General features: G+C 45.8%; 1 protein-coding gene across 3 annotated transcripts; it reads right to left on the bottom strand.

Annotated features, from left to right (window-relative positions):
• Positions 1-33,937: 33,937 nt before the first annotated feature.
• Positions 33,938-116,018, bottom strand: SPRED2 (sprouty related EVH1 domain containing 2). 3 transcript variants are annotated; one of them, XM_081906432.1, is made up of 7 exons: positions 73,570-73,657; positions 69,426-69,583; positions 57,780-57,957; positions 55,084-55,252; positions 54,143-54,207; positions 42,008-42,157; positions 33,938-37,863 (listed from the first exon to the last, which is right to left on the bottom strand). In XM_081906432.1, exons 3-7 carry the CDS (start codon positions 57,921-57,923, stop codon positions 37,210-37,212), a joined length of 1,182 nt encoding a protein of 393 aa, XP_081762558.1. In that variant the 5' UTR covers positions 57,924-57,957; positions 69,426-69,583; positions 73,570-73,657; the 3' UTR covers positions 33,938-37,209. The 3 variants fall into 3 exon arrangements, with proteins under 3 accessions (XP_081762558.1, XP_081762556.1, XP_081762557.1); XM_081906430.1 differs by lacking the exons at positions 69,426-69,583; positions 73,570-73,657 and adding an exon at positions 115,617-116,018; XM_081906431.1 differs by lacking the exon at positions 69,426-69,583 and having other exon boundaries at positions 73,570-73,687.
• Between the last annotated feature and the right edge of the window lie 10,265 nt (positions 116,019-126,283).

Genomic DNA, 126,283 nt, shown 5'->3' with positions numbered 1-126,283 from the left:
GGTGTGGGTGTTCTTGCAATAATGTGTGCTATCGAACCTCAGCATAATTTTTAGAGTTTGGGGGTAAGATCACTCCAACATAATAGCCCCCCCCCCCAAAAAAAAAATTCAGACAAGAGAGAAAGAAGTTAAAAGGCATGAATATATATAAAACAATGGAAAAGTACAACAGTTTCACAGAGCAGTTGCTAAGATGTTGAGCAGTACCCATCTTAAATGTTTAGGGAGTTAAGAGACTAAAACTCAATATCGAGAGCACCAGCTATTTTTTGGTTACTGATTCTATCACAGAGAATGAGGCATATTTCTCCAACCATAAAGCTATATAGACAGTTCAAAGGCATCACATTCAGATTTTTTAAAAAAACCCAAACCTTTTCAAGTAAATAAATTCAAATATTTTATATAACAAAACTGCTTTACGTGAAAAAATTCACTTCCAGTTATTCATCTGAACTGAAGGCTATGTATTAAAAAATAGAGCTGGATGCCTCTTACTTAAATTAATTACCTCTGTGCTGGATTGTGGCCATACAAGAATTCAAAGTGCAAGCAGTTTGCAAGATGATAATACAAACTCTTAAATTTTTTACAGGATCTGTAAAATGTGAGTAACGCTACTTGCATGGAAGTTCTTTTTCTGTGGACTGCTAGCAAGCTCCAGACTAAGGAGTTTAGCTAGTCATTTGCAGTGTTGCCAAGATAAGAGAGAGCTTAAAATGACAGACCAAATTGTCTTGATTTATGACACCAAATAACCTCAAGAAGCTTGGCTGATTTCAGTTGATTCATCTATTTTTGTAGCATGAGGGTGAAAAATCTATTGCAGTAGAGATGGAAGAAATTACTTCTGACTCTAGAGACTGAGGGAAATAGGAATCCTTGCATGTAGAATAAGGCAGATTTATGTAGCAGTGAATTAAATGCTCTAGAGCCTGGGAAACTATAAAGAGAGCTGGAGAAAAAATTAAAACAAGTAATGAACATTGCATAAACTAATAGCAAGAGATGAAATTTAAAGCTGTTACTCAATATGTGTACAAAAAACATAAGGGATGCAAACTATAAGATACCTGGACGTTTGAACATTTCCTGTCCAGAAAAGATTAAATTTTAGTTCAAAATGGAAATGCATGATTTCTTCTAGAAAATGTAGAAATTACCGTATTTTTCGCCCTATAGGACGCACTTTCCCCCCTCCAAAAATGAAGGGGAAATCTGGGTGCGTCCTATGGGGCGAATGCAGGCTTTTGCTGAAGCTTGGAGAGCGAGAGGGGTGGGTGCTCACCGACCCCTCTCGCTCTCCAGGCTTCAGGAAGACATCTGCAGCCTGGGCAGCCCTGCGGGAGTTCCCGCAGGGCTGTCTAGGCTGTGGATAGCAGCCTGCTTCCCGGAGCGTCGGGCGCCCTGAAAGCAGAGCGCCCGGCGCTTCGGGAACACATCCGCAGCCTAGGCAGCCCTGCGGGGGTTCCCTGCAGGGCTCCCCACGCTGCGAATAGCAGCCTGCCGCCCGGTGGGCGGGGCGCCCTGAAGCAGAGCGCCCCTCGCGCCAGGCAGACATCGGCCAGCCCCACAAGCTCGGGGGACAGCAGGGAGGGGCAGCGCCGCCATCCCGCTGTTCCTCGACCTGGTTCGGTTTCCCTGACCTGCTTTTGGGGGGGAAATAAAGGGGGGAAACCTTTATTCCCCCCCCAAAAAACTAGGTGCGTCCTATGCGATGGAGTATCCTATGGGATGAAAAATATGGTAGATACTCTATTTTGAATAGCATACTTAGTACTACTACCTTTTTGTTCTGAAAATGTGTAAGGTATGCCAACATTCAGATCAGCTGCTTGAGGGAAGCAAACATACTTTTGCCTTCATTTGTTGGAGCTTCCAGAGCCATCAGGGTGGCTGTTGTACAAAAAAAGCATATAAAACCCTAAGGGTCTGGGGTTTCCCATCCTTGCTCAATACACTGGGCCTTACGATCAGCAGGGGAGGCATCACTGCAGCTTAATTAAGCTTTCTACTTAATGATTTTTAAGCACCAGGACACTCACCAGTGAGGCTGAGACGGTATATAGCAGCACTACTAAAGGTGGGGAGGACCAAATGACTATTTCATTCATAAGGTCCCATGTCTTGTTTTATTGCACACAAGAGTATGCTTACAAAAAATATCTGAACGGGAACAGACCTGATCCTGTAACCTGATTCACACAGAACACTAAACTATAGCTTAAAAACACACGGACAAGCGTCTTCTGTTGTGTGCTTTCTCCCTCCACTCAATCCCTTTTCAAATAAACCATAGTGAACATCAAGCCGTGGTTAACAATCCTCACTCATTTCGCTAAAATATTCTTCAACAAGCCACAGTTAGTTGAAAGCTTCTACTACCCATTTTATTGGCGAAGGATCAGGAAGCATATGACCTTATATCTCACCCAGATTCCTTCCCATAGCACTTTAACATTGTGTCCAAACATAGCCTCTACATTGCCTCATGCACTTTGATAATAATTAATATTAATAATAATACCTTATTTATACCCCGCCCAGAGCCGGACTCAGGGTGGCTAACACCAGTAAAATTACAGTAAAAACATAATAGGGGGGGCGAGCAATTTAAAATACAGGTTAAAATGAAAGCCTCATTTCAAAAGTAGCCCATAGATCAAAACCACAAGGGGAGGGAAACATAAGGGTCAGACTGAGTCCAAATCAAAGGCCAGGCGGAACAGCTCTGTCTTGCAGGCCCTGCGGAAAGATGTCAAGTCCCACAGGGCCCTAGTCTCTTGTGACAGAGCGTTCCACCAAGTCGGGGCCAGTACTGAAATGGCCCTGGCCCTAGTTGAGACCAGTCGAACCACCTTGTGACCTGGGACCTCCAAAATGTTGTCATTTTGTGGACCTTAAGGTCCTCCATGGGGCATACCGGGAGAGGAGGTCCTGTAGGTACATGGGTTTTAAAGGTCAAAACCAGCACCTTGAACCTGACCTTGTACTCCACCGGGAGCCAGTGCAGCTGGTAAAGCACTGGATGAATGTGATCCAGCAGCAAGGACCCCATTAGGAGCCTTCAGCATTCCTCACCCACTGTATCTAATACAGGCATGGCCAAACTTGGCCCTCCAGCTGTTTTGGGACTACAACTCCCATCATCCTTAGCTAACAGGACCAGTGGTCAGGGATGATGGGAATTGTAGTCCCAAAACAGCTGGAGGGCCAAGTTTGGCCATGCCTGATCTAAAAGGTTCATTCACTGTAGAGAATGTTATGGTTAAATTTCTCCATCTATTTCTTTTATGATACCCTACTTTTCCCCGTGCAGGATCCAATGCAGCTCACAGCATAAACCAAAACAGATACAACTAAAACCACACAAATATAAATACGCACAGAACATGCCCCTCTGCCTGGCTAAGAACAAAATGACAAGCCTTAATTAGATTTTAAAATATCAGTATCAGCAGTGTTGGGAAGATTATAGGTGAATAGGGACACTTTGCATATATGGGAATGATACCTTCAAATAATATGCAATGTAAGGGTAAATTTCAAACTGTTAATCTACTACTAGAAGCAACTGTGCTTTAGTGAAATCTCTCCAAACGGATCTGTAATTCAGGAAAAGTGCCAGTAACATCTTTCAACTGGTAGAATAATGTATTACAATGTATAGGAAAAGGAGTGCCGGCCGCCCCCCGTCCAGGGCAGTACTGCCAGGAGGCAGGGTGCACACACAAATAAGCCTTGAATTTTAAAGGTGCGGCTTATTTGCGGGTGCGGCTTATATTCGGGTTAATACGGCAGACTGTCGTTTGCTGCAGGCTGAGAGGCCAGTCCCATGCCCACCTTCTCTGGATTGCTGTGCCCACTGATCATTTTCTGCCCTCATAAGGCTGAGTCTCCCCCTGGCGCTGTGGGTTAAACCACAGAGCCTAGGACTTGCCGATCAGAAGGTTGGTGGTTCGAATCCCCGCGACAGCGTGAGCTCCCGTTGCTCGGTCGCTGCTCCTGCCAACCTAGCAGTTTTAAAGCACGTCAAAGTGCAAGTAGATAAATAGGTACCACTCCAGCGGGAAGGTAAATGGCATTTCCGTGCACTGCTCTGGTTGGCCAGAAGCGGCTTCGTCATGCTGGCCACATGACCCGGAAGCTGTACGCCGGCTCCCTCGGCCAATAAAGCAAGATGAGCGCCACAACCGCAGAGTCGATCACGACTGAACCTAATGGTCAGGGGTCCCTTTACCTTTACCTTTTAACCAGTTCCATCACACTAGGAGCCAAGCCTAGAGGGGGCCACAGGGCACTGCAGCTACGAGGTAGTGAATTGAGAAGAACAGGACGCTTCTGAAGTCTGAAAGTTCCAAGTCTGTCCCTGCATGGGTTGTGCAAAATGCTTAATGGTGACAACACACAACACATGGGCAGGCCTGAATGTTAGCATGGGAGATCTATCTTAACCTAATTTTACCAGCCGAATCATAAGTAACATATAAACTGGAATTGGATAGTATTAGCAGGGAAAATGGCATTTCATAGAATCATAGAATCATAGAGTTGGAAGAGAACACAAGGGCTATCGAGTCCAACCCCCTGCCAAGCAGGAAACACCATCAGAGCACTCCTGACATATGGTTGTCAAGCCTCTGCTTAAAGACCTCCAAAGAAGGAGACTCCACCACACTCCTTGGCAGCAAATTCCACTGTCGAACAGCTCTTACTGTCAGGAAGTTCTTCCTAATGTTTAGGTGGAATCTTCTTGTAGTTTGGATCCATTGCTCCGTGTCCGCTTCTCTGGAGCAGCAGAAAACAACCTTTCTCCCTCCTCTATGTGACATCCTTTTATATATTTGAACATGGCTATCATATCACCCCTTAACCTCCTCTTCTCCAGGCTAAACATGCCCAGCTCCCTTAGCCGTTCCTCATAAGGCATCGTTTCCAGGCCTTTGACCATTTTGGTTGTCCTCCTCTGGACACGTTCCAGTTTGTCAGTGTCCTTCTTGAACTGTGGTGCCCAGAACTGGACACAGTACTCCAGGTGAGGTCTGACCAGAGCAGAATACAGTGGCACTATTACTTCCCTTGATCTAGATGCTATACTCCTATTGATGCAGCCCAGAATTGCATTGGCCTTTTTAGCTGCCGCGTCACACTGTTGGCTCATGTCAAGTTTGTGGTCAACCAAGACTCCTAGATCCTTTTCACATGTACTGCTCTCAAGCCAGGTCTCACCCATCTTGTATTTGTGCCTCTCATTTTTTTTGCCCAAGTGCAATACTTTACATTTCTCCCTGTTAAAATTCACCTTGTTTGTTTGTCAAGGTCGTTTTGAAGTGTGATCTTGTCCTCTGGGGTGTTAGCCACCCCTCCCAGTTTGGCGTCATCTGCAAATTTGATCAGGATGGCCTTGAGTCCATCATCCAAGTTGATAATAATGTTGAATAAGACCGGGCCCAAGACAGAACCCTGTGGCACCCCACTAGTCACTCTTCTATTTATATTTATGCTTCACATACGTGCAGCATTTCAATAAGAAACCAGAGTTTTCCTCAGGTTTAAGAACCTGGTTTTAAAATACAATGTGGCAGAAGAATGCCATTTCATCTACTCAATGCTACCAATTGATGTTTTTGTACCTTAGGTATTTGCCATGCAGTGGGGGTGGGGAGGCGATTCCTCTGTCCATCATGATGAGGGGGGAGGGTAGAGCAAGGGCTTCTTCTTGGTATTCATTTTAAAAAAAAAAAGCCCTAGTGCTTCACCTTATTTCATATAATATAATTGCCTGAAGTAGCCACTCGGAAGTAAACCTGCTGTGTCTGCCTTCCAGTGTTCGAGTCCAAGAAACTGGGATAACTAAGAAGCATAACTAAGCTGTTCTTTTGATACAGCCCAGCCGGTCTCTTGCTCTGGCCCTTGGGACCAGAGAGCCCTGCCCACTCCCTAGACCAGGGGGCCAGGGGCCGGTCCAATGTCCCTCAGACCTTGTGGGGGGCCGGAATATATTGGGGGTGTGTGAACGAATTCCTATGCCCCACAAATAACCCAGAGATGCATTTTAAATAGAAGGACATATTCTACTCATGTAAAAACACGCTGATTCCCAGACCATCCGTGGGCCAGATTTAGAAGGCGGTTGGACTGGATCTGGCCCCCGGGCCTTAGGTTGCCCTAGGCCACATCTTTCTTCGGCTCTGCTGCACACCCTCCTCAAGAGTTTTTGCAGGTTCTTGACCTGTGATAATGCCCCTTGCTTGCTTGGATAGAGAGGGGTGCGTGAGTGTGTATGCGTGTGTGTGTGTGTGCGCGCGCATAGCATTCGGAGGCTGAATTTAGCCTACTATACCAAAGGAATGTCCCCCATCCCTCTTTTAAATTTCAGGCAACAGGTATTTTGAATTCTGCATCGATCCCTCCACTCCACCTCCATTCTGCTGTAGTGCACAATATAAGAATCACCACGACATGTCTGGTTGGAGGACAGTCCTGTCCTTTCCCCCTTTCCCCTTCCCCTCCTTTGGAACAAAGATCAGAGCCCTGTACGTCAGCGTGTTTTGCGAGGGCCTGTTACCTGTCATTTCCCATGTGGCAGTCACTTCTTCCCCACATGGTGGCATCTAAGTTTCATGCCCTCTTAGAGATTGAAATTCAGACTCCCTGGAGATGGGCTAAATCCCAAAGAAGTGTTGCTTGTGTGGAAATGACAGGTGGAGGTTCTTTTGTTTTTCAGAACAGGGAGGACTGGGCTGCAGCCTCTTAAGAATCTGCATTTTCTGTTACTAGCGCAGGGGAAGAGTGTTTTGAAGGAAATCACTTTCCCGTTCATTCTAGCACTGTTGCTTTCAAGAATATGGATGGCCTGTTTTCTTCAGACTGTAGACTCTTGTCTGGTAAAGTAATTATCTGTGAGGCAGACAGGGAAGGAAAAAATCCCATCTGCACAAGACGGGACAATCCGGCCGGGACAGCAAAGAGGGGGGAGAAGCTAAGGGGATCCCCACTCGAATCCCAGCTGCCCACCAGGCAGAGGAGCAGAGCTTGCCAAAAACAGTCAAACTGATTTATGGGGGAAAGCAGAGGAAGACATTTCACCTCCAATAGCTTGGACTGGTGTCACACTGCAAAAAAAAAGAAAAGAAAAAGGAACTGAACATGTTCAAACCATGTCTTTGTGTCCCGCTAACTGACTAGCTTATTTTCACAGAGGTGCCTGCTGGAACTATTATTATTATTATTATTATTATTATTATTATTAATACTCCACCCATTTGGCTGGGTTTCCCCAGCCACTCCGGGTAGCTTCCAACAAAGTTTTAAAATACAATAGTCTGTTAAACATTAAAAGCTTCCCTAAACAGGGCTGCCTTCAGATGTCTTCTAAAAGTCTGGTAGTTGTTCTTCTCTTTGACATCTGGTGGAAGGGCGCTCCACAGGGTGGGTGCCACCACCGAGAAGGCCCTCTGCCTGGTTCCCTGTAACTTGGTTTCTCGCAGCGAGGGAACCGCCAGAAGGCCCTCGGCGCTGGACTTATATAGGATAAGTGCTCCTTCTGTTCAGGATTCGAGCCAATGCATTCCATTCTCTCTCCCAACAGTCAAACAGAAATTTGTAGCTACTGGGACAGCTCACTGAGCTGCTTCCGGTCTTCCCCTACAACCCACGATCCTGCCCTTCTCAAAGACTCCTTGTACTTCTGCAAACATTGAGGCTCCTACACGGATGGAGGCATTTTCATTCTAGAAGCAATGCAATTTTCACTACTTTAGCAATGGCGAGAACATTGGAAACAGTGGGGGGGTCAGAGGTGGAGCAAGGTAGGTGTGGTCCCCACGTGGCAACGTTGTGAAGGAGGATCGTGGCGGTGGCGGCCCTTGCGGGAGGATCAGGGCGGCGGCCTCGTTGGTGGGTCGCCCCACCCCCGCCGCACCGGGTACCGGAGGAGATATCTACGCCCCTGTGGAGGATAACAGATGATGATTCTGTCCACTTCAAAACACAAGACAGTTGTTATTAACCAACTTACAAATAATTACTGAAGAACTAAAAAAGCTAGCAGAGCTTATGAACCAATAGTCACTACATGTTAATAATGGCTAAAACCTGATGCTATGTATAATGGAAAAGTGTTCCTATTTCCTTTTCTCTCAAATTTGAGCTAACCCCTCTTCTATGACTAAACTGGAATTTTTCTGCCCACCATATGCAGTTCCTCATCAACGGCCTAAAACAGGGGTGGAGAACATGTGGCCCTCCAGATGTTGAACTCCAGTTCCCACCTGGCCCAACCAGCCTGGCTTTGGGCAAGGGATGATGGGAGCTGTAGTCCAACAACATCTGGAGGGCAACAGGTTCCCATTAGTGGTAAAGGATGAATATTTATTTACTGATTAAATTTGTATACCACCCTTCAGCCGCACATCTCAGAGTGGTTCACAACATAAAAATGCAAGATAAAAAATACAATTAAAAACAAGAACAAAACCAAACTCCCTTCCACAAACACATTTAAAAGGGGAAGGGATGTTAATCAGCCCAAAGCCTGGTTGAAGATGAACATTTTCGCCTGGCGCCTAAAGATGCATAATGAAGGCACCAGCCAATCCTCCTTCGGAAGAACATTCTGCAAATGGGAAGCCATTGAAGAAAAGGCACATTCTCATGTTGCCATCCTCCGGACCTCTTGTGGAGCACATGGAAAAGGTTCTCAAAGATCTCAGCCTCCCGGTAGGTTGATATGGAGCTTGTGGTCCTTATGGTTTGCAGTCCTGAGCTGTTTAAAGCTTTATAGGTCAAAACCAGTACTTTGATTCGGGCCTAGGAGCTAACTGGCATCGGTGTAATATGCTCAAAACTTTCTTGCCCAGGTGAGCGACCTGACTGCCAAATTCTGAACCATCTTCAGAGGCTGCCCCTTGTTTAGTGCTTTGCAGTAATCTAAACTAGAGGTTACCAGAGCATAGACAACAGACACTCTAGGAACATTAGAAATATTGAGACTTAAAATGTGGGTTTATCATGCCTTTCTTCCAAGGAGCTCGTGACCGCAGCCATAGTTCTTCTTTTCCCCCTTCCTTTTATCCTTGCTACTGCCTGGTGAGGTAAGTAATGCTGAGAGACAATTTCAGGCCTAAGGTTCATAGCCATGTGGGGATTTGAACTTTCATCGCCCCCACGATCCAACACACTAATCACACTGGCTCTTTTTAAATATATCAAAGCTTCCACTGAAAGACATTTCTGCTCACCCAGAGCCAGGAAATGCTTGCTCATGTGGGAAGGAGTTGAAGCACCCCTAAAAGGCAAGGTGTTGGTTCTGCTCCTCAGCGTGCCATGAGAAAGCACCAGCAGCTAGAACATAGGAAACTGCCCTAGAACATCTGGCTGAGCTTTGCCTACTCTGACTGGCAGTTGCTCTTCAGGCCTTTATGCAGGCTTCTCATAGAATCATAGAGTTGGAAGAGACCACAAGGGCCATCGAGTCCAACCCCCTGCCAAGCAGGAAACACCATCAGAGCACTCCTGACATATGGTTGTCAAGCCTCTGCTTAAAGACCTCCAAAGAAGGAGACTCCACCACACTCCTTGGCAGCAAATTCCACTGTCGAACAGCTCTTACTGTCAGGAAGTTCTTCCTAATGTTTAGGTGGAATCTTCTTTCTTGTAGTTTGGATCCATTGCTCCGTGTCCGCTTCTCTGGAGCAGCAGAAAACAACCTTTCTCCCTCCTCTATGTGACATCCTTTTATATATTTGAACATGGCTATCATATCACCCCTTAACCTCCTCTTCTCCAGGCTAAACATGCCCAGCTCCCTTAGCCATTCCTCATCCTACCTGGACATGCCTTAGCCGTTCTCTCCCCATCCTACTTGGGCATGCAACAGATTCAGTCTTCTGAATGCAAAGCAGTTGCCCTACCACTAAGCTGCACAGTTCTTCCTCTACGCTGAATGCCTGCCAGGCAACTGAGGGGAAAGGTGAAGAAGAGGAAATCAGCACTGTCCTGGCAACTTTGAGCCTTCTTGAGGTAGCCTTGCCTTCCAAATCCCGAGAACAAAGGATGTGGGTAAACAGAACACTGGGAATAATGTTTCTTGGGGTCATAAAAGGTAAGAGAGATTTTACTTCCTTGGGCTTCATGATCACTGCAGATGGTGACAGCAGTCACGAAATTAAAAGACGCCTTATTCTTGGGAGAAGACCAATGACAAACCTAGACAGTGCAGTCTTTAGCATATGCGCTGCCGGGATGCAAAGATCTGCCCAGCGTCCCCAAATTTAGTTTAGCCTCCAAATTAACTTTTATAATGATGTAAGAGTTAATGTAAGAGAAAAGCAATGACAAACCTAGACAGCATCTTAAAAAGCAGAGACATCATCTTGCCAACAAAGGTCCGTATATTTAAAGCCATGGTTTTCCCAGTAGTGATGTACAGAAGTGAGAGCTGGACCATAAAGAAGGCTGATCGCCGAAGAATGGATGCTTTTGAATTATGGTGCTGGAGGAGACTCTTGAGAGTCCCATGGACTGCAAGAAGACCAAACCTATCCATTCTTAAGGAAATCAGTCCTGAGTGCTCACTGGAAGGAGAGATTGTGAAACTGAGGCTCCAATACTTTGGCCACCTCATGAGAAGAGACACTGATGCTGGGAAAGATGGAGGGCACAAGGAGAAGGGGACGACAAAGGACAAGATGGTTGGATAGTGTTCTCAAAGCTACCAGCATGAGTTTCACCAAACTGCGGGAGGCAGTGGAAGACAGGAGTGCCTGGCATGCTCTGGTCCATGGGGTCACGAAGAGTCGGACATGACTAAACGACTAAACAACAACAAAAGACCCCTAACAGTTAAGTCCAGTTGCAGACGATTCTGGGGTTGCGACGCTCATCTCGCTTTACTGGCCAAGGCAGGCGCCGTTTGTCCGCAGACAGTTTTTCCAGGTCATGTGGCCAGCAAAACCAGAGCAGCACACGGAAACGCCGTTTATCTTCCCGCCAGAGCGGTACCTATTTATCTACTTGCACTTTGACGTGCTTTCGAACTGCTGGGTGGGCAGGAGCTGGGACTGAACAACGGGAGCTCACCCTGTCATGGGGATTCGAACCGCTGACCTTCTGATTGGCAAGTCCTAGGCTCTATGGTTTAGCCCACAGTGCCATCTGGGTCCCTTTCTTGGGGTCATAGAATCATAGAATTGTAGGGTCATCGAGTCCAACCCCCTGCAATGTAGGAATCTTTTTGCACAGCGTGGGGCTCAGGACCCATGCCCCTGAGATTACAAACCTCATGCTCTACCGACCGAGCCCAGCCGATGATGACTGTGAGAGGTCACTTTATCCATGTGCATAAAGCATGGGAAGATTGCCCCCCCCCCGGAACATGCCCACTTTAAAAACAAAAGGCAAGAAAAGGTATATTTCCAAATCAGTTTTTGCAGGCTCCCATGTGAGCAAGTGCAATCACTGCCTTTAACTTCCTCTTCCAGAGGCCTGATCTGCAGCAGAAGAAGAAATTTTCTGTGTATATACACTTGCATTCATAGCAACAGGGCCCACAAACATAACAGAAGGCCCATATGTTGAAAGACTAATCTGCTGTAATGAGAATTGCCGCGTTTTGGGGGCAGCGTAGTGGGAGAGCTACACAGCAGCTGTGGCTTACTCAAGCGGCAGCTAATTTCGCGAGCTGAACTTAAGGATATTTCCCAGAACTACAAAACAATGAATAGCGGTATTGTTTCAGATTACCATGAGGGGTGTACATCCTCCCCTGACTGGAAGCAGAGGGAGGAAGCCTTTATCGATGGTTCTGGGGCAGAAGTGGGGGGGTTCCTGGCTAGTCCATCCCAGGCAGCCCCCAGGGAAGCAGAGGGGACGGAGGGGGAAGTAAGGAAATGGGACAGGACAAAGAGCGGTGCCTCAGGAAAGGCAGCACTTCAGATGACAAGGCAGGCCAAGAAGGCCAGATCCTTCTGGGCCCTATCTGAGTTCTTGTTACATTAACTCCTTTTAGAAAGGAATAATAATAATAATAATAATAATAATAATAATAATAATAATATATACATATATTTTTTTAAAAACTTGAGCAGGCGAGACTCGGTCTAAAAGTGTCTCCAAAGCATGCTAAGCTTAATGTCTTGTATATTTAGAGTGCCTTTCTAAACCAGTGCGTTCATTGTTTTGGATATAAATAGGCTGTTTTCAGAACATGTGAGTCTAAGTTAAGCATCATTTATCAGGGCTCAAGAAGCATTTCAAAGTTTTCAAAAGAAAGATGTGATTGAAACTTAAGCCCTTTAAGAGCTGATGCAGTGCAATGGAAGCACGTGAGTTGAGCTACAAAGCTCTTGCTTCAGCCACGAACACCGTATGCACCCTTTTCCAACGTTGTGGCCTGCAGATGTTCTGGACTACGGCTCCTAGCAGGCCCATAACTTATAAATGCTGCAGTGGAATGCGACTGATGCTGGGCTGGACTGAGCACCAGTCCCTTCTATTCCGCTCTTTTTCGCTTTACAATTTTCGCAAATATTAGAAAACCAGAGGCCTCAAAGAAATTGCCAGCAACACTTGCTTCTGCAAAGACTATACAATGGTGCCTCGCAAGACGAAATTAATTCGTTCCGCAAGTCTTTTCGTCTTGCGAGTTTTTCGTCTTGCGAAGCACGGTTTCCCATAGGAATGCATTAAAAATCAATTAATGCGTTCCTATGGAAACTGCCTTCAGACCAGGTCTGGGGACAGTCTGTCCCCCGACCTCTTCTGAAGGCTGGCGGGGGGCAAAAGTCTTTGCTCCCCCCTGCCTGCCTTCAAAAGCCGTCCGGGATAGCGGGAAGCGCTTCCCTGCTATCCCGGACCGCTTTTAAAATGCTGGTGGTGGGGAGCAAAGCCTTTCGCCCCCGCCAGCCTTCCTGGACCTCTTCTGAAGGCCGGAGGGGGGGGGAAGGCTTTGCTCCCCACCGCCAGCATTTAAAAGAGGTCCCCGGAGATTTCCCTATGGGCTTTCGTCTTGTGAAGCAAGCCCATAGGGAAAATCGTCTAGCGAAGCGACGCAAAAACCGAAAAACCCTTTCGTCTTGCGGGTTTTTCGTCTTGCGAGGCATTCGTCTTGCGGGGCACCAGTGTACAATCAAGAGCATGGGATAGAGCAGCCTCAAAAATGAGTGTACAAAAAAATAAAGCAACACAAAAAACCCTTATTAAGCCCCCAGCCCCAAATCTGTGTTACAGTGGTACCTCGGGTTAAGTACTTAATTCGTTCCGGAGGTCCGTTCTTAACCTGAAACTGTTCTTAACCTGAAGCACCACTTTAGCTAATGGGGCCTCCTGCTGCTGCCGCGCTGCCGGAGCATGTTTTCTGTTCTCATCCTGAAGCAAAGTTCTTAACCTGAAGCACTATTTCTGGGTTAGCCTGTAACCTGAAGTGCATGTAACCTGAAGCGTATGTAACCCGAGGAACCACTGTATATGTTTTCAGCAGGGTTGCCAACTTGAATAAAATATTGCGGGGTCCAGGTAAGCCCCGCCCAGCACAATCAATCACATGATGCAGTGCACACAAACCATTTGAATGGCAGTGCCTATCAACTCAAAAATTTTATTGTGGGGTCCGAATCCCCCATAGCCCCTAGGAGGTGGCGCCTATGTTTAACAGAAAGATTCCAATTAGCCTTTGTCATTGCTCACTTAAAGAGTAGGTTGATCTCATAGGTGGCAAACCATAAACACAGGCACTTGTCCATGTACCCTATTCAGTGGCGGTCTGAAAAAGGGTATATAATCTGTGACTTTTTAAAGGTTGCAATTGTTTTCTCCCCATCCTCTTTGTAATTTTCAAGACTACCAATGGGGGGGGGAAGGAAAGGGTTTTGTTCGTTGGTTGCTCTGAGCATGAACAAAACCAGAATAAATTCCACATTACTGAGAGCAGGAATGCCGTAGCAAAGGAGAAAAGGGTAGACGATATGCATGCAGAACATGCGCCTTGCGATGTGAACTGCATAGCAAAGAGCAGATTATAGAACAGTCCTGACTTATTTTCACAGGCAGCTATTTTGTAGTCAGCATAAGGAGCAACCACGAATAGAGAATAGCAGACAAGACACAAATTACAACATTGACTAAAAGAAGAATGCTGATCATGTGGCACTTTAAACGGCAGACCAGATGTCTCAAGAGATGCATTCAGTGGCTTGCGATTCGCTTTGTGTGTTTTCCTTTGGGCGGGGGGGAGCTAGCTGCAACAAGATAGTCTTGCAAGGCTGTCTCACAACTGTCACTCCTCCACAACCGGCTAAATTAAAAGGTGGGGAAGATGTCTGGCAACTTGCTAACATTTGCCGTAAAACACCACTGCGGGTATGAACTGCAATGCAGTGTGCATGTCAAATAATAGTTGCATTTATTTATTTATTTCGCAAAATTTGTACACCACTTGATTGTAAAAAGCAACAACCCTCAAAGCAGCCTACAAAAGAGAAAACCGTAAAATCAAGAAGAAGAAGAATCACAACCGTGCTTTAAAAACCATGCAAAAATTAAAATCCCAAAACGGATTAAAATTACCTCTGAAAACTAAAATTACTAGTTTTGCAGTTCAAAAGAGCAGGGCTTGAATTGTGGGTGAGGATCTGCAGTACGGTCAGGGAATTGGCTGCATCCTGCCAGTTTAGAGTGCAGATAATGTTTCAGATACATATACAGTGGTACCTCAGGTTACATACGCTTCAGGTTACAGACTCCGCTAACCCAGAAATAGTGCTTCCGGTTAAGAACGTTACTTCAGGATGAGAACAGAAATTGTGCTCCCGCGGTGCGGCAGCAGCAGGAGGCCCCATTAGCTAAAGTGGTGCTTCAGGTTAAGAACAGTTTCAGGTTAAGAACGGACCTCCGGAACGAATTAAGTACTTAACCCGAGGTACCACTGTACTGTATAAGGAAAATTACTTTCCCTCTCATTGGGAGGGTGGGTGAAATCAGTGAGCTACATGTCTCTGCACCTCACATCAAGGAACATAAAACTCAGCTCATCGTTTTTAAATTTCATCTATAGCTAGAAAAGAGGTTTGTTCAAGTTTTTTATGCAGCCCAAACAACAGCATCTACACACAAGAGACAAGTATTTGCAGAATCAGTTTATGAACAATTTAATTATTTTATTTGAAGGTTACTTTGAAAATGTTTGAAAAATTAGTACCCGCAAATCATTTTGAGAAAAAATAAAACAAAAATGGGTTAAGTGGGACTTGATTAGTAAACTGTGAGCAGAAGGCAAACCTGAAATCCCCTCTAGGCGTTAGCTATAATACTTGGCCAGCCATCACAGATCTGGGTAGGACTGCACATTATAATTTTCAGAATAATACGTCTTTGATTAAGGTGGACCTCTATCTTCTCCATTTCCAAGCCTTGACAGACATTTTGCAAGTGCTCCAGGGATTTTTTGCTTGCCCACGTGAGCTGCTATTGCAGCAAAGCAAGGAACTGCTTGCCTCTTGCAAAGCTTTCATGGTGCTTTTTAGAGGGTTTGATTAAGGTTTAGAATTTTGGATTGATAACTTGCTTCTTCTCCTGCCGACCGTGGTTCATAGGGTGATAACTGGTCTGGCTTTTGCTCTTCGTAGGTCACGGGGGGGGGGCAACTTGAATAAAATATTGGGAGGCCAGATAAATGCCAGCCCACATAATCGACTCCAAGACTAGGGCTGCCATATTGGCAACCCAACACAAGACGCGGCACATGCACACCCATTTGAATGGCAATGCCCATCAACTGGGGGAAGGCTGACCCCTCAAATATTTTAGGGGGCAGCAAGGGACACCCGCCCCTAGGAGTTGTGGGTTCATTCAAACATGATTAAATAAGGAGGGCGACTTTATACATATGTGGTGGTCATGTGAGACACTTAAAATTTTTTGGGAATCTATCTATAATGAATTTTTTAAAAGTCCTCAAATACACCTTTAGCAAAAAATCTGAAGCTTTCCTCCTGGGGATAATTGGCGAAGAAATCAAAAAGGAAGATAAAACATTTTTTCAATACGCAACAGTGGCTGCCAGAACCCTCATAGCACAGTATTGGAAAACGTCTAAAATCCCAACGATAATAGAGTGGCAATCTAAACTATTTGACTATTTAGAACTGGCAAAATTGACACAGAAAATAAGAAATCAAAAAAGTACAAAATTTAATAATGAATGGGATAAATTTAAGTTATATATGGAAACAGAAATAAAAGGAAAATAAAAATGTTGATAAAAAACAAATATATATTTGACCAAACTGCGGGAGGCAGTGGAAGACAGGAGGGCCTGGCGTGCTCTGGTCCAGGGGGTCACGAAGAGTCGACTAAACGACTAAACAACTAAACAACAACAGAAAGATAATACTATTTATAAAGGCACTCACACATTGGCACCTTTGAAGGCAGGGTGCAAGATTCAAGGTCCCTGACAATGACTAATTAATCAAATGGAGGATAATCAAATGGCTGCTAACCACAGTGGCAATGTTCTACTTGTGATCTTATGAATTATGGTGCTGGAGGAGACTCTGGAGAGTCCCATGGACTGCAAGAAGATCAAACCTCTCCATTCTTAAGGAAATCAGCTCTGAGTGTTCACTGTAAGGACAGATCCTGAAGCTGAGATTCCAATACTTTGTACTTCCTCCAAGCAAGGCAGCAGCACCGCTTCTAAGGATAACAAATGATGGTACAGCAAATTGATTTGTGCCTTCAGCACATTGGCGACCTGGGTGCCTGAGCACCCACAAAATTGTGCATCCACAAATTTCAGGGCCAGGGCCATGCACACTGCTTGGCGCCCACGGCCCCGGGCACCCACCGTCACGAGACCCCGCTGACAAAGGAGGTGATGTCTCTCTTACTGCCCCTGATTCGCTTCATTTGGGAAGTCACAAAATATGCAAGCTTCAACTGCAACCCTATTACGCTTATCGATTCTTCTGATGGCACAAGTGAAAATAAATATATAAAACACTTGGCTTCTGACCAGAAGCAAGATAGTTTCCACCCTTGAAACTATGTGTGTATTTTTGGTGCTCTACTGGCTTTGCATCCTTCAGAATTTTTAGACCTCCCGCACCCTGCATTGCCGGACATCAAGGCACCATCATTCATCTGATTTGGTCCGTCTTCTCCAGGAATGAACTTTGAACAATATGGCAGCCGCTGGCCCGACTTACTCTCTCACATTGTCACTTTGAATCTAAAGACAGAGCCACTTGGTCGGTTTTAGAGTTCAATGTAAAACCATTGACAAGTCCGTTAGCTTTCCCTTCGTAAAACGAGGGTACTTGGGATTTGTTTTTCTTACTATCATTTTTAGAGTTCCATCTCTTGGCTCTCTCTCTCTCTCTCTCTATATATATATACAAAAAAAAACCCCACACCTAATTTCAAGACACTTTTACCACAGCATTTATGTTCAGCAAGCTTACACTCATAGATGAGTGTGGGTCTCCATTAGCCTCCATCTTTCCCTCTGTGAACTTGTGTGGTCAAATACCTATCCATTTTAAATTAAAATGGGGCTGTTCAAATAAGAAGATAGTGGCTTTTTCACGGCCTCAAGGGCTAGATTAACCAAAGTACGGAAATGTGTACATTTTTAACAAAATCCCAAATGGCCCTGTGAGTTTCCAGGACATCAAAGGAACCTTGAGGACACAGAGATAATAAAAGGATTCAGTGATTCACATCTGGAGGGATAAATGCTATGTTTTTGTTTTGTTTTTTTTAAAAAAAAACAACCTCCCCTTTCACTAGACAAGGTCTTGTGCAGTCATAGCACTTGAGAAAGTTCTGTGGAAGCTTTATAAATGTGAGTAGGGGAGCAGACCAGCCATTCATTGGGAGGAAATTATTCACAATAAATATACTGTAAATTCCTTACAGATATACAACAAAGCCTAGTACAATGAAGTCAGCAAAGTATTTTCTTTGCAGTAGCATCATAACTTTGGAACTACTTACCCAAGGAAGCCCATCTGCCTTGCTTTGGGTAGATTTTTTGAGACTCATTCTTACGGACCTTAAAGGCAAACTGCTTATTTGTTTCTGTCTGTCTCCTGCTTGGACTACTGCATTGTGAGGGGAGAGAGAGACTTTCTGTTCTTCATCAGGCAATAGTACTTCCACCTGCCTTGCCCTGGGAGCCTTTCCCAGACCATGACATTAAGAACAGCAGCAGCAGCAGCAGCAGCTGGGGAAAAAGGAGTTCAGGGATATTAAAAAAAAAAAAGAGAAGTCTTATAAGTTGTGTGCTTGTTTCTCAATTTGATCCTTTTACATGGTTTTGTATGTTTTGTGCTATTTTACGCATTGCAATTTGCTGCAATTTTTATAGATTATAGATTAGTAATTATTGCTTGTGATTGATGAGTGTAAACTGTTTAAATTATTGTTTGCTGATGTTTTAATTTTTCTGTTTACTATTAGATTTTGTTTGATATAAGTTGTTTATTTTAAAGTTATTGTGACTTTTCATATTCAATCAGATTGTTACTATTAATGTTTGATGTTTCATTATGTTTTTATTTCTGTTGGAATCCACCTAGAGTGGCTGGGGCAACCCAGCCAGAGAGGTGGGGTATATAAATAAAAAAATTGTTGTTGTTGTTGTTCTGCATTGCACCATTATCTATTACAAAAGGTTTCTCTATTACAATTATTCTATCATTTTTCTTCCACTGCTTTTATCCGAATCCTGCCCACGCTTTCATTTGAGGACAATATTTTTATAAATATTCCATGAAAGGCCTCTGTGCTTCTATAAAATGTTCATCATTTTGATCTCCTAATTTCACTGTCAGCTTTGCCATTTCTGCATAGTCCATTACTGTCAAAAGCCACTCTTCCTTCGTTGGAACCTTCTCTTCTTTCCATTTCTGGGCATGTAATATTCTAGTTGCTGGATATGCAGTGGTACCTCTGGATATGAACAGGATCTGTTCCGGAGCCCCATTCTCATCCTGAAGTAAACATAAGACGCGACTCTGTGTGACACCATTTTGAGCGTCTGCGCATGCGCAAGCGGCGAAACCCGGAAGTAACACGCTCTGTTACTTCCGGGTCGCCGCGGAGCGCAACCCGAAAATATTCATCCCAAAGCTACTTCAACCCAAGGTATGACTGTAATGAAAGCTTATGGTCTTTTGGAAGTAGCCCATTTAAACATTTTCTTCATTTCATTATATCTCATTTCCCAAAAGCCTTTAGCTTTTTTACATGTCCACCACAAATGGAAGAATGACCCATCTATCTGCTTACATTTACTTGACACATTTTTACACATCTCGGGCAGTTTATTTGCCATATGATTTGTGAGTTTAGAATGAGTGGGGCAGCATTTACTCCAGGCTTTTACTCCATAACTTCCCATAACTTCCCTAGCATCTGTGGGGTAGGGTAATTTAAGTCTGAAGATCCTATACACCTGGCAAGTCTAAGATGCTCTAGTTGTGCATGGCATCCAGTTGCAATGGTGATGCAATACCCCACATCTATTTCCCCACCACCACCATTGTTGCTAGAACAGCTGTCAACATATTGGTCCCTCCACAGGGAACCAAGACTAGTTCAGTGCATCTCTAGCAGAAAGCACACATACACAGTTTCCTTGTACCTAAACTTCAGGTGCTGGCAGCAGGTTAGCTAATTGACTCTAAACTGCACTTCGTTAGCACATATGAAGTGTCTGCAAGATGCCATTAGCCAACAAACCAACCCGTCAGACGTCAGATGCAAGTTTATCCTGCTTCCATGCTGCAGTTATTTCTGCAACCAAATTAGCTCAAGTAGGCACACAGCATAGCTCTCTCCTCAAGTCAGTGTCCCAGTTCCTGCTGGCACTGCAGGCAGCTCAGTACCCCTGGCTGAGCTATTGCTTCCATGCGCCAACCTTATTTAATCTTCCTTTTTATTTTGACGGTATCCAACAGTCTTGAGAGGCAATGGAGTGCACCTCAGGGGGTGAAACCACTGGAGAGTCACAGCGCCTGCAGAGACCGTTAACTCAAAACTGTCGCCTCCCGTCTTAGTTTTGCTGCATTAACAGCAGCGAAGTGACTTCTCCAGGGTGCAAGTCCAGGCAGCGAGTCTGAAGGCCTTCCCTCTCAGCCGCATTGATGTGGTGCAAAGGAAAGCCCAGCAAGACGTTTGGCAGCATCTTGGCTGCAGGAGTTGCTGGAAAGAGGCAGACAATACATGCATCTGTCTTTGGGATTCCGCTCTACTCCAGATTTGCGTAGCGGTTATTTTTATAACCACAAACACCAAGGAACACAGGAAGCTGCCTTATACTATCTCAGACAATGGTCTTCTGCATGGGACCAGACCATGTGCTGGACCACTAAGCTACGGATTCTTCAATACAATTTAAAGTACACCATTTTAATTGTTTTAACAACACCATTCCTAAGCTTCTAAAAATACTTCTCCTGGCTCCAAGTCCCTCTTTTTGAGGGTATCCTCCCCACAGACCCCAACACAGAGTAAAATAATGAGTGTGCCGTGTCCTCAGTTTGCTCTGCTGACTTGGGGGGGTGACATCACTTCTTGCCATTTCCTTTTCTCCTTCCTTCCAACTCAGCGCCACCTGGATGGGCCTGAAAGCAAGACTGAGCATCAACTGCTGCTGACACCTCAGTGTTAAACTACAGATTGCAAGGATAACTATTTATTATCCTGGCTCTCACTCTTCCATGCTATTACGAAGTGTCCTCTTGCCTTTTACCGTGGGGAACAAGAGCTCTTCCCTTGCCGTTAAATACAGATCTTTCCAGATTGGGGGTATGTGTTTTGGATAGCAGAGCTCAGGGTCTCTTTATCCAGGGAGTTCTCTAAAATGGCATTCAGCGCAGCCCAAGAGCCATCTGCTGTCATGAGTCACACACACGTTACACTTGCATCTCCTCTATTCTTATCATAATGAACTTGAATAACCTTGGGCTGCGCTTCAGCTGGGGATCACGAAACGCACCAATTTACCTCTCTCCCAGCACTTAAGAGAGATGGTTCCCTTTCCTCTTCTTGATTCTCTGCTGAAAGTCAGAAGAAACAGCACCCCCACGCAAAAGGAGGGAGGACTATCATGGATGTAATAATTCCAGACAAGGCTTGACAGACAGCTGGGAAGTGTTTATGGCTGCCACACACCAGCTGCTTCCTGGCGGTCATGATACAGGTGTGCATTTTTTCGGGGGGGGGGGATTGGAGATTTCCTGTTCCCCGTGGTTGCCACCCTTTTACCAAGGGGTGGGGTTGATTTTGCCACGAAGAAAACCAAAAGGCTGCACGTCAGGCAAATTCTGACTGCAGTTCTGCGTAGCTTTTGCAAGCTATTTCTGAAAAACCAAAGTGTGTTCTGTGAGGTGCTGCATTCAGCAGCAGAGTTCCAAAGCATTTAAGAGGGAAGAGGGTTTAGTTAGGGCAGGTGAGAGGTGGAAAAGGAAGACAGGGAAACAAACACTTTTCAGTTACAGTGGTACCTCGGGTTAAGTACTTAATTCGTTCCGGAGGTCTGTACTTAACCTGAAACTGTTCTTAACCTGAAGCACCACTTTAGCTAATGGGGCCTCCTGCTGCCGCCGCGCCACTGGAGCACGATTTCTGTTCTCATCCTGAAGCAAAGTTCTTAACCTGAAGCACTATTTCTGGCTTAGTGTAGTGTGTAACCTGAAGCGTATGTAACCCGAGGTACCATTGTATTAAGTTTGCAGGCCTTTATGCAGGTCAGTGGGGCTATGCAGGAGGCATGCAGAGGATTGCCCTGTTGTGCCTTAGGGTTGACTCTTTGCTGACACGTTGTGTAAGGAACATTAGCGAATGAATCATTTGTTGTCTTTGGACAATTGTCTCTACTTCTTTTACAGGTCTCTGTTAGACTGACTGCCTTTCTGCTTTGATTAAGCCATGTCTGGATCTCAACAGAGGGCAATACAGGCAACCGCAAGTAGGGTCCCCAACAAAATGTTGCGGCGTACCTCTGGTATGTGTGCAATATCTCAGTCTGCGGCTGAGGGGGATGAAATATCAAGGATAAGAGTAGGAACTCTTAAGCTGGGTCTGTCTTGAAGTGTAATTTGCTTTGTTCCAGTTTTGCTGGATTTGACCTGAGAGGAGCCCCCAAGGTAGCAATTTAAAGTACCGTATTGGTCCGAATATAAGCCACACTCCCCCCCCCCCAATTCTGACACTGAAAAGTTAAAGTGCGGCTTATATATATATCAGAATATTTAGAATTAGCCAAATCGACAAATATAATAAGACAAAAACCAAAAAGTGAAGTGAAAAAGGAATGGGAGTGTCTAAATGAATACCTTAAAAGCCAAGGTTCGAGGACAGAAATCTGGCTGAGTCTGGAATAACCTTGTGAAGTGAAAGGATAAGAAAGAGGGATCTATATCTAGATGCTAGGATAGAGATGATAAGGAAATCAGGAAGACACAATGAGAGGTAAAGGAGGTGTTGTGGGATTGGCGGAAGTCAATGTTTGCTTTTCTTTTTAGTGTTTATATTATTAACTTGTAAGATATGGAATTTTTTTTGTATGTTGGTTTTTGTGTTTTGTGTATTGTTATTTTTCGATATTTTTCGTGTTATTGTTGTGTGGAAAATACTAATAAAATTTATTATTTAATTTTAAAAAAGAAGAAGTGCGGCTTATATTCAGAACCGAGTGCTGCGCGCCTGCCTCCCAGCACTACTGCCGTGAACGGGGACACCACCGGTTTGGGAAGGGAGTGCCAGGAGTGCCAAGAGTCGGGCTGCACACACAAATAAGCCTTGAATTTTAAAGGTGCGGCTTATTTGCGGGTGCGGCTGTGAGGCCAGCACCTTACTCACCCTGGGAGGCAGCAGTGGGTGCCACTGGGCCTGCAAAGGCTCCCCTTTGGCGCTTTGCACTCAGCTTCCAGGCAGGCCTTGCACATAGCAAGCACAAGGAAAGCCAGCATGCTGCCTGCCTGCCTGCCCAGCCTCCCACTTGCCTGTCCATTCCCAACAGCAAGGGCTGGCTGGGCTCCCTCACCCACTTGCCTGCTTGCTTCGAGGTTGCCTCAGCTCCTGGGAACCAGCACCCCTGGCCAGCCCCAGAGGCACCATTCACTGGCAGAGCTTGTAGCCAGGGCTGCTGCAACAAACAGCTGTGCAAACCTTTAGGAGGTCTAGATGTGAGAGGGGATCGTAGCAGGGAGGAAAGGAAAGAAAAGAGGGACAGGGGCCAGCATTATCTCACACTGACCTGAACACTGCAGATTAGTTACTATAGTTCTGAGAGTTAGCAATATGTATATAACACAATATTGTGGGCATCTAATGTAGTGTTGTTTTGCCCTGGAGCAGTAGAGGGAAACACTAACCCACCTTGGTAAGATTCAAATGTCTTAATCAGGACACTGCATTCTTCCAGAATTCTGTCCTCTATGGACCTTTCCCCCATGCCATAGTCCCGTAATGTGCTTAGCGTAGATCTCCACATCACTTTCCAGTTTCCACCATGTGAGAAAAGAACACTTGAAGAGCTGAAAACAAGTTTCAAGTTATCATGGCCACAATAATATGTTTTGGCTTATCTCACCCTTCTTCTGTGGAACTGAGGATGCCTCTCAGCTGGTCTCTGATAAGACACCAACGCTGCAGAACTTCAGCAATATCCCTATGGGTTGTACCCTCAGAACACGATTGGAGAGGGGGTTCTCCAGTTTACGGCCCTTCAGATGTAATGGCACATTATCTTATGACCAGATTCTCCTATTCCCTCAACATTACTCTTTTGCTGGCAGTGACAAAGACATCTGCCATTATCCATGCAATGGCTGCAGCTACACCGGTCGATTGGCAGGCTGTCCTCCAAGCTAGAATTGAAACTAACAATCAGTTCTATGAACCTTTTGGCACAGATTCTATATTGCTATGATAACTAAATTTCACAGTGAGAGGGCATCTGAGGAAGGAGGGAAGGGAAGACGGATGGAGTCAGTGTTGCCTGAATCAGCCCTGATGGCACACTGGTTGAAAACCCTTGGCTTGCTCCAAACTCTAAAAGATCTACCAGTTCCCTTCGACATCACCGAGGCCTTTATCTTCTGCCTCTGCTGCAGGAACACTAACGGTGGTCCTGAATCAGCAACTTGCTTTTTGTTCAAGGTACTGAGCTTGCCTTACCTTCTCATCTGTTCCAGACGCGGGTGGCGCAGGGGACGCAGGTGGCACTGTGGTCTAAACCACAGAGCCTAGGGCTTGCTGATCAGAAGGTCGGCAGTTCGAATCCCCGCAACGGTCCCCGTTGCTCGGTCCCTGCTCCTGCCAACCTAGCAGTTCGAAAGCATGTCAAAGTGCAAGTAGTTAAATAGGTACCGCTCCAGCGGGAAGGTAAACGGCGTTTCCGTGCGCTGCTCTGGTTTGCCAGAAGCGGCTTAGTCCTGCTGGCCACATGACCTGGAAGCTGTACGCCGGCTCCCTCAGCGAATAAAGCGAGATGAGCGCCGCAACCCCAGAGTCGGCCACGACTGGACCTAATGGTCAGGGGTCCCTTTACCTTTAACCTCTACCTTCCCTTGCTGGTGGGACGCCCTCATGGATAAGGACAGCTGTATAGCAGGCCCATCAGACCTCAAAGTGAAGATAAAAATACAGAATGAATACATTTGATTTGGCCGAGAATATTTTCAATCTCAATATAAACGATACCTTGGCATCTCCTTGGCATCTCCACCTGCTGCATCGCTAGGTTCAAAGATGTCAAAGTGGGGGGTGGGGAAGCAACAGAAAATGTTCACTTGCTATCTTTTGCATACCAGGCTGTTAAAATGCACGGGAGCATGGCAGTTATCCTGCTTTTGGCAGTGTTTTCCAGAGCATGGTTGGAGGTATTTACAAGCTTCCCGGATGGATTTGGATATTAGCAATATCTTCTTTGCACCCACCCACACTCCACAGCTGCAGAGAGCAAGAACCGGGCATCTCTATCCCTGCATGGTGTGCTCTGCTCATGACAGATCTAATTCTGAGCAATGGATACAGTGAAACCATTCAGTGTTGACCAGTGTTTTAGGTAACACAAAAAGCAGCGTAGGAGTACAGTTCAGCTCATTTCTTCCCTCATCCGTTAATGGAAAACAGAGCTGTCAATCAAGCTGCTTTAGCAAGACATTGCCTTTTTTGTATTTTCACAGGTTACCTCCTGCAATGTTTGATTTTTAGTGGTCAATCTGTGCTGCGCAGATGCACAGCATCACTTCAGACCACTCAGTAGTGGATATGCAAGATTCCGAGGACGTTTTAAAAGTTGATGACTGCACTCAGCAAGCTTTACACAAACAAGCATTGCCACAGATAGCCACCTTGAAAGGGCAGCAGTTTAACTAGTGCATTTTAATTAATATATAATACAACCACAGATGTTACTAGGTCGTGTCTGGTGGCCACCTAAAACCTGTAAAGCTTCTGGGAAAAGGTGGAGAGCGTTTTATATGGTCAAATAAAGGATGGCAATATTGCCTTGCCTGAAATTAAGGCTGATTGGGTATCCATACTGTAATTCTTAGTTCTTCCATACATAAAAGCAAGAAAATAATCAATAGCCTCTGGAAAGTTACATGAATGCAGAAGGAGACCTCCTTTAGAAAACAAGGCTGAAATCATAGGCTTACTTGCTCGGGGGCAAGTCCCACTAAATTTACAGTATTGGGAATTGTTTCAGAATGCCAACATGATTCCATACCAAGAGTTAAAAGTCCCTTGGGCTATGGATATGCAGTATGTCATCATGTTTAGAAAGCTGCTATGAAGTGTGAAGATTCATGGCACTTATAGGAAGACTTCCTGTTATCTAACTGAGCTGATACAACTAATCCCAAGTGAGATCATGAGATACAGAAACCAAATATCTTTGAATTTCAAACCCTTCTCTCTAGTTCCTGAGATTTGTGGACAGATCACTACTACAGTGGAACCTCGGTTTTTGAACGTAATCTGTTCCGGAAGACTGTTCAGCTTCCAAAATGTTAAAAAACCGAAGATCAACAGGCTGGCTGCAAAGTCAATGGGAAAAAAGAAAAAAAAAAACTCCCTGGAAACCATTAGAAAACGGAAGCAATTACTTCTGTGTTTGGGTTCCGAATTGTTCAGCTTCTGAGACGCTCGAAAACTGAGGTTCCACTGCACTGAAGTCGAGAGTCTTCTGAAACGAAGGGTGGAAACATTTTGGAGTCTCAAAAGATCAGGATCTTGGAGCTGAAATTTGTACGTTCTGTGAACTGCACACTGATCTCACAGGGGGGAAAAATAGTACATCACCTCTCAGAGAGAGCTGGGTCTCTCAGATTCACAAGAGGATTATCCACTAGGCTACAGTACACTTTCAGTATCTCCATACCTAGAATGCTTTTATTAAATTGGACAGTCTCTCCAAGGTTGATAGCACTGAAAACCTTACTCACTGTTGATCTGGTTCTCTCCCCTGTGAAACTGGATATATCTGTGTAGGAAGGGGGCAGGGCAAGAATGAACCCAGGGACAGAGAATCAACAGAGAACAAATTTTGTTCTTACATGTTAAGAGAGAGAGGATAACTTGAGAATTCTGGAATTACCACTAGAAATGGGATTTTTTTTAAAAAAGCAGTAAACCATATCAAAATAGCATTTTGCATTTAACAACCTATAGTGAAGTTACAGTAATTTAAAAACATTTGGGTTGGATGTAGTTTCTTTCCTGATACAAAATGCCAAGACTGGAGAAAAAAATGAAGTTAGGATTAACACAGAGGAAGCCTGACACCATACATGCACACACAGATTTTACTGGCACTGCATAAGACTGCAGCCTAGTATCAAGTTAAAGGTAAAGGTAAAGGGACCCCTGACTGTTAGGTCCAGTCACAGATGACTCTGGGGTTGCTTTATTGGCCAAGGAAGCCGGCGTTTGTTCGCTGACAGCTTCTGGGTCATGTGGCCAGAATGACTAAGCCACTTCTGGCGAACCAGAGCAGTGCACGGAAACACCGTTTACCTTCCCGCTGGAGCGGTACCTATTTATCTACTTGCACTTTGAGGAGCTTTCGAACTGCTAGGTTGGCAGGAGCAGGGACCGAGCAACGGGAGCTCACCCCGTCGCGGGGATTCGAACCACTGACCTTCCGATCGGCAAGCCCTAGGCGCTGTGGTTTAACCCACAGCACCACCCACGTCCCTATAAAACATCAAGTTAGGGGAGCACTATGTTGTCACCACTTCCCAACACACATACAATGGAGATCAATGTCTCCTCCTTCCTTATGGAAGAACTGCAGGCACAAATATTGTCCTGCATATGTCAAGGAAGTGCAGGTGAAGAGCAGCTTCGAATTTAGGACCAGTTTGTGGAACTGAATTTCTCCACCTGAGATCAGTGAAGGAAAAAGTAGGATGAGCTACAATATCCGTGACTGCACTTTCTAGATCAGCTGCTGTCGTGGGGAAAGGACACGACAACGCTTTCTCAGTTCACGCTACAATTTCCTTGTGCTAAGAAATTATTGCTCAGAAAATGTATTTGGGTACACCTTTAGTATTCTGGAATGCAGCACAAAGATATATCATGGTTCTCGTCTTTCAGATACCCAAACCTTTTAGTTAAAGACTTGCAAAGCATGTCACACAGCTTTTCTTTTGATATGATGTATTTATATTTACATGGTACATTTTTAAAGCAATAGCTACAATGATCATACATATTAGAAACAATAAAAAAAGAAGTTAAGAACTAAAATATACATCATACACTTGTATATATATTCTTTACACAGAGGTAAAAAGGCTTATAAAAATCAATACAACAGAGTTTTAAACTTTTAGTATACAGATACATAATAGAAGGTTTGCTTCAGGCACTTAAATTTGTTAATGTGAGCAAGAGCTTGGGGGGGGGGGGGAAATGTTCCGAACTGGGGGGAAAGAAACAGCTTTTGGTTAATGGATTGTTACCACAGATACAAAAATAAAATCTGAATAATTTCTCAGATGATTAATGTCAGTACTGAAAAACCAACAGAGGAAAAACACTACACACTGTTCAGCTGCAGTGTGGAGATCAATGGGGAATATTTACAGGGGGGAAACCCCCTGTTATGTAGTGTAGTTTCACCCTGGGCCAACAGGGGGATACTGTATATAGTTTTCACTCAGGTCTGTAGATAGTTTTCACTCAGGTCCGCAGCAGTTATTTTAGGCGGGAACTCTGGGCTGTGGTTGTTACAATGTTGACAGCCGGCTGCCTATAAAAGCAGGCCGGCTGAGCTGTTTGCAGTCAGTTCTATTCCAGCTTACAAAATAAAGAGCTACTTGAAGAACTCGCTGTGCCGGCTGCTATGTCAACCCACAACTTAATACTGGCGACGAAGGTGGGATGGATGGACATCAGAGCACAGCCAGATGCGGCCAGCCTCTGAACTGAGCTGAATCACTGAGCTGAATCACAGAGCGAAATCACTGAGCGAAATCACTGGGCAGAACCAATTCAGAGCTGACTGTTCTGGCTAGAGCACTGTGTTCCATCCATCGCCCTTCACGCCGGCATCGGAATCATGGCTTCACTTGTGCCTCTACTGCCGTTTGCGCCAGCCTCTGAATCATGGGACTCCTACCTCGCTCGGTTCGACTGCTACCTCCAAGCCAACGAGCTGACAGCAGTATCAAAGGATCGGAAGCGGGGCCTATTCCTCAGCCTCTGTGGGCCTGAGGTGTTTGAGACGGCCCGAGCATTGGTTGCGCCTGAAGCAGTCCAGGCAACACCATGGGACACGATCCAAGAGAAGCTCCGCAACCACTACGCACCAAAGCCGTCCAAGATTGCTGCCCGCCATGCGTTCTACCACCGGAACCAGGCAGAGGGGGAGTCAATCAACAACTACACCACCGCCCTGCGACAGGCTGCAATGCACTGTGAGTTCCGAGACTTAGACGATGCCCTGATGGATCGAATCGTCTGCGGGGTCCGGGACATCCATCTGCAACGGCGTCTCCTAGCCAAGCCAGACCTCACGCTACAGAAAGCCATTGAGGAGGCTGTGGCCTCAGAAGCTGCTGAACGCTCCGCCCAGGAGATCCGCAAGTCCAGCAGCCCGCGTCTTGCTGGGGAGCCAGTTCCGGTGCATCATGAAGAGGCCAGCAGTGATGAGGCATCCTCCAGTGAAGACGATGACGTGCACCAGACAAAGCGGGAGCGCAGGAAGTTCCAACAGAAGTCCAAGGGCCAACCGGAATGTGCCGGCTGCGGAGGCAACCATTCCCGTGCCAAGTGTCGATTCAGAGACGCCATCTGTAGGAAGTGTTCCAGAAGGGGCCACATCGCTAAGGTCTGCCGATCGGCTCCGTCTGACACCCCCCCTTCATCGACTCGCAAGTCCAAGTCTTCACTCCAGTCTGCTAAGGAAAGTTGTTTCGCTCTCACCAACTGCCGCTGCCCGTCTGGAACCACAATTGGCCAAACCGACTCGCCTACGCGACGCAAGCTGAACGTCACGGTGCTCATTGAAGGAGCTCCATGTGACATGGAGATCGACACCGGGTCTGCCCTGTCCATCGTGTCATGGAGCACCATCAAAAGACTGGTACCCAGAGTGTCCAAGAGGCAACTCAACTCCCACCGCGTACACCTGAGAGACTACCAGGGAAACGACATTCCCGTGGTAGGCGTTGGCCGGTTCCGGATCGCCTTCAAGGATTTTTCGGGCCTGCTCCGGTTGGTGGTGGTCGAAGGTCAGCGGCCAAGCCTCCTAGGGCTAGACTGGTTTGATGCCCTCGGCCTGGAAGTCACCGGCATCAACTGCATCTCTAACGCAGAGACTGAGGGTCTGGTCAAAGACTTTGCCGAGGTTTTTGACGGCACCTTGGGGCAATATACAGGTACGCCCATCTCCTTTAGCCTTGATCCACAAGTCGCCCCCATCAAGCTAAAGCCACGCCGGGTTCCCTTTGCTCTCAAGGCTAAGGTGGACGAACAACTGGACAAACTGATTGCCCAAGGAGTTTTGGAGCCGGTTGACCACGCCAAGTGGGAAACCCCCATCGTCACGCCTGTCAAGCCAGATGGGTCGGTGAGAATCTGCGCTGACTACAAGTGCACGATCAACAAGGCACTTCAGCAGCACGCTTATCCGGTTCCTGTTGTCCAACACCTGCTGCATTCCCTGGGTGAGGGTAAGGTCTTCGCTAAGCTGGACCTTGCCCAAGCATATCAACAACTGCCAGTTGATGATGCCACTGCTGAAGCCCAGACGATCGTCACCCACCGGGGGGCATTCCATTGCCGCCGGTTGCAGTTCGGGGTGAGTGTGGCTCCTGGAATCTTCCAAAGCCTTATGGAGCGTCTCCTGCAAGGGCTTCCGGGCGTGGTACCATATTTTGATGACGTCTTGGTGTCTGCAGACTCACACCAGCAGCTGTTCGAGCGCCTCCGTGCCGTGCTGACCAGGTTCCAAGAGGCCGGGCTCAAGGTAAAGAGGGAGAAGTGCCAGATCGCCGTTCCACAGGTAGAGTTCCTGGGCTATCTTATCGATGCCTCCGGCCTTCACCCAACCACATCCAAGATCCGCGCTATCCAGCAGGCCCCCACCCCAAAGAACAAAACGGAGTTGCAGGCATTCCTGGGGCTGCTGAACTTTTATAACATGTTCCTGCCCCACAAAGCCACAGTGGCTGAGCCTCTTCACCGACTCCTTAGCACTAAGACGCCTTGGGCCTGGGGTCATCGGGAGACGGCGGCCTTCAACGCGGTCAAGGCTCTCCTTTCTTCAGACAGTGTGCTGGTACAGTACAGTGAATCCAGGCCGCTGGTCCTTGCCTGCGACGCCTCACCTTTTGGCATCGGTGCTGTCCTTAGTCACCGTTTTCCAGATGGAAGAGAAGCACCGCTCGCCTACTTTTCCAAGACACTATCTCCGACGGAACGGAATTACAGCCAGCTCGACAAGGAGGCATTGGCACTTGTGGCTGGAGTGAAGAGGTTCCATGAATACCTCTATGGCAGGACTTTTGACCTCATTACTGACCACAAGCCACTCCTGGGCCTCCTCGCCGGTGATCGTCCAACTCCACCGGTCCTCTCGCCACGCATGCTGCGATGGACTGTTTTCCTGGCTGCCTACCACTACCGGCTCATCCATCGCCCGGGGAAATCGATGGGCCATGCCGACGCCCTCAGCCGTTGCCCTCTTCCAGCATTTGTGGAAGACCCGGCTCCAGCTTCATCGCTCCTTCTGATTGAGGATCTTCCGGCAGTGCCTGTATCAGCTACCACTGTGGCCTCCGCGTCTGCCCAGGATCGCACCATCAGCCGGGTGCTCAACTGGGTGTGGAGGGGGTGGCCACAAGGGCCTTTTGCATCGGAGTTCCAGCCCTTCGCAACCAGACAACATGAACTCTCAGCTCATCGCGGCTGTCTGCTGTGGGGAGACCGCGTCGTGATTCCCCAGGGACTCCGTCAGCGCGTCCTGGAGGCTCTGCACGTTGGCCACCCGGGAATTGTCAAAATGAAGGCATTGGCTCGGTGTTACGTCTGGTGGCCTAATATGGACGATGCCATCACTGCCTGGGTGTCCGCCTGTCAAGCGTGCCAAGAGTCGAGGCCTGCACCACCGGCAGCTAAGGGACACACCTGGGAGACGCCAAAGACACCCTGGTCGAGGGTGCACATCGATCTGGCTGGCCCCTTTCACGGCCGGACCTTTATGGTAGTGGTGGACGCCTATTCCAAATGGCTGGAGGTCGCCCTGATGCCCTCCACCACTACCGAAGCTGTCATCCGGGTGCTGCGAGGCCTGTTTGCAACGCATGGGTGTCCTGATGTCCTTGTCTCTGACAACGGACCGCAGTTCACGTCAGGCACCTTTGAGCGGTATCTTTTGGGACTGGGCATCCGCCATGCCCTAACGGCACCCTTTCATCCATCCAGCAACGGGCAAGCGGAAAGAATGGTGCGCTCGGCAAAAGAGGCACTGGCGCGCCTGGACCGGGGAGACTGGCATGAGCGGGTCGCCGAATACTTGTTCGTGCAACACATCACCCCTCATGCGGCCACAGGGAGGAGTCCTGCTGAACTGCTTATGGGCCGCCGCCTCAGGTCACCGCTCGACCGGCTACACCCGGACTTTGCCGTGGCTGAACCCCCAGGCTGTGCCAACGCGCCACGGTCATTTGTCCCAGGAAACCAGGTCTTTGCCCGGAACTATGTGGGGGACATTCCTTGGGTGCCAGCCACAGTAGTGGGAGTCACTGGACCTCGCTCGTACCAGGTGGCACTCGAAGATGGACGCTTGTGGCGACGGCACATAGACCAGCTTAGGCGCAGGGTTGGGAACTTGGACACTACCGAGGTGCCCCCAACTGCGCTTGCAGCTCCAGAAGAGACACGTACAGATGGCGAGGCCCCACCTACACCTCCCTCGCAAACTGCCAGCGTGGAGCCAAACCAAGCCGCTTCAGAACAGACTCAGACCACTCCACTTGCGGAGGCTCCACCCACAGCAGCGGATCCAGGGGAGTTGGTTCCAACGCCACCTAGGGTCGCACCACAGCCTCAGCAAGAACTGTGTGGCCCTCCGGACTTGGCTACCAGTCCCCGGCGGTCTGGCAGAGTTTCCAAGCGCCCAACTTATTTAAAGGACTATGTTGTTGGACATGTATCACTGTTGGTCTAAGTATGGGAAATGTAACCGATATGCTTTTGTGCCTAATTGAACCATTACGCGTAGTGCTGTATATAAGGAAACCATTACGATTGTAACTAACACCTTATCTCGGTGGGGAGGGGTGTTATGTAGTGTAGTTTCACCCTGGGCCAACAGGGGGATACTGTATATAGTTTTCACTCAGGTCTGTAGATAGTTTTCACTCAGGTCCGCAGCAGTTATTTTAGGCGGGAACTCTGGGCTGTGGTTGTTACAATGTTGACAGCCGGCTGCCTATAAAAGCAGGCCGGCTGAGCTGTTTGCAGTCAGTTCTATTCCAGCTTACAAAATAAAGAGCTACTTGAAGAACTCGCTGTGCCGGCTGCTATGTCAACCCACAACTTAATACCCCCCTCCCAGCCTCCCATTTCTACCCTTGTGCCAATTTCGCTGCACTAACGAAAACAAAAACAACCCCCCCCAACAACTCACATGGAGGGGGATAGAGGGAGAAGGAGAACAAACATGGAACAACTGAATCAGGATTAAAACAAAACCAGAGAAAAGAGGGAATTTACAGAAGAGGACATACATCGAGGCTTGGAGCATGTCTGCTTTAGCAAAATAAATAGGGGCACTTGAACTGAGAGGCTGTAAGATCTCTTCTGTAGTGTTGTGCTTTTGTTGGGGTGGGGGAGACCTTACAGAAATTCAGAATAGCGGAACAACTTGCAAAACCAAAATACTATCCCCATCACTTTGTTATTATTTTATTTTGAGGCTGGCATGATGTTTGCTAGTCACCATTTACAGCGATTTGTCATTTGCTATTAGGCACAAAATATTTATTCCTTCCACGAGTTTACAAAATAAAAATTAAAAAAAGAAAAAGAAAAGCTTCCCTTGCCATTTAGCAGTCCATTTACATTTACAAACGTAAAACCTAACCAATGCAAAAACATTGAAGCCAACGTTATATATGTTACAGACAAACCCCAAATCTTGAATACCAAAATATGAACTAGAGAGATCACACAGCCAATCTACACATTATATAGAATTCTAGACTGTATCACTGCAGGTTGCAGATTTTTGATTTTTTTACCTGCTTAATAAGCCTAATAGACCAGCACACCAGAAAAATAGGCATGCTTAATCTCTCTGGTCTGCTAGCTTGTTACAAGCAACGAGTCTTTTGTTGTTGTTTTCAATATGGGGGGAATTAAATGTGACTCCCTAACTTTAGTGGTACAGTCCAGAATTTGATGATGTCTGGGGCCATCTTTCCATTACCTTTGAGAAATGGAAGTTACTGCAATATGCTCTTTTCTGTATGGAAAGGTAATGTGGGAAGTCCCAAGCCAGCTGGGAAGAGCCCATGCTGCAGCTCCTCCCAGAAATGGGGGTAATTATTGGCATGGGGAGGAGCTCCAACACAAATTCCCACCCCCCCCCCGACCTGGGAACTTATGGCTGTGCCTTTGTGGTGAGTGGGAAAAGGGCTGTGCTCCAGTCGTCTTCTATGCTGCAAAGGCAAGGAGGAGCCCGCAGACGTCCCTAGGAATGTTCAAGTTTCAACACAGACCCCCACCTCCACCCCAAAGGTCTCCCCGCTTGGTTTCTGAAACTGCTCCTGAAGATCCCCTGAGTTTCACAACAGTGGCTTGTCTGGTGGAAAGAGGGGCGCAGGGTCCGTGTTTGCAAACAGGCCTCAAATGATTGCTTTGCCAAATGGCCCTGGATCCTGGCCCATGAGTTTCTGGGTTGGCCCAATGGGTGCCGCCATGTGTCCAGGAGTTTAAAACCCAAACAGAAAAGCTCGTAATCAAATCATTAGGTCAGTGCCTGAGTGTAAGCAGATCTGCTCAAGCTCCAGGTTTCAGCCGTAACATATGCCACACACACCCGTTGCATATGTGACAAAAAGCTGTGGTGACTCCTTGTGGCACGTTTTCACAAGGAGAGTGGCAAGCATGTCGCGATTTGCATCTATTTGGCAATAAAATAAAATAAAAATCAGCTCCTCTTCCTTTAAGACTCATGTCAATGTGCAAGAAGGAGGGAGGGGGCAAGGGCAAGCACTCACCGGCACTTGGCTGCGGAAAAAAGATTATGGCAGAAACAGCAGCGCCAGTTCTCACAAGCCGGTGCCTATAGCTGCCTCGGATTACTCAGATTGTACTATGCTATATTATAGCTAAACTGCTCTACATTATTCCTTTGAATAAAAAAAATGGCCATCCCATGTCATATATTAGAAAAATATTATTATTTCCCCAGGTAATTACAAGCCTTGTACACAAGACATGGCTTCGAAGAAGAAAATCAAACCCACACAAAGTCAAAAGCATCGTGTCGCCCTACTGTACGCATTTCACAGCCAAGAAAGAAGCAGCCTGTTAAAAGGTACAGATCCTTCAAAGCACACACGTTTTATGCACCACCAAGTACTACGGAAATCAACTGCCTTTCCGTGTTGGGGCACCCACGGATTTCCGCAGGGCCTGCCTCTAACTTAGGGCAGGGCTGGGGGGAAATGCTTCAATGCTCCTAGTGTTTGGTTTGAAGGCACCAAGGTGACCAGGTGCCTGGGATTGACCCAGCTCTGGCCTAAGGGATGTCCGCCCTGGGTTCTCTGCAGATCCCAAATATGCTGGTTCAGGGCATTTGGAAGCAGAAAGAGGCGCGACCCTCTGTTGACCCCAGGCGGATCCTGTAGTCTGCACAGCAGACAGAACTGGGGGGTCAGATCAGGACACACCATGGAAAACCCTGGTAACAACCCAGCACATCTTCCCCCCTCGGTACTTTCTGCTTCCTATCTGCGCATTAAATCCACCAGGAATTATTCGTGCCCACACTGCAAGCGTGCCTACTTTGCAGATCCAAAGGCTTGGGGGATGGAAGAGACTTGCTGCCCAGGTGGGGGGAAATCCTTTATCGGTCAATTTCACCAATGAACTTGGGGGGGGGGGAAGTGGAAGAAAGAGACCCTGCAATGCGCAGCAACGTTAAAGCTTTCTTGAAACTGACACACACACATTTCTCTACAGCTAGCTTAGAAAATCCCAGTGAAACTGATTAGCTCAGAAAGTTTTATTACGCTTCTCCAGATTGGTGGGGGTGATGTTTGTCAATTTCACTCCCCCCCCCTTCAGATTCCTGTAGGCCTTCTGAGGAAAACTGAATAATGAAAAAGAGACGCCATGCCCTTACCTGCGCCCAGGTGATTGTCAAATGCTGTGATGATAGGATGCCTGTCGTGGTGCTGGATCCACACCCACACCTGACAGTCTCAGATGCAGGCAGTGGTGTGTTTTTCCCTCTGTCCAAAAAACTTTCCCCTCATGGCAAGTGGTCCCAGGAGAAGTTTCAAAACACCCTTGCCTGGTCCAAAAGGCCTCCAAGGAAGAGAGGCAGGCAAAGCACAAATGAAAACACTTCGCACAGACCAGCTCCTGCCCTGTATTCCCAGGTTGGTTTGGAAACGCTGGAAAAACACAGGGCCCCAGATCCATTCCCCAAATGCTCCTGGATTCTAGAGAGAGCAGAATTGTCACCCATCCTTAGTACACAAGACTGTAGACATGGTTAAAATAAAAATAAAAAAAGACAACTATGTTCCCTCATATGTTTCAAGGTACACCACAAGCACATGAGTGTACCTGCTAATTTAGTAACTTGTGAAATTCCCCCTTTGTTTCAAATAGAAACACTGTAGGATAGAGGAGTATTTCCACTGTGAAGAATATCAACACTAAAGCTATAATTTCCAATGTTATTTGGAGGAGAAAGACTTAAGGTGGTGGTGTGGGGGGAGGGGAGAAGAGAGAAGACACTTAAGGGTTTCCCTTTCACGTGTAAAATTGGTCTGAGACACAAGTTCTCAGATTCACAAATGTTATATAGGTGATACTAAGGCTCATTTCCCACATTTTGCTTGAATACTTGGTGATCAGAGAAATCATTCAAAGCAACTGTCAAAAGAACTGATGGACTCAAAATTCTCACAATAAAGATTGTCAGCGATACTGTGTCATGGTACACATTTGTTATTAGCACAATTTCTATACACACACACATTCTCTCTCTCACACACACAAACACACTTACTGGCTGCAAGTTGAACACAATTTAAAGTGGGATTTCATTATACCTTATTTCCACATGTGTCAATAGGTTGCTAAATACAGATGCAGCCGTAATAAGTTCTGAAAGTCCACCACACTCAACCATTCAACTGAGGGGAAGGGAAGAGGGGAGGTATAAACATGTACAAGACATTCTTGCTTGATTACAGATCAATAATACAAAAGTCTTTTATGCTGCACATCAGTCTGTTAGAACTCAGTGAGCAATCAATGCATAGCAGCCGAGTGGGAAGGGGAGAGAAAGAAAGGGGGAAGAGGAGAAGGGATGACCCCACTGGTTTCTGAACTCTTGTCAGTCTCCTTGGGCCGTGTGACGACGTACGTAAAAATTGAGAACGCTCTGGACCAAGATGCTCCTTAGCTAAAAGGGGAAAGCTTCGAGTGTTGTCATCCAGCTGCTTTGTGTTTCCCACCGCAACACCTGCACATGACCCCACAGTGATAGCAAGCCCGAAGGGGCAGGTAACAGCACATACAGGGGGCAAGGAAAGACAAGGCGATAAGGGCCAACCACCGGAGGCAAAACTTGTCATCACTGGTATCGCAAGAGCAAGGGTCTGTATAGTCTCCTTCTGGGTCAGACATACAGTGATAGAGCATGCTGTCCGCACACCACATACAGCTGACTTGGCGGATGCAACTCTTTATTCTGTCCGGAGCATCCTGGCATTGACCCCGCCTGTTCTCCTCATGGTTGAACATGTCCCTGCAGTAGACGCACCTCGACCTCTCCCCATCCTCCTTTCGCCGCCGCGATTTGCACCTGGCAGGCTGAGTCTTAACCACAGCGCCCTTGATGTCTTCGCACAGATCGAAGTCAGAGTTGCCCACGTAAGGGTAATTGTAATCGTGTTTGGAGGCCTCGGTTTTGGCAAAGCGCACATACGAGTCCCCATCGTCCGGATCAATGTACTTCTCCCGCATGGGGGTGTGGCGGTAGTCCTCATAACCCGTCACCCAGATCTTTTCTCGCGGGTTAATCCGAACAATCTCCTCGTCATCGTCCGGGAAGCTGACGTGCCGATAGGATCGTGGGATGGACTGTTGGAGAAGCATTTCAAAAAGAACATCTCAAAAGCTGGAAACGCATGACACACTCAAGAAGTTTAGATATTAAACATATTTTCTGTTATTCTATCATCTACCGTATTTTTTGCACCATAACACTCACTTTTTTCCTCCTAGAAAGTAAGGGGAAATGTCTGTGTGTGTTATGGAGCGAATGCCTGCAGATGGCGGGGGGATCTGCTGCAGTCGTGAGCAGAGGATCCATGGTTCCCCTTCCTTCCCCCCTCCGTGGTTACAAAGAATGGATCCACATGGATCCTCAGGATTTTTGCATTGGGCTGCTCCAAACTCACTGTCAGATCACATGTCTGTGGCCACAGCATGAACCACAAAAATCATATATCCACTATTTCATTTAGAATATTTTTTTTCTTGTTTTCCTCCTCTAAAAACTATGTGCGTGCTATGGTCTGGTGCGTGTTATAGAGCGAAAAATATGGTAATCTCTCTCTCTCTCTCCCTCTCCCTCTCTCTCTCTCTCTCTCTCTCTCTCTCTCTCTCTCTCTCTCTCTCTCTCTCTCTCTCTCCACATACAGCGTTTATATACATAACAACAGGATACAAGCAAGGCAGACTTCGTTTTAAATTTCTCACTGCTCCAAACACCAAAAGGTATTTGAAGTGGATGAGGAGAGCTTTCATTCATTTCAAATGCCAGAAACAGTAATTCTAAAAATCCCATTATCCATGTTATTGTGGTACATATAGCTGGAAGTGGATCAAAAGCATTTCACAGATATAACCAGCACAATATCCCAACTGTACTCAGTGAGGAAAAGCAAAATGACCCAGCCTACCAGCAATGGCTGCAGTAGTTGGAGAAAGGGCCACTGCAATTGAAATTCTTGCCTGCTGTTAGAATCATAGAGTTGGAAGAGACCCCAAGGGCCATCGAGTCCAACCCCCTGCCAAGCAGGAAACACCATCAGAGCACTCCTGACATATGGATGTCAAGCCTCTGCTTAAAGACCTCCAAAGCAGGAGACTCCACCACTCTCCTTGGCAGCAAATTCCACCGTCGAACAGCTCTTACTGTCAGGAAGTTCTTCCTAATGTTTAGGTGGAATCTTCTTTCTTGTAGTTTGGAACCATTGCTCCGTGTCCGCTTCTCTGGAGCAGCAGAAAACAACCTTTCTCCCTCCTCTATGTGACATCCTTTTATATATTTGAACATGGCTATCATATCACCCCTTAACCTCCTCTTCTCCAGGCTAAACATGCCCAGCTCCCTTAGCCGTTCCTCATAAGGCATCGTTTCCAGGCCTTTGACCATTTTGGTTGCCCTCCTCTGGACACGTTCCAGTTTGTCAGTGTCCTTCTTGAACTGAGGTGGGCTGTAAGTCTCTCTCTCTCTCTCTCTCTCTCTGATTTTTATTGGTTTTGCATATAATCACATTACGTAACATCGTACCCTCTTATTTATCTCTTCGGATCAACTGAGCGTTACACGACTTCTCTCTCTCCCGTCTGATGGTTTACAAAATTAAACTTTGCATTTCGCTTTGTTTCCCATCCTTGTTATACCATTACCTAAAATATTATATTACTCAGCCTGAATAGGTAGCAATTTCATCTTACAGATCTTCAGATAACCCTGCTGATGATGTTAATTGCTTACAGTTGTCTTTCAAATATACCGTATTTTTCGCTCTATAACACGCATATGACCATAACACGCACATAGTTTTTAGAGGAGGAAAACAAGAAAAATAAATTCTGAATGAAATGGTGGATGTATCATTTTCGTGCTTCATGCTGTGGCCACAGACATGTGATCTGACAGTGAGTTTGGGGTAGCCCAATGCAAAAATCCTGAGGATCCATGTGGATCTGTGCTTTGTAACCATGTTTTTGCACCACTGCAGCCCCAGGCAACAGTGGGTGCGTGATTTTTTTGGTGCAGACTGTAGCCATGGACATGCTATGTTATCTGATGGTGAATTTGGGGTGACCCAGTGCAAAGATCCTGTGGATCCATGCTTTGTAACCATGTTTTTGCACCATTGCAGCCCCAGGCAACAGTGGGTGCGTGATTTTTTTGGTACAGACTGTAGCCATGGACATGTAATGTGATCTGATGGTGAATTTCGGGTGACCCAATGCAAAAATCCTGTGGATGCATGTGGATCCGTGCTTTGTCACCACGTTTTAAATGGGGAGGGAAGGAAAAACACAGAAGGGACAAGGAGCACGAGAGGGGTGTGCGGAAAAGCAGCTGGCTAAGAATGCAGGGGGGGGGATTTAACCGGGGGGGGAGGAGGAAAGGAAGGCAAAAGTCCCCCCCAAGCCAGCCCCCCCTCTCCCACCTGCATGTTTTTCGGCTGCCTGCGAGTCCCTAGAGCATGGAGAGGAGGAGGTGGTGGGCTGGAGCCTGCGCGCAGTGTGGCTAGGAAAGAATTAGAATGAAGGATGCGATCCTTTCCTTTCCCCTCTGCTTGCCAGGAGGACAGGGGATTCCCTGCTCTTTGCTGAGTTTGAGCAAACGCAGCAACAGAAACAGAAGCGGATGGGCAGTAAGACCCTGAGGCAGAATGCAGGAAAGCAGCAGCTTCTGCCTTCCCTTCGCCCGCCCGCCCGATCTTATATTTGCCTGATTTTTGCCCCTGAGCTCTGGCGAGTCAGCTCCAGGGACCACACATTCGCTCAATAACACGCACAGACATTTCCCCTTACTTTATAGGAGAAAAAATCTGCGTGTTATAGAGCGAAAATTACGGTAATATAAATTTGTTCCAGTCCTTTTAGAATGCTTCGTCTCGCTGGTTCCAGATTTTCTTGTCAGTTTCGCCAGCTCTGCAAAGTCCATCAGCTTCACCTGCCACTCTTCTTTTATTGTCAACTCCTGCTGTTTCCATCTTTGGGCTAACAAAATTCTTGCCGCAGTTGTTGCATTTAAGAACAATTTTTTATCTTGTCTCGGTATCTCTCAACCCACAATACCCAATAAAAAGGCTTCTGGTTTTCTTAACAAAGGTGTTTTTAAACAGTTTCTTTAACTCATTATATATCATTTTCCAGAAAACTTTTACCTCTTTACATATCCACCACATATGGTAAAAAGTACCTTCCTTTTCCTTACATTTCCAACATTCATTTTTTGTTCTATACATTTGGGCTAGTTTAACTGGTGTTAAATACCACCTATACATCATTTTCATAACATTTTCTTTAAGCGCATTGCATGCTGTAAACTTAATACCTGTATATTATGTATATACCTTATATTATGTCCAATATCTTTAGCCCAATGTATCATTACCAATTTTACCTCCTCATCTTTAGTATGCCATTCCAATAATAATTTATACATTTTCGACAATATTTTTGTCTTATCATTCAATTAATCTATCTCAAATCTTGATCTTGTTGTTTCAAAACCATTTTTTTAATCCTCTTTAAGCACTTCATTTATCTGACGATCCCTCAATGATTCTTTTATTTCCTCAAACGTTTTTAATTCCTACTGGTTTCCTTCCTCCATCACTACATCTCCGTAGGTGGCCCATTTTCCTTCCATATTAATTTTTTTAACCGCAATCGCTTCCGATGGCAAGAGCCACCATGGAGTTTTACGTTCTAATAGACTTTTATATGCATTCCACACCTCATAAATTGACTTTCTTATAATGTGGTTCAGGAATCCTTTATGTATTTTTACCGTCTCATCCCATAGATATGTGTGCCATCCAAATCTGTTATTATATCCTTCCAGATCTAACAGGTCTGTGTCAGCTGTAAGTATCGTGCAGCCAGGCTCATGCTGACATTTCAATTTATCTCAGAAACAGAAACAGAAGAACAGCATTGGTGGAGCAGCTAGCTTTTACGTGCAAGGCCTCTCCTGAAATGCTAAATCACAGGGATTCATCTCTGTCTTTCTAGGCAAGTGGCATATACCAACCTGGCAAGAGAAGTCTTGCACTGCTTCCTGAAGGCCAGCCAAATAGTCCTTGGAAGACTCTGGCAAGCAAGCCTTCTTATCAAGAGAAGCCCCTACACAGCTCCAACTCCCACTAGAAACTCATCCACAGAGAATTATTTGAAGCGTATGGACTCTGGTGTGCCCGTGAGTGGCAGGGGCAAAGCCGCAAAAGGAAAACACTGAAAACAGGCTTACCTGTTCTAGATGATACTGGTCAGGGTTAAACTGGTCGTGCAAATGTCCCCGGGTGCAAATTCTGTGGTGCTCGCAGGATGGAGGAGATGCCAGTGTTCGCAAAGGCTGCTCCCTCTTCTGAGAAGAATTAGAGGAGCTGTCTGTAGCATTCTGTTAGTAACATAAATGGGAACAGGGAAGGTAAGTAACACAGCTCTATTTCCATACACAATCTGAGCTGCAATCCAGATTTCTCCTTAGGCACTGGGGCCTATCCGCCGCCCCCCCCCCCAAAAAAAAACCCACACTGCCGCCCTATAAACCTCTTTAGAAACACGCATGTTTTTCATGAACAGCAACATGGTTTGAGAAACGTTGGTCTACAATATATATTTAATCTGCTCACAGAAATGAAGTTGGGCAGTTCCTTGGGTTTTGCCTCCTCCGTTGGACACCACTTTGCTTTACAATAAAAAGAACGTGTCTTGCGGCACTTGAAAGACTTCGGAAGTTATTGTGACATAAGCTTTCATGGGATGGAGTCCACATCATCAGGTGCATGCGACGCAGCAGAGACTAACATGGCTACTCTCCACGCCCCCCCGAAACTGCCTAATCCAACACACACACACAGCGCACAAAAAGAGTGGGACAAGTGCATATTTTTAACCACGTTTTAATCTAAAATACATGTAAGCTGGGGTCCGACCAACCTCTTAAAAGTGGAATAATGTTAAAAATACACACCCTGATTTGATTCTCTGTACTTATTTTGTACTCCTTGGGTAGACATACTCAACTTCAGCTCTCAGCACTGGCTGGGAAAAATACAGCCACATCATCATATAGCTATGTGACAAGACATGAAGATCCCACACTGACAAAACTGAGCTAACCGATCAACATCCGTTTATTGTCTGCTGCAGCTTATGTGCAAGTGATTTTTTTAATATCTCCACATAGGTTCCCTTCAGGTAGATTAGCATCTTTGCCTACACCAGAGCAGTGAAATGGAACACCTGTTGCACACCCCCTTGCTCCCTTTGACTGGTTACAAGGAGCCCAGTATCTATGGAATAGTCCAAAATTATTTCATAAATAAATTTGCTGGCTGTTATCTTCCTTCCTTTCTTCTGAAAAAGGAGAAACTGGAGATCAATAAATGTTATGACACTTTACATAAAGCAAAGACGTATCTTGGAGGAATATTTTGGAAGTTTTCGTTGCATCAGCTGTTGGGTTCTATTTCAGTGGCAGATTCCAATTAAAGTTAAGAGTAGATGATCATAACTGCAAATAAGTGACCCCATCTGACTTCTTAAAATATCGTTTCTGTCTGCTCTGAGAAGTCTCTGCCTGCAATAACCTTCCTTTTAACTCTTAAGCACAAGCTCATGAATGCGCAGCTGAAGTCGGGAGGAATTTTTAAAAGCTGTAAATAGCAAAGTATGAATGTAAAGCATGTAGATCTGCATGAAATATTTATCACAAAATTTGCACTCAAATACTTCTATTTTAGACAAATAGAATATCTCACCTGTCATCTTATTCATTCTTGCATTTAAATCTGGAGGGATGGACATCTGTCCCTGGAAAGTACTGTATTTTTCGCCCTATAGGATGCACTTTTTCCCCTCCAAAAATGAAGGGGCAATCTGGGTGCGTCCTATGGGGCGAATGCAGGCTTTCGCTGAAGCTTGGAGAGCGAGAGGGGTCGGTGCGCACCAACCCCTCTCGCTCTCCAGGCTTCAGGAACACATCCGCAGCCTAGGCAGCCCTGCGGGAGTTCCCGCAGGGCTCCCCACGCTGCGGATAGCAGCCTGCCACCCGGCGCGAGAGGCGCCCCGAAGCAGAGCGCCCCGCCCGCCAGACAGACATCGGCCAGCCCCACAAGCTCGGGGGACAGCAGGGAGGCGCAGCGCCGCCATCCCGCTGTTCCTCGACCTGGTTCGGTTTCCCTGACCTGGTTTGGGGGGGGGGGAATAAAGGGTGAAAAAAATTAAATTAAAGGAAGTTTTTTAAAAAATAAACTAGGTGCGTCCTATGGGACGAAAAATATGGTATTTTCTTTCCTCTTTCTGCATGGCTGCTCCCTATCTTGCTTCAAAGCCTTTAACCCCCTATTTTGAATTTTATGACCAATTTGCAATTTGCTCCAACAGTTTATAAAACTATGTGGTGTTGTTGTTGTTGCTGCTGCTGTTTAAAGTTCTGGTCTTTTATAGTTCTGGCAACTAAATGTCCATAACTATATTTAAGAAGTCAAAACTACGACTTCATGATCCCAACCAGTTAAGAATTACTTGTCCACAAGCCTGCTGCCTTGATTCATCATATTCTGCATCATCAAGAACAACCTCTTCTGGCACTGCTAACCGTCAAGCAAGCTAACAGTAGAAAGATAATAACTCTGTATATGCCAGTGAAACAGTTAAGCCGGCCACTTTAAGCAGCCTATGCCTGGGAAGCACCTAGGATATGAAGAATGGACCTACTCAGAGAGGAATCCTCTAAATTAATAGGTGTGACTATTAACTAAGGACCATTAATTTCAATGGGTCTACTCTGACTATACCTTAGTTAGATTCTTCTTTCCTCCTTCCCCTGTTGCATTTCCCCCTCTGCATGGCTCTGGCTGACTAATTACCGTATTTTTTGCACCATAACACTCACTTTTTTCCTCCTAGAAAGTAAGGGGAAATGTCTGTGCGTGTTATGGAGCGAATACCTGCAGGTGGCGGGGGGGGGGGGGAATCTGCTGCAGTCGTGAGCAGAGGATCCATGGTTCTCCTTCCTTCCCTCCTCCATGGTTACAAAGCATGGATCCACGTGGATCCTCAGGATTTTTGCATTGGGCTACTCCAAACTCACTGTCAGGTCACATGTCTGTGGCCACAGCATGAACCATAAAAATCATATATCCACTATTTCATTTAGAATATTTTTTTTCTTGTTTTCCTCCTCTAAAAATTATGTGTGTGTTATGGTCTGGTGCATGTTATAGAGCGAAAAATACGGTACATTTTTCTTTCAAATGCAATTAGAAGGAAAAGAACTTCAGTAAAAAAACACATTAAGGAAACTGTGCACACTTTTAAAACTCCATGCATATTTCCTAAAAATCAGAATAGATCAGAGATCAGTGTCAAATCTGAATAGGTCTTCTGGAAGCTGTAGAACAGAAATTTGGCATTGATCTGGCCTATGGTCTTATAGCGGTTTCCCTGCCTTTCTGCCTCCATGAAGATACCTGGGTCCAAGTCAGCCCTTGATTGGAACTGCCTTTCCTCCTCTGCCAGCCTGGTTACCAAAGAGATAGGGAAGTCAGGAACAAACTCAGAGGCCAGCTGCAACTCTCCCTTCCCTCTGAATATTCTTAGGAGCCTTGCCAATGTCTTGCATTATAAGCTGCAAGGCAATTCTCTAAGCCTTTTCACTTTGTTAACAGGAAGTTGTCAATCATCTTGTTGTCAGGCTGCCAGGGCCGACTTTCTCCAACCACGTTTACATGCCAAGCCTGGCCTGCCCAGTGCATCACCTTGGGGGCAGAATGCAGGAACACACAAACATTTCTCAGGACTCTGCTTGTCACTCTGGGAATCCAACAAGATGCACCTTTTTGTTTTCAAAAAGCATGCTGTTGAATTAAGACCTCTTCTCCCCACTGCACTCACCATCCCAGTCAAAATCCTGGGTGAGTCAAACGGGTAAGAATGGCAGATAAAAGCACAATACACTGTGCAGAATTTTATTTTTACCTCTAATAAGAATCCAGCTCTCAGGAATATCCTGGATCAAACTTTCATGGGTGACATATTGTGATGAACATCTGCAACCATATAGATCTATTGGAAGTGTCAAAACCCTTTCCAAGGTTTATGTTGTTATGAGTTCAACGGAAGCCGCAGCTAGAAATTGTTTATTGCATATTTACACTAAACGTTACACTGCTATATAGACCAGGACAATATATAACAAAAAGCTTAAGTTACATAGTGGGGTTAAATTACTATGGGCAGGATTCAACTAATGAATCCTGTCAGCTAAAGCCCTATGCAAGGGCTTCTACTAGTGCAATGGGGCCTTCTCCCCTTCTCTTCCAGTAAGACCTCAAAAACTGGCTCCGTGTGGTGGCTGGGTTTTAAAACCTCTGCAATAATGCATATTGGGACGCCTAGGACTTGCCGATCAGAAGGTCGGCGGTTCGAATCCCCGCGACGGGGTGAGCTCCCATTGCTCGGTCCCTGCTCCTGCCAACCTAGCAGTTTGAAAGCACGTCAAAGTGCAAGTAGATGAATAGGTACCGCTCCGGCGGGAAGGTAAACGGCGTTTCCGTGCGCTGTTCTGGTTCGCCAGAAGCGGCTTAGTCCTGCTGGCCACATGACCCGGAAGCTGTACGCCAGCTCCCTCGGCCAATAAAACGAGATGAGCGCCGCAACCCCAGAGTCGGTCACGACTGGACCTAATGGTCAGGGGCCCCTTTACCTTTTAATAATGAATAGGGGAGGAGGGAGGGATTTGGCAAGTTGAAACCCTTGCCTTGATGGAATAATCAGCTTAGCAAGGCGTTGAATTCCTCCCTATATATTTTTAAATTGCCCTCAAGTAAAGCTATCAAGGCAGAGCAAAATCAGGACTAAATAAACATCAATTAAGACAACACACTGGATGCATCCAACACTCTTATGAGCTTTGGAACAGGTGGGTCTTGTGCAGCATCGCGATTTCTGCCCCTTGACAAGGAGAGAGAGAGAGAGAGAGAGAGAGAGAGAGAGAGAACGAACAAACACCTTGGGACTCCCTGACACAGCCTCTGCTGCAGCAGAGACAGGTGCAAGGGAGTTCTGGGAACATGACTGTGGTCCCTGGCTCCTGAGCACTTGTTGCCCCTACAGGGAATGGATCTTCTACAAGAAGACAAGGGTGAAGGGCACAAGAAAGAGCAAGGAAGCCAGAACTGTGCAAGGCACAAGACCTCCAGGGCAGGAAAAAAACAGCAGCAGCAGCAGTCTGGCTCATCAACAGAACAAGTTAGGAGGCGGATGAGCTCCTGTTGTTCTGTCCCAGGTCCTGCCAACCTAGCAATTCGAAATCATACCAGTGCAAGTAGATAAATAGGTACCACTGCAGCAGGAAAGTAAACAGCGCTTCTGTGCGCTCTAACACTCATTGTTGTGTTCCGTTGCACCAGAAGCGGTTTAGTCCTACTGGTCACATGACCCAGAAAGCTGTCTGTGGACAAACACCGGCTCCCTTGGCCTGAAGCGAGATGAGCGTCACACCCCAGAGTTGCCTTTGACTGGACTTAACCATCCAGGGGTCCTTTACCTTTACCTTACTCACTATTTCCAAATTCCACCAAAAAAGAAACCTAAACACGTTCTTGAGGGACGTCGAAGGACAGATCAGCCCAAACAACTTTCTAATCACTGCATTCAGAAACGATGGCTCTGAAATTTTCTCTTTTTAGGGAAACCCTGATAAGGTTCTAAGGAACCCCTGGAACATCTGGAGGGCCGAGGTTGAGGAAGCCTGGCCTAACCATCCTATCTCAAGCAGATTGGAAAGAAACAAACAAACATCTGCAGAAACCATTTTTTAATCCTCTTTTCCACCAGATGGTGTGAAGACATCATCATTATTGGGAGGGGTCTTGTTTCTCATTCAGATTGTCAATCTTCATAATTTTCAGGGTTCCCCCTGTCCTCCCTAATCTACATTCTGGCGAAACAAACAAAAAATTGTTTTACAAACTCAGCCGAGATGTTTTTTGGGAGAAAAAGGGAGAGCGGGTGGGGGGTAGGGGATATGTAAGTGCTGCTCTCCCTCTTGTGCGCATATTTTAATAGTGTGGCTGAAACATACTTGACACTCATCTGGGAGACCAAAGTAGGCCAAAGGTTTCATGAAGGAGGCAGCAAAAAGAGATCTGGTTTCTTCATTTCATGTTATTTATGCTGACTACGAAGAGAAAAAGATGCTTGAGTTGGTTAGCAGGATCTAAAGGTCCAGATAAATCGTTCCCATGTGCTATATATACTGCATTATGTATACGGAAAGTCACTTATAGCAAAGCTAAGACAGTTGTCAACAGGTGGGGTCAAGCATACGCCATAAAAACCTTTTGCTTCAGGCTTCACAACTCCCATGTTCTAAGTAGTCATCAACTACCATGAGGTGTGAATTGCCATGTTGTGTCTCAGAGGCCCTCTCCGTTACTGAAGTGGTGATATTCTTAATTGTGTGGCTTTGGGGGTTAACTGAACCCCTACTGGGGTGACTGAGTAAGTCAAATATGCACATAAGATGACAGGCGGCAAAGTGACCCCAGCAAAAGCTGTACAGATCCATCAGTTGCTACTCTCCATGCCTATGGATGCTTGGCGCAGGATGAGCTCTGCCTGCTTTGTCCGTGCCCATTTCCTTGGTGCCAGCAGGGGCAGTCCGTTCCAGTTGTTGCAAGGCCTTTGAGTGTCACTAATTGTTCATCATTTGTATTATTCTCATTTTGGCACAAAAGCACTCTCTCTCTCTCTGTGTGTGTGTGTGTGTGTTGGGGAACACAACTCACAGATTATGCACAGGGGACACCTATCAGAAACATAGGGAGGGAAATACTTCACACTGTGTCAAAAATATAGAATTTGCAGCACCGAATGCAGTGGTGGCCACTAGTTTTAAATGCTTTAAAAGCACAATAGTCAAATTCATCAAAGCAAAAGCAGCAGCACTGGTCATGATGCCCACACAGACCCATCAGGTTCAAAGGCAACATGCCACGGAGTATCACTGGCTGAAGAGGAATGGTGGCCGGACGGGGAGGTGACTGTCTTCCAACACGCTCTGGGTGTGGACTTCCCAAAAGCACGTCGTTGGTCACTGTGAGAAACAGGATGAACATTTGTCTGCTCTAGAAGGAAGTCAACAGCTGGCATAAGCAAACCAGGCTGGGAATAGCCTGCCAAAGAGAAGTGTGGACAGAGCACAGGTCCACACAGAGATGCCAGCTCCACTGACCTGGTCCACACAGAATGCTAAGCCATAGGCTTAGGTAAGCAAAGTTAAACTTTCTTATTTGAACCCAACACTTCTTCACCAAGGTTTGCTGTGGTATACACTGTACTTTTCCGTCTATAAGGCGACCCCAAGTATAAGACTCCCTCTATTTTGGGGGACTCAAAGTTAAGAAAATGGGGGGATTGTCCAGGATTGTTGAGCTTTATTTAGGGGGGATTGCAAAAAATCGCTCACCTGCACGTATCCCAAAATCCGCCGCCCTTCTGTCCTATTCTGGCAGAAGCTGCCAGTCGCCCGCCCAACTGCAGGAGCATCAGCCAATCAACACCACCCATTGACGCAGCAACCAATAACACGCACAATAGCTGCTGACAGCTGCGGCAGCAACCAATCAAACGTTCACCCTGTGCACAACCCATGTATAAGACGACCCCCACTTTTTGGCATGATTTTTATAGAAAAAAACGTGAGTCTTATAAATGGAAAAGTTAGGTACCGTATTTTTTGCCCCATAGGACGCACTTTTCCCCCTCCAAAAATGAAGGGGAAATGTGTGTGCGTCCTATGGGGCGAATGCAGGCTTTTGCTGAAGCCTGGAGAGCGAGAGGCATCAGTGCGCACTGACCCCTCTCGCTCTCCAGGCTTCAGGAAGCTACCTGCAAGCCTTGCAAGCCTGGCGGGAGTTCCCGCGGGCTCACAAGGCTTGCAGGCAGCAGCCTGCAGCCCCGGCGAGTGTCCGCAAGCCTTGCGCGCCCGGCGGGACCTCCGGAGGGCTCCCCGTGCTTCGGGCAAGTGTCCGCAAGCCTTGCGCACCCGGCGGGACCCGGCGTGCGAGGCTTGGGGCGGCAGGCTGCTGCCCGAAGCACGCGGAGCCCTCCGGAAGGTGCCCCGTGCTTCGGGCAGGTGTGCGCAAGGTTTGGGGCGGCAGCCACAGCTGGGGGGCGGGGAAATAATTTTTTTTATTCATTTCCCCCCCCCAAAAAAAACGAGGTGTGTCCTATGGGCTGGTGCGCCCTATAGGATGAAAAATACGGTAATTCTTGGTCAAAGTTAACCTTAGCATTAAGCATTAAACATTGTATGCAAAACGAGAACCTCTAGTTGCAGCTCACAAGTTGGGGAGCCACAAGAGAAGAACAGCTCAAAACTCAAAATAATGGGGGGGGGGGAGGAGAAACTATGCTGTGACTAGGTCTGAGTGACTGCCTGTGAGATGCTCTGTCTTACATATAATAAGCTATGATCAACATTAATTATGGTTACTGCACAAGTCCAGGCTTTTATCACAGAGCTGGAGAAATCACTATTCAGAAAGATGCAGAGCTGTGAAACACTCAATTTCTCAGTGGATTTTTTTTTAAAAGAATCCATTCACACAGCCTTCACAGTCCCCAAAAGATGTTGGGCCATAATTCCCTGCCACCACAAAACTATCTGCATCCCTTCAAAAGGCCACACAGGAGGTTTACAACAGTGTTTCCCAAACGTTTTTGGGCAACGGCACACCTGTTTACTGAAAAAAAATCTCGCGGCACACCACCATTAAAGCCCCGCCCCGTGACGTCAGCGCGCAGCGTCACGCCGGGAGGGACGCACAAAAGTGAAAGTTTTTTCCCTCCCCCTTGCTGGGGAACCTCCAAGCTTTGGGGGTGGGAGGAGGCAGCAGAGCGAGGGACTGAGGGACGGCGGCAACTGAGGCGGCGGCGGCTGAGGCAGAGCTGGGAAGGGGGTTTCCAGGGGACACGGCAGCTCCTCGAAAGGCTTCTCTCAGCTGCGCTCAATCCGCCTCGGAGAGGATTTCCCCTCCGGTCCCATGCGTTCGTTTGGGGCATCGCTCCGGCTGCTCCCTCTCCCGCCGCGCAGGAGCGATGCCTCTCTCTGGCTCTCCCTCCGCGCAGGCTGAGGGAGGGAGGGAGGGGCGCGTGTGACCCGTCTCTGCTGGGAGACCAAACCCAGCGAGGCAGAGTCGCGCGGAGGCGCCCAGGCAGCGCTGCCGGCTGCGAGGAGGAGCGCCAGGCAGCAGCAGGAGGCGTGGCCTCTCCTCGCCGCCGCCGCCCCGCCTCTCGCCGCCCGACTCGCCCGCCTCCCTCCAGGCATCTCGCGGCACACGAGGCAACGTCTCACGGCACACTCGTGTGCCGCGGAACACCGGTTGGGAAACACTGGTTTACAAAGCCCCCCATCTTCCAGAATTTGCATCTATGCTTTCAAGGACAGCAATGATAATCTCCACTGTCAGCTTTTCTTAGCTCCCTGAGATTGATTACAGGACGGTCATCTTGGGAGGGTTCCGACAAGTTTTGTTATTTATTGTCCTGCTGCAATAAGGAGACAAAGCAAATATGGTAGTTGCAGCCTCATGTCACTTCCCTTCACCGCTGCACAGAGTGAGTGGCTATGCAATAGAGAGAGCACATGACATCATGATTCAGTGGTACTTCCCAAAAGATGAACATTTATCCAAAGGGGAAAACAATCTGAGTGCAGAAAGTGGATTAATTAACTGGAAGCAAAGTGCAATTTCAGATTGCTGGCAAGCAAGATGCATTCTCAGTCAAGGCAAAAATGAACAACTGGCTTTACTCAGGTTGCCTCTAGAGAAGAGCAAGCATACAATGCGCAGAGGCTGGAGAAATTTATTCTCAAGCATATGGAAAACATTTGTGGATTGTAATGAGGCTCTGGAGTTAAGGTAACATTACATTACATCGCAGAGATGCCTCCTAAAGGGAAACTTCATCTTTGGAAAACACAAAGAGCATAATTCAGCCACGGTAAAGACCTTTTAGCTCCCTTTGATTTCATTGAAGGCGGGGGGGGGGGGGGAGAAGGGAGAGAGTTAAGTGCATAGTAAACATTCACCGGAAATCAATGGGGCTCATATATGTGCATTGACTTTATCATCTTCCAAATAAACAAAAAGCTTGTTGCCCTTTCTGGAGATATTGAGGTCTTTGTTCTTGGCCTGATTCAAGGATAGAGCACCATCTCTGCACAGACTGCAATTTGCGTTTTAGGGGGGCAAAGATATACACAGCTGATGTTTTAAGCAGTACAGACCTGGTGCAGATGTATGAAGGTATCTTTGCTGAAGAATTTGCTATTAAATAGTATGCCATTCCAGCTCTCCTACAGCAAACACCCCACCCCCCCACCTTCCATTCTTCCCTCTCCATCACAGAATCTATAAATCACTTCTGGCAGGTAGCTGGGAAGCATCTGCTAATGATAGTTTTGCTCTGGAGGAGAGGAAGTCACCTTTTAACCCTGCCTGCTGTTGTTTGTCTTATAACTATGACAAAAGAACAGAGGAAAACAACATGCCAACTGTCACTGAGGATCTGGTCACACGCTACAGGAAGCCCATTTCAGGCCCTCAGCATTATCAAGCCTTTCAGGCTGAGGACGTCCGTCCTCTATAATCAAAAAGATTCGACTGCATGGGTCCCAACTATCTCCACTATTTTCTTCTCATGCAAAAAGAAAAGAAAAGTTCAGCAATACATTAGAGAGGCAGTCATGGTTTTCCATTGAAACAGAAATGTCAAAGAAGCCTGTTCTTTCAACTTTCATCTCCTTATTTTAATAATTTGCAGATACTTTCCACAGTCCCCTCCTCTGCTTACATGACGGCAACCAGATTTTACGTTGCTCATTAAGAACAGACTTAAAACTGGGTCACAGAAGAAGGTTTTTTTTGCTTACGGACATGACTGAGACTCTGCCACTCCAGTGCACACATCTGTTCTGTTGTGACAACTCTGCTTCAGTCGGCAAGAAGGCCTGAAACAGGGTATTGCAGAGGTGGCTCTGCTGGATCCAAAGTTTGTTGGCTCACCTGACAGGCCCCTGGACTGGATCCCTAAACTGTGGCTGCCTGGAGGTGGCATAGTTATTGCTAGCCCTCTAGAATGCAAAAAACTGAACAGCAAGTCCCTGTTTCAGTTACTTAGCAAGAAAAGCAAGACACAAAAATAGGGGCGGCATTATTATTATTTTCAACATGCACAGTATTTTACAGAGTACGGTCATACCTCATGTTACGTTTGCTTCAGGTTGCGCGTTTTCAGGTTGTGTCCTGCGGCGACCCGGAAGTACCGGAAAGGGTTACTTCTGGGTTTTGCCGCTCACGCATGCACAGACGTGCAAAATGACGTCACGCGCATGCGCAGAAGTGGCGAATTGCGACCCTCGCGTGCGCAGACGCGAGTTGCGTTCTTTTCAGGTTGCGAACCGGCCTCCGGAATGGATCCCGTTCGCAACCAGAGGTACCACTGTACAAGGCCCTTACAATTTAAAAATTGCCACTGGAAAAACTGAGGAAGAGGGAAGTACAGTAATGTTTTGTTGTTGAAGTTTCAGGCTTAGGGAGCGATCCTTAATCTTTTATGCCCTTGTCACTTCCAGGCTGGGTTATTGTAATAAACTGTATGTATGGGTTTGTCCTTGAAGACAGTCCCCAAGCTTCAGTTGGTTCAGAATGCTGCAGCCGGACATCACATTGTGCCAATTTTGTTCCGGCTTCATTTGCTACCAATTTGTCCTGGGCTCATTCCAAGGCGCGGGCTTTGGCCTTGGGACGAAATGGCCCTGGGACCAGTGTCTCTCAAGAATCACCTCTTCCAGTATAAACTTGCTCAAGACCTGTGCTCTGTTTCTGAGGCCTTCCTTGTTGCCTATTCACCAACAAAATGCATGGCTTGTGAGGTCAAGAGAGCGGGCTGTTCCAGCTTTGGTGGTCCCAGGAATAATTTATCCTGCCCCACTTCTGCCCATTCTTAAAAAACCTTTGGATCAGGATTATTGTTTCTATCAGAACTTGTACAGGTCTATACTGATGCTGCTGCGTGTTTATAGTTAGTATTCTATTTTAACTTGCTCATTGATAATCTAATTTATTTATTTATTTGGTAACGTAGTCTTGAGAATGATTTTTCACAGAAGGGTGGGAAAAGAGGTGCTGAAATAATAGAACAAAGAAATACATGTTCACATCAAATTTTGCCAAAGCCTCTTTGGACTCCGAGAATATCTTTCATTGTACTGATAGCAACCAGTCAGATACACGACAGCCTTTAGTGGAGAGCAACAAAGCCATTCAGAGGGCATAAAGAGCAATTCCCATTGAGAGATACTTACTGTAAAGACATCATCATCTCCAACTTCAGTCTCATTGTGGATTGTTGAGGATGAAGTTGTAGATCCTGGAAAGACATTTTAAAACGTACACTGTTTCTGTATGTAATTATCACAATCCACAACAAGCCTATTGACCCTGGTGCAAAGCTGTACACATGCACAACTAGGGAATTTGCTTCGTTTTTGGCACAGAAGTGTCTTATAACTTATATATAAAAACTTGCCCATGTTTCAAAAGCCAACTGGAGATGAGGGATGGTGTAAGGTATGCTCCAGAAAAAGGAAGAAAAGGAAAAAAACTAAACAAAGAGCCCAGCTGCATGCTTAGAACGGACGTATATGTTCTCCTGGAATGTGGCCAATGTTTTTTCCCCTGCTTGTTTTTACAGAGGCAATTAATTTTATCTGAATATTCTTGGCAAGATCCAAAACACATATTTGAAAATGGTGAAGGAAATTGTGTCAAAATAAGGGATAGTTATTCTATGTGGGTAAGAGAAGTAACTAAGAAAAAACTGCTTCTACAAATTTCAGGTTAGTTTTTTAAATTGCTTAATCTGGTAGCATAAAATCCCAAACAATTCATTCAAGACAAACGACGATTAAGGCTGAAGTCACAGAAAGCTGCTTAAGAAGTCATGTGCTAGAATCATTTGAAACTTCATTCAATATGAGACTTTGTGAGTCAATTAATATTGTATTCATTTGTGGATTAGCTTCAAATATATAAATTCCTAGATCTTACAGAGATTGAAAGCTGAATAACTTGAATCACATCCTCCCTAAGAAATTGAAAGCTGACACAAAAGACTAAAACTTTGATTTAAGGAGTAGCTTATTTCAGTGAAAAATGTGCGAAATTCAGCCTTTAAGTTATGACAACAACAACAACAAAGCGACTTAGAAACAAAAAACATAGTCCCTGGATGCTGGTTTTGTACCTTCCATGAGATCTTCAATGGCTTTTCTCACACCTCTATCAAATGCTCGTGCATCAGCAGGGCTTAGAAAAGTGAGCCCAAACTTTCTGTTGTCGACTTTCCAGTGATGAAAAGTAGGGTTTGCTTTAGTGTAGACCAAGTCCTTCTTCACATAGCATTCCAATACCACCTGGGGTTCAAAATGCAAAGAGGTAAAAGGATGTTAACAAGTGAAGGCCGTGAGTTTGTTAGTTTGGTTCATTTACTGCCTCTCGCATCGTCAAAACATGTCTAGTCTCTATGCAATTGCTTTGGTGAGAGAAGCTCTCTTCACAGAATAGGTCAGCAAAAATAGCTTTGCAAGTGAAACCAAAATGTTTCAAACAGTTCCCACTGGAATGATAAAGGAACACCATTACATTATACAGAGCCATAGCTGGGGTAGGGGGTGGGGGCTAGCTAGGTGTTTTGTCCCAGGTGAAGCCTCCAGAGGGGCACCATTGAGGCTCCCAGCTTGTAAAAGGTAAACATAAAGGACCCCTGACCATTAGGTCCAGTCTGGGGCTGCGCCGCTCATCTTGCTTTACAGGCTGAGGGAGCCAGCGTTTGTCTGCAGACAGTTTTTCCGGGTCATGCGGCCAGCATGACTAAGCCGCTTCTGGCGCAACAGAACACCGAAACCAGAGCACTGCACGGAAATACCATTTACCTTCCCACCAGAGCGGTACCTATTTATCTACTTGCACTCTGACGTGCTTTCGAACTGCTAGGTTGGCAGGAGCAGGGACCGAGCAATGGGAGCTCACCCCGTCGCGGAGATTCGAACCGCCAACCTTCCAATCGGCAAGCTCTAGGCTCAGTGGTTTAGACCACAGCGCCACCCATGGTGTATGTAAATGTGCATGGGGAGGGGACCAAACTGGGTCTTGGACCTGGGTGAAATGAAGCCTAGTTTTGCCCCTGACATTATACACTACCATTGCACACCTGGCCCAAACAGATTTCAAAATTTAAACAGAGCTACCCAGCTCCCTCTGCAAAATGTGCACCTTTGTCTTGCTTAGCATAAAAACCAAGAAGTTACTCTAGTAGACAAATGTAACAATAAAGTACAATTCTAGTACCATTAATAAGGATATGCAAATTTTGTGCATAATGAAATCAAATATATGCAGATAACGCACACACACTCTAACTGCCCCATGGCAAACTAACTTGTCACACCCTGCCACTTATTCTGCCTTCTTCTGTTGTGAGCGGCTTGCCTCATTTCTTTGATTCTACTGCAAATATTGAAAGAGAAAATGTGGTGCAGTGGATCTTCAGTTGCAAGTTGGATGGGGAGACTTTGGTTCAAATCTCCACTTGGCACAGTTGCTGAGCAAGCTTTGCCTTGTGGCTCTAACCAACATCACATGCTATGAGGATTAAATGGCAGAGACCCCACGTACAGGGGCTCCAAGCTTCTTGGAGATTACAAAAAAGTGTGTTCTGCAAGTGTGTTGGTACTATGGGCGCACCCTGTTAAGTTTCTGCTTATGGGACATTTTATAGTTTAAAATTTGATGTGCCTATGCAGGGAGAGCCACTGTTGTGTTCTCGGTAGCCAGCCTTTTATCAAACAGTGGCCCAGGGTAGGTGTATTTATCATATTTCACAAACCCCTTCTATGAAGTCAGGATGTATAATAAAGATAGCAGCAAGAGGTCTGTGGTTATAGGGCACATTCTTAGATGTGGCCAGATAATGATATATACACACTAATAGTGAACCAGTTCTCCAGAAGTGGCCAGAACAGCACCATCTATGCACAAGGGGGGGATGTTTTTATCACCCCAAATTTCTGCAGAATGACCCAAAAACCCTAGGCAGAGAAGGACAAAATATGGAGTGAGCATGCTCCCTGGGCATGGAGCACTGAGTGTTTGGGTGAGGAAAGAGGATGGAATGGAGTGTAATGGAGAAGAGCGGCATGGCTGGCCAAAATTCAGAACAAGGGCACGCCGTGTACTGCAACATTTTGTTGCAGATCCAACTTTTATCACGTAAAGCCAAAATGTGTTTAAGTGATGTTGGGCCAACAACTTCTGAAAACAAGAATTTGGTAAGGATCTACTTCACAGGTCATCCGCTGGCCATCCCTAGTTGGGCTAAATCTGTAGGTGGAACCTACGTTTGCTAGCTAGCTGATTCGTTCTTGCAGCTTCATGATTTAAATGTGAATTCCCCCCCCCCTTTCCCCCTTTTATTTTGTGCAAAGAAGCAGGAACTCTTGGTTCTATAAACAGCCATGGTAAGGGGCAAAGTGTCAATCCGCAAGATAAATTACCCTTGCATTTTTGCTCTGCCAGCCTATACCTCAAGCAGAAGGTGGTATAAATAATTCATTGCCATTTTAAAAGCTTGAATTACTCAGTACAACGTGACTGGCTTTTTCTATTCTTTATACTACAATCTGCGATGCTACAGGATCTTGGCAGGGTGGAGGAAAAGTGTCAGTTTCACTTCTTTGAATAAGAAGGTGTTAACTACATAAAAATGGAGGTTTTAAAACATTAATGTGCAGCTGCTATTTTGGGGAGAAAATAGATTGTGTTCCTTTGAAGTAGGAGGAGGGGTTTCTGCCTGACGGGTCATGCATGGTCTTGTGAAACGTTCAGATAGCTGTGGAGGCGGGGGAAGGAACCAAAAGCAAATACTGAATTAGATTAAATTACCAGTTTGTCTTTTTGCCTTTCTCCGTGGATCAGAAATCCACTTCTTCCATTGCCCTCTGGGCACATGACCTTGCAGACACCAACTCTACTGAGACCGCCTCCTTCTTGCGGCAACCATCCTCCACTGGAGTCATCTCGGGTCATAACCACAGCTTTGACTCTCACAATATAGCTGTCACTGAAACAGACAACAAGAACAAGAGACCGTTAGATCAGGCAGCGAAGTTCACAAATATTAGCATCCACTTATCAGAATCCATGGGGGTGAAATCAGCCAGTGCTCTCTGATATAATAGAGAGATACCAGGACTCTCTCATGCTCCCGTAAGCCAAAGTGGTTGATTCATAGACATGAAGGGAAGTTCTTACTCTGTGAAGGAGAAATGGAACTCAGAATCCTAAAATCTCAAATATTTTGGTTTTGAATCATCAAGGGTTTGTTTTCAGAAATTGGTGTGTGCAGTGAAAGTGCTCCATTTTCATGTTTCATTCTGAAACATTAGTTTTAATCTTACACATACATTTTGGAGGTAATAATGTATTGCCCACAAAAGCTCGTGCCACAAAAATAAGCCTGTGTTTCAACAGTCTTGTGGCAGCTTAGGCAGATGTGAACTTTTTGGGTTAAGAATCAGCTGGTGGTGATTGGAAATATGTAATTATTTTGAGGGGATTATGAAGGAGCAATTTGAGTAGAGGCTGAGCTGAAGCAACAAGAAGCCTTGCGCCATAAGTTCTAGGGTTACCATAGGTTTTAACTGCATCCATCCATTCATTACTCTGTCTCCCTTTCCCCCCTGACTGGATTACTGCACCCAGTGGGGTCACCACTCAGCGGTCGTAAAAGACAATTGAACTTTGGAACGTGGAATATACGGACTTTGTTGGATAACACAGATAATGAGCATCCTGAATGCAGAACTGCCATCATTGCAAGAGAGTTGCAACACATTAACATTGATATTGCAGCGCTTCAAGAAACTCGAAGAGCAGGAGAGGGACAACTGAAGAAAAAGGAGGCTACACATTCTTCTAGAAAGAGAACGTTGAATACCTGGAGTAGGCTTTGCTATCAAAAACAATCTTGTGAAGCTCTTGTCAGAAGTCTCTACAGGCATTAATCAACCCTTCAAATAAAACTTGCCAAAAACCAGAAGGCCACTATTCTAAGTGCTTATGCACCAACACTGGATGCCAATGGAGACATGAAAGAATTTTTTTACTCTCAGGGGGATACCATCCTATCAGAGATTCCAAAGGAGGATAAAATTATCCTCCTGGGTGATTTTAATGCAAGAATTGGGCGAGATTTCGAAAAGAAGGAATTGGCAACATCAACCAGAACGAAATCTTACCTTTGACTATATGTGCAACAACCTTGTTATTGCTAAAATACTCTTTCAACTAAAGAATAAATTTAGAACATCATGGAGGCATCCTCAGTTGAACCACTGGGACCTCTTAGACTATGTTATTGTCCGTGCTAAAGATCGCCGTGATGTGCTCCCTACCAGAGCTATGACGAGCGCCGACGACTGCTGGACAGATCACAGATTAATATGTTCCATGATGGCTATCAAGATTATACCTCAATGCAGGCTTCAGAAGGAAACCAAGGCACAAAATGAACACTCAATCCCTTCAAGATCCCATTAAGTGGGATTGCTTCCAAACAACTCTTAAGGACCATCTGCTTTCAGAATTCCCTGAAAACATCAAGGAACACTGGACCAAGCTAAAAACATCCATTATTGCAACCTGTGAACAAACTATTGGATACCAAACCAAGAAACACCAGGACTGGTTTGATGAGAATGACAGTGAGATTGAATGCATTATTGACAAGAAAAGGAAGGCCTTTCAGATCTGGCAAAGAGAAAGAAACTGCACCACTATGAAGAAAACCTAAGCCAATGCTAAGGCTGAGGTTCAAAGAAGAACCAGAGAACTAAAGAACACCTGGTGGATAAAAAAAGCTCAAGAGATCCAGCACTTAGCAAACACTCATAATGCATAGAGTTTCTTTAAAGCCACAAAGACCATCTATGGGCCAATAAAACATGGCATATGCCCCCTACACTCAACCAATGGTACCACACTTCTAAAAGAAAAAGAAACTATTGCACTGTGCTGGAAAGAACATTACCAACATCTCCTAAACTACAATATGGCGTTTATTGACCTGACTAAGGCCTTCAACACTGTAAATCGTAGTGTCCTGTGGACCATCCTTCTGAAATTTTGGCTGCCCAGATAAATTTGTGAACATCCTTTGACTCCTCCATGACAATGTATCCATTCACAATGGATTCAGGTGTTAAACAGGGTTGTGTTATTGCCCCAGCTCTATTATTTTCATTGCCATGATCCTATACTTTGTCGAAGGGAAACTCTCCACTGGAGTAGAAATCATACATTGAACAGATGGAAAGCTCTTTAATCTGAGTAGGCTGAAAGTAAAGAGTAAGGCTACCATAACTTCTGTCACAGAGCTTCAGTATACTGATGACAACGTAGTGTGTGCTCACTCAGGTTGACTTCCAAACCACCCTAAATATTTTTGCAGAAGCTTACGAAAAGCTTGGCCTATTGCTCAATATCCAAAAAACGAAAGTGCTGCACCAACAAGCACAAAACAACCCCTCTGCAGCGCCACAAATCCAACTCAATGGTGTAATGTTGGGAAATGTCGGTCACTTCTCCTACCTGGGCTGGCATTGATGCCAAAATCCAGCATTGTCTGAGCTCTGTGAGTGCAGCTTTCAATTGAACTGCAGTGTGTTTGAGGACTGGGACCATTTGCAGAGAAACCGAAATGCTTGTTTACAAAGCTATCGTACTACCAACCTTACTGTATGCTTGTGAAACACGGACCACTTATAAATGCCATCTCCAACTCCTTGAACGATTCCATCAATGGTGACTGAAAATTTTTGCACATCACTTGGGAAGACAGGCAAACTAATACCACTGTACTGGAAGAAGCAAAGATCACCAGTGTCGAAGCCATAATTCTTCAACATCAACTTCGTTGGACTGGTCATGTTGTTCAGATGCCTGATTAACGTCTTCCAAAGCAACTACCCTACTCTGAACTTAAAACTGGAAAGTGGTGGTCAACAAAAGAGGTTTAAAGACTCTCTCAAGGCAAATCTAAAAAGATGTGTTCTTCAATACAGTTGCAACTGTGTCTGGCTAATCATCAGGCACAGCCTTGCTCATATAAATATCCATTAAAATAACCATTAAAAAACAAACATTTGTTGAAATTATAGAGGGATAGATAGATGACAGATAGATAGAAAGACAGTTATATAGCTCCTCAATTAAAACCATATAATCACAACAAAAACAGCATGGAACCAACCCTTTCATTAAATGCAGTCAGTTCCACAAAGCCTATTGGAACAAGGTCTTCACCTGCTGGCGAAAGGAAAACAATGAGGGAGCCAGTCTAGCTTGTCCAGGGAGGGAGCAGTCACCAAGAAGGCCCTTCCCCACATTCAAACTAAACTTGCCCGTGAGGGTGGCGGGTCTGAGAAAAGGGCCTCCCTCAAAGATCTCAAAACTGAGGCAGGTTCGTATACTGCTGCCATTGTTTAAAATACTGTACTTCTTTTTAAAAAAAGATAATATAAGCTGCCTTGGAAGGCTTTGTATCTGGAAAGCTGTGGTGTAAATTAGTGTAATAAGTAAATTAAAAATTAAAACCTGAACATATCCTGTATTTCAAATGTTCAAATGCAGCATTTTTCTTTCTTTTAGAGGTTCTCTCTCTCTGCCTCTCTTCCCTGAATTCAAACATCAATTTTACCAAAAACACTATTTTCCACATTCTTTAAAAAGATGGATTTCAACTTAAATATCACATGATTGCCACTTTGAGGACAATTCTGCCTCAACAGCACTAAACAAATTAGTCATTAGCTTTGATCGTGTTCACTTACTGTTTCCTTTATAGATTCAAAAATAAACGGATTCAACAAGGGAACCCAAATCTGTCATGTCCTGAATTAATAACCCCTTTCCCAACATCCAAATTGTTTCCAAAATATATAGTAGACGACCATACTAAGCTTGAACACTCAAAGCTTGCCTGTGAACCCTTTTCTAACTGTGTACAAGACTGAAGCTCCCATCCCACCCTCAAAATACAAAATATACTGAAAACTAAATGTAATACCGAGCTGCTTCACGCAACACTGACACAACAATATTTCCTGGTTAGACAGCCTTGTGGGACATCTCTGGGAGAAGAAAAGCCTGAGGAACAAACCCTCTGACAGACTGAGAGTATGAGACCAAGCGTGGGTCCAATGTTCAAGAAGGTGGTTGGATCCTGCACGTGCTGCAGAGGGAAGTGAGGGGCCGATGGGGCTCGTCAACCTGAGAAGGTAGCCTATCTAGAAGAAGGAAAACTCTGATCCTAAACCTTTGCTGCCTTGCGGTACATCTTTGGGAGAAGAAAAAACCAAGGAGTGAACCGTACAGAAATCCAGAGTGGAGTCCCTAAGATGGTTGGATGGCTCCTTGTACACCTCCTTCCGGCATCTCCTGCAGCCCAGTTGGTGCCAAATGTATTACTCTGCATTCATTTGGGCACCCAGGACCTCCATACACACTGCCCAGGTCTGCGCACCAGAGAGGTCACCTTGTTGCTGCTATAACACAAGAGGCAATAGTTATGCGTTCATGGTCTCTGCAGCCGCAGCAGTCACTGTCATTCTCACCCCTGGAGATGCACTCCATTGTCTTGAGGCAGATCTGTGCCAACAACAGATAGCCAGGCCATAAAGGTGTTCCACGACACATAATCATCTGCTACCCAGCCCTTTTGAGGATACTTTTCTAACATTTCCTCAGGGCAGAAGGGGGAAAATGTAGTTGCTGCTTCATGGTATCAAAGACACCAGAAAGAGACGGTAAACCACACATGAAACTATTTTCGACACCAATTTAAAATTATACAGTGGTACCTCTGGATGCGAATGGGATCCATTCTGGAGCCCCGTTTACACCCAGAAGCGAACGCAACCCGCGTCTGTGTGGGTCGCGATTTGCCGCTTTGCGATTCGTCATTTTGACCATCTGCGCATGTGCGAGCAGTGAAACCCGGAAGTAACGCACTCCATTAATTCCGGGCCGCCGCAGCGTGCAACCCGAAAATACTGTATTTTTTGCTCTATAAGACGCACTCGACCATAAGACACACCTAGGTTTAGAGGAGAGCAAGAAAAAAAATATTCTCTCCCTCTCTGTGCAGCGCCCCTTCAGCGAAGCAGAGCCCCTTCCATTTCTCATTTTCATTTTCATTTCATCAGAGGCTTCGCGTTGCTTTTGCTGAAGCCATGGAGCCTGCACTCGCACCATAAGACGCACACATTTCCCCTCACTTTTTAGGAGGGGAAAAGTGTGTCTTAGAGAGCAAAAAATACGGTACTTATCCTGAAGCTACTTCAACCCGAGGTATGACTGTACTCTATTGTATGGCCACTGAACCTTCTCTCTCAGAATGAACACAAGAAGAAACGGCCCTTCCCCCCAGAATAAAAACATAATTTGAACTCTTCAAGACAAAACTCACACAATAAATGTACACCATCTCCCCAGACAGCCAACAGAAGGATCTGGTGGAAACAAGAGATTGGCATATGCAGTAATATGTCATTCCGTAAAATGCAGGACATGACGGCTGTATCATGGCAGGATTCAGCCCTGGTGCTATACTGAAGTGAAAGCGCCCCTGCCCAGCAACAGCTCCACGGCTGTATCATGGCAGGATTCAGCCCTGGTGCTATACTGAAGTGAAAGCGCCCCTGCCCAGCAACAGCTCCACAGATACTTTCCTGTATCCACTTTCCATAGCAGAACCACCAAGGTCACAGACGCCCTTGAATGTGTCCCTTGTAATGTGTAACCTGTAAGCCCAACAACTCTTGCAGCTGAGTTTCATCTGTGCAGTCTGCTCTTACTTGTGTTAATTGGCTGATTTAGCTACTTTGCTCAACTGATATCTATGGTGGTGGAAGCTTAGGGAAAATGCAGGTCTCTGGACTCCTGAGCTACGTGGAAACCTGCCAGCCCTTTCCTTCCATCACAGTGTCCCAAGCTTTGCATTCATTCCACCCAGAACAAGACCCACCCGTTCATCCAATGCAGGCGGATGAACACCTCACACCAATTAGCAGGAAAGCAAAATGGAGACTCCCACATACAAGGTTTTCTTCAGAACAGCTGGGCAGTATAGCATACAGAAGCGAAATATATTGGAGGCTGAGGGGTGTGCGTGAGAGATGCCTATCATATGCCCTACACACCAGCATTCACCAAGCCCATTCCCTTGCGCTGTTTCCATGTGCTGCTCTGGTTTTCCCAGAAGTGGCTTAGTCATGCTGGCCACATGATCCGGACAAACTGTCTGCGGACAAACGCTGGCTGCCTCCGCCAATAAAGCGAGATGAGCGCCTCAACCCCAGAGTCGTCTGCGACTGGACTTAACTGTCAGCGGTCCTTTACCTTTTTATATTTCGTTTGCTATTCACCGAAACGGATTCAATGCAACAACAGTACCCTTTCAATTTATTTATTTTTAAGTCTGCACTGCAGAATCATCTTGCTTTGACTTAAAATACAACTACAGTACTTGCAGTTTATCTCCAGGGGTGCTTAAAATCTAAAAATACTTTCTGGACTGTATTCTTTAAGTGTTCCTTGGCAAACATAGGACTTGGGTCAAGAAGCAGAACATATGCGTTTAATTATCTGCTGTCTCTAAATGTGTGGCGCTAACAGCACTCCAACACTCCCTCTCCTACTTCTCTTTCTTTTAGAAAGCAGCAAGGACAAGACTCACAAATTTGGTTACTCAAATATAGCTCAAAACACACTAAGTGTCAGCTTTCTTGCTATAACATAAACAACTAATTTCCTTCCAAAATGTGTTTTGTACAATAATTATACTTATTATTAATATTTACTATTTATGTAGTGCTTTTAAGTAGTTCAAAACACTTATGCAATAATCCTTACAACAGGGGTCGGCAAGGTTTACCTCGCCTGGGCCGGTTCACTCCAGCGGAGATCCCTCCGTTGGCCAGATAGTGCAGGCGTGTAAGCGTGCGCCGATTTCCGGTGTCTGTGTCTGCACAGCCGTGATTTTTGGCATCTGTGCAGCCGCAATTTCCAGCACCGCAGAAGCGAGTCCCCATGCCACGCCGGTTTAGCTGCTCACTAAGTGGGCAGCTCGGTTCAGGGTTGGCTTGTGGGCCAGTTAATAATAATAATAATAATAATAATAATAATAATAATAATAATAATAATTATACCCCGCCCATCTGGGTGGGTTTCCCCAGCCACTCTGGGCGGCTTCCAACAGAATATTAAAATACAGTAATCTGTTAAACATTAAAAGCTTCCCTGAACAGGGCTGCCTTCAGATGTCTTCTAAAAGTCTGGTAGTTGTTTATCTCTTTGACATTTGATGGGAGGGCGTTCCACAGGGTGGGTGCCACTACCAAGAAGGCCCTCTGCCTGGTTCCCTGTAACTTGGCTTCTTACAGCGAGTGAACCACCAGAAGGCCCTCGGCGCTGGACCTCAGTGTCCGGGCAGAACGATGGGGTTGGAGACGCTCCTTCAGGTATACTGGTTAATGATCCCCGTGGGCTGCTTGTGGCCCATGGGCCTTAGGTTGCCTACCCCTGCCTTACAACAATCGTTATCCCCATGCCAGGCTGAGAGAGTGTCCATGTTTGTGTAATCAATGCACCAAGATACACAATAACTTCATGCACCTGTATGCAAACTTTTAATCCTGGCTTCTCACCTCCCTTCATGCAAGTGGGTAAGAGGACAAACAAACCAAGGACACCCAGTTTAACCACAGCTTCCCGTTCTCTGCAAGCTGGGAATTATGGTTGATGCTTTCCAAACAAGCCAGGATCAGGATGCCAACCTTAAACATGGATTCAACATTCTAGTTTGTGTGCAAGAGAATAACCAGAATTAATTTGATTTGCTCCCAAGCTGCAGCAATCATCACAAACTCCAACAATTCATCAATGGGCTCTTTTTAAGTAATCAATGTGAACTTTTTCATTCTAAATGTTGTATTAAGGTAAAGGGACCCCTGACCATTAGGTCCAGTCGTGACTGACTCTGGGGATGCGGTGCTCATCTCGCTTTATTGGCCGAGGAAGCCAGCGTACAGCTTCTGGGTCATGTGGCCAGCATGACTAAGCCGCTTCTGGCGAACCAGAGCAGCACACGGAAACACCGTTTACCTTCCCGCTGGAGGGGTACCTATTTATCTACTTGCACTTGACGTACTTTCAAACTGCTAGGTTGGCAGGAACAGGGACCGAGCAACGGGAGCTCACCCTGTCGCGGGGATTCGAACCGCTGACCTTCTGATCGGCAAGTCCTAGGCTCTGTGGTTTAACCCACAGCACCACCTGCATCCCAGTGTTGTATTACCTTGATTAAAATTATGGTAAAAGGGGAGAGGGAAGTCCCAACCTGTGAAATCATCTGCCTAAAGTTTAAAGGAATGGCTAAACTGATACAGGAAAAGCAGTAGCTGTGCTGACTTGCATTAGGCACAGTGTGAAAACATTTTGAGTGCCACCTCCTCCAATTAGCTTTAACGCTTTAAAAGAGAAGAATTGTAGCACCATAACAGATGTAACACTTGAAACAGACATACTGTGGCATAAACCTCCAAGGAGGAGAGAGCCCACCTCTTCATATGCACGGAAGTAGTATAGAATCATAGAATCATAGAGTTGGAAGAGACCACAAGGGCCACCGAGTCCAACCCCCTGCCAAGCAGGAAACACCATCAGAGCACTCCTGACATATGGTTGTCAAGCCTCTGCTTAAAGACCTCCAAAGAAGGAGACTCCACCACACTCCTTGGCAGCAAATCCCACTGTCGAACAGCTCTTACTGCCAGGAAGTTCTTCCTAATGTTTAGGTGGAATCTAAGGTAAGGTAAGGCAGGTAAACAACCAGGTGTAGAGAAAACATATGTAAATGCACTCCCCATCTCATGCCAAAGTACCTTAATATGGCTGAAAGAGTATTTAAGAAGGAAAAGGAAATCAAAGTAAACAAGCACAGCAGTGTGTGTGTGTGTGTGTGTGTGTACACAACCCTTGCAGCAGTTCGGTCAGCCTCAAATAAAGCTGTCTTTACTTTTCACTAGAAAGCTGAGAGAGAGGAGCTCATGCTTCTCAACAATTATAAACAGTTGAGCCAAAAGACCATTAAAATCCAATGACAATTCTATGCAAAGTCCAGTTCTATACAGAATGACCACAGTGACTTTTTGCAAGAGCAACTTTTTGCAACAGCAGTAATAGAAAATACTTGAATTTTGTAGTGGGAGCGAACACTTTTGATTTCACTTGAGTTCAGAATGGGGATGGGCGTGTTAGAAACCAAGCGTCATATGGGAGGCTGGGGGACAGCCCTTCTCTCAGATCCTTTGATGGTGAAGTTAGAAGCAAGTCTCTGGCCTTCAACAGACCAAGCTGGGGAGCCGAAACTCTTCCAAACTTTAATAATTCTTCTTTACACTTTTAATTTAAAGTGTTGGCCAATACAAGAAATAACTTGGAAAAACCTAAATTGCATCTTTCTTGCATTTCATAGTTAACACCTCCCATCCCCCTCACCACTCAAAAGAGACAAATGCACTAAAAAATAAGCAAAGCAACTTTGAATTCACTGGCAAAACAGAGACAAACTGTATAAAAATGAACAATTACTCCTCTCGCCATAAACAAGTTGTAATCTGAAATGATTTCAGAACATGTTTATTTTTACAAGCAAGGGGAAATTAAAATGAGCAAACCTTTCTATGCCCTAGCATTTGACTTATAATTCTTCAATAATTCTATAATTAGACATGCATTAAATTACTTTGCACTGATGTGGCTGGATGCATGTAACCCACATATCCTTACACTGTGCGCTATGACCAAACTGAGTTCTGTGGAGCACAAACCCCCTTATTTCTCTCCAGAATCTTCAAGCGTAGAACAAACCATTTGGCATAGCAAAAAGCTTTAAGAATAGAGTGCTCCTAATGACTCCACAATTTACAATGGAATAATCATCTGGCTCTAAAGCATCCATTCAGCAAAAGAACATTATAGTGTCAGAGGTCAAAGGTGGAGGTTGTTAAATGGGAACAGACAAAAGGAAAGGGCGGAATCCAATAAAGAGGCAAATTAATGGCTGAAACACCATTCAGAATCTGCACTAACTCCATTCAGCTTCACATTCTGCATTCGCATTCACATGAGGTCATGCTAAAAAGGAATAAACCAGATTGATCCAATTACTTGGAAAGAGCAAATTTCATTGGCTGCCTGGTAGGTGTTTTTTGTTTTCGGAAAAAGCAGAGCATTATTTGAAGGCTAGCATTCTCTAAAAACAGAATTGAACTCTAATCTCAAATCTACTGGAGGAATCATTTAACTACAGCAGTTCCTCACATCTTTTACCTAGGGCTGCCATATTTTGAAGAGCAAAAAAAGAGGACGCATTTGCCGACTTCTACTTTTAACTACGGGTCGCTATGGCAACTCTCATTTTAAACACCCCTACTATACGTAAGCTATAGAAGCTGTACTATATATTGCTAGCAGCAATGTTCTTAACTTTCAACAAACGCCCTTCGGATGGCAATGCGTGTCCCCACAGTTTGAAGTTAAGCTGGCCCGGCTGTCTCTGGATCTATTTGCTGAGTCTCTGCCTGAAACTCTTCTTCAAAACACTCACGGGAATCACAGCTTTTCTAACGCAGGTGATTACACAAAGTTCAGTTCTTTGCAGATCAAGAACCTATCAATACGTTATGCAGATTAAAGCAGCAAATTCCTGAATCGTGCTACTTCTGGTGGCGGGTATGACATATCTGTCAGATCTGAGTGTGCTCTTGCACAGACAGAATTCCCTGCATAACTAGGAAACCAGAGGGAAAAAAGGTTTAGTGCAGCTTTCTTTGTGGCAAGCGAATGCATATGCAATCCTAGGCTAACATCACATTCTGTGTGATGTGTAGAATGGCTGCAGGTTTAGCACAGTACAAGTTTTAGTGGTGACCAGTAAATTTTAATACCCACTTAATTTGCATGGAAACTAAATGACCAGCAGCAACAACCCGCCCCCGCCCGCCAAGAAACCCCAAAACTCAAACACCAAACTATTCTTGTGGCTGGCAAGGTGCTACCTGCTCAGCTGCTATCCAAGTGGTCTACTCTTGGTGATGAATACAGCCTACATTTGAGACTCTGTAAACACAAGCCAACATTGGGAAATGGAAATGGTTTACTTTTAAACCCTGTGGGTAAATCTCCTAACACCATAGAAGAATATCTGCTCCTACTTACAGCAGGCTATATATACAGGGCTGAAGGTCCTTGTTTGATAAATACCAATAAATCCTTTTGGAAAGTATACATTAGTCTGCATTGCAATGCATCACTTTTACCAGAATCACATAAGCAGAATTCCTAGGCTAAAGCATTTTCTTACAATATCAACAAAGGACAAGAACGCTGGCTCAAACGACAAGTATCAAAAGATCACATTCCTAGTTTTTTTTTATAAACAAAAATGCTTTTCGTTCAAAGATTTACCTCTTCTAGAATATATAAAGCTTAGATGCCTGGAGAAAGACAGATCCTCTAATAGACACACCTCTGGTATTGCCTTGGTCATGTTTCTGGAAGTGGAAGTGGAAGATGTGGACTAGCAAAAACTCTTCTCTCTATTTATTGGAGGGTTAGTCTGAGATCTGGAATCAATGACATCATAGCTTTTGAAGTTAACCAATGAAATTTATTTTATCCCAGATGGTAGGGAGTTCACTTCTAGGATACCACCCATGGGATAAAACAAACCTATTAATAGAAGCATGAGATTGTTGACAGGTAGACCAGTGAAGTGGGAGGCGTTCCCTTGTTGTTAGGATGAGGCAGTTTTCCTCCCAGAAAAAAAAAGTATTGCGCAATCTGCTGTGCTTTTCCTTGCACGAAAGAGTGGAAAATGGGGTGCCAATTAGCTTTTTTGCAAAAGGATTTCTATCCCAGGAGAAAGCATGTATCCAGGAATCATTGGGAGATGCTATCACTTTGATTGCATTCTGCTGCCCTATCGGTTGATCTTGGGCAAGAGCTATCAGGGGACATGGTGTCCTGTTCTTTTAGATGTGGAGCTACTGGAGTGCTTCTATGCATTCCTGGCAGAAAAGAGACAAAAGGTAATTGCTGCTCAACGCAATGAAACCTTCTTGTGATGTCCCTCTGGGTCCCATTTCACAGCTTCATTTTCAGCCATCGGGAAGTTGCAGGAGTGTTGTTTTCCAGACATACGGTAACTCAAGGAGATACTATCTCAACAAGCCCTTAAAAAGCCTGGACCCCCAAAGACATTCAAGGTCATATTTTCCCTTACATCTGGTTGAAATTGCCACAGCATTCTTCTAGGATACTTTTTCTGCAAAAGTTTAGGCTGCAAGTGGCCAGAAGTGCAAAACAGAGTCGGCTCAGCAAAAAGCCTATGCTCCCCTGCAGAGTTGCCAAAGCAGGATGCCTTTTGGGGGGTGGCTTTGCAGTTCGAAAGCACGTCAAATTGCAAATAGATAAATAGGTACCGCTCCGGCGGGAAGGTAAACGGCATTTCCGTGCGCTGCTCTGCCTCGCCAGAAGCGGCTTAGGCATGCTGGCCACATGACCCAGAAGCTGTCTGCGGACAAACGCCAGCTCCCTCGGCCAGTAAAGCGAGATGAGTGCTGCAACCCCAGAGTCGGCCACGACTGGACCTAATGGTCAGGGGTCCCTCTACCCTTTACTTTTGTTGGTGATGGTTGATGTTACAGCCTTATGAAGATCTGTTTTTAGATCCCAGGTTATAACCAGCTGGGAGTGAGACAAGTTACAAACAAAAAGCAAGACTAGCAGAACGCTCAAAATGTGGAGAAGCCTCACACAACTGGATGGGAAAGTCCAAGGTCACTGTGTTTATGTGATGGAGATTCTTGATAGCAAGAAAAAAAGGCTTTGTGCAAACTGTCATGCTTTCTTCACATCCTTGTCGATTTCCCTTGTTTACTATTCATATTTCACATTCTCTTTGAAAGTGTGCTTCTTTGGGGTTCACTGTTTGATCGGGAACAGACTATTGTGGTACTTTAGGTAGATTCTTTGGATTAGATCTGTGCATGCTGGTCTGATCCTGACAGCTTGAGACCATGGGTTGGGAAGGGAGAACTTAATGATTACTGATCAGAGTATTAAAAATCACAAGACAATTGCAGGCTGAAAAGTGACATGAATTCCTTAGGTGAAAAGGTAAATCTCTGGACCAAGTTTTCGAGCGAAACATCACATTATTTAACATTCCAACAAAAGGCATTTGGGAATGAGCTACATTTTCTGATTTACATCAAACATTTATTTCTCTTCTCTTTTCCTCCTTTGTTCCTCCCCCTGCCCAACTTTCTGTCCTATGGGTCATAAACTCCGTTCTTCAAAATAAAATAAAATGAACGCAGGATGGAGGTGAGTGGGGACAAGAAAGATGGAAAGCAACACTGAAAACAATATAATCCAACTCAGGATATTTCATCCACCTCGCCTTTTGTTACCCCACAAGTACACAAGCTGCAGCCCCCAGGCTGACTCCAAGGATAGACCCACATAGTAATCCAACTGGGAGGTTACACTGGGCAGGGCAGGCAATTTTCTGTCTTCCAAGATCAAGGAACCACTCACTCACAAGTTTCCTTCCCTTGTGAGCATGTAATAAACTGTGAAAATACAGACATATACACATATCCTCTCTTGCCTTTCCTCTTCTTCTTCTTCTTTGCCAATTGGTGAACACTTTGTTTTATTCCAGCAGACTTTTGCTTCATGCAGCAAGTAAATTTTTTAAGTGTTTGTTTTTAAGTGATGGCTCCTGTTTCTTTTAGATAATTGTAGATTTCAAATACTGTAAGATGCGGAGAGTGTGGAGTACAATTGCTTTCAATAAAATAACTAGATGTCATATTGAGAGGGTGAACACACAGAAGGGGGAATTTTAATGAATTGATCATTCTTCTACAATAGCATCCACGGCTGAAAACGGTCCTCAGACAATTATTTGTTACTTAAAAAAGAAAAAGAAGACATACAGATGATGTATGTCATTTTTAAAAATCAAGATAACCTTGTTGTTAGACAACCACTATTCTTCCTGTTTCTTCTAAAACTCCCCAGACAAGTCTCCCAGCAGATAGCATGGTCACATGTGCTATGGCTACAGTTCATTAATACAAATATTGCTTGCTGAGCCGTGTGTCAAAGCATTTGTCCTTCCAGGGTGTGATGCCTTATGATTAACATTTTTGATTATTGTGTTTTCTTTGCTGTTGTTATGTTTGCATTTTGTTGTTGTTATCAAATTAATACAAAAGGGAAAGCATTCATTCAATAATGTTTCTTTATCAAAATTCACTTTTGTCTTTAGGCAAAATATTCCACAGATACAGAAATGATAGGAAGATGGGCTCTGTTGGAAGATGAGCTTTTGCTGGTGAAGCCTGCTTAAAGTTTTGGAGGGGCTTTGAAGGGGACCTAGGGACAAGGTGGTGCTGTGCTCTAAACCACAGAGCCTAGGACTTGCCTATCACAAGGTCGGCAGTTCGAATCCCTGTGACGGGGTGAGCTCCCGTTGCTCGTTCCCTGCTCCTGCCAACCTAGCAGTTCGAAAGCACATCAAAGTGCAAGTAGATAAATAGGCACCGCTCCAGCGGGAAGGTAAACGGTGTTTCCGTGTGCTGCTCTGGTTTCGTCAGAAGCGGCTAAGTCATGCTGGCCACATGACCCAGATAAACTGTCTGCAGACAAATCAGCTCCCTCGGCCAGTAAAGCAAGATGAGCACTGCAACCCCAGAGTCGTCTGCGACTGTATTTTACTGTCAGGAGTCCTTTACCTTTACCTTTAGGGACCATTAGCTTAAGCTGTGATGCTAAGCACATCTATCAGCAAAACTGGCCCGACCCCTAGGCTTTGTTATGCTTTACAGGCATGGCTATAAATAGAACAGTTGGATTACTGGATCTGCAAGCCGCACCACCAGGCCACTGGCAAAATGTAAGTGTCCCCACAGACTTCCATAAATGCACCTCTACCTGTGGTTGAATTTGTCTTTTTTTCATCCCTGGTTTGTTTTTGTTTTTTTAATGCTGCATAAAGCAAATACAGACAAAAATAAATAGCAATACAGCATTTTGTGAAATATAAAAGAAATTGTCCATGGTAAGAGGGAAATCCTCCCCAGGGCAAGAGCCCTCTCTTATTACTGCATATGCCGTTGGTTAAAGTCTAATTTATCACAACTCAAATCACCTATGATAGATACACTCATCCTTCAAGGAATGTTAGTCACCTGCCAACTCATATAGATAAGAGCCGCAGTTCCCAATGATATGCTTTGCCATTCAAAATCCAGTTCCCTTTTTGCCCTGTCACTCAGTTCATGAACAGGTAGCCTTTATCCCTCCCCCTGCCCCCAAACTCCACATTTCAGTCCAAAAGGGTCATGTAAGCACAAGTTACTCTCCTCAGTGAAACATCTTAAATGTAAGCCATTAAAATGTGCCTTCTTTCCACAACAGACCACTGCAGAATTTACAGACTTGTTTTTAAAAAGGGAGACTAGAAACCACGGAAAGAGGAAAATTCCGGCTACCTGAGCCCAGGCACACACAGCATCTAAAAGAGGAAGACACGTACCTGCCGACAGATGCCATTTCCTCTACATTTTATAACCCCGCGTGCAGTTTTTACCATTATTGCCACAATAAACCATACGATAAAATGGATTGCCTTGCTGACTCGAGTACCAGCTGGTTAGTAGAAAAGTGGCTCTCCCCCCCCCCTTGCATGATTCAGTCTCCTTGACAAATATACTGCATTATACTAGATGAGTCATCAGAGGACTATTCTGCATTTTATAGGCCAGTTGCGTAGTTCCTCATGTTTCAGCATTCCCACAGTGAATTAAACCAAAAACTGACCAAACCCTTCCACCTTTACTCTTCCACCTTCTCCGTTGGTGTTGTTTTAAAAACCGACAACAGCATCCTGCTATTACCATTTATATCCTGCGCCCTGAACCAACTGAATGTCTCAGCACTGCTTACAGTGCAATGAGGTTAAAAGCTGCAACACAAACATTTTACTCAAGGACCACTAAGGATGCTAGGGGCTGGTGCTACTCCGATTTGGTGCAATGTACATCTGGGGGAGTGGACCACACCTGCACAAAACAGTGACCAGCCGAGGCAAACACATGCCACAGAGCCATGCGAGGCAGCCCACACACCTCTGAGAAGTTAGCAAGAGCCTTGCGTTGTGGCTTATGGACGGAATCGGTTAAAAATAGCTTCCCCTGATAAAAGAGCATCTGTCCTTAAAATGCACTGAAATATTTATCACAATGTCATTGTAATAAATACTTAATTCCATTATATATTTTTTTATTTTCTTCCTCCCATTCGTGGTTTGGTGTTGGTCATTATGGAACTACATGTTGGTCCCATCTGGCTGATCACTTGGGGCTTTACAGGGGTCAGCAAACTTTTTCAGCAGGGGGCCGGCCGGTCCACCTTCCCTCAGACCTTGGGGGGGGGGGCTGGACTATATTCTGAAAATAAAAATAAAAATGAACGAATTCCTATGCCCCACAAGTAACCCAGAGGTGCATTTTAAATAAAAGCACACATTCTACTAATGTAAAAACACCAGGCAGGCTCCACAAATAACCCAGAAATGCATTTTAAATAAAAGCACACATTCTACTCATGTAAAAACACGCTGATTCCTGGACCATCCGTGGGCCGGATTTAGAAGGCGATTGGGCTGGATCCGGCCCCCGGGCCTTAGTTTGCCTACCCATGCCATAAGACATGTCCTTCATAGGGAAGCATCAATTGCCAAGGCCCACAAACATTGGGGGAGGGGCAGAGAGGTGATTTGTATTGGAGAACTGGCATGGGGAGAAGGGGGCATTTAACCCCTTATGCACTCACCAATTCTCCTTTTAAAACCCCTTTGCTCCCAGAAGTTGAGCATATTTCTGGTTTTGGAGCCCAACTGATTTAAACATGGCGGGGGGGGGAGGGAGAGGTAGAGGGGGGAAGTTGTGGGAGTATTAGTTCTACCGCACAGGCGCTCTTCTGCATTTGCACACTTGTATTTCCAAGTGCAAGGTGCGGGTGGCGCTGTGGTCTAAACCACAGAGCCTAGGACTTGCCGATCAGAAGGTCGGTGGTTCAAATCCCCGCGATGGGGTGAGCTCCCATTGCTCGGTCCCTGCTCTTGCCAACCTAGCAGTTCGAAAGTATGTCAAAGTGCAAGTAGATAAATAGGTACCACTCTGGCGGGAAGGTAAACGGCGTTTCCGTGCGTTGCTCTGGTTCGCCAGAAGCGGCTTAGTTATGCTGGCCACATGATCCGGAAGCTGTACGCCGGCTCCCTCGGCCAATAAAGCGAGATGAGCGCCGCAACCCCAGAGTCAGTCACTACTGGACCTAATGGTCAGGGGTCCCTTTACCTTTACCTTATTTCCAAGTGCAAGGGCTACCAAGGCTGGGGCCAGCAAACCACAACTGAAGCTCCCCTATAAGCAAGTCAAAATTGGGTGTTAGCACAAACGTCCTACAAAAGAGAAGGGTGCGGAGGAACAGGACAAGCCTCTGCCTAAGAGAAGGGGAGGCTACATAACAATCAGAGAGCAGAAGCAGGTGGACCCCCCCCCCCAATTCCACATGTTGGGACCAGCCACTGGAATCGCCTGGAGGGACAGTGAAGAGGTATGTAGAGAAGAGTGTGGACCTAGAATTCTCTAGATTTTGACAGCCGAGAGAAGCCTGAAACAAGGCAGATAGTTCTGCAGGCTTATGTAAATCTAGCTATGCATCACAGCCACCCAGTTTTGATCAATCCTGTATTAACTGTGCAGCCTACAGATGACAGAGCTCAGTAGCAGAAGTGGTTTGCGAAAGAGGACGGCAGGCGTTGATGAAAGGGATAAGTGAGTCAGATCAAAAGGAGCACAGAGTGCTCTTTTTAAAATTAAAAAGCAGCATTTATCTAAATATTCAGAGTATGTTAAAGGCTTTAGTCACAACTAAGTTATCAAATAATATAGGAGAAGGCTGGAAGAGATCCAGCCTTGCTGTTTCCAATAGGCGAAGGACTCTATTGAAGAAACATGCACAAAAATGCAACTATTTTTAAATATAGCTGGCTTTGAAGCTCTTAATTGCTTTTAATTCACTTGGATTTTTCAAGGAGAGAAAGGGGGAAATTATGAAGTACCTTTGAAACAGTTTCAAGAGCACAGTGCGACACACAAACAGCAAGGTATTTTAAAGATTTCATTTTCATTCAAGATAGCAGAAATGGAAAGGTATCTGATGTTTATTTAAAAGCGTACTTCCTTCCCTAAGAGAGATTAAAAACACCATAACAGGCCTGTTTATCATCCTGAGGCAAGCAGGGGGTGTACTTGAAAACAAACCAAAGACAAGCTTTTCACACTCTGGCTGCTTCCAGACAGATCTGTTTACTGAACATTCATCCTGATTTGTCTGCATATCGGCTGTTTCTTGGGCATTCGTTCCAATTTTCTTTGAAGGGAGGTTACACAATGTTACACCAAGGAATTCTCACCCCACACTTCCCAGCGCATTTTCCTGTCACTTTCCTAACTGCAAGAAGTCAAGTTGTTTGAAGGGCGGGGGCAGGGGGGAGAAACAGGTTTGTTGTGCAAAAGCACCAAATCCACTTTAATTTTACAACCTGAATTTGCCAATATGTTATTGACCCCCCCCCCAAAAAAACCCAGCGACAATATGAAAGCTGCCTGTTTCAAAAGAGGCAAAAGGAAAGGAAAATCTTCCACAGATCCACAATGGGCAGAAGAATCCAATGGATAAAAGGAAGCAACATGCCCATGCGTTGCCCCACCAGAATGGAATACGTAGAGTCTTCAGGCATATATGATATGATTTAATTGACATAAAGCAATAGTGTCCAAACTTTTTTCAAAGAGGGCCGGATTTGATGAAGTGAAGGGCCGTGAGGGCCGACCAAAGTTGTTAATCTTCTTTTAGGGTTGGCATTGTTGAGCTTCTTTTAGGATTGAAGTTGGTGAGGTTTTTTTTAGGGTTTTACCCCAGGAAATAAACTTCCACAGGGGCTGGATTAAACCGACCGACGGGCCAGATTAGGCCCCTGAAACGGACTCTGGACATGCCTGATGCAAGGGATGTGAACCAACAACAGCTTAAGCCATCATTGTTGGCAAAACCTCCCATGAATTCCGAACACACACCTCAAACCAAAAAGCCAAGCCATCCCTGTTGTCCTGCATGTAATATCGACACAGCCATGTTTGGATCATATCTTGACTTAAGGAGAGATCAGCACAAACTGTTTTTCCCCCCTTCACAATGCACAGGAAGTATCTAATTAACCATATTTTCCCATCTGAACGGAAAAACCATGGCTACCAGCTTTGGGATCTTGAACTAACTTTAAACAGTTCAAAAGAGGGAGAGAGAAAGGCATGATAGAATCATAAAATTGAAGAGTTGGGAGGTACCTGAGAGTCATCTAGGCCAGTGTTTTTCAACCTTTTTTTGGGCAAAGGCACACTTGTTTCATGAAAAAAATCACGAGGCACACCACCATTAGAAAATGTTTAATATTTTTTTCTTTAATGGCAAACAAAAACGTTGCGGACCGTTCTCTGCTCAGCGGGGATCGATCCGCTGATCCCCGCTGAGCCGGCGGATGACAGCTCCGTCTCCTCACTGTGTGCGGAGAGGGAGATGTCAGAGCCCCGCTGCTCTCTATGGGGAATCGGATGAGAGGGGACCGCCTGTCCGCTCTCATCCGATCCCATCCGATCTGATCCCCACCCAGGATGGATGGAAAATAGGGTGGACACAGTCCGGCGCCCACCTAGTGGGCGAAAATGTGACATTTTTTAAAAAAAAATCTTTCGGATTTTTCATTTTTCCCCACGGCACACCAGGCAACATCTCGCGGCACACTAGTGTGCCGTGGAACAGTGGTTGAAAAACACTGATCTAGGCTTCCTCAACCTCGGGCCTCCAGATATTTTGAAACTACAATTCTCTTCATCCCTGACCACTGGTCCTGCTAGCTAGGGATCATGGGAGCTGTAGGCCAAAAACACCTGGAGGGACGAAGTTGAAGAAGCCTGACCTAGTCCAACCGCCTGCAATGCAGTAATCTCAACACACAGCCCCTTATCCAACTTGAAACCATTACCAACCCTGCTTAAGCTTTGCAAATGTGCTAGCAGTTCTAGGAGACGACAGGTATGTGTGTTGACTCTTTTTCTTGTACCTTTCTTGAGTCTTCTTCCTCCCTTAAATTTGGGTGGTGGTTGCTATATTAGTACCTCTCATACATCCCTACATGTCTGTCTCCTTATCTGCTCCTCTTAGCTGTGTTGCTTGAATGAGGAAGCGAGTCTCTTGTCTTTCTGACATCATGTATGGAGGCAGAGTTTCTATGTGCATTTATAGGTGTCCTGTGACTATGTTGCATCCGTTGCAAAAGGAGAAGTAGCGAAGGGGAGCTTGCATTTGCATTTGAGCTCTCTAACATGAATTCATAGATTTCCCTTGAAGCTTGTCTCTCTAATCTGCAAAATAGGCAGCTTTCTAGAATTTCTCCTGTACATACACAGGCAATTTTGACCTATAACTTGGATTATTTTTGGTGGGTGGTTGAGAACCATTTGCTCTGCATGCATACGGTTTACTCATACTTTCTGGTCATAGCACACCTATCTGTTACAATCTTTGGATGTCCAATAATGTTAGAATTGTTTGGGGCACTCCTGGACCCACTTGAAACCTGTTTGGCTGCTTCTCATGTGTAAGTAAACCTTAGTCTTCATTCTCCCCATTTTTTGCTATCTAAGCTGGCTGCAAAATTATGTAACAGGCACACAACAGGCAACGCTTCAGGTTACATACTTCGCTAACCCAGAAATATTACCTCAGGTTAAGAACTTTGCTTCAGGATGAGAACAGAAATTGTGCTCCGGCGGCGCGGCAGCAGTGGGAGGCCCCTTTAGCTAAAGTGGTGCTTCAGGTTAAGAAAAGTTTCAGGTTAAGAACGGACCTCCAGGTTAAGAATGAATTAAGTACTTAACCCGAGGTACCACTGTATAAGGAAATCAGCCCTGAGTGCTCACTGGAAGGACAGATCGTGAAACTGAGGTTCCAATACTTTGGCCACCTCATGAGAAGAGAAGACTCCCTGGAAAAGACCCTGATGTTGGGAAAGATGGAGGGCACAAGGAGAAGGGGACGACAGAGGACGAGATGGTTGGACAGTGTCCTCGAAGCTACCAGCATGAGTTTGACCAAAGTGCGGGAGGCAGTGGAAGACAGGAGTGCCTGGCGTGCTCTAGTCCAGGGGGTCACGAAGAGTCGGACACGACTAAACGACTAAACAAAAACAACCACTGTATATCCAATTCCCTCTCTTCCTAGTTTTTCTAAGTAAAGAAATTTATCTCTTGAAACAAATCAGGTATATATATAGGCAGAAACTTTAGCATTTCCTGGGCACCATGAATCAATTTGGATGAATGTCCCCTTCGAATGTAAAAAGCTAAGTACAGTGGTGCCTCGCAAGACGAAATGAATTCGTTCCGCAAGTCTTTTCGTCTTGCGAGTTTTTCGTTTTGCGAAGCACGGTTTCCCATAGGAATGCATTGAAAATCAATCAATGCGTTCCTATGGAAACCGCCTTCAGACCAGGTCCGGGGACAGTCTGTCCCCCGACCTCTTCTGAAGGCTGGGGGGGGGGGGGACAAGGGCTTTTCTTCCCACCCCCAGCATTTTAAAAAACCCCGGGACAGCAGAGGACTTCTCCGCTGTCCCGGGGTTTTTTAAAATGCTGGCGGGCGGCAGCAAAGGATTTTAAAGCCCCCAGGAAGGCAGGCGGGGGGGGGGGAGCAAAGACTTTCGCCCCCCGCCAGCCTTCAGAAGAGGTCCAGGACCTTCAAAAGCCATCTGGGAAAGCGGAGAAACGCGCTGCGTTTCTCCGCTCTCCCAGGAAGGCAGGCAGGGGGGAGCAAAGACTTTCGAGGACCTCCTCTGAGGTCCAGGACCTCTTCTGAAGGCCGGCGGGGGGCGAAAGTTTTTGCTCCCCCCCCCCGCCAGCCTTCAAAAGCCGTCCGGGATAGCGGGAAGCGCTTCCCTGCTATCCCGGACAGCTTTTTAAATGCTGGCGGTGGGGAGCAAAGCCTTTCGGCCCCCGCCGGCCTTCCTGGACCTCTTCTGAAGGCCGGAGGGGGGGGGAGGCTTTGCTCCCCACCGCCAGCATTTAAAAGAGGTCCCCAGAGATTTTCCTATGGGCTTTCTTCTTGCGAAGCAAGCCCATAGGGAAATTCGTCTTGCGAAGCAACTCGCAAACGGAAAACCCTTTCGTCTTGCGGGTTTTCCGTCTTGCGAGGCATTCGTTTTGCGGGGCACCACTGTACCCGGATTTAAGCCAGCTCTAAGAGTAGGTTCACTTTTAATAGCCTTTTTGAAAATGCATATCATAGGTAAGGTTTCAGGAAAGTGGAACAGTCAGGTATATGAAAGAGAAACCTAAAAATAATAGTCTAATAATACTTCAGATGATAAATGCCATAGATTAGGGAACAATACTTAGAGGTCATCTTTTTACCTAGAAACTGAAGTAGAAAGTCTCAGTCACTGTGGTTATGTGGGAAGCTGATCTGTCAGAGAAAACCTAGTGACTCCATTACAAAACCTACTTATAAAAATATAAGGCGGCTTTTTCTGAAGCCAGATTCCATAAAGTGCTATCTCCAGTACCAGTTTTGAACCACCAGTCCTATCAGCTAATCAATGTAGGTAACATTGTGTGTGTGTGTGTGTGTGTGTGTGTGTGTGTGTTTGTGTTAACACTGGCAAATTCGCAATACCCTGTCAGCACCCTTTGCTCCCTTCAGTAGGTTCACAGGTGGAAGTACATCTCTCAGGAGCTGAATTTAAGGTGTGCTTTCTACAACACCCAATTTTTACCAGGTTAAAAAGAAAGAAACATAATTTTATCCACTGTTTTACCAAGGTTGGTGAAAAGCAATTTTGATTCTGTACTCCTAGAATTGTTCTGAGGAGGGTTTCCAAAAACTTAACATCTTAAAGTTAGGAGTGAACTTTATGTTGGCCTAACCCAAAAGATACTCCACTTTCCCTCAAGGCAGAGATAACACATTTATAAAAAATAGAGGAGGAAACATTAAACTTCAGCCTTTACGGTAAAACAGATCAGCAATAACGTGATAGGTTTTAACAATTAAAGCAGTTTCCACCAATAAAATGCAAGATCTAGCCAATGGCAGCGAAAAAAATCCTCACACAAGCAGCAAGGTAATCAAAAGAATAAATTGTGGTCCATGTGTGCAACTGAATGCTTCAATGTGCAGCATTAATGTACAGAATAATAAATAAATGATATAATTTAAACTAGAAGCTACATGTTCAGAATCCCAAGGCTTCAAAATAAGATTTGCAACATCCAGTGCTGCTCCCATAAACCCATCCCAAATCCAAATTTAAGAAACTGGCATTGGGGATTAAAGAGACCGAAGCATAAATAAAACCAGTGATTGATTGAATTTGGATCCTATGATATATAGTCGTACTTCTGTCTACGTAATGCGCGCGGCAAGCCCTGAAGTATTTTACCAGGTTTCATCGCGCATGCATGTGCAGAAGCGGTTTTCAGGTTGCGGAAACCTCAGAATCCAACCGGGCCTGTGGAACGGATACCGTCCGCAACCGGAGGTACCACTGTACAATGATGCCCTAATCTTAAGACCACATATTTGGAAATTCCATTGAAATCAATATTGTGATAGTAGCTAGGATCCCAAGAGCTGAGTATCGAGGGATTTATTTAAGTGGTATGTTAGGGGAGTAGTACCTCTGGTGTGGGGGACGCGGGTGGCGCTGTGGGTTAAACCACGGAGCCTAAGGCTTGCCGATAAGAAGGCCAGCAGTTCAAATCCCCGCGAAGGGGTGAGCTCCCATTGCTCGGTCCCTGCTCCTGCCAACCTAGCAGTTCAAAAGCACGTCTAAATGCAAGTAGATGAATAGGTACCGCTCCAGCAGGAAGGTAAGCGGCGTTTCCATGCACTGCTCTGGTTTGCCAGAAGCAGCTTAGTCATGCTGCCCACATGACCTGGAAGCTGTACGCCGGCTCCCTAGGCCAATAAAGCGAGATGAGCGCCGCAACCCCAGAGTCGGCCATGACTGGACCTAATGGTCAGGGGTCCCTTTACCTTTGCCTCTGGTGTGGGGTACGCTGCACTCCTTCTGGGGTAGTTTGTGCACCTTTGGTCTCCACCCTGCACTCAGATCTCACCTGTGCTCCTCAAAGTTGTCAGCATGCAACAGCAGTCACACAACAGGAACTGCTTTGCCTGGCCGACTAAACCAGGTGAGGGTAGCCAATGGGTCTGAAACCGTTGGTGAGTTAGGGACTTCCTGTGTATGTGAAGACAGCGTCTGACAGACTGAGAGGACACTTCCTATTCTTTGCTCTAGGAACTGCCTTCTAGAATCCCGAGAGAGGGGAAACAGACGACATGTAATTAGCAAAGTTTTGGGTTAGTCGAACAAACATTTTTTTTCTTCCCCCAAAACGTGCACTGTCCCAGGAAGAACCTAGGCCAATAGCATTTGTGTGTTCACAAAGAGCTTCACATGCGCTTTGTGTACATGTGTGGATTTGTAGGTCAGAACTTCACTGGTGGAGCCACCTCAAGGTCATGTGGCCCCCAACCCCTGGTCCCAATGAACACACCTGAGATGTGGATGCACAGCAGCTCAGGGATTTAGCTCATGTGACATTGGGGTGGGGCCAAAAGCCCCTTACTATGTGTGATTCCTCCTCTCCCAAGATGCATGTAAGGGTTTCCCTCAGCAATCCAGTAATGTTGCTTGGCATCATCATAGCCATACAGCAGATAGGGTGGTGGTGCGAGAAGGTAAAGGTAAAAGAAAGTTAAGTCCAGTCGCGAACGACTCTGGGGTTGCGGCGCTCATCTCGCTTTACAGGCCGAGGGAGCTGGCGTTTGTCCACTTCCGCAGCCAGTTTTTCCGGGTCATGTGGCCAGCATGACTAAGCCGCTTCTGGCGAAACCATAGCAGCGCACGGAAACGCCGTTTACCTTCCTGCCGGAGCGGTACCTATTTATCTACTTGCACTAGTGTGCTTTCGAACTGCTAGGTTGGCGGGAGCAGGGACCGAGCAATGGGAGCTCACCCCGTCGCGGGGATTCGAACCGCTTACCTTTTGATCAGCAAGCCCAAGGCTCAGTGGTTTACACCAGAGGGCCACTCGCGTCCCAGTGGTGCGAGAAGGTAAGGCTAAAAAGGGAGAAGCTTGCCTATGACCATGCAAAGAGTTCATGTGGGAGGCAAGACCTGAACTAGGGCATTCCTAGCAATCTGCAAAAACAAACCTAATGCCCAGCTTCTGCCTCTGATGTTCCTGCTTGTTCCTACAGCTGCTGGCATGTGGATTCCACAACCCCTCGCCTTCCACTAATGATTAATACTTTTCAGGTAAATATACAAAAGCTCTCCTATACATTTTTTTCTGCATCTACTGACAGTGACACTGTATCAGGCACAAACATGCCCCTGGAATTAGTTTTGCCTGAACTATTTTACTTTATTTTACATAGCCTGTCAGCTAACTCTTGGGGGTACCATCTGACGTCTACTAAACACAATCCATCTGAAAAGCCATTTCCCCAGGGGAAAGCACTGGCGGGACAGAAAGGATCCATTGTGTCTTCTTCTGTGTGCCTTAGGAGAAAAGGGATGTGGGTGGGGGGAGAGACTGTGAAAATGTGGGAGTTTTAGGAACCGTGATTCTGTTGTGAATTCTGCCACTCGTTTCATTCCTGTTTCATTGCCTAGGTTGTACTTTTGTATGATGCCCTTTATAGCGCATTGGAAGTCACCATAAATAATTAACACCACCAATAAAAATAAAATAAATGAAAGATTAAGGTTCCTTTGCTTTGCAGCACTGTGCTTACTCTTAGGAGAAGAAGGTGGCAGATTTCAAGTTACTGCAGCATTTGCAGCTCAGTGTATCCTGCCACCTTTGTGTACCCTATAGACTAGGCATAGGCAAACTCTGTCCCTCCAGATGTTTGGGACTACAGTTCCCATCATCCCTGACTACTGGTCCTGTTAGCTAGGGATGATGGGAATTGTAGTCCCAAACATCTGGAGGGACAGAGTTTGCCTATGCCTGCTATAGAACTATAGTTCATGCCAATGTCAAACTTTAGACAAGAGGACAATTTTTAAGAATAACCAGGTGAATAATCAAGGGTACCAGCAGGACTAAGAAGAGTTATCTCTAAACCAAGACAACTTGCAGACTACTCTCACTTCCAAGATTAACATCCTTTGGCTTCTTTGTTCATGCCCTGAAGCACCATGCGAGGAATTTAGTAGTCACTCAGAAATTCATTACACGCCCCAGCACTGTTTAAATTTGACTATATACTGTACAGAGGGATGCTACAAAACATCATGTCTAGACATGCTGCTGGCAAGCTTTTCTGTAACAGTAAAAGAAAAGAAAAGGATTCATTATTAAAGCTGTTCTCTTTGCACCTTTTCCAAAACGCTGGTTTTGTTTTGGCTGTTTTATACGATACAAGGCAAAGATCCCACAAATCTATCCAAAACATCCATTTTTATTTTTAAGACGAAAAAAACAACTGAGGGTGAAATTCAATGTTGTGCAAGTGCCCTTAGGATGGGGCTTCCCCTTCACAGATGCATTAGACAGGGTCCCCCACACCTCCAGAGTAGACTGAGGAGAGCATGGGAGCTGCAGTACAAAACAGAAGGAGGGAGAGTTTCATTGCCCAAGCAGAAACCTGTTCTACTCATGCACATCGTACACCTTCCTACACATGCCCCCTTGTACAGTGGTCCCTGAATACATTTGCCTACCTGAAGCACCTGCAGGAGGAAAGAACAGGGCTTGCTAGTCTCCCCCCCCCCCCCATATGCCATTATCTCCTCCAAGCATAAAAACAACTGCTTTGGGGACTTTTCTGCAAGTGACTAAGAGCATCTTCACTCACCAGGAAAACCATGCATTTTTCAACAAGATTATGAACTGCATGGGGCTGCAGCCAGTCAGCGTGCATTTGAAACATCAAACAATTTTTTTTGGGGGGGGGAGATTAAAAATGTGCACTGTCATTAACACTAAAAGAAAAGCCCTAAAAGAATCAGTTACTCAAGCATTTTAACTGCACTTTTTGCTTAGCTGTGACTGTTTATTCCCCATAGGTGATTGATGTTATGTTTTGAGTTGTCGAGTTTTGCATTATTGCTTTAACATTTTAATCACTTATGGCATGCCAAGCAAGACAGATAAAGAGAAGTATCGTTCAAAGGGATCAGGAAAATCCCCTCTATCCCAGCAAATTTCCTGCAAACTGCAGAGAATTCAGAAGGAGGGATCAGATATTCGCTTCTACTGCTAAATTCTCATTTGCTTCCTGCCAGGCTCCAGGGAACACTAAGTTCAAGTGTGTTTTTGATCAAATCCCTCCTCCAAGTTCTCTGAGCATGGCAGAGAATTCTTGGGACAACCATAAATAACGGCTGGCTACTAGGCCGAACCAAAATCTGTGGATCCCCTTTTGCCCTCGTCTCACCAGTCTCTTATGCTCCAGGTTAAAGGTAAAGGGACCCCTGACCGTTAGGTCCAGTTGTGGATGACTCTGGGGTTGTGCTGCTCATCTTGCTCTACTGGCCGAGGGAGCAGGCGTTTGTCCGCAGACAGCTTCCGGATCATGTGGCCAGCATGACTAAGCCGCTTCTGGCGAAACCAGAGCAGCGCACAGAAACAACGTTTACCTTCCCACCAGAGCGGTACCTATTTATCTACTTGCACTTTGATGTGCTTTCGAACTGCTAGGTGGGCAGGAGCAGGGACTGAGCAACGGGAGCTCACCCTGTCGCAGGGATCTGAACCGCTGACCTTCTGATCAGCAAGCCCTGGGCTCTGTGGTTCAGACCACAGCGCCACCCGTGTCCCTTATGCTCCAGGTTACATTGCCACAATCATTTGAGGTCCAAATCTCAACTAACCTCCAACGAAAGAAAGAGTCCATAAAGCAAACCAACAAATAATTCTTGTGGCATCTTAAAGACCAAAAAATGTAGTAAAGAGACGCATTGTACAAAATTTTGCTCACAGTTACACTATAAGGATGGTCTTGCCTTTCCCCCCTCCAATTTGAGGGCGGAGTAAGAGAATCATATCATAGGATCATAGAGTTGGAAGGGACCCCAAGGATCATCTAGTCCAACTCCCTGCAATGTAAGAATCTCAGCTAAAGCATCTATGACAGATGGTCATCCAACCTCTGCTTCAAAACCTCGAAGGAAGGAGAGTCCACAACCTCCCGAGGGAGACCATTCTACTGTCAAGCAACTCTTTCTGTCAGAAAGTTTTTCTGTACGTTTGGTCGGATTCTCCTTTCTTGTAACTTGAAGCCATTGGTTCGAGTCCTACCCTTCAGAGTAGGAGAATACAAGCATGCTCCATCTTCCATGTGATAGCCCTTGAGATATTTGAAGATGGCTATCATATCTCCTCTTTTCCAGGCTAAACATACCCAGCTCCTTCAAGCGCTCCTCATAAGGCTTGGTTTCCAGACCCTTGATCATCTTGGTTGCCCTCCTCTGCACACATTCCAGCTTGTCAACATCCTTCTTAAATTGTGGTGCCCAGAATTGGACACATTATTCCAGGTGTGCTCTGACCAAGGCAGAATAGAGCAATACTATTACTTCCCTTGATCTGAACACTATTATTTCAGTTGATGCAGCCTAGAATAGCATTAGCTCTTTTTTTTTGCTGCTGCATCACACTGTTGACTCATGTTAAGCTTGTGGTCCACCAAAACCCCTGGATCCTTTTCACATGTACTGCTAGTAAGCCAGGTGTCTCCCATCTTATATTTGTGCATCTGGCTCTTCCTGCCCAAGTGCAGAACCTTACGTTTGTCCCTATCGAAATTCATGTTCGTTAGCTTGGGTCCAGTTCTCCAACCTGTTAAGGTCATTTTGAATTATGAATCTGTCTTCTGACAGTAATACCCTAGTGCTCATTGGCACACAGTTAGGTAGTTCTGATCGGCAAATTCACTGACTTTGAGTCCAAGAGCCTTTTCCCTTTGATCTTGTAAATAACCCATGTTGCCATTTTTCTGTCTCTTGATAAAAGATGCTTTTGCTGCTATAATCAAAGCTGTGCAAATTGGGTCATGGGGTGGATCAGTGGAATGCTAGAAGAGTTTACTTTTAAAAATTGTTCTGCTCTATTTGACTTCAAATACTTTGCCACTTTAGACACATCTGCTTTGGGGAATTGCAAACCATGTCATAAACAGTGAATATCAAGTTCTTGTCAGATACCTGTAATATGCAAGCGAGGTACATTTTGGAGATGGCAACACAACTTGGAGTATCCAAACCTAATTCTAATAATAGACAGGTAAATCTCCTCCCAAAGTGTGACAAGCCTGTATTTGATTTACCAAGTTTGGATTACCGTATTTTTCGCTCTATAGGACGCACCCGACCATAGGACGCACCTTGTTTTAGAGGGGGAGAACAAGGGGAAAAAATTCTCCCCCTCTCTGCTCAGCACCCCTTCAGCGAAGCGGCAGGAGAAACGGAGCCCCTTCCATTTCTCCTCCCGCTTCGCTGAAGGGGCGCTGGGCAGCTCTCCCTCTCTGCTGAAGCCAGGAGTCTTGCTCTCCTGGCTTCAGCAAAAGGAACCCAAAGCCTTCGGAGCGCAGCGCGAGTTCCCGCTGCGCACCAACCACTCTCGGTCTCCAGGCTTCAGCAAAAGCAGCGCGGAGGGAGCGCTCCCTCTGCGCTTCGGAGGCTTCGCGTTGCTATCGCTGAAGCCAAGGAGCCTGCATTCGTTCCATGGGACGCACACACATTTCCCCTTCATTTTTGGAGGGGGAAAAGTGCATCCTATATAGTGAAAAATACAGTACACATGCCATTTGCAGAGGATCCAACCTGGATATTTAGTGAGGGGGTGGAAATGGACTAATTTTACAGAGATGCAAAGAGCAAGAGCATGCAACCCTATAATCTGCCACTGGCATGTGCAACTGATAAATAAGAGCCAGAACTTCTCAAAGATTTATCTAGGTATCACAGAAGTCAAGGGGCTTCAACATGGTGTCCTTCAGATGTTGCAGACCCCCAACTCTGATCCTCCCTCACCATTCTGTCTGGGGCAGATGGGAACTGGAGTCCACAACATCTGATGGGTGCCATGTTGGCTATTCCTAATGCAAGTGATGAAAAATCACCACCATTATACACCCAGAAGAATAAAATTAGGGAAATTATAACCCCACTCGACTCAAAGTAAACCACTCCTACTGATAATCCAGAAAGGATAATCTGTACTGATAAGAGACTCAGTCAACACCAGATCTGACGTAATACCCATGAAAGTATGTTGTATGCAAGTATCATTCTTATAGAACTAGTGATATGAGGTACTTATGGTGGATGGGTGATTTCTATGACCAGTTGTTGCCAACAGGAACTAACCACCACTGACGATAAGCCACACAGGCATTCCTAGTCCAGACAAAAGTGGTTACATACATGGTGTTTAAATCCAGGACAGTAGGCCTGGGCAATGTATCAATACATCGTCCAAGATCAGTATGAGGGCCAAACTGCAATGGTTGCTTCACCCAGCAGTATATTGTGGGTGAAACAGAAGCTGCTCCTGAGTCCCTCTGCCACCATAAGGTCATATGGAAAAGTCATTGTAAGTGTTGAATTCCACACATGGGAAATAATTCTGCTATGGTTGTGTTCTTCACAACGCTATAACCCAACACCATAAATCCTTCTGGGATTCCCTCCACCCAAACATTTTAATTTGCAATACATTTCTTCTATGTAGTTTCGCTCTCCCCTCTTTGACTCTTGATTCATGCTACTCTGAATTGGTTTGGTTAGCAGGCACTTGAGTCTACTCTACATTCCCCAACCTCTTAAAGAAGATTAACCATTTAAACTGCTTTAAATTGATGAGTTTTGCCCCCACTGCTCCAGGCAGCACTATAAGTACTCTGATTCTGCTCTGTTTGTTGGCAGACAATGCAAAGGAGAGAAGCAGAGATTGCGTTATTACTTCTTTTTGTTGTGAAATTTATTGATTTGGGGTAACATCCAATTATGTCTACCAACATATGCCATGGAACCTTCAGTTCCTTTTCACAAACACCCTCAAGAGCGGATTTAGGGGGTGAAAAAGCAGCTAAAAGGGGGTGGAGAGGAAGGACTCAGACCATGGTGGATTCCACCATTGGGACTTATCTGTGTCCAGTGTTGCTTGGGTGTTGGCAATGGTCAGATTGATTTCTAAGTGCTTTTTGCATAGTTTTAGAGCGATCTCAGCTCTTGACAGTAGTAACTATGCTAACACTAGAGAACAGAATTCTCAAATAATTGGTACGGAAAGAACCAGCAACTGAACCAGGTATGAATTTTCATTTTTTAACCAAACTGTATTTATGGATGGTTTTCACTTATTTTATTCTTAATAATAATAATTTTTTAATATATACCCCCGTCCATCTGGCTGGGTTGCCCCAGACACTCTGGGCAGCTTCCAACACATAGAAACACACAATAAAACATCAAACATTAATAATAACAATCTGATCCAAGACAAAACGTCACAACAACTTTGAAATAAACAACTTATATCAAGTAAAGCAATATTCAATAATCCATTAGAATCTAACAGTAAACAGTGAAATTGAACATCAGCAAATAATAATTACATAGTTTACACTTATCAATTACAATAAAGGATTACTAATCTGTAATCAATAAAAATAATGGGAAATCTCAAGGCATAAAATACCACAAAATATACAAACCATGTAAAAGGATCAAAATGAGAAGCAAGGACACACAGCTTACAAAATTACTTTTAAAAATGATATGCTGCATATCATATTCTTACGTGATGCATACCACCATGATATATCTTTATGAAAGTGCTGATTATAAATACAGAAACAAATAGAGAGAGAGAGAGAATGAATATTGGCAAGAACAGAATGCAGAGCTGAATTATACATACTCTGCTTACTATCAGCCCTAGAGAAAGCATGTAAAGTTCGCCTACAAATGCAACGGCTCTTATTTATTTTAGAGAGATAAAACCGAAGCACTTTCTATGTAGACCAGCAGCAGGTTAAGAACTTTTCCAATCACATTTTGTGGTGCCTTTGGATTCTTGGGTTATCACAACAGCCTGCAACCCCTGCTGGTCAAGTCCTCTCTCTAAGGCATCTTAGACCACAGGTCAAATTCTTAGGATGTAACTACTTAGTGTAAAGTTACCACAGGCTTCCCTATCTCCTCTGATAAACTATAGGCCAATATAACCTTACGCTTCAGTGTAACATTATATAAACTACACTCCCATTCCAGGGCAGTATCGCTTGTATTTCTCACACACCGTTAAAATGAAAGATTTCACCGTGCATTTTTTTTTCAGTTAAAAAAACCTTCTCTATTGGAGAAGTATCAGAAGATGTAGGAAACCAAGCTGCTAACTGAGTAGAAGGGAAAAACACATGCAGAATTCCTAGGCGCAATCACTGCGTAGGACTGAACAGTTTCAGATTTTTGAGCAGTAAAGGACATTTCATGAACCACATAAAAGCCCTTTTTTCACAAAGTGAGTAAAAGACAGAGCACACTCATAACCAAGCCTAAGAACAACTCCCTTTACATGGTGCCACTGCGAGTGCACACACACAGAGTTCAGTATTCGCCATTTGTGTGTGTGGTTCTAAAACATGGGTGCAGTAAGTCATTTTTCTGCTTTCAAAACTACTTTCAAAGTGAGGAAGAATAATCCCTCTAGAACAGCAAGTGTGCTGACTTTTGGAACACATGAGCGCATCATCGAGATGAAAAACTACACAGACACAAGTTAAGAACTTGCAAAAACATGATTTGGCTTGACTAATGGCTCTGGAGAAGCTGCTGGATAGAACAGGTGTTTAGGAATCAATTTTAACACACACATCTGCTAGAGATGCTTGAAGCCTTGTCCCCCAGGACATACTGGGAGACACTACAATTAGCTCCTTTAGCCACTGCAGGCACTGGGGAAGGGATGTGGTTCGCTTGACACAATGCACTTAGAATGAGAGCTCGCTTATCAATCATACCCTATGATCTGGAAGCCCTTTTCAGTAACAAGGTTGTCAGGTAACTAAGAACGCACCAGGTGCAGGGAGCACTTCAGATGTTGCAGACTACAAACCCCATAACCACTGGCCATACTGGCTGTCACTAATTCTAGTTCACGATAACTGAAGGGCACCTTGTTGGCTACCCTTGGACTAGGTCAACAGCAGCCTAGGGTGCTTGAAACCATAGGCAAATGCTTTCATATCCCAGAGGGAAAAATTGCCACCTGTTCATGTCTGCAGACCAAGGTGCTGTTAGAGGCACAACAGACAGATCTGCAAAGAAGATGGAAACCCCGGGTTGCAGGTATTGTGTGACTACAGTGGTGCCCCGCAAGACGAACGCCTCGCAAGACGAAAAACCCGCTAGATGAAAGGGTTTTCCGTTTTGGAGGCGCTTCGCAAAACGAATCCCCCTATGGGGTTTCTTCGCAAGATGAAAAAAATCTTGCATCCCCCCGCGGGTTTTTTCCGCTTTTTCCGCCCTTTTCTTAAGCCGCTAAGCCGCTTATCAGCTGTTCCGCTGATAAGCCGCTTAACAGCTGATCGCTGGAAGCGCTAATCCGCTAAGCTGTCAATGGGCTTGCTTCGCAAGACGCAAAAAACGCTATACGAAGAGCCTCACGGAATGGATTAATTTCGTCTTACGAGGCACCACTGTATTTCAATCCTTCCGCATATGCAAATACATTTTCATCTCAGGATCAAAGCACAGAATTAAGACCTTGGGAACAGGCAACGGGGGTGAACTTCAAATCCAGCTCTGACATGACATCTTAAACACAGGCAGCAGTCACAGTGCTTGCTTCCCACCTGCCAGCCTACCCGCCGATTCCGGTCCCGATCATTTGGACTAAGGAGGCTGCTTCCCTTTCAGTTTTCCGGATTTAGGAACAGAGTGAACAAAGTGAACCACATTAGCAGCAATCTGCCATGGAAACAGCCTCTTCCAGTGGCATGCAGTTGGTGGAGGAAAAGGTGGCAGTGACAGCCTCTCCTTTCTTAAAAAAGGTACAAGAGTGATGAGAGCTAACGTTTGGGGGGGGGGGAGGAAGCAATATATGGGGTCAAATCACCAAATAAGCCCATTTAAAGGTATCCACTGATTTGATGCCTAGCGATGGGAGGGCAGGAATTTCTTGAGGCAAAACAGATTTCACAGCCCTTTGAATATCTGGCTCCTAAACAAGTGAAAGTTCTGTATATGGACAGCTGAGTTCCAGTGATATTTTTTTTTGGGGGGGGGGGAGAAAACTGGTAAAGTTACCATAAAGTCTTCCTATGGAAATTTGGGTGATTTTCCCTGGAAATTTTCCTGACACCCTAGAGTGTGATCTAACTCAATGTGTTTCGTTTACTTGAATTTTAGTAAACAAAGCTTGAAAGATTGAAACTGCCAAGCTTGTCTTATATTGCAATTGGCAGGCATTCACAGTTAGCAATAGACTTATGAAATGGGGGAAATGTTTGCTGAATAAGAAAGCACTTGAAAAATGTTATGCCCCGCAACACCGCCAACTTCACCTCAGGATATATGCAACTGTACGCCCTAGAGGAGATATAACTGTAAACCAATAAGCCATAACTTGTCTTGGACTACTGCCATGCGCTCTATGTGGGGCTACCTTTGTAGGTGACTCAGAAACTACAACTAACCCAGAATACAGCAGCTAGGCCAGGGATCAGCAACCTTTTTCAGCCATGAGCCAGTCCACCGTCCTGCAGACCATGTGGGGGGCCGGACTATATTGGGGGGGGGGAATGAATGAATTCCTATGCCCCACAAACAACCCAGAGATGCATTTTAAATAAAAGCACACATTCTACTCATGCACGCTGATTCCCGAACTGTCCGCAGGCCAGATTTAGAAGGCGAATGGGCGGCATCTGGCCCCCGGGCCTTAGGTTGTCTACCCCTAGTTTTAAATACCAGAAATACAAAACAGTTGCACAAGCACAGCTTATAGACCTGACATGTATGTGCACATACACCCCTTGCTTCACCTCTAAAGAAATCCAAATCCATGTTTTGATCTTGTGCAAATAATATTGCAAAGTGGGGACAGAAGCCTCACTAGGAGTATGGAATGTCAGTACGGAATGAATTATGTAGTAAGGTTATGCAATAAATTGCTATACTGTCCAATACTAGTACAGTGGTACCTCGGGTTAAGTACTTAATTCGTTCCGGAGGTCTGTTCTTAACCTGAAACTGTTCTTAACCTGAAGCACCACTTTAGCTAATGGGGCCTCCCGCTGCTGCTGCGCCACCAGAGCACGATTTCTGTTCTCATCCTGAAACAAAGTTCTTAACCTGAAGCACTATTTCTGGATTAGCGGAGTCTGTAACCTGAAGTGTCTGTAACCCAAGGTGCCACTGTATTGAAATGACATCGTGGGCAAGTGCATGAACCAGGGAATATACCGTGAGGGAAATGTGAGCAAAAGGTGGGGACTGACAGATTCCCAGTGGGGCAGCACAGCTGAACCGATACTTTTCTTGGCAAGAAGGCACCTCACGCTGAGGGTGGGCAGCCAATCTCCTGAGGGGCCCTTCCCTGCAAGCACACGGACCAACTCTTTAAGCGCAACTTCTTGCTCTCGGCCCTAAAACTTCCAGAGTTCATCTAATGACACGGAGCCTGCTAACAACAACAACAATAATAATAAATTTTATTTATATCCCACCCTCCCCAGCCGAAGCCGGGCTCAGGGCGGCTAACAACACTAAAACAGTGCAACATTATAAAAACATTATAAAAATTAATTAAAATCAAAATTGATGGCAACCATAAACTAAAGTTTTGTAAAGATTGCCAAAGGAGGGAGTCAGGCTGTGCCCTGACCAAAGGCCTGGTGGAACCGCTCTGTCTTGCAGACCCTGCGGAAAGATGTCAAGTCCTGCAGGGCCCTTGTCTCTTGTGACAGAGCGTTCCACCAGGTTGGAGCCGCAGCCGAAAAAGCCCTGGCTCTGGTTGAGGCCAGCCTGACCTCTCTGTGGCCTGGGACCTTCAAGATGTTTTTATTTGAAGACCGTAAGTTCCTCTGTGGGACATACCAGGAGAGGCGGTCCCGTAGGTACGAGGGTCCTAGGCAATCCAGGAGCAAAGACACATGCACATACACACCCACGGCTAGACAATCAAAGAACCAGCGGCAGAAACGCAAAGCTGAACTGAACTTTAAGCAGTCAGCAGAGCCCAGACACGGCAGCTCCCAGCCCAGGGAGGGACATGCCAGCGAATTGGTACGGCAAGATCTGGAAAGCAGATTTCCCAAACAGATACTTTTCTTGGCAGGAAGGCCCCTCCGTCTCCCTGCTTGCTCCTGGTATGTTGCTGCCTTTGCCTTCTTTTGTGTGTGTTTGTGTGTGTGTGTTGTGTTTGTGCCTCTGTGATGGTGGTGCCTTTACTTCAGAGAAAACACACACAAAACCCCCCAAACCTTGCTGTGTTGTTTAAATCTCTGTACCCCCAGCCCTGTATTTCCTTATATGCTTCATCTTCTCCTTATTTCCTTATACAGTGGACACTTGGGTTGTGAACGTGATCCGTGCGGGAGGCACGTTTGCAACCCGCAGCGCCGTGTCTGCACAGGTTGCAATTCAGCGCTTCTGCGCAAAGCGCAATTTAGTAGTTCTGCGCATGCGCCGAAACCCGGAAGTAACCCGTTCTTCTGCTGCTTCTTCTTCTTCTTCTTCTTCTTCTCCTTCTCCTTCTCCTTCTCCTTCTCCTCCTCCTCCTCCTCCTCCTCCTTATCACTTCAAGGTTCGGTGAGGTGTGCAACCCGAAAATGCGCAACCTGAAGCGTCTGTACCCCGAGGTATGACTGTATGCTTCGTCATTTCCACCACCACGTTTGGCCTGCAAAGGAACTCAGCTGCCGCCGCCGTGGGGAAGCCCAGCAGGGTCCAGTCCCTCAACACTGGGGGGGGGGGGGTTCAGCCCCATCCCTGCATACTTTGGGGCCCCATAGAGTTGGTGTGTATGAGCTGAAGCATGCTATCCGACATGGTGATACATAAAAATATTATGATTTAGTTGGTGATATATTGCAATGTTGAAAACCAGTTATCGCCCAGCCCTATTATGTAGGCTGGGCTACAAATCCTGACTGCAAGATACAATTTCCAGTGTAAACCCTTGAGTAGAGATGCAAGAGCATGCAGCAATGAACACTATTTATTTCATATAAGCATGCTGGAGATAGAAGCTAATCATGAATGCATTTACTCCATTCAGAAAAAGTATAACGCTGCTACAAACATTATGTGTTCTCTCTCTCTTTCTTTCTCATGTAAAGTCACTCTCCCAGCAAATATTCCTAAAGAGCCCTGCTTGAAGGATTTATTTATTGTTACAAAGTACTGAAAGTCAACTTCTACCTGTATTTAATTCAGCATTAATTTCACCCAAAGCTGAAGTCTAGAAGTGGCTTAGTAGACACAGAATGCCCTTTCAATTCCCTGTCATGAGTGCCTTGGAAATCTCACTTCCATCAGCAAATTCAACAAAAATACAAATGATGTCCTACAGTCCATTCTGATGGTATGTGGCTCCCAAAATTTTACCTGGGGAGGGAATTGTGAGGACGCTCCAGCATGTCCCTGCTTCATTCATCCTCCAAACCGCCCTGTTATCAGGAAAAGACCCAACCAAGAAGATCCTGTGTTTAAACTGAACATGAGATTTGACTGACTTAGTGATGCAGGACCCAAGATCTCTCTGGTTTGATCATTCACTGCTTCCTGCAGTGAGGCCAGCCAAAGAATCCAGCAGGCAAAGTATTGTCTTCACCAGCCCTTAGAAAAAGAAATGCTATGGTCTGAACCCAGAGAGAGAAACAATGGCCTTCCATTTAATTGATGGCCATAAGCTTTTCTGCCTCCAGCCACATTTTATGTTCCTTTAAAGTTTCCAGGCATAGCCAAACTTGGCCCTCCAGACGTTTTCGGACTACAACTCCCATCATCCCTAGCTAACAGGACTAGTGGTCAGGGATGATGGGAATTGTAGTCCCAAAACATCTGGACGGCCAAGTTTGGCCATGCCTGCTTTAAACACTATATGAATTAATTAAGAAAACAACCATGTCTCATTAACAAAGGTAGATATCAGAGTTAGGGGACTGCTGGTTCCATGGCAATTTTAAATTTGCTGCTTTAAGCCTTATATAAAATGCCTGTGTGAATCTTTTTGGGCTAAGTCTAGAAACTGCCTTGAGGGGACTAATCACTATCTGTGTTTTGCTCATTGTGAGCTCTCTTCCAAAGCATTACAAAACAGCATCCTATTTCTTCCTACTATGTAGTACAGTGGTACCTCCGGTTGCAAACGGGATCCGTTCTGGAGCTCCGGTCACATCCCGAGGAATTCACAACTGGAGGTGCCGCGTCTGCACATGTGCAGTTTAGCGCTTCTGCACATGTCCATGGCGCTTAGTGTTTCTGTGCATGCGCGCGTAGCGAAAGCTGGAAAAATACTTCCAGGTTTGCCGCGTACGTATCCTTAAGGATACCTAACCAGAGGTGAATGCAAGTAGAGGTACCACTACAGTACACACACACACACACACACACTCACACACAGGGGTGGGGTGGGGGAGAAGCAGCAGAAGTGATTTACAGTGGTGCCTCGCAAGACGAAAATAATCCGTTCCGCGAGTCTAGCGGTTTTTTCGTCTTGCGAAGCAACCCTATTAGCGGCTTAGCGCTATTAGCGGCTTAGCGGCTATTAAAGGCTTAGCGGCTTAGCGGCTAAAAGGCTATCAGCGGCTTAGCGGCTTAGAAAAAGGGGGGAAGCGAAAAAAATCGCAAGACGTTTTCAGCTTGCAAAGCAAGCCCTTAGGGAAATTCGTCTTGCGAAGCACATCGAAAAACGAAAAACACTTTCGTCTAGCGGGTTTTTTGTCTTGCGAGGCATTCGTCTTGCGGGACACCACTGTACTGTTGTGTCTGAAAATGCAGGGATAATATTAGAGCTGCCCAGTTCACCCATCTGGTAGAGAGAATGCCCACTGCCTCTGGTATCACATCCAATCCAAAGTGAACACATCAAAACCCCATCAAGATTGCACTAGATCCTGATTTAAAGTACGTATTGCTATAGAGCATTGTGCAAAAATATCTGCTAACTCTAGGTGCACATTGGAAGGAAAGCCATGAAAAAGCACCCATTTAAAATTTCAGGTGAGGCCATTTCACCTCAGAAGCCTAGCAATTATTCACATAGATTTCTGAAAATGCAGTCTTAGTTTTCCCTATCTGATTAGTACATTGATCCCAAAAAGTTGCATACGAAATGTTGCCTGTTCGTGATATGGTGGATGAGATAACGAAATACAATTGAAATGTTCTAACTTCCCAATTTTATGGCTCACCTCCTGCCTTCTGGTTCTGAAAAATCACATCTCTTAAGATGTGTCAGACCAAATCAGAGTTATCCGCATAGAAGGTTCCTCAACAATGTAACTGGAAATAAGATAAGCTTACCAAGAACTAAGCATGATGAATCAGATCAGCGCAAGACAACTCTTCTCCATTTGCAAGATATCATATCACCCATTGTGCCATTTAAAATAACTTTGCTAAAATAACTGAGTTGCTAAATAATGTGGTTCTGATGTCTAGCCGTTCAGGTTTAGCAAAGTTAGCTATTAATTCTTTGATTTCAAGATATACAGGGGATACCTAGGCTTCAAAAGTACAAAACAGAGAAAAGTACCGTATTTTTCGCACCATAGGACGCACTTTTTCCCCTCCAAAAATGAAGGGGAAATGTGTGTGCGTCCTATGGTGCGAATGCAGGCTTTCGCTGAAGCCTGGAGAGTGAGAGGGGTCGGTGCGCACCGACCCCTCACGCTCTCCAGGCTTCGCGGACCTCTTCACAAGGAGCGGGAGCAGTCCGGCTCCTTGCGGGGAGTTGCCAGCATGCCGAAGCCTGCGCGCGCTGAGCTCAGCGCGCCCAGGCTTCGCGGACCTCTCCGCAAGGAGCCGGAGCGCTCCGGCTCCTTGCGGGGAGTTGCCAGCATGCCGAAGCCTGCGCGCGCTGAGCTCAGCGCGCCCAGGCTTCGCGGACCTCTCCGCAAGGAGCCGGAGCGCTCCGGCTCCTTGCGGAGAGTTGCCAGCATGCCGAAGCCTGCGCGCGCTGAGCTCAGTGCGCCCAGGCTTCGCGGACCTCTCCGCAAGGAGCCGGAGCGCTCCGGCTCCTTGCGGGGAGTTGCCAGCATGCCGAAGCCTGCGCGCGCTGAGCTCAGTGCGCCCAGGCTTCGCGGACCTCTCCGCAAGGAGCCGGAGCGCTCCGGCTCCTTGCGGGGAGTTGCCAGCATGCCGAAGCCTGCGCGCGCTGAGCTCAGCGCGCCCAGGCTTCGCGGACCTCTCCGCAAGGAGCCGGAGCGCTCCGGCTCCTTGCGGAGAGTTGCCAGCATGCCGAAGCCTGTGCGCGCTGAGCTCAGCGCGCCCAGGCTTCGCGGACCTCTCCACAAGCAGCGGGAGTGCTCCCACGGCTTGAAGAGCTGCCTGTTTGCGGGCTGGGGTCGGGGGAAGCTCGAGCTTCCCCCGCCCCAGCCCCGCGCCTGGGGGGGGAAATAATTTTTTCCCCTTTATTTCCCCCCCCAAAAATGGGTGCGCCCTATGGTCCGGTGCGCCCTATGGTGCGAAAAATACGGTACTAATTGTATTGCTTAACCTTAGAAGTCTGGTGCGGCCAACACCCAACAAAGATTTCAGGGCAAATGTAAGAATATACAAATGAGATCACCAAGTATCTACTTTGACTTTCTTGACTGTCAAAAACAGGGACACAACCTTAGATTTCAAGGTCAGAAGATGTTTAGTTGCTCTCCTTTTAGATTTTCAACAGACTGCTGTTATGAACATTCTGCAACTATCAATCTCATTCCTTTTCCTCAGTGGGAACATGGGAGGAATACAAGGTTAAGAGAACTTGTATTTCCAACAGAGGGCAAAGTATCAGCTCCATACATTCCAAGTACTCGAAGATGAACTGTTTTTATCCTTATAAAATTCATCATATATATAAAAAAGGATTGGATAGACAAATACACTCATTTTCAAACCTAGAATCAAAAGCCATAAAGGAATGACTGGGGGCCTGATCCACTGAACACCACACATCTCAGAATTTCCCTCACTACATGTAATAAGAAATCAGGTAAAATGCCTGCAAAGTTTTAGATTTTTAAATACATACTGACATGGCGCGAGAATATTAATGGCCCAAAAATGGAAACAAGAGGAACTACCGACCTTGAATGAGTGGAGAATGAAACTTATGGACTATGCAGAACTGGATAAAATGACTGGAAAAATCAGATATCAGAAAGATCACAAATTCATCGAGGACTGGGGAAAGTTCACGGATTATCTGAAAACTGTATGTGACGAACAGACAACGCTAGTGGGTTTTAAGGAGGCTTTGTGATAGTACAAAGTATATTGTAAAAAAGAAACAGAGATGGAAGGATAATATTAAATTGGCAATATCATATAGAAAATGTGTGAAGATAAGAAAAATGGATGATTGAGGGAGGTGCTGGTGGAAGTTCAAAAACAGCAAATTTGTAAACATGGTTGTATGGATTTATTTGTAAAGGAAAAACTTTAATAAAAATTTATATATATATATATATATATATATATATATATATATATATATATATATATATATATAAAATAAATACATACTGACATGGCAATGGTTCAGGCTGATTGCACAATTTCATTAAATATCAGGTCCATAGCCAGAAGACAAGGGATAAGAAAACACACACACACACACAAGTCCCAGCCTCCCGCCCACTCTGGCATTTGAGCATTAGTGTATTCATAGCATTTATGTGCTTTGCTTCAACTTGAGATGTGTGTGTGTGTGTGTGTGTGTGTGTGCGCGTGTGCACACTCACTCCTGTATATGTTTCAACTTGAATTTTTCATAACCTAGATCAGCTCCAGGGCATAACTTTTTACTCATAGCCTATATAAACAGGCAGAAGATTCCTTACAAAGTGTTAAAATACAAGCACAGAACCTTCCCACCCTCCCATCTTAACAGTTCTAAAATTACACTGTTAAAACATGTTTGTGGAAAATATAGGCTGAAAGCAGGAGTTAACTATACAGAGTTCACCTTGTCTCGAGGTGGTCATTCCCCTGAATGCCTTTAAAGAAACAGAGAGAATGAGAGGGGGCAATGAAGCAGAAAGAATCTGCTCTGATTTAACTGCCCTTCTTCGAGGAGACCATTTTGACTTGCTTTATGCTCTGTGTCCCGTCTCTGTTCTGCACTGTCAACTGCGCCAACCCAATTTCTCAAGATCCTGAGAAAGGTGAGTAAAAGTGGTCATCCATGATGAGACCAAGTCTGAATCTAAGTCAGGCATGTAAACTTTGCTTGGGGGCCTAATCCGCCCCCCAACTTGTTTTATCTGGCCCCTGTGGCAGTTTATTTATTGGGGTCCAACCCTTAAAAAAGCTTAAGAACTTTGGTCGACCCTCACGCATGCTTATTTCACCAAATCTGGCCCTCTTTGATAAATGTTTGGGCACCCCTGATGTAAGTCATAGAGGAATTAAAATAATGTGCAACTTATGCTCCACTTCAGAATTATACAAAGAAGTACCGTATTTTTTGCTCTATAAGACTCACTTTTTCCCTCCTAAAAAGTAAGGGGAAATGTGTGTGCATCTTATGGAGCGAATGCAGGCTGCGCAGCTATCCCAGAAGCCAGAACAGCAAGAGGGATTGCTGCTTTCACTGCGCAGCGATCCCTCTTGCTGTTCTGGCTTCTGAGATTCAGAATATTTTTTTTTCTTGTTTTCCTCCTCCAAAAACTAGGTGCTTCTTGTGGTCTGGTGCGTCTTATAGAACGAAAAATACGGTACTTAAAGACAACAGTAAATGTCATCGTCACAATCCTACCAGCATTTAGGAACCCATTTCACAAATGAACATTCCCCAATCACATAGTGTGCTTTTGGGGTGAAACAAGGGATCACTAATGTGCAAGGAAAAGGGGACACCACATAATCTTCTATGCCCCGGTGCAAGAAACACCTCCAAAAAGGTGAGATGCTGCTCTAATGGAAGCAGAGAACCAACTTTACTGCAGTTTTATCTGTGTACCACAAACACTTCATTCACAAACCAAGAACTTGCACAGCTTCTGTCATAATTATATTTCATATGCTGCTTCTCCATGTAGTTGGTCCAAATATATGCAAAGCCAACCTCTACAACTTCCATTAACCAGCTAGAGGACACACACCCAAAAAATTAAGAATGGGTAGCATTTACCAAAGAAGGAAGAAAACTTTAACTCTATATTCACTTTTATTTACCTTTATATTTTCAGTACTTAACTTAAAAAAGAGGATTGAAAATATTCCAAAATTTCCTGGTTCGACAAAAGTCTGAGTGCCTAAATACCCAAGATCTTGGAATATTTGCAGCTCTCTTGTCTAGTATAAAGAGGCTTGCACTGAATTAACAGGGAATAAAAATTACTAAGTGGGAACAGAGGTATTCAGTTTCTTAAATATTCTCAAATTCCAGAATATTCTAAATTGTTGCATATAATGCCAGCAGGGTTAGAGACAAGTTGTACAATGTTGTATATTTTGCGAATCTAATTTGCATTCAAAGATCTGCTGCATATGTATTCAGCATCTGTCAAGCCTTCTTCTTGCACAATAAACTCATTCGCTCAATTATTACTAATCCCAACAGCTAGATTACTATTCCTTATTCCTCAGATACCAGAATCACAACTGAATTAAGTAGTTAGAATTGCTCCAGCTCACAGAATCATAAAACTATAGAGTTGGAAGGGACACCAAGGATCATCTAGTCCAACCTCCCAAATGCAGAAATTTCAGCTAAAGCATCCATGACAGATGGCCATCCAACGTCTTCTTCCAAACCGCCAAGGAAGGAGAGCCCACAACCTCCTGAGGGAGACTGTTCCGCTGTTGAACAGCTCTTACTGTCAGAAAGCTTTTCCGTGTGTTTATTTGGGATCTCCTTTCCTGGCGCGTGAAGCCAGTGGTTTGAATCCTACCTTCCAGAGCAGGAGAAAACAAGCTTGTTCCCTCTTCCATGTTCCTCTGAAGCAGAAGAGGGGAACTCCTACCCCATGACCAGATGTGGCCCACAGGGCCATTCCTCCTGGTCCCTTTCCATGTGGCGACTATGCTTAAAGAGAAAGAACAAGCTTTCTAATGACTCCAATAACTGTTTTGACCATGGGTAGGCAAACTAAGAACCCGGGGGCCGAATCCGGCCCAATCGCCTTCTCAATCCAGTCTGCAGATGGCCCGGGAATCAGCGTGTTTTTACATGAGTAGAATGTGTGCTTTTTTAAAAAATGCATTTCTGGGTTATTTGTGGGGCCTGCCTGGTGTTTTTACATGAGTAGAATGTGTCCTTTTATCTAAAATACATCTCTGGGTTGTTTGTGGGGCATAGGAATTCGTTCACCCCCCCCCCAAAAAATATAGTCCAGCCCCTCACAAGGTCTGAGGGACAGTGGGCCGGCCCCCTGCTGAAAAAAGTTTGCTGACCCCTGGTTTTGACTAATTGCTAAAGGCATGTGGGTGGGTGAATTGGTCGGGTTATATGACCACTCTGCCAAAGATCTCCCTTGTGGAGCAATTAGGCATTTGAAAACAAAGAAACAAAAATCAAAAACCACCATTCCCATTGGCTCAACTGGGAGGCTACCTTCCAACTCTTAAGTGGTGCACAGGAAGGGGTGGAGAGAAACCCACACCAGTAGAGGGAAGGATTAGGCCTCCATTACCTGTGATCCCTGCCATTCCTCAATGGAGGAATGCTGTTTCCAGGTCAAGTTGCCTGGTGTCAAGGTGTGAATATACACGTGCACACACACATATGTACTGCAGCGCTGCAATAACACTGTTAACTAGATAAAAGTTATGTCTCTCTGGCCTACAAGTTCCTTACTAAAGGTAAAGGGACCCCTGACCATTAGGTCCAGTCGTGACCGACTCTGGGGTTGCGGCGCTCATCTCGCTTTATTGGCCAAGGGAGCCGGTGTACAGCTTCCGGGTCATGTGGCCAGCATGACTAAGCCGCTTCTGGCGAACCAGAGCAGCACACGGAAACACCGTTTACCTTCCCGCCGGAGCGGTACCTATTTATCTACTTGCACTTCGTGCTTTCGAACTGCTAGGTTGACAGGAGCAGGGACCGAGCAACGGGAGCTCACCCCGTCGCGGGGATTCGAACCGCCAACCTTCTGATCCGCAAGTCCTAGGCTCTGTGGTTTAACCCACAGCGCCACCCACGTCCTTACTATGCAACTTCAAAAAGCCCTTACATGCAGAAGTTAAAATATCTCAACTTTGAAGGCAAGTATACTGCGGAAACCACCCGTTTAAACCCTCTTCTTGCCCAGTGCCCACTATTTAGACTAAAAGGAACTTGATTTTTGTTTTGTTTTGGATGCAAGGCGCTGGAACAATTGTCATGCTTATATTTCCCAGGACAGCCTTTCCTGCCTTAAAAGTGCAGGCTGATGTCGCGACAGGAGAGCACAACAGGAGTCCCTCCGCACAGCCAGTGCTCCCTGAGGATAAATACAGCTGGGTAATTACTGTTACTACAAAGCCATTGATAATATTTCATAGGAAGGGGCTGCCTGGGAGAGAGAGATAGAACTAACATCACACAGAGCAATCTTTGGGAGTCCTCTGAAGCAAAGTAACGTTATATTCAGATTTGCTGCGCTTGTTCTCACTGCTATCCACGGACGCTTGGTTCCAGAGCTCAAAGAACAAAAGCAGCACATGAAATGTTCTCTTGCTCAGGAAACATACTAACAACAAGAGTCATTGAGAAGCAACGGCAGCAGCCTATGTCCTCCCACCCACGCAGCAGCAAAAATCATGTATTAAAGGCACATTAACGTTTGGTTTTTACAGTTCTTAAAAGAGCTGATGGAACAGCTGTGCTGGCTGGGAGTTGTAGTTCAAAACATCTGGAGGGCAACAGGCTGGGCAAGGCCAACGCAATAATTAATCAAGCGGGCAACAGGATTTTATTTATGGAACAAAATTGATGTACTGCTTAACTGTAATAAAATCTCTAAGAGGTTTCCAATAAAGACTAGAACTATATTTTTTTTTAAAAAAAGTAAAATTAACAGTAAGAGAGACTGAAATGCAAGTGGGATATTCTTCCCTCAGCCCCCATCAGCAATTTTGGAATAAGAGTGGCCTAGGCTGTTTTTAAAGATCACTGAGGTAGCACATGACACAGACTAAACACGTTAAAGTCCTCCATATACTATTATTGGTGTTTTTTAAAAAAAATCAAAAAGGGCATGTCAGGGAACTGCCATCGGAGCCAGGGGTGGAGGTAAGGCTCTCCAGCGATGCCGGAGAAGGGCCCAGCAGGGAGAGAGGGAACTCATCCACTGAGGAAGGAAATCAGCATGACACCAGGAAGAAAGGGGAGCAGGGGAGGGCTTCGTAGAGATGTCTCCAGGACTCTTCCACAGAAACTAGCGGGGAGAGCATAGGTCCTCCGCTGCCCACGCCCACCCTGCACAGAAGACTTCCGCGCAGAGAGGCTAGGCGGAGACTTGGCGTCAAAGAGCTTTTATGCTGGAAGAAGTTCAGGAAACGCCCACTGACGGATTCTGCCAGTGACTGACACAGCCGCGGAGTAAGGGCTGTGCAGCCAGGGAAAGATTTAACCAGGCAACTTTGCCAAGAGTAGAGGCAACTTACGCACAAGCAACCCCAATTCCCATTACAGGGCATATCCAGACACAGGTCTGTTGCTTACCCAGTGTTCGAAATTAGCCAGGTGCCAGACACATTTTGCACCAGGCTTTCAACCACTTGCGACAAAGTGAAGATGCCTGGGCGCCAAGATGGCAGATGACATCTCCACCATGGAGGTGCACGCCTGGGGGATAACTGAATCTGGACTATTTTTGCAAGCTAATACCACATCCTCTTAGAATTCTATCAGTTATATTTTATCTGCACAAGCAAAATGAATTCTGGAACCAAAATGCTTTTTCTGTGCAGCCTGAGCAGGAACAGTCATCATTAAGAAAAAGAGGTCTGTGTTTATCATGTACAATTTTGAATTGAAAAGATGTAAGGATGGTATTGGACTAAGCTAAGTTTATAAGGGGGGACGCAGGTGGCGCTGTGGGTTAAAGCCTCAGCGCCTAGGACTTGCCGATCGAAAGGTCGGCGGTTCAAATCCCTGTGGCGGGGTGCGCTCCCGCTGCTCGGTCCCAGTGCCTGCCAACCTAGCAGTTCGAAAGCACCTCCGGGTGCAAGTAGATAAATAGGGACCGCTTACCAGCGGGAAGGTAAACGGCGTTTCCGTGTGCGGCTCTGGCTCGCCAGATGCAGCTTTGTCACACTGGCCACGTGACCCGGAAGTGTCTCCGGACAGCGCTGGCCCCTGGCCTCTTAAGTGAGATGGGCGCACAACCCCAGAGTCTGTCAAGACTGGCCCGTACGGGCAGGGGTACCTTTACCTTTTAAGTTTATAAGAATTAGGATTTGGAAAACCGTTATAAGGATATACATGGAAATTCAACTAAGGGAAAGCGAGGAAGTCACTTAACAATGTCAATAAGTGTAATTTTAATAGGGATATGATTTATGTTTGTTTGTTTGTGTGTTTTGTTTGTGTATAATTTTGTGAAACTTAATTTAAAAAATTGGGAAAAAGGGGAAAAAAGAAAAAGAGGTCCGAGCAGGCCACTAATACGTGGACTGTCCCTGGATCATGGGACTTTTCTTCTTTGTGTTTTCAAAGCTCTTAACCTAGCTCAAGGTGGTCATCTGAACTAGCCAGATGTTTAACTGAGACTCAATCACGGTCAGTCCATCATTTGGAAAATAAGACTTTAGAGCTGTCTTGCCCCAAAATGGCAACTGTTGTTGTTTAGTCATTCAGTTGTGAGTGACTCTTCATGACCCCATGGACCAGAGTACGCCAGGCACTCCCGTCTTCCACTGCCTCCTACAGCTTGGTCAAACTCATGTTAGCTTTGAGAACACTGTCCAACCATTTCGTCCTCTGTCGTCCCCTTCTCCTTGTGCCCTCCATCTTTCTCAACATCAGGGTCTTTTCCAGGGAGTCTTCTCTTCTCATGAGGTGGCCAAAGTATTGGAGCCTCAGCTTCACAATCTGTCCTTCCAGTGAGCACTCAGGGCTGATTTCCTTAAGAATGGAGAGGTTTGATCTTCTTGCAGTCCATGGGACTCTCAAGAGTCTCCTACAGCACCATAATTCAAAAGCATCAATTTTTTGGCGGTCAGCCTTCTTTATGGGCCAGCTAAAATGGCAACTAGACATTCCACTTTGGTGACTGTAACCTTGGCTTAAGAAGCCATTTTGCGCCTGGCTTATATACCTGAGATTCTAACACTGTTTTTACCCCAGCTTTCTCACAGAATGTGCCATTACTAACACAAGTACCGAAATATCACGAAGCAATTCCTGTCATCAGACCAGGAGAACAGACATGCTGGCTTTGCTTACTCATAGGAATCTGCCTTATACAGAATTAGACCACCAGGTCCACCTTCTCAAAGCGGCTGCAGCTCTCCAAGGTTTCAGAAAGGGGTATATCACCATCCCACTTAGAGCTGTCAGGAATTAAAACCGGGGCCTTCTGCAAGCAGAGCATGTGCTGTGCCCCAGATACGGCCCTTCCCATCATTGCAGCCTCATCAGGCAGTCAACACTGACCCCTTCCCTTCGAGGTCGTGTTTCTCCCTCGCACTGGGCTTTCTGTGGGAGTTATGAGCAGCAGCATAGTGCCGCCACCATAGCTTTGCAGAAAAGCTCAGCAAAAATATCATTGCGCTGGGTGTGCAGGATGAGGCAGGAGAGAATGGAGGAAATAGGGACACACTCTGCCAGTGCACAGGAGGAAAATGACTTTATGGAACCTGGAATCAAGACACTTCATCTTTCCATAAACTGACGTGAGAAGGAAGAAGAGAAAAGAGGAATGCCAGTGTTTCCCAACCTTGGGTCTCCAGCTGTTTTTGGACTACAACTCCCATCATACTTAGTGAGCAAGACCAGTGGTCAGGGATGATGGGAAGTGTAGTCCAAAAACAGCTAGAGACCCAAGGTTGGGAAACACTGGTGTATTCATTCAGCTGGCTCCCTATTTGCAAACCATGGTTTGTTGGGAGTCAGTGTTATGCCCATATTAGGCCAGTATCATAGAGATGCAAACTTCAAGTCAGTAATACTTCTGCTTCCGATGTCACAAGATTGAAACAAATGTCTTATGTCTAAGAGTGAGCTGGCAATAAAACACTGCTCAAAGTTGGAATTAACTCTTTATCAGCAAAAATATGATCTCCACAAACTTGGTTGAGTGTCAGGCACTTCTTGGTAGTCTTACTCCCTGAAAATCAGTTGTCGAGAATGAAAGTCCCTGTCGCCTCACAGCCATCTATGTCCCGTCTCCTCCAGGGCTTTCCCTGCAAGGGGCTTTTTTTCCATTGCAAGTCTAGGTTTCTAAACCTACAATTGATTACATACATAGGAAACATTCATCTACAAGCAGCATTCTACGGCAGGGACATGGAGTTTTCACCCAGTCTTAGACAAACAACAAAACAAAACCATATTGTCCCATACAGAGGCATGCATTTATTTCATTCCACTTTTAGCCATGTTCTTCCAAGGAGCTCAGGGACGCTTACGTTTGATTCCCATGCAGGCAATTTCAGACTCAAACCAGCTCAGCTCCAGCCTTCAGCCTATTCTTAGGAGACAGCTTCCTGGCCTCCCATGCTTCTTTCCTATTCCACCGGAAATTCCCTTGAGCAAGAACCTTCTTAACCACAAAACAGAAGCCGACACCAGGCAGTTTTACAACCTATAAAACAGGACTCTAAAGCAGGTAAGCATGACAGGGATGTTGCAATCGGTCCAGCGGAGGCAGATCTGACACAGCCCTCTTGCCTGCTCTGCCCTCAGTGGACGGATCTGCTACTAGGTGGGCAGCTAGCAAGGAAAATAAGCACTTTTATTATTCTTAAATTATCAGTTATATCCTTAATTTACTCACACAAGCTCTTGCTTATGCCTTAAATGGCAATTTATAGAAACGTTCCCACGATGCCACCACTCCCACCCACACTTAAGGTTTAAATCAGACCTTCCTCGACCCTCCAGATGTTTTGAGACTACAATTCCCAGCATCCCTGTCCACTGGTCCTGCTAGCTAGGGATCATGGGAGTTGTAGGCCAAAAACATCTGGAGGGCCGAGGTTGAGGAAGCCTGGTTTCAATCTTTTGGATTTCACAGACAGGAAACTTTGGATTATTTATCCATTCAGCATCAGAGTACCACAAACAGGTTAATTTTATTTCCTAAGGCCGACAGCCTTAGGTTGCCTACTCCAAAGAAGTGCCACTGACCTCAATGCAGCAGTGGGGAACCTTAATTAGGGGCTCCATAGGGATGCCAATTTGTCACATGAGGCTACTATCCAATTGGGAGCTCTGGGCTGCAGCTGATCCAAGCAGGGCTTTAAGTCACCACTGCTCAGTTGATTAGTGGTGACTTCAAGCTTCCCCTCGGATTGGCTGGAGTCTTCCTCTGCAGTGTGTCTTGAACTCAAATCACACTGCAAAGAAAAAATGGGTGACCTGGTGCCATGCAAGGGATGGCAGGGGTGGCTCCTCACCTGACAAAGTGACCTGAGTGGAGGGGCAGGAAACAAAGGAGATGAAAAGGTTCCCTGCTTCCGCTTAGTGGAATAACCCTGGAACAAGCTGTTGAATTGCAGTCTAACACCTGATCTTACAATGGAAGGGGTGGAAAGGTACCGTACCTCCAAACAAAATTAGCAAAACTGTGAAGGTCAGCTTACAAATGACCAGCTTCACTTAAAAGCATGATTTACCCTAGACCAAAGGATGTCTAACACTTCAGGGCAAGGGGAGGAGGATCCAACCTCCAAGGAAAAATATCCTTTAATTCCAGAGTTTTCATAGAATTGTAGAATAGGAAGGGACCCTGAGGAACATCTAGTCCAACTTCCTGCAATGCAGAAATATGCAGCTGTCCCATATGGGAATCGAACCTGCAACCGTTGCATTATCAGCACCACACTCTAACCAACTGAGCTATCCAGGTGTTTTATATACATCTCTCTTGCTGTGGGCTAAACCACTGAGCCTAGGGCTTGCCGATCAGAAGGTCGGCGGTTCAAATCCCCGCAACGGTGTGAGCTCCTGTTGCTCAGTCCCTGCTCCTGCCAACCTAGCAGGTCAAAAGCATGTCAAAGTGCAAGTAGATAAGTAGGTGCTGCTCCGGCGGGAAGATAAACGGCATTTCCGTGCACTGCTCTGGTTCGCCAGAAGTGGCTTAGTCATGCTGGCCACATGACCCGGAAGCTGTACGCCGGCTTCCTCGGCCAATAAAGCGAGATGAGCGCCGCAAGCCCAGAGTCGTCTGCAACTGGACTTAACGGTCAGGGGTCCCTTTACCTTTACCTCTTGCTTCAGAATACATCTTCTTTCAAACTTTATACCTTAGGCCCCTGCCATACATTTGTCTGCAAAGTAAGTTCTGGATGTTGCAGAAGATTCTAAATGCAACCTAGAATACACATCCAATCCTCATTCTTTAACGTTAACCAAACCACTCTTCCAAGTACAGTGGTACCTCGCAAGACGAATGCCTCGTAAGACGAAAAACTCGCAAGACGAAAGAGTTTTTCATTTTTTGAGTTGCTTCGCAAGACGAATTTCCCTATGGGCTTGCTTCGCAAGACGAAAACGTCTTGCGAGTTTCAATGCATTCCTATGGGAATTTGGTTTCAATGCATTCCTATGGGAATCCGTGCTTCGCAAGACGAAAAATTCGCAAGACCAAAAAACTCGCAGATCGAATTAATTTCGTCTTGCGAGGTACCACTGTAATCATAGAATCGTAGAGTTGGAAGAGACCCAGCGGTCATCTAGTCCAACCCTCTGCAATTCAGAAATCTCAGCTACAGCATCCATGACAGATGGCCTTCCAACCTCTACTTAAAAACCTCCAAGGAAGGATAGTCCACAATCTCCCAAGGGAGTCCGTTCCACTGTCAAACATCTCTTACTGTTAGAAACTTTTTTTGCAACTTGTCAGATCATCTTCTTGAAGATCCCCTCCCCCAACCCCACAAAAAGCCTTCAAGGAACTCCAACTTCCCTTGAAATCTTTTCAGAGAAACCTCTCAGTGGAAGAAGAAAAATAGTTCCTTCTTTTCTGGAAGTCTTATGAGTACTTTCAGAACATTAAAAGATCAAACCAGGCAGACTGAGGCAAAATTGAATGAGGCAGAAGTTTAAAATATGCAGTTCACCAATATCTTCTTCAGAATGCATCAACAGTGACAGCGCGTTTAGAAATTTTTATTGTTATTGTTGCTTAGACAGGCTGCAATCCTATTTATAAAATAACCATTTCTATGTAGATATGCATTTCATTAATGATTCTGTGTGTGGTAGTCTTAAGAATATGGATTTTGGGAGTTGTTCTTTGACAATGTATTTCCACAACTGTAAACCTTGGAAATATTAGTGTTATAGTGTTACCCTTTAGCAATGCTTTAGCAATCGTACTTTTTACAATGTTAGCATACTAGGCTAGCTGGTAATATCACACCTGAAGAATTATATATGCCGGCACAAAATATCTTTATATCAGATCATATCCGTAAGATTTTAGGTAGTGTCTGCATTGGTAATACTTACAGTGATCAGTTACTTTTAAAGATTGTTTCTAATAGGAAATGAAACCAAAGCTTAACAGTAATCAGTTAATTGAACATTTACAAGAAAGTACATTAAAATCATTGGAGAACTTCAGCCCCCCCCAAGCTGCTATTTAAATGGTATATTGCTAACAGAAAGCTGTATGTAAAAAGACTTAATACTTCCATTCCCATTCAACCTTGGTTAACATAATGCACCGAAGGGAAATGTCTTGCACACTTAACTGTCAATTAATGTACTGGGATACAGGAAGTTACCTAGGTTAGTATTCAAGTGCATGGAATCCTGTAACAAATGTAAATATTCATGCAAATGGCCTAGAATCTCTGCCATCAATAATAGTATTAGCTAAATCAAGGGGGAGGGGGGGAGAGAGAAAGACATAGTCTTTAACAGCCAATACATTTCTCCCTGTTGTGCAAAGTCAAGATGTCTGAACAAGGCGGCATGTGCTGAAAAGACAACATTCAGTTTCTGAAGAACAAGAAGCAGTCGTCACAGGGATGTCCCTGATAAACAGATTAGAGCTCAAGCAGACAATATGGAGCCCCCCCTGCATTTACAAAACTAGTTCTTCATCCTCATGCATCCAAATATAAAGGTAAAGGTAAAGGGACCCCTGACCATTAGGTCCAGTTGTGACCGACTCTGGGGTTGCAGCGCTCATCTCGCTTTATTGGCCGAGGGAGCCGGCGTACAGCTTCCGGGTCATGTGGCCAGCATGACTAAGCCACTTCTGGCGAACCAGAGTAGCGCACGGAAACACCGTTTACCTTCCTGCCGGAGCGGTACCTATTTATCTACTTGCACTTTGATGTGCTTTCGAACTGCTAGGTTGGCAGGAGCAGGGACCAAGCAACGGGAGCTCACCCCGTCACGGGGATTCGAACCGCCGACCTTCTGATTGGCAAGTCCTAGGCTCTGTTGTTTAACCCACAGCGCCACCCATGTCCCTAAGCATCCAAATATAAGCGATGGCAAAAATGGCATCAATGAAAACAGGGAATGAAACACAAATTTGCTATTTCCATTTTCAGGTCTAACAAATCACCTGCATTAATATTACAATACAACTATTAGCAGGAAAAAGGACAACATGTCTGGCACTGGCCAGGCCAAAAAATAATATTTGGAGCATACAGTTACACATTGGCTCCCTCGGCCAGTAAAGCGAGATGCGCGCCACAACCCCAGAGTTGTTCGCGACTGGACTTAACTGTCAGGGGTCCCTTTACCCTTTACAGTTACATTTATCCTACGAATTAGCTGTGGCCCTCTGGTTCATTAAACACTGTCAATGTGGCCCTCTGTGCTGGAAAGGGTTGGCTGTCCTGATTTACAGCTACTAATATTTTGCAGCCATCTGCAAGAAGGAAGGATTTTTGTTTTAAGTCTTGCACATTCCATACTGTGAAATCAATGATGGGAAGCCTGGGATCTTAAGAGATCTTGTTGGAAGCCCCAGCCCCAGCCAGCATGGTCCATAGTCAGGGGTGATGGGAGCTCAGCCCAGCAACATCTGCAGGGCCACACTCTCCCCAACCCTGCTATAAATGGATGCTAAAAATGGTTGCTTATAGCAGACACCCCACCCCTGCCAAAACCAAAATAGCCACTGCCATTGGTAGAGAGGACTAGGCAACTGTTTTTATCATCCTTGTACGCATGCCAAATAAGTTTGCATCAGACTGCTTACTATAAAAGGGACGGAGATTCTGCAACAACTGTGTTGGTCTCACAGAATAAACGGCATTTCTAGATGTTGGTGGTGCTGAAACAGTAAGTGCGATGTAAGGTATCTCATGGTTAGGTGCCACACAGATAAGGCGACTAGTTACAAATGCCCACTGGATTCTAACTTTGAGCTATTCCTTTGGATTGCATGTGGACATATTCAAGTGGACTGATCACCAGCATGCCAGCATCATCAGCTTGGAGGAGAGCAAAATGAGTGGCTGTAACTAAATTTTAATGGGATTTGCCTTTGCTGCACTGGAGTAATTAGTTCAAAACAGCTACAAACAAAGCTATGAGGTGAAAGCCAGCCATTTTTTCCTAGTGGCAACCCTCCTACCAAATCTACAATATGGGGAATGCAGCTCTGAACTACATTACAAAGCTGTTCTAAGTCACTCTGCCACACGTCCCAAAACATGGTCATATATAATCTCTCTGCCTTGTTTACTATCCCTACTTTGCAGCATTACTCCTAATGCACATTTCTTTTTCTCACAGTGTAAGAAGTGTTTGCAGAGCATTCTTTAAAAAGCTCCAAAGTTCAGATTGTTCCCACAAGAGCAACGAATTTCTCTCTTACTTTCTTGGGGAGGGGGTGAGAGAGAGAACAGAACAAAGCTGCCAATGATTTCTACACTGTCTGTTGCCCAGGAGCAGTTTTCATTTTGCCACCCTAAGAAGAGACTTCTCCATGAAAAGAGAGAACCCTGCAAGCCAGTGTAAAAACTTTTGCTCTGGCTGGCCCTTTCCCCATCCACACAGCAGCAACCTGTCAAGGTGAGGAGTTTAAGGCTTGATCAGAAGAACAAAAGACCTCAGGAACAATGCAGGCCCTTCAATTCAGGGCCCAACAATAAACCACAGCCTTGTATTCAAAGCAGCCTTGGAAGCAAAGCCACAAGCAAGATAGATGTTGAAGCAGTCTTCCTTCCACCTTTGCAAGGCCCAGAAGCCCGAGAGGATTTTGCAGCAGTCAAGTGCAGCTACATATTATTTTCGCAGCAGCTACAGATCACAAAACTAAGCAGCAGGCGATTCACAAAACTGCTGAGCCTCTCTCTTGTCAAACTCCAGCTAGAAACGGGCAAGGGCGATTTATGTAAGAACTGCTCTTTCCCTCCAGGCCTCCCCATTTCCACAAAGCTGAATTAGCAACAACATCCTCTCCACGGATGTGCGCTTCAAACCTTCGACCATCAAACGTTGCATTAAGGAGGAGGGGGGAGGAAAGGGGGGGGGAGAGAAAGTGACTCACTTCCCATTTCCAGCATGGAAACGAGGCCTCTTTCTGGTGCCAATAAGGACTATTTTGACCAGGGCGCCTATTTCCTAATTCTGCAGGTTTGCCTCTTCTCTCTCTCTGTACACACACACACACACACACACACACACACAGAGAGAGAGAGAGAGAGAGAGAGAGAGAGAGAGAGAGAGAGAGAGAGTGTAACCCCTGCTTCTCTCTCCCTATTCAGGAAAAGGGCAAGGCAGCAACGACAGCGAGTTGGTGAATGAACGAAGGCTGAAGGTTACCGGATTTATGAATGTCAAGATCATGTGACAATAACGGGAACCCGTCTTATTCACAAAAACACAGGCCGAGGGAAAGTGCCGCGGTGCGGAGGAAACGCTGCCGAGTCCGAGAGAGAGAGAGAGAGAGAGAGAGAGAGAGAGAGAGAGAGAGAGAGAGAGAGAGAGAGAGAGAGAGAGAGAGAGGTGTGTCCCCGAGGCAAGTCACCTTTCACCACTACTAGCCTCAGCCGCCCCGCCTCGCCAAAGGAAAGCCGTGCCTTGCAGGAGAGGTGCGGTTGCACGGAGATCAAGCGCGGGATTCGTCTGGAAATTAAAAAGCTTTCGAGGGAAAAGGCGGCTTGAAATTAATTAAGGCCCCCCCATTTTTTTGCACGCACTTTCCCACTCTTACACACACACACACACGATGCCGATCCGCTGCAACACTAACCACGAGCTCCGAGCAGCGCCTGGGGGCCCGACATGCCTCGCCTTCTGCTAGTTATTTTTTCTTTCACTTCCTATGCCGCCTTTCGCCCGAGGATCGCAGGGCGGCTTGCAATAGAAAAGCAGACGGCTGCGTGGCATAGTAACAAGCGGACACAAACACCGCCCCCTGCGCAGCTTCGCAGGCCGACGGGAGCTGCTGCTGCTGCCCACCCGCTCCCCCCCCCCCAAGCGCAACTTCGGCGCCGGCCCAGGCCCAGACGGGGGGGGCCCTCCCTCGCCGCGCGGAAGAGAGAGCCGAAGCCTGGCTCTCTCCCCTCGGCGGGGCCCGGATCCGCCCGGCAGGAGAAGCCCGGCCTCCCCCCCTCCACCACCCCAGCTCGCTTTCTTTCTCCCGCGGCCAGAGCCCCGACTCCCGGCCTCCGAGGAGGGCGGCTTGCATTCTCGCTCTCTCTCTTTTTTATGAATGGAAACGCGTTATGCAAATGAGCGCGATTCAAAGAGGGGTAGGTGGGGGGGGAGGAACACGACGCAGCAATGGCGGACGCGAAGGGGGCGTTGGGGGGGGCCGAGCCGCGGAACAGAGCGGGACCGCGAAGGAGCGAGGGCGCCGCGGGGCATCGGCCCCCAGCACATCCGGCGAAGGAAACGCAAGTCGCCCCCCCTAAAAAAGCCACTTCCCAGAGAGGGGGGGCCGTGCAACATCTCCCCCCCACAAAAAAAGAGAAGCGGGGCGCCCTCCGCCCCAGCCTCGCCACTCAGGAGGGGGCGTCGTCGGGGGGGGGTAAGAGACTTGGGAAAGGGCGAAGATGCCCCGGCCGAGCAGCGCGCGCGCGCTCCAGATGTTCCCCCGCCAGATGTTTCCCCTCGTCCCCCCCCCCCCGCGGCCGGCCACTTACTCGTCGGGGTGGGCTTCTTCGGTCATCTTCTCCCCGTCGGAGCTCATCCCCCTCCGCCAGCCGCCTGGGGGGCTGCGCGCCTCTTCCTCATCTTCCCGGGGCTTCACATCGCCGGGAGAGATGCGGGGAGCGCGCGAGAGAAGAGCGGGGGGAGGACGGGACGGGCGGCGGGGAAGGCCGCCTGGGGGGCAGGGATGGAGAAGGCAGGCAGGCAGGCAGGCGGGGGGCCGGTCGCCCGTCCGTCCCCCCCCCTCGAAGGCCTGATCGGGGCAGGCGAGGGAGCGCGGGCTCAGCGCGCGGGGAGGCAGCGCGGCGTGGGCGCCTTGTCGTCCGGTGCGCCCGGGCGCCTCCTCCACGGCAGCAGCAGCCGGCGGCCCCGTCCGAGCCCCATCGCTGCCTTTACTCCATGTTGGATTCTCGCCGCCGCCAACAGGAGGAGGAAGCTGGGCGGAAGCGATGACGTGATCCCAGCCCAGCTGCTGTCGGGGAGGGAGAGCGAGGCGGGCCGGCCCCGCGCCAGCGCCGCTTCCCTCCCGCGCTCCCGGGACTCGAGAGGGGCGGCGGGAGGCGGCGGCGGCCTGGCTCCCAAGCGCGGGCGGGATCTCCGGGGGAACGGGGCGCCCCCTTGGCCCGCGGGTGGGTGGGTAAGGGTGTCCCCCCCCCGAGCTTCCAGGGTCCCGGCACGTGCGGCGCAGCGACGGGGCTTCTCTGAGCGTGTGCAGAATGCTCCGCGAACCGATCGCAGCTTTTTGGGGTTTTTTTCCAAATTTTTTTTATTGGTTTTCACAACATTATAAATAAACAAACACATAGGACAAACAAGCATAAATCATAGCCTCGTTGAAAATTACACTTGTTAACATTGTTAACGTGTGATATTTTACTGTATTTTTGGTTTTTATGGAAGCCGCCCAGAGTGGCTGGGGAGGCCCAGCCAGATGGGCGGGGTATAAATAATAAATTATTATTATTATTATTATTATTATTATTATTATTATTATTATTATTATTGTTATTAAGTGACTTCCTCGCTTCCCCTTGGTTGAATTTCATTGCATATCCTCCCCCCCCCCAATTTTTTTATTGGTTTTCACAACATTATAAACAAACAAACAAACACATAAGACAAACAAACATAAATCATAGCCTTGTTGAAAATTACACTTATTTTCCCCCAATTTTTTTTATTAGTTTTCACAATATTATAAACAAAGAAACAAACACACAAGACAAACAAACATAAATCATAGCCTTATTGAAAATTATACTTGTTAATGTTGTTAAGTGACTTCCTCGCTTCCCCTTGGTTGAATTTCATTGCATGTCCTTTTAACGGTTTTCCAAATCACAGTTCTTATAAAATTTAACTTAAACATGAACATCCTTAGATCGTCACATTATGAAATTAAACATATTGATTTGACACTCAACATAAATAAAATCCTAAGCCAATTAAGTATCTGCAAGCTGTTTTCTGTTAATTTAACTTAACATATTTAAGTAATCATTAAAGTTAATGCACTCTTTCTGATACTCCTCCTCCTCCTGGTTGCGGACTCTTCCGGTTAGGTCGGCTAGCTCCGAAAAATCCATCATCTTCATCTGCCATTCTTCTATCGTTGGTTATTCTTGGGTTTTCCACTTTTTAGCTAACAGAATACGAGCCGCAGTTGTGGCATACAAAAATAATTTAACATCTTTCTTGGGCAATTCCAAACCTGTTATTCCAAGAAGAAAGGCCTCTTGTTTCTTGATAAATGTATAGTGGCCAAGAAAACCAGGCCAGGGCATCTCGGAGGCTCCAGGGCTGAGCCCAACGCAGACTTGGCACTCCTTTTGAATTAAATGCGAAGTGCTAGCTTGGTAGCCAGGAGGATTTCCTCACGGGATCGGGCCCATAGCTGCTGGACGAGAGGAGGCAGAATTATTCGACAGGTTGCTAATGCCATCTTCCAAGAGATCCTTTGCAATTTCCTCCACTCCAAGCCACACACAAATTATTGTTATTATTATTAATTGGCCTGCTGTGATCGTAATGTTTCTTTTAAAAATTGATTTTTGTTTTTATTTTAACGGTAAGGTAAAGGTACCCCTGCCCGTACGGGCCAGTCGTGTCCGACTCTAGCGTTGTGCGCCCATCTCACTTAAGAGGCCGGGGGCCAGCGCTGTCCACATACACTTCCGGGTCACGTGGCCAGTGTGAGGAAGCTACTCTATCGAGCCGGCACCAGCGCAGCACACGGAAACGCCGTTTACCTTCCCGCTAGTAAGTGGTCCCTATTTATCTACTTGCACCCGGGGGTGCTTTCGAACTGCTAGGTTGGCAGGCGCTGGGACCGAGCAACGGGAGCGCACCCCGCTGCGGGGATTCAAACCGCCAACCTGACGATAGGCAAGTCCTAGGCGCTGAGGTTTTACCTACAGCGCCACCCGCGTCTCATTTTAACGGTTCTCAACCCACAAATTATACATTGGTTATATTTCACAGTCAAATAAAATGGAAAAAAATATATATGGAAAATCTCGCCCTACCTACAATAAGCCTATCAACAAGAGTTTCCCTATTTCACACTTCACATGTTAGAAACATTTCATATTGGCATGCAGCTTATTCATATCATTAGTATCCAACACCCTTTCTTCAATACCTCACTGTTTTACACAGTCTAATACCCTAGTTTCCATCTTCCTTCCATCTTCCCTCAACTTTCAAAGCAAGCAGCTCATTTTTAGCTGCATTAACCGTAGAACCTTACATTTTTGCACTTCTGTTTAGCTCCTCCACTGATTCCTTATGTTAAGAAATATAACCAGATTTTCAGCATACCAGTTTATATGCCTTCAATATGTATGTCGTCTCATTTCATCTTCTGGTAAGGTATTCTGGTGTTTGTATCTCAACAGTAAAGCTCCCGCTTTTTGCCCACAAGGCCCCCAAGTATAAATTTTGCATTTCCAGTTAAAACAGTCTTCCAAAAGACTCTTGCCATAGACATTGGGGAGTGTCAGAGTATGGACTAAGATGTACAAATGACTGAGTTTGAGGCAGAAACTGTTGGACATCAGTTCATTTCATTTCACTTTTAATTTGTATACCACCTTTCTATATCACTATACAGTGGTACCTCAGGTTAAGTACTTAATTTGTTCCCGAGGTCCGTTCTTAACCTGAAACTGTTCTTAATCTGAAGCACCACTTTAGCTAATGGGGCCTCCCTCTGCCGCCACGCCACCAGAGCACGATTTCTGTTCTCACCCTGAAGCAAAGTTCTTAACCTGAAGCAATATTTCTGGCTTAGGGGAGTCTGTAACCTGAAGCGTATGGAACCTGAAGCGTATGGAACCCGAGGTACCACTGTACACAAGGCAGTTTACAAGCGGGGGGGGGGGGGAGAGACAATGAAATATACAACAAAGGTCACACACATAAACATTTGATCCATAAAAAGAATCCTAGAGACATATCAATAAAATAGTATAACATGGGAGACATCAACTCCCATCAGCCCCGCTTAGTAAGGCCAATGGTCAAGAATGATGGGAGTTGTAGTCCAGCATCACTGGGAGACCACAGGTTAGCCATCCCTGCAGTAAATATATCCTTCCTACAGTGAACTTCACACAGGGTTCAAAAAATATTAATATCCTTCACACACAGTTTATGGCCTGGTCTTTAGTAGGGTCTTCTTCCACAATCAATAAGGTCAATAGACCAGGTGTTGGGAACCTTTGGACCTCCAACCGGTGTACAGCTTCCAGGTCTTGTGGCCAGCATGACTAAGCCGCTTCTGGTGAACCAGAGCAGCGCACGGAAACGCCGTTTACCTTCCCACCGGAGTGGTACCTATTTATCTACTTGCACTTTGATGCGCTTTTGAACTGCTAGGTTGGCAGGAGCAAGGTCACGGGGATTCAAACTGCCGACCTTCTGATCGGCAAGTCCTAGGCTCTGTGGCTTAACCCACAGTGCCACCCGCGTCCCCTTTGAATTAGCATAGTGTGTTGCTGATGATTGGTGAGCTCACGGTGTTTTCCTGCTGCACACAAGAAAGGGAACGCCTTGCTCAACATGCAGCACAGAAGTCAAAATGTGTACAGTGGTACCTCGGTTTACGAACTTAATCCATTCCGGAAGTCCGTTCCGAAACCAAAGTGTTCTTAAACCAAGGCGTGCTTTCCCACAGAAAGTAATGGAAAAGGGATTAATCCATTCCAGACGATGAAAAACAACCCCTAAAACAGCAACTTAACATGAATTTTACCATCTAACAAGACTATTAATCCATAAAATGAAGGCAATAATCTATGTACTGTACTACAAAATAAATAAGACAGTATTGTAGATGATAAAAATTAAAATTATTATTTTTTCTTACGTGCACTGATTATAGTCATTGTTTGGGTGGGGGGCTTTTATCCACGTCACACAGTCAACCAGTAGCTGAACTGGGTTCCACACAGTCACAAAAACAAAGTAACAAGCTACAGTCACAAAAATGAAAAAGCCACACAAAAACACAATTATTTTTTTTGAGCAAAAACAAAAGCTCCAAATGTCCCCTCTGTGTTGCATGGGTGCTTGGGACTCAACAGCCAACAGACTCAACAGGGAAGCCTCTGATTAGCAGCGGGAGACTCAATTTACAAATGGAACACGCTCAACAGGAAGCGGAACATGTTCTGCTTCCAAGGCAAAGTTCACAAACCAAAACACCTACTTCCGGGTTATTCTAAGTTGTTCATAAACTAAGCTGTTCTTAACCAAGGTACCACTGTATGTGAATGTGCAGGTGCATTTACCACTGACCCATTTACCACACTTTTGATGCGAAGGGAATGTGACTCTTTCCCCACCCCTGGATTAAAGCAAGCTCATCCGGCATTATAAGGCTTCAAAATGGCTTCCACCTTGTATTTGGCACATTCAAGTCCAGCTGAGTCAGCAACAAGTCTGCTCTTAATGTGGCAAAATGGATGTGGATTGCTAGATGGCTTCGTAATGAAACAACAGTACAGCTCCTAGCACATACTTGGTGCTGAACAATTTTTTAAAATTTATAATAGGGGCCATAATTTAGTGGTTGAGCACATGCTTTGCGTACAGAAGGTTTCGGGTTCAGTCACTGGCATCTTCAAGCAGAGCTGGGTTAGCTCTGCAACCTAAAGAGCTGCCGTCTGTCTAAGGCAACTTCCTAATAAAAAGTAAAGGGACCCCTGACCATTAGGTCCAGTCATGGCCGACTCTGGGATTGTGGCACTCATCTCAATTTATTGGCCGAGGGAGTTGGCATACAGCTTCCGGGTCATGTGGCCAGTATGACTAAGCTGCTGCTGGCGAACCAGAGCAGCGCACAGAAACGCCGTTTACCTTCCCGCTGGAGCGGTACCTATTTAACTACTTGCACTTTGATGTGCTTTCAAACTGCTAGGTTGGCAGGAGCAGGGACCGAGCAATGGGAGCTCACCCCATTGTGGGGATTCAAACCGCCGACCTGATCGGCAAGCCCTAGGCTCTGTGGTTTAACCCACAGCGCCACCCGTGTCCCTAATAACTTCCTAATAACTTGTACATATTTTAAATCTGTTTACGTTTACCATCTCCAGTGCTAAGTCAGAAGCATGGGGCATCTCTGTTTGTAGACTGCTTTTATTTCTTTCCCTAGTGGTTGTTTTCATAAGTCATTTTATTGCCCGCTTATATAAAGTGCCTTCCCCTAAGGCATGCTGTAAACAGAATCCCATGCAGGGTAATAAGTCATGATTGCTATGTATTTTAAGTGCGCAGCATGCATACCTATTATCCTATAATACTTAATGGGCAATTCTGCAAAACCTCACATGAATGTACAGAGGTGCCAACTGCGAGTAGCTGCATGGAATTCGGTGGCAGTGACTGCCAGGCATAAACAGCTTAGCCAGCACATGTGTCTACAGGATATGAGAAGTCATCATTACTTTTCCGATTTGAGATGCTGTATTATTTCCTTAATATGTTCAGTGGATCCCTGGTATAGTTCCATCACAAAAGCCCTGTTTTGGAAGGCATTGCTCCGTATTTCTCCTCTGTCCCAAACCTCATGGCTGACTTTGTACGTTTCCGAGCACAGTTCAAAGTGTTGGTGCTGACCTTTAAAGCCCTAAGCGGCCTCGGTCCTGTATACCTGAAGGAACGTCTCCACCCCCATCGTTCTACCTGGACACTGAGGTCCAGCGCTGAGGGCCTTCTGGTGGTTCCCTCGCTGCGAGAAGCCAAGTTACGGGGAACCAGGCAGAGGGCCTTCTCGGTAGTGGCTCCCGCCCTGTGGAATGCCCTCCCACCAGATGTCAAAGAGAAAAACAGCTACCAGACTTTTAGAAGACATCTGAAGGCAGCCCTGTTTAGGGAAGCTTTTATTGTTTAACAGACTATTGTATTTTAATATTTTGTTGGAAGCCTCCCAGAGTGGCTGAGGAAACCCAGCCAGATGGGCAGGGTATAAATAATATATTATTATTATTGTTATTATTATTATTATTCACGCAATTAAAATGACGGTCATTGAAATGATCTGGGCTTGCTCTTAAGAGTGCAAAGTGATGGTGATTGTGCTCTGACACTCCCCAGCCTTTGGTAACCTGGTGCCTTCCAATTGTTTTGTTTTGCAATTTGCATCAGCACCAGCCAGGACAGCCATGCTGTCCTGAGGCTGATAAGAGTTGTAAGCCAAAGCAAACAGAGCTGCAAGAATGAGTCCAGTTGTCACTGGAACCTTAACAATGTGGTCCCTGGGTTGCTGGAAGTCGATTTATCCTGTTATGTACTGAAGTTCTCACCCTGGGCCAGCAGGGGGATACTGTAGATAGTTTTCACTCAGGTCCACATATGCAAATAAGGGATTGAAAGTGATGTTCAGTGATTGGATAGTTACAGAAAGTGGTTACTGTTGCGTTCTAGTGGAGCTCTATATAAGCAGGCTGGCTGAACTCTTCAGTTCAGTTCTGTTGTGGCCTGTGAATAAACAAGAGCTGTTTGAAGAATCACTGTGTCGTCTGATATGTTCGCCCACAACTTAACACATCTGTAATGGTTCTAGGGGTTGCTTGTGTGTAAGTTGCCGCCACTCCTGGCTAGGTTGCCTGGTTGAACCCTTTCTGTCTGGACAGCCTTTCACCCGTGGCTGTCTCAATCGCTGGCAGAATCCGTCAGTGGGCATTTCTTGAACTTCTTCCAGCAAAGAAGTTCTTTGACGCCAAGTCTCCTCCTACTCTCCCTGCGCAGAAGTCTTCTGCGCAGGGAGGGTGTGGGCAGCGGAGAACCCGTGCTCTCCCCGCTGGTCTCCGGCGAGGAGTCCTGGAGCCTCCTCTCCGATTCCCCCATCTGCCCCCCTTCTCCACTGGTGTTACGCTGATTTCCTTCCCCAGCAGATGGGCTGCCTCTCTCCCTACTGGGACCCTCTCCGGCATCCCTCTGGAGCCTTCCCTCCGCCTCTGGCTCCGATGGCAGTTCCCTGACAACATCCTACTCCCCCCACCGCCTGATTTACTGTTGTGCTTCATCCCACTCCCTTTCTTTCTGATGAGAACAAACACCCCTACCTAGTTCTACCTAGAAAGGCTCCCAGTTCAGAAGCTATAATTGCCAGTGAGGCTTGAGTAGCCCCAAAGGGGGGGGGGGAAGAGGGAAGGGAATATACCTGAATATAGCAGTAGCAACACGTGACTCCAGCTCTTACTGGTGTGCCCAGGTCTTTGTCTCTCCTCACAAGATGTCTAGAAAATCTGGTTGGCTTTTTAAGCTTTGAAAAGGATGGGGGCGGGGGGAGAGAGCAACCCTGCCCAGACTGTGTCCACAATGTGCATCATTAGTCTTACAAGAAGATTCTGCGAGGAAGTGTGCGTTGATCTGAATTTATGATATGATTTATTTCTGTAGACCATGGCTTAATTCTCATATGATTTGAGATCCTTCATGATGAGCTTTGGTGACCCTGGAACAAGCCAGATTCCAGCCCCTTGTTGAAAGGCATTCGGGAATATCCTGTGTTCTGACCAGAAGATTAACCCAAGTACATGGTACACAAGCTCTAAGCGAGATTCATCCCCACAATGGTAAGGTGATTTGAAGGCAGATCGCAGACAGAAATGCCTAGGTTCAGATAATTGCTTACTATCAAAGCCTTTCACCCCCTTTTTTTGAAGCAAACAAGATGGTCAGTTTTAGCCAGTTTTCACTAAGGTGGGCAAGGTGAGGATTAGGCAGGAAATTCCAGAACTACGGGGATTATAGAAACCCCTTGGCAAAAAGGTATTTTAAAAACCCATTGGGTAGGCAAACTAAGGCCCGGGGGCCGGATCCGGCCCAATCGCCTTCTAAATCTGGCTCGCAGACGGTCCGGGAATCAGCGTGTTTTTACATGAGTAGAATGTGTCCTTTTATTTCAAATGCATCTCTGGGTTACGGTATTTGTGGGGCCTGCTTGGTGTTTTTACATGAGTACAGTCATACCTCGGGTTACAGAGGCTTTGAGTTGCAATATTTCTGGTTGCGCACTGCGCCGAACCCAGAAGTACCAGAATGGGTTACTTCTGGTTTTCGCTATTTGCGCATGTGCAGAAGCACCGAATTGCAACCTGCGCGTGTGCAGACGTGGCGCTGTGGGTTGCGAACGCTGTGCGTTGCGAGTGTGCTTCCCGCACAGATCACGTTTGCAACCTGAGTGCCCACTGTAGAATGTGTTCTTTTATTTAAAATGCATCTCTCGGGTTTTTGTGGGGCATAGGAATTCATTCACACACCCCCAATATAGTTGTCCCCCCTCAAGGTCTGAGGGACAGTGGACCGGCCCCCTGCTAGAAAAGCTTGCTGACCCCTGCATTAGATTCAAAGGTTAGTTGGCTCTTCTCGCTCCAACAGGACAGCGCTTAACCCAGCATTCCCCAGGGCTCAGCATCCTTCTGCTTCACTTAAAGAACATATGTATTTTCCTTCTCACCCTTTTCTCCACTTCTAGTTTATGCCCAGGTTTCTGTAGGCCTTTAAAAATATTTACTCTTTAATCAAGGGAGTGGGTGTGTTGTAAACTTTGCTATCTAAAGCAGTATTTTATGTTATGTACTGAAGTTCTCACCCTGGGCCAGCAGGGGGATACTGTAGATAGTTATGCAAATGAAGGATCGAAAGTGGCGTTCAGTGATTGGATAGTTTTAGAAAGTTGCTACAGTAACGTTGTACTGGAGCTCTATATAAGAAGGCTGACTGAGCTCCTCGGTTCAGTTCTGTTCTGGCCTCTGAATAAACAAGAACTGTTTCGAGAATCGCTGTGTCGTCTGATATGTTCACCCACAACATAACATTTTATATATTTATATATATATATATATCATTTTGTATTTTATATATTTTATATAATAAACCAAGCTTTATTTATTTCTTTGTGGGAGAGCTTATTGTGGGCCTAAGGTTAAGGGTTGACACACATCCATAACAAGTGTGTGTCATAACTCTGACAAATGATCCTAAACCTCTCAGCAGTGTGTATATGAACATACATGAGTGCTGGCTTTGTGCGTGTGAGTCCAGGTACACACTCTTAACCATTCCACTCCACCAGGAAAGCATTTTCCAGCCCTTATGCAAGTTTAGCAGCATGAGAATAAGCCAGCTACAAAGCATCGGCAGAGAGAAACAAAATATGATTGTGGCCAAAGGGTTTTTTTAAAAAAATATTTAACTTACAGTGCAATAAATGCATAACTGTTTGTTGCACTCATCCAGCCCAGTATTGACAAGAACAACAGCAGTTGTGTCAAGAAACATGATAATATCACCAAGGCAACTATCTGTAAACAAAAATAAACATCCATAAAAATGGCAAAAGTAGTTTCTTACCCAAATAGGTTTTACCTTAAACAAGAGCAAACGCAGTAATAAAGAGTTCACTTGTGATATACCAGTGGTTCAGTGCTCGGACGTCGTTTAAGTAATCCGACGTTTTGTCGCTAAAGAGCTTAGTCATCGAGCTTTGTAGTCAGTGCTGGATTTACATATAAGCTAAAAAAACTATAGCTTAGGGCCCCACTCTTTTGGGGGCCCCAAAAAAATTTAAAGGGAAAAAACCACTGGATGTACATTTCCAAAATATAAGATAAAAAACAAATAAAATAAAACCTACATACAGTAATAGCGGCAAATGGCTTTAGATACCTATTAGATCCATAAATTACCATGCAGTGGTACCTCGGGTTAAGAACTTAATTCGTTCTGGAGGTCTGTTCTTAACCTGAAACTATTCTTAACCTGAGCTACCACTTTAGCTAATGGGGCCTCCCGCTGCCACTGCACTGCCGCCACACAATTTCTGTTCTCATCCTGAAGCAAAGTTAACCCGAGGTACTATTTCTGGGTTAGTGGAGTCTGTAACCTGAAGTGTCTGTAACCCGAAGTACCACTGTATAGCATATATTCAAGACAAAAAACAGCGACAATTTGTTGTTGACAAATGACAGCTGGACATATAAAGGGCCCCATTACTTTCAGTGGGACACGGGTGGCACTGTGGGTTAAACCACAGAGCCTAGGGCTTGCCAATCAGAAGGTCGGCGGTTCGAATCCCCATGACGGGGTGAGCTCCCGTTGCTCGGTCCCTGCTCCTGCCAACCTGGCAGTTTGAAAGCACGTCAAAGTGCAA

This window comes from Podarcis melisellensis (assembly GCF_964234715.1).
Source record: "Podarcis melisellensis genome assembly, chromosome: 3".
Taxonomy (NCBI): domain Eukaryota; kingdom Metazoa; phylum Chordata; class Lepidosauria; order Squamata; family Lacertidae; genus Podarcis; species Podarcis melisellensis.
Note: the sequence above shows the minus strand (reverse complement) of the source record. Positions and strands in the feature narration are given on the sequence as shown.

Bases quoted from the DNA above. Each gene is read 5' to 3' on its own strand.
- SPRED2 (XM_081906430.1), bottom strand. From the start codon at position 115,663: ATGAGCTCCGACGGGGAGAAGATGACCGAAGAAGCCCACCCCGACGA. The intron at 55,253-57,779 runs GTAATTTAATCT...TTTGAACCCCAG, and splicing joins AAAGGCAAAAAGACAAACTG to GTGGTATTGGAATGCTATGT. The intron at 54,208-55,083 runs GTACAAAACCAG...ATGTCTTTCCAG, and splicing joins CATTGAAGATCTCATGGAAG to GATCTACAACTTCATCCTCA.